Source organism: Medicago truncatula, chromosome 2 (genome assembly GCF_003473485.1).
Source record: "Medicago truncatula cultivar Jemalong A17 chromosome 2, MtrunA17r5.0-ANR, whole genome shotgun sequence".
NCBI classification, from domain to species: Eukaryota; Viridiplantae; Streptophyta; class Magnoliopsida; order Fabales; family Fabaceae; genus Medicago; species Medicago truncatula.
This window is the reverse complement of record NC_053043.1, coordinates 47,057,490-47,201,668: the sequence shown is the minus strand read 5'-3', so window position 1 is coordinate 47,201,668 and position 144,179 is coordinate 47,057,490. Positions and strand designations below refer to the sequence as shown.

General features: G+C 32.8%; 13 protein-coding genes and 1 non-coding gene across 20 annotated transcripts; 7 read left to right on the top strand and 7 right to left on the bottom strand.

The window, feature by feature from the left end:
- The first annotated feature begins 14,677 nt into the window (after positions 1-14,677).
- On the top strand, positions 14,678-17,095 carry LOC11422156 (3-ketoacyl-CoA synthase 12). The gene is made up of 2 exons (XM_003597264.4): positions 14,678-16,241; positions 16,649-17,095. The coding sequence occupies exon 1, from the start codon at positions 14,764-14,766 to the stop codon at positions 16,204-16,206; it is 1,443 nt and encodes a 480-aa protein (XP_003597312.1). The 5' UTR covers positions 14,678-14,763; the 3' UTR covers positions 16,207-16,241; positions 16,649-17,095.
- An 11,397-nt stretch (positions 17,096-28,492) lies between these two features.
- LOC11414009 (ankyrin repeat-containing protein At5g02620) lies at positions 28,493-31,389 on the top strand. Its single transcript, XM_003597262.3, has 3 exons — positions 28,493-29,018; positions 29,667-30,076; positions 30,331-31,389. The coding sequence occupies exons 1-3, from the start codon at positions 28,676-28,678 to the stop codon at positions 31,210-31,212; spliced, it is 1,635 nt and encodes a 544-aa protein (XP_003597310.1). The 5' UTR covers positions 28,493-28,675; the 3' UTR covers positions 31,213-31,389.
- A 964-nt stretch (positions 31,390-32,353) lies between these two features.
- On the bottom strand, positions 32,354-38,197 carry LOC11418070 (probable NOT transcription complex subunit VIP2). Of its 3 annotated transcripts, XM_013609916.3 has the most exons (15): positions 37,899-38,197; positions 37,696-37,798; positions 36,659-36,764; positions 36,403-36,581; positions 36,214-36,262; positions 35,887-36,099; positions 35,246-35,455; positions 35,070-35,165; positions 34,445-34,533; positions 34,158-34,334; positions 33,561-33,986; positions 33,422-33,474; positions 33,290-33,331; positions 32,855-32,999; positions 32,354-32,738 (listed from the first exon to the last, which is right to left on the bottom strand). In XM_013609916.3, the coding sequence occupies exons 2-15, from the start codon at positions 37,711-37,713 to the stop codon at positions 32,679-32,681; spliced, it is 1,863 nt and encodes a 620-aa protein (XP_013465370.1). In that variant the 5' UTR covers positions 37,714-37,798; positions 37,899-38,197; the 3' UTR covers positions 32,354-32,678. The 3 variants fall into 3 exon arrangements, with proteins under 3 accessions (XP_013465370.1, XP_003597309.2, XP_024632523.1); XM_003597261.4 differs by having other exon boundaries at positions 35,887-36,262; XM_024776755.2 differs by lacking the exon at positions 37,899-38,197 and having other exon boundaries at positions 35,887-36,262; positions 36,659-36,778.
- LOC112419634 (small nucleolar RNA snoR35) lies at positions 36,659-36,736 on the top strand. Its single transcript, XR_003009759.1, has one exon. It is a non-coding gene; the product is annotated as a small nucleolar RNA snoR35 (small nucleolar RNA).
- A 6,821-nt stretch (positions 38,198-45,018) lies between the features above and the next one.
- On the top strand, positions 45,019-48,502 carry LOC11417590 (receptor-like protein kinase HERK 1). Its single transcript, XM_003597260.4, has 2 exons — positions 45,019-45,226; positions 45,320-48,502. Exon 2 carries the CDS (start codon positions 45,382-45,384, stop codon positions 47,923-47,925), a length of 2,544 nt encoding a protein of 847 aa, XP_003597308.1. The 5' UTR covers positions 45,019-45,226; positions 45,320-45,381; the 3' UTR covers positions 47,926-48,502.
- Positions 48,503-66,625: 18,123 nt separating this feature from the next.
- Positions 66,626-66,985, bottom strand: LOC11422666 (auxin-binding protein ABP19b). Its single transcript, XM_024777172.1, has one exon. It carries the CDS (start codon positions 66,983-66,985, stop codon positions 66,626-66,628), a length of 360 nt encoding a protein of 119 aa, XP_024632940.1.
- Positions 66,986-68,007: 1,022 nt separating this feature from the next.
- On the bottom strand, positions 68,008-68,807 carry LOC11419114 (histone H4). The gene is made up of 2 exons (XM_003597254.4): positions 68,653-68,807; positions 68,008-68,572 (listed from the first exon to the last, which is right to left on the bottom strand). Exon 2 carries the CDS (start codon positions 68,550-68,552, stop codon positions 68,241-68,243), a length of 312 nt encoding a protein of 103 aa, XP_003597302.1. The 5' UTR covers positions 68,553-68,572; positions 68,653-68,807; the 3' UTR covers positions 68,008-68,240.
- A 3,830-nt stretch (positions 68,808-72,637) lies between these two features.
- On the top strand, positions 72,638-77,995 carry LOC11408905 (uncharacterized). Its single transcript, XM_003597253.4, has 6 exons — positions 72,638-73,175; positions 74,312-74,389; positions 74,480-74,560; positions 75,660-75,814; positions 75,911-77,379; positions 77,576-77,995. Exons 1-6 carry the CDS (start codon positions 72,747-72,749, stop codon positions 77,686-77,688), a joined length of 2,325 nt encoding a protein of 774 aa, XP_003597301.2. The 5' UTR covers positions 72,638-72,746; the 3' UTR covers positions 77,689-77,995.
- Positions 77,996-82,636: 4,641 nt separating this feature from the next.
- Positions 82,637-84,919, bottom strand: LOC11414770 (two-component response regulator-like APRR5). Its single transcript, XM_003597252.4, has 3 exons — positions 84,454-84,919; positions 84,073-84,252; positions 82,637-83,128 (listed from the first exon to the last, which is right to left on the bottom strand). The coding sequence occupies exons 1-3, from the start codon at positions 84,799-84,801 to the stop codon at positions 82,901-82,903; spliced, it is 756 nt and encodes a 251-aa protein (XP_003597300.2). The 5' UTR covers positions 84,802-84,919; the 3' UTR covers positions 82,637-82,900.
- A 14,937-nt stretch (positions 84,920-99,856) lies between these two features.
- Positions 99,857-100,799, top strand: LOC11416084 (ruBisCO-associated protein). Its single transcript, XM_003597249.4, has one exon. The coding sequence runs from the start codon at positions 99,905-99,907 to the stop codon at positions 100,706-100,708; it is 804 nt and encodes a 267-aa protein (XP_003597297.1). The 5' UTR covers positions 99,857-99,904; the 3' UTR covers positions 100,709-100,799.
- A 1,065-nt stretch (positions 100,800-101,864) lies between these two features.
- LOC11422665 (chitinase 2) lies at positions 101,865-102,954 on the bottom strand. Its single transcript, XM_003597248.4, has one exon. The coding sequence runs from the start codon at positions 102,903-102,905 to the stop codon at positions 101,991-101,993; it is 915 nt and encodes a 304-aa protein (XP_003597296.1). The 5' UTR covers positions 102,906-102,954; the 3' UTR covers positions 101,865-101,990.
- Positions 102,955-112,992: 10,038 nt separating this feature from the next.
- Positions 112,993-119,208, top strand: LOC11414008 (kinesin-like protein KIN-5D). 4 transcript variants are annotated; one of them, XM_039830845.1, is made up of 23 exons: positions 112,993-113,168; positions 113,320-113,525; positions 113,625-113,754; positions 114,053-114,208; positions 114,320-114,796; positions 115,159-115,256; positions 115,362-115,518; positions 115,607-115,676; positions 115,855-115,931; positions 116,032-116,085; positions 116,169-116,249; positions 116,343-116,454; positions 116,605-116,691; positions 116,793-116,968; positions 117,054-117,215; positions 117,293-117,400; positions 117,492-117,650; positions 117,754-117,837; positions 117,915-118,120; positions 118,211-118,312; positions 118,398-118,507; positions 118,599-118,750; positions 118,863-119,171. In XM_039830845.1, the coding sequence occupies exons 2-23, from the start codon at positions 113,356-113,358 to the stop codon at positions 119,082-119,084; spliced, it is 3,150 nt and encodes a 1,049-aa protein (XP_039686779.1). In that variant the 5' UTR covers positions 112,993-113,168; positions 113,320-113,355; the 3' UTR covers positions 119,085-119,171. The 4 variants fall into 4 exon arrangements, with proteins under 4 accessions (XP_039686779.1, XP_039686780.1, XP_039686778.1 ...); XM_039830846.1 differs by having other exon boundaries at positions 113,302-113,525; XM_039830844.1 differs by having other exon boundaries at positions 113,260-113,525.
- A 1,233-nt stretch (positions 119,209-120,441) lies between these two features.
- Positions 120,442-125,953, bottom strand: LOC11418069 (uncharacterized). The gene is made up of 3 exons (XM_024776750.2): positions 125,556-125,953; positions 121,143-125,377; positions 120,442-120,828 (listed from the first exon to the last, which is right to left on the bottom strand). Exon 2 carries the CDS (start codon positions 125,277-125,279, stop codon positions 121,155-121,157), a length of 4,125 nt encoding a protein of 1,374 aa, XP_024632518.1. The 5' UTR covers positions 125,280-125,377; positions 125,556-125,953; the 3' UTR covers positions 120,442-120,828; positions 121,143-121,154.
- A 3,766-nt stretch (positions 125,954-129,719) lies between these two features.
- On the bottom strand, positions 129,720-143,309 carry LOC11427766 (phototropin-1). Of its 2 annotated transcripts, XM_039830843.1 has the most exons (25): positions 143,227-143,245; positions 142,859-142,969; positions 141,315-141,932; positions 140,841-141,023; positions 140,029-140,120; positions 136,566-136,851; positions 135,635-135,854; positions 135,262-135,332; positions 134,857-134,963; positions 134,533-134,582; positions 134,318-134,422; positions 134,130-134,189; positions 133,953-134,042; positions 133,760-133,836; positions 133,452-133,536; positions 133,214-133,294; positions 132,773-132,876; positions 132,563-132,612; positions 132,198-132,304; positions 131,973-132,119; positions 131,753-131,804; positions 131,111-131,223; positions 130,289-130,429; positions 130,085-130,192; positions 129,720-129,989 (listed from the first exon to the last, which is right to left on the bottom strand). In XM_039830843.1, the coding sequence occupies exons 3-24, from the start codon at positions 141,893-141,895 to the stop codon at positions 130,088-130,090; spliced, it is 2,907 nt and encodes a 968-aa protein (XP_039686777.1). In that variant the 5' UTR covers positions 141,896-141,932; positions 142,859-142,969; positions 143,227-143,245; the 3' UTR covers positions 129,720-129,989; positions 130,085-130,087. The 2 variants fall into 2 exon arrangements, with proteins under 2 accessions (XP_039686777.1, XP_024632517.1); XM_024776749.2 differs by having other exon boundaries at positions 142,859-143,309.
- Between the last annotated feature and the right edge of the window lie 870 nt (positions 143,310-144,179).

Genomic DNA, 144,179 nt, shown 5'->3' with positions numbered 1-144,179 from the left:
TTTCATTGGTATTGTAAAGCAACATACAATTTGGGACAAATATTTTTTCCTAAGTGACATACAATTTGGGACGGAGGGAGTATACAATTGGTCAATTAGAGTGCACCACCTACCAATGTTACTTTATAAATGCTTTATTTGATAGATTTTTTTAAAAGGTATGCCACATGGCACACCCTAAATGGCCAATGGTATATACCATTATGGTACCTAAGTGCTATCCGTTACATATGAATATGAATTATATTATAATATTTAATATGCACGATCAGTCGATTTAATCGAAATGAATGTTAATAAAAGTTGGTAAATTAATAAACAAGTTATATTTTTTTTTTTTGAGGGACAATAACAAGTTATATGTTGATCGAACGTTTATTATGGTCATTCTATATGATTTACATGATTGTGGTGTGATTATCACGTGAAGACCAACATTTCATATATGCAACGATGTGTGGATCTTGCTCAAAGTTATCTCGATCGATGTAATGCCAGAAACTAGGTTGGGTGCATCCAACTTGGATGTATTACTAGCATTAGTGGCAACAACTTAAACATTATTACTAGCATGAGTTAACTATGATTTAACTTGAAGTTTTTTTATGGATAAATTTTCTGTTTGGGATGTTATGTTATGAAAGAAAATTAATTATCATCATAATCATAATAATGACCATAGTCAGTCATTCTGCTATTACAAATTCATCTACTGAACACAAAATACACATCTTACTAAAAAAACTAATCCAGAGATCTACTGTGTGCTACATTTATTAGAAATCCTACATAGAGATATCTTGTCATATGGAATGCAATGCTTGTAACTCTCAAATAAACACCATAAAATATCTGTGTAGGTACGTATCAACATGCATCATGGACCAATATTCATCAACTTTGAGATTCCAATGTTTATACTTCCACTGAAATACTAGAGGCTACCATTGATTTGTCAATGTCTGAATCTACTTGATTACAAACTATTTAGAAAATATTCGTAAATCCACCACTGAAAAAAATAGAAAAATAAAACTTACCAAAATAATAACTTAATGCCCCCTTAATCTAAAAAATAATATAAACGTACAAGTTTCATGCATGCATCCTCTGAGCTATCTCATCTCATGTTTGCACCATCTCCTAAGAATATCTATGCAATTTGACAAATTCCTAAACAACAGTAGATATTTGGCATATGGAAGATTTGTGGATCTTGTCTACCAAAATGGTACACGGTGGAGCATGTATGCCCTAGTAGAGAAGTCAAACAGCTAATCATGACGATAACTCTCAAATAAAATCCCAAAGCCACTCTACCCTAAAAAGAGCACATACGGCCTTCCCCTCCATTCTCCTAGATTCCTCAATACTCACCCTATAGTATCTGCTCGACAAGAGTACATGCTATTGTAATATGCATATTCACAGGCAAATATAGAAATCATCCCTAATTGAAAGGCGAAGTATGTTCGCCACGTCATCTTGTGAGTCACGTTAGATCGCCCCTCTAAATTGCGTGGAAGCTAGTATCTTCCACCAAACCGTCATGTATTAGTGAAGGTAGACGTGAAAGTGTAAATTTAATTAATTTTTTAACATGAGCCACCAATGACGCTCCAACCTAATTTTCAAACAAATATTTATTATTTAAATAAAATAAAATAATTAAATAAATAAAAGTAATAAAATCAAATTACTTATCTATCCATACCACAATAAGAATGGTCCTCCATAAGAATGATTTTCAATCTCCTGTTGCTCATGATGTACACACTCTTCCTCTTGATGAACAAGATCACGTTGAACATCTCTGCATCCGAGGAATACTATTATACTGTTGATAGCGCAGCTATGAAGCTTAAACAACAAGAAATAATTATAATTAAGGTTTTTCTGGTTTAGTGTATTTGTGAATTTAGAGAGAAATTGAGAGAAGAGAAAGGTTATGTGATTGCTGAAAAAATGAATGTATATTGAAGTAGTAAAATATGTACAAGAGTTTAGCTTATATACACAAACTTGATTAGGTTGCTTGAAGTACAAGCTAAGTAACAAACCCTAACCTTATGAGCTAATCTCTAACTAATTTGTAACAAAATTCATAACAAACTGAATCTAAATATGATTAATCACTAATTGTGATTATCACTAAACTAAATTTGAATTAAAACAAACCAACAACTGTCACGTCATCCACATCCGCGTATCATTGAAACAAATTAAATAAATACGAAAATACACGTTGCAACAAACTTACTCAAAGTTTTCCAGAAAAAATGATTCTTCAGACACATTTATGCTCAATGAACTTGGACGTAAAATGGGAAAAAGTGGAAAGAAAAAGATGTTTCAGTTTATACACGAGGTAACAAAAGTAGTTCAATTAAATTGTAGGTTTAGGGGCAATTATAGAAGTATGAAGTTAATTTCTCCTAATTGGCTTTCCTCATAAATTGAAACTTTTTGCGCCTTCATCAACATGTAGGTATTCTAAATAAGTAGCTCTATAGCTTAGGGTGGGTGCATGAGATTTGCTTAAAGTGATGGACAAATGGAGCAAAACCTTAAACTACCAAACATGCAATGAAAGGTATAATATAAAGTTCCTCTACTTTCTATCCAAATAAGAATTTACAACGACAAAAATATCAATTGTTTAGGCAAAGATGTTTCAGGAGTGGAAAGGGACAAAACTAAAAACAAAGTTGATACTTTAATTCCAACACAATTATTTTTTCACAGTTAGGTCAAACGAAATTGGGAAAAATAAATAGCTAGACCAAGTGAGTAGAGCAACCAAGGCAGCTCAAACATTAAAACATCAACATCCATTGTGAAAAATAATTAGCCTCCAATCCAAGATAGCAGAGCAACCATAAACATTAAACAAGTAACCTCCAAACTCAACTCTTGAAGACCATTTCAACACATATAACCAAGCTTATTGTGTATCTTTTATCTGATGTTATTTAAAAATTACATATACCACATAGCTTATATTAAACCAATTAACCCTCTGTTAAAAAAAAAAAAAAAAACAAATAAACACCCATAAACATAATATGTACGGTTTTTTTTTTTTTTTTTTTTTGTGATTAATATTATGTACAGTTCTCCCTCCAAAAAAAGTATAGTTCTTTGAATTCACAAAAAAAAAAGTACACTTCTTAACATGGATAATTACATTACTTAAATAATTACATGAAAACTTACTAATTAATTAGACTCAATGGTCAATGAACTTCATTAAGGACGATTTGTTTAGGAGAATACGAATTCAGTTTCTGATGAAATAATTTTTTGTCAGAGTTTACTTATTTTCCGATCAAACTCCGAATTATCGATGGAGGGTTAACACCAAACAAAAACTACATGAAAACTAAGCTACTATTTGAAACAAAAAGTAAGATAAATAATTCTATTAAAACTTGTAAAAATCAATGGATCAAACAAAAACTAGATTAGATTAAAAATCAAACTGATATTAGTAAAATTTAAAAAACTAAGAAAATAAATAGGAGTTTTATTCAGTTTTTTAGATAAGCAAAGTTTTTTTTTTTTTTTTTTGACCAAATAAGCAAAGATTGTTTGAAGAGAGTATAAGGGTACTCGAACTCATTATCAAAGAATGTACGTATTAGGGATTAAATGCAATAAATGAGATTTCCCCACAAATTTGAATAATGTAACCCAATTTATCTTTCCACTATATTTATAATGAACCATCCAAAAAATAATTTTGATTTGAGACACCACAGTTGATTAAGTATTCAAATTCTTTAAATAAACTTGTGTTTGTCATCTCCCAGAAACTCCATAACACAACAATCTTAATCACGTAACACACCCACTTTGAATTCTTGCCTTTGATCAAAGACTCAAAGTGAAGGCCGAATGTCATTGTGAGTTACCTACGTACGCCACCCCATCCATTTGCACACTTCACACCAGACTAAGAAAGAAAATGGCCATATGATAGGAATGCATGATTTATCTCTTCCTTCTTACAAAATCAGAAAACACAAGAAGGACCAAAGATAGGATTAATTATACCTCTGAGTTTTATTCAGTGGCAGAGGCATCATTTTTAAGATGGACCAAATACAAAAAAAAAATTAAGTTGATACCATTACCAAAGAGGTTGAGTTAAGCGCAAGAGACTAAACTCATAATAAGGTGAATCATAATTCGAATCTCAATTTAAAGAGATATTCATAATGTCTGACACATATCCAATGTGATTACTTAAAGGGAACTTGTGGAGAACAAGAATAGAAAAATATGTAGTTAACCAATAAACTAAATAAACAAACACAATAACTTATAAAATTTAAATTTAAGAAGCAATAAAGGAAATAAAAATTGAAAATAGTTCTTTTTAATTCACAATTGTATCGCTGAAAAGTTGTCTCACTAATTGATATAGAGATTGAACTTACACTAAAACAAGATAAATCAGTGTCCTTTTCTTGTTATATTATCTAGTTGGGCCAATAAATTTGTTTGGAATGCTAAATATAAAATATACTTATTGATTCAAAAATAAAATTTGGGTAGAGTACTTAGGGGCTACCGACCACATCGTTGTTAAAGGCTCCACGCCTGCCCCTGCTTATATCCTAAAAATAAAGTCAAACAAGCTTATAAAATAACATGTTAATTAAACTATTTTTATATAAGTTTTAGATTGATCCTAGATCTTTATCAATATAATTAAGTTTGACCACATTGTTTGAAAGATACGTGAATCAAGTAAGTAAATCAAAGAAGTCACTATCCTTAACAATTATTAGCTTATTAGTCAACTTTGTGCAGTTGGATGGATTTGGATCCTCGGCAGCCAAACTCTCTCCTGCCATCTTGCTGCCTAACACCAACTGTTAGATCTATTTTGCTTAAAATGCTAAAAGCGCATTAAAATCTATTTTCAAGGCCATACATATTTATTGTTTTCAATATACATACATACTCCTGCACATATTAATAATATACCCCGTATTCAAAGTTTCTTTGTTGATAAAATATTCACAATGTTAAGACTAATTAAAAATATCCTTAAATAAAAGACCAAGTAAAATACATGTTCCCATAGTACATCAAATAATAATAAAAAATATATATACCATGTCCGTCTTTATATATAAGCATCGAGAGGTAAGTAGAATTTGACAAAAAATTGTTGTAAACAGGAATCTAAATCATGTTCTCTGAATAATTTGTGTTTGGTGAGTTTATTAACCACCATTGCTCAACTAAATTGTTTGGTTAAATGAAGATGAAATAATTGATTTAGTAAAATAGAGTTGTTTTATAAGTTAATTCAAGTAAGTTATAGTTTAAAGTTTGCAGGTTAAAACTTATAGCTATTCACTTTTATCTCAATTTTATCCCTGCAATCTTAATTGAAAAAATATTAACTAATACACATTTTTTTTATGTCATTTCATATTTATAACATTTATACGCTAATCCAACCTCTAATTTTATCAAACACTACAAAAAGAATGTTAGCATCAAATTATAAAATAAATTAAAACCTAGTATGATAAAAAAAAAAAAATACGTAAAGGTGTACTATACAAAGCCAAATTAAGATAGTAGTATGACCGAAAATAATTACTTTACACCATACACCATTGAATTTATTGTTTTTTCTTTTTCAATGAACAATATCAAGTGGATCCAACGGCTGATGGAAGGCAGCAAAGAGTTTGGCAGCCGAGGATCGAAATCCCAAATGAATGTTGCTGCTATTCATAAACAAAAACATGTGTAGTCTATAGATCTGCGAATTCAATGCAGCTAGGAAGAAGTCAGCAAAACAATGAATATATATGCCAAAAATGGTTTCTTGGCCTTATCTCTCCTTCCACATCCTTGTCATTGATCTGGAAGGGATTAATTTAAAGCATTTTCATAAGCATTGTTTATAAATCATTCATATTTCGAAGTATTTTTAGACGTTGAGCAAATAGAAACACCCTACCACATATGCCAACATAAATGTGATCGTTAACATTTATTCAAAAAAAAAAAAAAAGTGATTGTGACCAAGAGGAAGCTATTTTTAGCAAAAGAGAAAACTATTTTTACGTTATTGATTCGGTCTATTCTCTTCTGTTACTTGTTACAAGCACAAGCCCCCACTTTTGAATGATATTAATTCAATAGAAAGCTGTGATGCTGCTAAATTAAGTAAATAAATTGAAAACTTAAATATGAGAAATGTTGGATCATGATATCGTATTATTTCAAAAGTAGGAAATTTGTCTTAATTTAGTAAAGTAGTTTATATGACATTATATGATGAGATGGTAAATCACATCTTGATCTAACGATCCATAGTCAGAAACCGATGGCAGATAGGATCCAACTACGAGAAGAGAATGAACTTATGTGATAAGATAATATTATTGTCAAAAAACAGTTTTTGGATTTGAGAAGTTTTACCCAAAATTCGTAGTATGAATTTTGACTAAAACACTTTGAAGTCTTATATTTGGAAAGGGATCCTCTCCGCGGTATAAAGATTGTGCGGTAGGCTCTCGACTTCCAATTTTTATAAGGTTAATAGGTCTTTACCCCTGTAATATAAGTCATTTTTTGTTTTCCTTCCTGTAAAAATTTTATTTTCACACCCCTGTGAAATATTTTTGTTTTGATTTACGCCCTCTAATAGCCCAAATAAAAACCAATTTTTTTTTTTTTTTCAAAAAATTTTCATTTTTGTTTGGCCTATTAGGGGGTAAATCAAAACAAACATTTTACAGGGAGGTGAATCAAAATAAAAATTTTACAGGGGAAAAATTGAAAATGACCTATATTACAGAGGTTAAAGACCTATTAACCTATTTTTATATACATGTGGGTTTGAGATAATTAAAAATTGAGGATGTACATTAGACACTCCGGTAAAAAAATTTATAGGAGAGGATTTGCCTCCCTTGTTTGTAGGATCCACTAACGACTACATACATGATTAATTTTAAACTCTAAACTTTTTTTTTTTGCAAACTTTAAACTCTAAACTCTATTTTTTATTTGGTTGAGGGATTTAAACTCCAAACTTGGTTATATATTTGTTAGAACACATTCATTAGTTTTTATATGGGAGTGTTTTAACAAGATATAATTAGAAAGTTGATAAATATACCTTGACGTATACATTGTTATAACACACCTTCTAAAAAATAAGTAGATGTATGTTAGCAACTCCTATACGGACCGCATAATCACCATTATAAATTTATTTTATTTTTTTGACATTTCCATTGTCAACTTTTTGGTTTGTTACTATGTTATGGTTGCTGCTCTTTACCCAATATATTTTGCTTGCGCCTAACTGAAATACCGAAAATATCCCTGCGTAATATGCGCTGCCAATGGAGCTCAAATAACTTGGTTATCGCTTATAGAAGTTTTATTAATTAGCAAATTTCATCTTGGTTTAAACGGTCATAATTTTTAGAGCCTATTATAGGTTCTTCAGTCACCACCACCATTAAAGTCTTTCCTCTGTAGATTCCTTTTCAACTTTAGATGGCTCTCATCAATTTTTGCAAGTGGCATACCACGAATATAAATATTATAAGATAGAATAATGTCTGCAACAATAATTTTAACATAATCTTTTTAACATTTTCTTCAATTGAATAAAATATATTTGGATCTTATCACTTTATGTAAGACTCATTTTCAAAATAACATAACCAATATTTTACTTGATAGGAGAGTGACCGTTAGAAATAGAGTGTTTCATGAAAATATATAACCCTTTCTCATTTGCTCAAAGTCAAAATCAAGACTTGCTCAAAGTAAACTGTGCAGATTAGATATTTAAGACTTGGGTCACTGCATGCACTGCTTTGGATTAGGACGTAATCGTCATAATGCATTATATGGAAAAATCACAATATTGTTTTAGCAAACAATTTAGGCACCAAATTTGAATGCATGTGCATCTTTAGGATGATTGATGTGTATATGAAACCAAATTGCTGCAATTTTCCATTCATGATCAAGACAGACAACGACATTAAAATTCAGGAGCAACAAGAAAAATATGCTCTCATATCCTACAATTTGCCACCCCATTAATTGGCACACCAAAACTTTTGGTGGCGTCGCTTCTTTTAGTTTCTAGAGGTCACTACACTAAATTCTGCCGATGTTCACAAAAATATATTTATAAAATGTGTGATAAAAATAAAAACTTTCATTATATATACGAACACGAGTAATTACATGTAAAGTGAGCTGGTATTAGTATCCACAAGTTTGATTCGATATATAGATATTTTTCTCAACAGTAAGCATGAGAATTGAGGACGAGTGCTATTTGAGAAAGACTAGAATGAGTATTATTATTTGAGGCCATTTTAATTTTTTTTGTTTAACAATCCTCCTATTCCGATTGAAAGTGGATTTTGATGATTCGAAATTTTACCTGAATATGAGTAAAATATGGCACAAAAATGCTTAACCATTAACCAATAACAAATTACATCATGTATAACGTTGAAGGTATAATAATACGATTAGATCAGATTGGTTGACATGTATATATAGACGGCCTTCACCATGACAACCTATATACACATACATATGTTAAATCCAAAACGCTTGTTCGTGGAGATTGCTTTACATGATATATTGTAGTATGGTCGAAGGAGATTATAATTTAAGTTTCTCTCTATGATGATAGAGAGAGCATTTAGAATAATGGAAGTCGTATATTCTATGGTGTTTGATATCATGCTTGGATATTTGAAAAACATTTTATTTTAGATATAATATGTGAGGAGGCGGGTGTTTGTTGGGGGTGATTTCTTTTGGAGTCAGCCTCTGTTACTCGGGTCCTTATTCGTCGTTACTAGCTCTTGTATGCGTTTTTTGGGGTTGTTAAGGTGTCTAGGGTGTTTGGAGGTAGCGGGTCCCGTTGAGCTAAGCCTTTTCCTATTGATCTGTTTGTTGCTTGCACTACCGCTTATCTTGTCGTTTGTCCTACTTGTTGTGTGCAGGTTTCCGGTGGACCGATTACTTTTGCTTTGAGATCGGGAATCGGTGTCCAGCTACAATTTTGTTTGGCGTGATTTGGTGTTCTCTGGTGTACCAGGGGTGAGGGTGCCCTTCTGATTTGGTCATATAGTCTGGTGGGTCAATCACTTTTGATTCGAGATCAGCTCTTTGGATAGTTTGGTTTTGGGCTTTTTATGGTTCCTTTCGGTGGATCGGAGGTCGAGAGGTGGTGGAAGCTGAATGATCTTTCGGATAAGAGCTTTTTGGATGTGACTCTACTTTGGAGTTTCAGGATTGCGAGTTTGATTTTGAGGGGTGTTTTTTCTTTGGGGGGTGAGGAGTAGTGACGATGGGTGGTATTGGATATCGTTTTTAGAGTGGTCGCTTTCGTTAAGGGGTCTGTTTTAGGTGGTGACGTGTTGTCTTCAGGGGTGTTTTTAGGGTATTTATTTTCGGGTGTTTCGCCTATATACGATGCTTTTTCTTTGTATGCTCAGTTTCACTGGTCTCTGTTCGTCTTGAGCAGAGATCTAGTTGTTTAACAAAATTTGTTGTTTCAAAAAACAAAAATAATGTTATGCGTCCGACTTCTGGTTGGAAATTTTTTTAGTAAATTTTTTTTTTTAGGGATAGTCAAATTTTACTTATAAGTCCATATCAGCAACCATTTACCCCTGATGGAACTGAATGGTTAGCACCAAATACATATATAGAGAAAGAGAGAGAGAGAGTATCCGTGAGAACTAATATCTATTGTGAGAAATGAAAACTATTAATAGCAATCATTAGATATATTTAATGACTCAGACTAAGAGTCTTCACTAAAACATTAAATGAGTTGTGTCGCACTCTATCACCTATGTTTCTCATCAATCGTTTATCAATAACTATATATAATTACATTTTTAATATTCCAAAATTAGAAAAATGTGGCTCCCGCCAAAAGAGAGAGTGCTTCGCAAAGCATCGCTTCCCAATAGTACTCTGTTTTTATATCCTAATGTGAATACTTGTTAGGTACCAAGTCTTAAAGAGCAAGAGTACTCTTCCATTGTAGATGATCTTATAACCTTGCAATTCTTGTATGAATAATAATTGATCTATACTGGCTTAGAGTCCAGTCTTTCATTATCTCAAGACTCATTTTCACAAAGGCTCAATCCACTAAGATCAATTTCACAGCTTCAGATCTTCTCCACCTCGTAACATCTCCCAATGACTATCAAATCTAAACATTGAAAGGCATAGCCGTCCGTAACAACCCCTTCATTATTACTCTACAACAACTCCTTTTTTGTGCCTATATATACAATCATTCACAACAATGCAAGATACACACTCTCTTATGACTTAAACCCATGATAAGAGCTCATCCCAAAAGACTAGTTCGTTAGGTGGGAGAGCTTCATGACTTAAGTACCATTTCAAACACTTGATCCATGAGACTCTCCCATGTAACAGAGTAGCCTTTTGGGTTGGGCGCTCTTTATGGGCTTAAATCCTAACACACTCCTTTCCACATAAAACCTCTTACTCTCTCATGAACTTAAACTTAAACATGAGAGTGTTTGCGGTTACCACTCTCAACAACCAACGAAGTTGCTCAACCCATTTAAGTTGGTCTGATGGTATCAGCTTAGGACTTAGGAGTGTACTCCTCAAAATTTTAAATTTGATTCTCCCTGATATCAATTTAAGTTGACTAATTTAACTTCTTAACTAAAGAACGAAGCCACTCCAGTTCAACTAACCTTCTAGATCATCTTATATAAGCAGTATACGATGCCCCGGATTTCTTGCGGATAACAATAACAATAGACCGGTATGAATGTAGTATTAAGCATTGATTGAATTAGTTGAGTACTGTTGCATTGCTTTTTGACTAAGATATGCATGTCCAAATGACAATTATTTCGCAATAGCTGTTTGAACAATTCTCCAAATCCAAAACCAACCAATGGGAAACGACGAGAGATTAATATTACGAACTGACTTGACTTACATGAAGTCAGAGTTCAGAAACCCTAGTGAGTGTTACACCTAACAAACAGACTTAACAAACGATAAAATAATTGATCATATCATTACTATTGAGCAATAATGAGATATTATAAAAACTAGACTATAGTATACTACAAAAATAAGAGATTATTACAACTACAAACTTATCATAGATATTATCTGAAAATTTTTATAATTGCAAATTGTTAGTATATAAGATTTGTTTTTCTTCATTTTCAACATATAAAAGATACCTCTATGCATGCGACTAAACAATCATTCAAAAATTTATCTCATATAATTTTATATTTGATACTTCACAAAACTTATTATATAAAAACATCTTGCATATAGTTTGAATTTGTATATAATGGGCACAGTATACTATTTTAAATGGAGGTAAAAATAAAAATATCCAATAGTCCACAAACAAAATAAAGAAACAATTATTGTTCAGACTTTAGTTACCTCACCGCCAAATCCCATATTACTAGGACTCATTTCCCCTAAAATTGAAGGATTAACACACAAAAAAAAAAAAAAAAGTAGAATTGATTTAAAGTTAGAATACGAAGTTTTAGCATTTATAAAATTACATAGTTTGATGAATCAGTCTCTGCAGTTGCACAAAAAGCATAATATGTTTACATCAAAAATAGTTTTTTTAGCCTTCAATTAATTTGTTTAGTGAAGAATTAATTTAAGGGAAAATATATAAAATTATATTTTTATCATTTGAAGGGTATTTAATATATATCACATGGCGTAGGAAGTTGTTTGGTTGGGAGGAAGAGTTGGTGTGGGGTTGTGTTGAGCGTCTAACCTTAGTTGTTTTGCATGTGTCAATGGAGGATCAATGAGTTTGGAAATTACATTCATCTCGTTGTTATACGGTTATCAATGCTTATAACAACTTGTATTTGGCCTTTTAAAAAAAAAAAAAATTATTTTCTTTTCAAATTTAAATCTACGTCATAATTAATTGAACTCCAAAATTAACTACAATTTAATTGGACAATTTTTTTTAAGGGAGTTGGACAAATTTATTAATAACCATACAATTTTTTTTTTTTTTTTTTTTTAAGGAAACCATACAATTCTTTTTTAGATTTAAAAATAATATAAGATGTATAACAAAATAAACTAAAAAATTCATATTTATTGAAAGAGCAAAGTTTACTACTGTTACATTTACGCGATGCTACCAAAACACACGAAGCTTGTTTCCCTTGATATGGCAAGCAACATGAATTAATGCTGATTACAAGGTACAATTATCCAGCTCCAATTTTTAATATTCCTTGGCAATTTCTTCATTGCGTTAAACGTGAAATTAATCTTCCTGTTTTGCGACAAAGATTCCAGGAAAGGAAAACAAACAAGATTTGGTGACATTTTGTTGTTATGGACTGTGGAACATGGAAATGTCTCGAAAGGTTTCAATTATTTGTCGCAGGCCAACTATTTGATGATATTTTTCTTTCTTGATGTTAACCTCATTCATATTCTAGCTTTTATCTATAAAGATAAAGATAATGGATGATTATAATTTTTGCATTCTTTCTACCCACGTTGACATTTCAACTTTTGTCCATAAAGATAATGGAAAAATCTGTTTGTGAGATGAAGACTACGGTCACTTGTAAGCATTTGTTCAGGCTATATCATTTTTCAGCGTAAGACTCTTACCTCTCACATCTAAGACTGAACATCTAAAACGTGACTTGAGTGGTCCGATAGTGGAAAGCTAGTAGCCGATGGTCAAACAAATTTTGGATAGGCTCTAATAACATGTTTGAATTTGTGATTGAGTTTAACACAACACCAGCTTGTAAGATAAAGACTACCCAACCTATAAACATTTGTTCAGACCATATCACTATCAGTGTGAGACTCTTAACATACGTAGAGTAGTTTTCAATCTTTCTAGTTTCATTCGCTTTTTAGTTTGTGCACAAAAATAATAGACGATTAAGCGTTTTGTCATTTTTTTTTCTATCGTGATTAACATTTTAGCTTAAGTCAATGAAGATAATGAATTGTTAAACATTTTCCATAAATATATTCGATGATTTAGCATCTTTTAGTTTTTGCCTTGTTAACTGGTTAACATTTTTCATAAATATATTGGATGATTTAGCATCTTTTAGTTTTTGCCTTGTTAACTGGTTAAGCTTTGTTCATAATCTTTTTTGAAAATATTTGTTAATTCTTAGTTAAGTTAGTCATCAGTGTAATCTTTTTCATTTCATATATATGGACTGTATGTATAAATAGAGTCTTTTGTATTCATAACTAATCAGTTGATTAAGTTATCAATAAATGAAGTTTCAGTAAAATAGAAACATAGCAAACTTAGATTTATGAGATAACTAACTGCTTTAAGAAACAGCACATAGTCTTAATTATAACATGGTTTCTTAAGATATTGAATTTGTTACCTAACCAAATTTTAATATTTCTAAGTACATATACTTCATAAAAAATAATATTTGTACGTACATATATACATCGGTTCCCATTGCATTTGTGTGGGTAAATATGGAAGAATTCTGTTAAATATAAAATTTGATCACACCAGAATATAGATCTGTATAATAATGTTTTTAAGATTACCGTGTTTTCTTCTGTTCCCCCTGGCTACCGTACCAATTCTCTATTAAATGTAAATAACCATACAGGGCAAGCTACTACCTATTTATGGAGCATAGTGTCTTTATTTTTTGCTTTAAAATTCTATTTCAACTTCAACAATTTCTTTCTTACAGCTTAAACTAGCTGGCCTATTAACCAATGTCTGGCTCATTTAGTACAATTGTTACAAGAATATCAGCTATTAATATTTTCACACATTTACTATTTATTATTCAACTTTTTTTATCAGTATTTATTATCCACCTACATGTAACCCTAACTACTGACTTTTTAGGCCAACTAGAGAATTTTCACGCGTAAACTAAGGAGACTAATCATATTGAATAATTGAGACTCTTTCAACCGACGTTTTTCCATGCACACCAGTCGGAGATTGAACCTCCACTATGTTGGTATGTCAGGTATCAGTTAGAAGTTCCACATTAGTGGTGTTCAATCTCACTTATGTGGTTGCTCTTATCTCAATGTGATGATCTCCGGTATTTTAGGACTTCCTCATGAGTCATGACCTTACACACCACATGTTTCAGATAATTAACTATCAAATGACTTGTGTCATAGCATATAATTGGTACTAAATCATTTTCTTGTTCATAGCTTGGATTACTTTAATTATTAATTTTAATGATGTAAATTGCTAAAGTACATGTTTGGAAATCCTTTAAACAAGTGTTAAACATACCTTTGAGAAAATCTAACTCTCTTGGTAGAATGACTAAAACATAATATGCACAACTTGTAATTTAGAATACAAGTAGATTCTTATGGGATCCTATAATGGCATATAGAGAATGGTAGACCAGTAACTCTTTCCCTACACATACCCAAGGTGTGACTAATTTTTTGCATTGTTTATTGTAATAAAAGTTGACACGGAATCTTCCAAAATGAGATAAGTTTGTTGGGGGTTGAGTCTTAGCAATATTGTTGACATTTGCATCTTAGTCCTTCCCTCACACTGTACGTACTAACTCTCTTCTTATATAAAGTACTTTCTTAATTTGAATTTCACACACACTCATCAAACATTAATTCATTAAAACTCAAACACATACAAACTCTCTCTTTCTCTCTCTCTTCTCTCTAATGGAGTTTCTTACTTTACTTTTTATTTTTACAACAATGCACCTGTGTTTCCTGATCTGGAAAAAATTTGATCAGAGAAGGGACCAAGAGTGTTACATATTAAACTATCAATGTTACAAGCCAAGTGATGAAAGAAAACTTGGAAGTGTACAATGTGGCAAGATTATAGGAAACAATGAGAGTATTGGTCTTGATGAGTGCAAGTTCTTCCTCAAAGCTGTTGTCAACTCAGGCATTGGTGAGGAAACTTATGCTCCAAGAAACTTCATCGAAGGCCGAACTGTGAACCCTACGTTGGAAGACGGAGTGGAGGAGATGGAAGAGTTTTGTAATGATAGCATTACAAAGCTTCTAAATAAATCAGGCATTTCACCTTCGGAGATCGATATTCTTGTGGTAAATGTATCTTTATTCTCTTCTGTTCCTTCTTTAACTTCAAGAATCATTAACCATTACAAAATGAGAGAGGATATAAAAGCTTATAACCTATCTGGTATGGGTTGTAGTGCTAGTCTAATCTCATTAGACGTTATTCAAAACATTTTCAAGTCAGAAAAGAACAAGTATGCTCTTTTGTTAACATCAGAGTCTCTTAGTACAAATTGGTATTCAGGAATCAATAGGTCAATGATTCTTGCAAATTGTCTTTTCCGTACCGGCGGTTGTGCAATTCTTCTCACAAATAAAAGATCCTTAAAACACAAAGCTATACTGAAGTTGAAGTGTTTAGTTAGAACTCATCATGGTGCTAGGGATGATGCTCATAACTGTTGTAGTCAAAAAGAAGATGAACAAGGTAAACTTGGTTTTTACCTAGCTAAAGATCTTCCAAAAGCAGCTACAAGAGCTTTTACAGATAATTTAAGGGTGTTATCACCTAAAATTTTACCAGCTAGGGAATTACTTAGGTATATGTTAATGTCACTCATAAAAAAAGTGATAAAATATTTTGCTCCTAAGTCAGCAGCAAGATGGTTTGGAACAAGTAGCAAATCACCAGTGAATTTCAAAACTGGTGTTGATCATTTTGTGCTCCACACTGGAGGAAAAGCAGTGATAGATGGAATTGGGATGAGTTTAGATCTGAATGATTATGACCTAGAACCAGCAAGAATGTCATTACATAGATTTGGTAACACATCAGCAAGTAGTTTGTGGTATGTGTTGGGGTATATGGAAGCTAAGAAGAGGTTGAAAAAAGGTGAGAGAGTATTGATGATAAGTTTAGGTGCTGGCTTTAAATGCAACAGTTGTTATTGGGAAGTAATGAGAGATGTTGTTGTTGGTGATGATAGAAATAATGTGTGGGACGATTGCATTGATTACTATCCACCACACTCTTTGGCCAACCCATTCATGGAGAAGTACGGTTGGATTAACAATATTCAAGATCCAAGCACTTTCAAACTCAAACTTGCTGAGTTTCTTCTCACTCTTAAGTGAGATTCATTATATTCATATCAATCAATTATTATAAGGTACTAATTTACATGTGTTGTATTGTATTTTCTCTCATTTTTAAAGTAAAAGGAACAGACATCATCACTCATGATTTTGTGCTTTTGGATTTTATTACAATTTTTATGTTCCTTATGCAATAAGGTCTTCAGTTTCTAAATTTTGTATGATATCATAACTGAAACCTACCATGGTACTTGTTTAAATTTAGCGGGGAATTGTTTAAGGCATTAAATGGTATGTTTTTATAAAAATTTGTATAATTAATATATTGGAAATATTTAACTTTTTTAAGGAATAATTTCTTATTTTGAAATTCTTAAAGAGTGTTCTCGAGGTAGATCATTAAATTAAATAATGTGTATTATTGTTTCTTTTTTCCTGTGTTTTATTGGATTAATTTTTTAATTTTTTTTTGTTTCCACAGATTTCCTACATCGGAGAAAATCTTATTGATACATGTGAGACACTAAATGTGGATACATTTTTAAATTGAAATTCAAACTTTTGTGCGCTAAATTATGGAAATCTAGCATTTTCTACGAAACCCAACCTGTTGGTGTATTCGATTAAATATTAGCATATAGGATTATGTTAATATTTTTTCTATTTTGAGGAAGAAAAAAAGTTGTAACATAAAGTATTGTTCTTGTTTTACTAAATACATGTAATTTTCATTCTTTTTAAAAAAAAGTATATTTCATTCTTCATGAGTAGAAAGGATATATGTTGAGTTTTGATGGGGCTGTGTGTGTGCATGTATACTTTCTTTTTCTATGTATATGTAATTTTTAATATTATTCCAAAGAAATAAAAGTATATGCAATTTCCAATAGAAAAGTTTATAAGGGAAGAAGACCCTACTTCACTTCAAGGTTACATCATATCATACTACTAGTTATGCAATTTTACACTTGCATCATCTATCAGGACCGGTGTATGTCAATTTCCTCCAAATCCATTACATTAATTTTGTGTTTTTGTTTCAGAGAAAGGGACGGGTTTGAATTGGAAATGTCAGACAAAAACTAATTATGTTCTTTCTTTTTTTTTCTTTTTATTGAAAATTCATACAAAATGATATTTCAACTCTTAAAGGACAATAGTCCCAAAAGATTTGAGCTACGGATTGGGTTTAAAAATTAAGATTTAAACTCGGATTATCCATAGTTACTTTTGGTCTAAATTTTGCATAACTCCTACATAGTTAAATTATTTTTTGAGTCTTATAAGTGTGGTTCAAATGTAAAAGGTTGTAGATTCATTTGATGTTGTTGAATACGAATTTAAATCTCTCATATTCATTATTATTTTTTGTACTAAGTTTGTATGAGTTTTATCGTTAGATTCTTTAAAAGATTTTTTTAAAACTATAAATTATGTTGTGCTGCTTATCCCTTATAGTAGTCAAAGCCTTTTATATTTCCTCCAATTGATATTATTTTTTTACATGTTTTTTCGCTTTGACATTTTGTAATATTCTCTTTCTTTTTGTGTAAAAATTAGAGGTGAGAATATCTACCAAAAAAACTGGAGATTAATTTCGAGAGTAAATTACACTTCCCTCCTATTCAAGATGTTTGAACTACACTCTCCTCCTCTCTTATGTTAAAATATACACTCCCCTCCCCTCTTATTCAAAACATAATAGAAAACTTTTCATTCTCCTCCCCTAAGAGAAGCTTGAATTACATCCCTCTCCCCTCTTATATTAGAATCTATACTTTACTCCCTTAATATTTTTTTATTTCAAATAATCTAGCAAAAAAATAAAAATCTAACACACTTCGAAAAAATAGTATTGCGGGTTTATTTTAATATAATAAAAAATTTAATACATATTTTTACTAATTTTTATTCACAATTTCATTAACATGTAATTTTAAAACATATTATAAAATATGAAACAACCCAAAATAAAATTAAAATATGTGAAAAATTACAAAAGACAATAATGCATGGTTATTTAAAATTTAATTTTATACTCTAAATTATAAAATCAATAGAAAAATATTTAAATTTAATTATCATCGACATTTAAATTATAAAAAAATAAATTATTTTTTCTTAAATGGTGGTTCAAAATTAATATATATCATAAAAATATTTATTTATGTTAAAATAGATTAAAGTGTGGTGCTTGTTTAATTATTAAGGGAGGAGGTTGTAATTCAAGCATCTTATAAGGGAGGGGAGTATAAATTTTACTTTTTAAGGAATGGGAGTGTATATTTCAACATAAGAGGGAATGAGAGTGTAATTCAAGAATCTTTAAGGGGATGAGAGTATAATTTACTCTAATTTCTATTGTAAAATAATAGGTGAGAATAATTTCTTTTCACGCATGCATCTAATCAAATCATAATAAATAGTTCCTTAAAAAAATCATAATAAATAGTTATTTGTAAAGATATATTAGGAACTAACTTTAAAATAGCATTTTGGAGCAATTTGATCGGAATAATGTGTGAAACAAAATTATAGTGCCCATTTATAGAAATTAAATCCAAAATATAGAGATGATGATAGTTTAGATTGCACAGTTAATATAATTTATGCATTGCTAACGCAATTTATTTTTTGACTCATTGCCCCACACGACCTAAAATCTCTTGATCCGTTCACCCCTATGAGTAAATAGATACATGGTTCCATGACATGGTAAAAGCAAAATCACGAAAAAAGGGAGCAGCATCCATGTTCCTATAGAGGTTTGGGTCCCCCTATGTACCTTGAATGTGAGACGTTGATTTTACTTTTAAAATACATTAATTTTAAGACCTAAGGAATGACAACTTGCTAAATATGTCGATGCTTGAAACATGTGCACAAAAGTTTGTGGCCCCTTAAAATGATGAGATTTTAAATTTTTACTCCATATATCCTAGCTTCTAATGTGTTTTTCTTCCCGGATTTTACTTTTACAATTGCTAAAAGTGTTTGTGATTTACAATGAACTAATGCTAAAAAAACCTCTAAATTTTTTTATTAGGGCTCACGTAAAAGTGATTTAATGAGTGTTGATTTGACAAAATAATTTGATTGGTGATCCACGTGATTTAATCGATGTTGATTTGACACAAATAACTGGATTAATGTTCAAGGTTAAATTGATTTAATCGTCTTGATTCGACATAAATAAGGCAAAACAAACTTAAGTTTTGAAGCACGATCATTTAAAAAAAAAAAACTTTTTGGCACAGATAGAGACTAATTGGGTTTACGGTCTTAATCTCCATTACAAGGATATGAGTAGTATCCTTATTTATTAATTTTATTAAGTCTGCAACAACTTAACCTAATAATTTCTCTCTAAAATGTTGCATTAGATTAACAACAATTTAACCTAACAAATTCCATTTAAAATGCGCCTAATAATTTTCCTCTAAAATGCTGCATTAGGTTAACAACAATTTAACCTAACAAATTCTCTCTAAAATGCAGCAATCCCTAATATTTCTCTTCACTGATGAGCTTCTCATTCCTATCATGTTGTGTCACCGTTTGTATATATCTATTGTTTCTGCAGACTTTTTATTTTTACAAGTTGTTGTATACACTTATTTAATACGTTTGCAAACAGAATACCCTAATTTCCATGCAAACTCGGCTATGTATAACAATTTAACCTAACAAATTCCATTTAAAATGCGCCTAATAATTTTCCTCTAAAATGCTGCATTAGGTTAACAACAATTAACCTAACAAATTCTCTCTAAAATGCAGCAATCCCTAATATTTCTCTTCACTGATGAGCTTCTCATTCCTATCATGTTGTGTCACCGTTTGTATATATCTATTGTTTCTGCAGACTTTTTATTTTTACAAGTTGTTGTATACACTTATTTAATACGTTTGCAAACAGAATACCCTAATTTCCATGCAAACTCGGCTATGTATAACAATTTAACCTAACAAATTCCATTTAAAATGCGCCTAATAATTTTCCTCTAAAATGCTGCATTAGGTTAACAACAATTTAACCTAACAAATTCTCTCTAAAATGCAGCAATCCCTAATATTTCTCTTCACTGATGAGCTTCTCATTCCTATCATGTTGTGTCACCGTTTGTATATATCTATTGTTTCTGTAGACTTTTTATTTTTACAAGTTGTTCTATACACTTATTTAATACGTTTACAAACAAAATACTCTAATTTCCATGCAAACTCGGCTATGTATAGCAAACCCTAAACCGCGTTTCTCTATAAAAAAATAAAAACTAAACCGTGGTAAATTACACAGACAACAGAAGAATCATATATTTTGATATTTGCAAATGGAAGGACGTGATCTTACGACCTTCCTGTCATACCACTGCTTAACTAGTATTCTAATTTAACATGCATTTTATCGATATGCATATTTTTTTGAGAATTAAAATATCATTTTTGCGATTTTTGTTTTTAGTTTGAGATGTTTACACCAATTTTGGCAGTTTTCCTATTTAGTTTTGTCGCAACTTCTTGGTCTATTATCTAAGGATTTAGACTGTGTCGTGTAATGTCATGTTTTTTGAACACAATAAAAATGAGATTTTCTATGTTGACACTCTCAATCATCACTTAGTTTGATTGTTTCTATGACTTTGAATGTAACTCTAAAGTTAATAATATAGTCAGTTTGATACTTATATATGAAATTCTACAAAACCCATACATCATATAGGTTAGAGTCTAGTTATGAAATTATACTTAATCTCCTAAGGGAATCATCTTGCAGGCTGTTGCCAGGGTCTGGAAGTCTTTGGCTCCATCTAAGATTATTCTTTCTCGTGGCAACTTCTTCTGGATAGGATTCCTTCTAGGTGCAATCTTGTCAGGCGTAGTGTCCCCCTCCTGGCGGGGGAGCTTGGGTGTGTTTTCTGTCATGCGCCGTCTGAATCTTCATTGCACCTGTTTATCTCGTGTCCCTTTGTCCTTTCGGTGTGATACCAGGTCGCTAGGTGGTTGGGTTGGAAGTTTGTCACCCCCTTGGTCTTGCCCAACATTTTCTGTCTTTTACGAGTTTAGGTGGGGGGAAGAAAGTTAGGTTATGTTTGCTTCTTGTTTGGCATGTTGTTGTGTGGACCATTTAGACGTCCAGGAATGACCTAAGTTTTTCTGGTGGCGTTCTCTGTGAGGAAACTGTGGTGGACAAAGCGAAACTCTTAGCTTGAAAGTGGTTCCTGGCTAAGTGCCCTGCTAGTCCTTCACTTTTCATGAGTGGAAGGTGCAGCCCGTTCTGTGCTGGCATCGGTAGGGTGTTCAGGGAGTTGTGTGCCTTGGCTTGCGTGGGGGGTTGGGTGGGGGTTCTCTGCCTCCTCCCCTCCTGGCCAATTTTCATGGTGTTTCTTTGCCCTTCTTCTCCGTCAGGTTGATGTTGATTTCAGTGGTTTTTAGTCTTTTTTTCTTTCCTTTTTTGGTGTAGTTTTCTTTTTGTTTGTTGTGGGGGTTGTTATGGTGTTTCCCTTCGGATCTCTTGCCTGACCCTCTATTTGAGTTGGGGGTTTTCCTAGGGGGCTTTTTGGGCCATCGTTTGATGGTTTTGTTGGTGTATCTTGTACAGTGTAGAGTTTCAAGCTATTTTCAAATATTAATTCATTGTATACCATACAAGACACTTTCCCTCTCCAATCACAGTTTTAATCACAATTACAACTTGACAAATCTTGAAGACAATATCAAAATCACTTCAACATAAACCAGACATTTATTTTATTATTTAATATATTATTATGTTAAAAATTACATTTAATAAGATATAGTTTGAACATATGTTCATATATTGGAATCTTCACTTTATAAGACAGAATTACACTGTCCTCTAAAGAAGAGACATATTTATATAATTGAATTAAACCAATTCAAATTCTAAGTTGGTACTAAAACCTATTAAATATCTATTGAGTAATTCGTTACCATTTGAATGTGTTTATAAATAAAAGCAAAATATAGATCTCACAATTTGATTATATAAGGTTTTGTATATTGAGTTAAATACATTCTAAATACTAACATATTACGAGCCTTTGAAGGATAGTGTTCATTATATATAAACTCTTTGATTTGGAACATGTTTGTTTACACGGTAAAAGCCTTCTAGACGCATGTTTGGTTAGAAGTTCCAATTGGTAGCTTCCTTATCTCATCGTTGAGATTGCATTGGGAATTGATAAACCTTGCTAAAATGCTAAACCAAACATACAATTCGTTAAAGGTATGGTGTTCAACTACTTATATGGTTACTCTTGACCTAATATATATAATCCACGGGCTTCATCTATGACCCACCATTAATATCAAAGCTGATGGTGCGTCTTGTTCCTTTGAAGGAGAATCAACGGGGGTGCAAGTACTACAAGTAAACAAGATTGTCAAATAAGTTAACTCTTAACTTTAATGAGTTTACGATTTTACGTAAAAACGAGTTAATTAGTATGTAAACTCTTTTTTTTAGTAAACTCTTAGAAGTTGATGGAAACTTTGATAAATTTGGTAAACTCTTAATTTTATTAGTGATTTACTAATTTACGATCCTACATTAATTTAGTCTTAAAACAAAAACTTTAATTTAAGTATAGGTTTTGCTGCTCCTAAATTTAGAAATTATTCTTTCAGAAAATCAAATATTATAAATTTCAATGCATTGAATATATATATTTTCATAAAAACTTATTATTAAAGGTCTTTAAAGAGTGTTCCGGAGGGGTTAAGACCCTCTCCGTTTAATCTCTTCTCCATTTCTTTCATTTAGAGAGATAAAGACACAAAAAATCTTAAAAATAATTAATGATTGTGAGATCCATTTAATGATAGGACCCACCAACTATTTTATATGTCTATATCTTTTATAAAGGCAGTCTTCATTTAATTTTATAATTAGAGAGGATCTCAACTCATTCCGGAGGCATTCATTAGTGTTTTCTGTAAGTATTTATGTGCTGCAACATCTATTGGTGTGATAGACAACTATTATACCTCCATGAGTCAATCATAAATATTTATCAAGTTAAAATTATGTATGTCTCGTTATAGACTTTTTTTTTTTGAAGGAATATGTTTCATTATAGACTTGAAATGTTGATTTTTTTATAATGTTGATGATGTTATATTATTTGTATATGTTATTTTAATATTTGGTAAACTCTTACGAGTTTACATAAACTAAATGAGTTAACCAAGTTTGACAACCCTACAAGTAAGTGTTTGTGAATGAAAAAGCATATTGATTCGTATTGAATTGAGTTAACCGAAAGGGAGTATATTGAATTGATAACCTACACTTGAATGAGATATTGTTGTGTAGCAAGTGTGATGTAGGGAGTCTCCCATTGCTTAAAAAAATGAAGGCTAAACATTTTATAAGAAAGATGATTCATAAATCCAATGTATTAAGATTTTCAATAAAGATGCGATGTCAATTTACATGTGTGGTTACTCTTGATCCAATATATATGATCCTCTCCTCCAGACTCCCCATGATTCAACACTTGTGAGTCAACCTGGTTTCATGTTTTAACTCACTCATAAACAATTTCTTTTAAAAACATATATATTATGTATGGTGTATGTGTGTTTATTATGCCATTCATTTGCTTAATAACAATGATATGAAACTCTGTTTTTTTGTTGTTGGTGATAACGAACATAGTATATAAAATAGGCTTAATTGCATTTTTGGACCCCTATCTTTCCAAAAGTTGCGGTTATGGACCCCTAACTAATTTAAATACAAAACAGCCCCCTATGTTTTAATTCTTTGGCAGTTTTGGACACCCAATCATTGTTGACTCAGTCAACGCTGACGTGGCACCCTAAGTGAGTTGCCGCGTGTCAATTTTTTTTTTTTTTTTTGGCTTGGGGGTTCAAAACTGCCAAAGAATCAAAACATAGGGGGTTGTTTTGTATTTAAATTAGTTAGGGGTCCATAACCGCAACTTTTGGAAAGATAGGGGTTCAAAAGTGCAATTAAGCCTATAAAATATGGCACTTTATGCATGACGTTGGGTAAACATGGGATAGCATCATAGCAATATAAAAATGACTTCATAAACCAATAACAAACGTTAGAAGCATGACACCATAGAATAATAACATTGGACCAGAAAGGAACAGATACCAAACCAAAAAATCTCAACACAACACAAGTTATGAACTGATCAGTTGAGAACAGCATGAGAAATGAGAACAGAACAAACGTCATACGGTATGGTTGGTTGGTTGATGAATAAAGTGTTCATAATTCATGTTACAGAACATTTGCGTGTGCCAAATCCATGAGGTGGGCCCCATCACCAGGTAGACATGTGCAGCTTGTGATCAAAGAAAAATCTATTAAAATTTCCTAACCAATTTAATGCCATATACTTGAACTTGAACCTACTGGGATTGGGGTGGGTACACTGTGTTTCTTCATCATTAAAGTTATGAACAGTCAATGGTTTGATGTGAAATTTATAAACATTAAATGTCGATATTTTGTGAACTGCGGGTTTGAATTTGCTATCCGGTTAGGGCAACAATGAACAGCGTGTCTATGTCAATTTAAATATATTTTCGTTGAATTTGATTCATGAATCAAAATAGTTGAACTTTAAGTTATATATAATTTAACTTATTTGATTTATAAATTGACTCCGTCAAAATTGTAAAAAATAAAAATAGTAATTATATACAAATTTAATATTAATATCAATTTTTTTAATTCCCATGACTTTAATAAAAGAGTCTTATATCGAGAGATGAATGTAGTAATTCTATATTTGAGTTGGTTTAGTGATGTTGACTTGAGACTTCGAGTGTGCTAGTTTTAGTTTCGATTCTCTAAAATAAAATGTCTAAATATTTTAAAGGTTTTGCTAACAAGTGTCCCAAGTGCATTGTTTAAGGAACCTATTAAAAAAAAATTGTCTTAGAAACACATGTTAAAGTTATAACTCCACAATTTCCAATGCAAACGATTTTGAATGCTTAAAAAATATTATAAATGCACTTGTTAACATTTTTCATATTTTAATCGAAAGTGTTTTTTGTTAAAACAAACGCACGCACCCAATATTTTTTTAAATGGTCTCCTTCATAAACTAAGGATCACAATCTAATATCTATAGCCAATATAATTCACTCATTAGACAGGAGGGAAATAAGGGGAAAGAGATGAAGTATATGTCAAAAACTAACGTGGGGCACAAGTGAGTTGGTCTGGCAAGAGCATGAGCAAGTATATTTATTGGTTAGAGGTGTTGAATTTGGCCTGGCCTAATGGACTGAACTTATTGACCTGTATTTCATGATGGTTAGAAGTGTTGAATCTCTTTATCATTTAAGGTGATAAAGAGATCAAAATATAATCCCATGCAACCCATAATGGTTGGGTTGAGAGCTTGATAAATTCTAAGTAATTTGTTTTATAGATGAAGTATATGTTTGACATATACCCCTCCAACAATTTCCTCAATGTTTCCAGCATTTTACACTCTTTTATTTAGATTAAATTATAAATTTGGTCTCTTAACTTATTTTGTGGGTTAAATCACACATCTGAGGGTAATATACATAGTTTTGTGCAAATCTTGTAAACTCGTAAATATAAAAATATGTTATGAAACTATATATGTATTACAATTAAAGTCTCCCACCCTCACTTTTGTAAATACTAACATATTGAATAATGAATATGAATATTATTTTCAACTGTAACATGTTTTTCTTTGTTCTGATACCCAAAACATGTGATTTTGTCCTTATTTCATTTCATCTTGATCTTGAATCAAGTGGATGATAAACAAATTATGAGCATCGAACAAAGTAAATTGGCTGGCTGACAACATATATTGATCATCTAGATATATTATGAGCAACCATATTAATGTTCCCCTAAAAAGAAGTTACACCTTTTTCTTTTTTTGAGGGAAAGAAGTTACACCTTGTAACCATCAAAATGTGATAAAAAAAATTCCTCATATAGCGTGTCGCTTGATTCCGAGTTCATTATATAGGGTAGCACTTGGGTGCCGTAGTTTTTTAATGTTATTGATACATTTGTGTCTATCTGTCTCTTAACAATTCATTCTCTCTCATCTAAATAATTTATTTTAATCATTCATTCATCATTCTCTCTCATCTAAAATGAACCTATGTCACCAATGGCACCAAAAAATTATGGCACCCAAGTATTTCCCCATTATATAAAACAATATCAGTGAGTAAAATCAACAATCCCTATAATAATTAGACTCAAAGATGAGATTAAGATAACTCAAATTACTAATGGAAAGCTCGTAAGAGACCAAAATCTTCTCATTCAGACCTTCACTTTAACACAAGAAATCAGGTGGATGTTATGAAAAACCCAACGTTGTCCTTAAATAGACTCTAAGAAATTGTGGTTGACTCTAACACAACCCTATAAAATTGACTTGTAAGTTAAGGATTGTTTCCATTTATATAAATACATGTTCAGACAATCTTTTGTCTGATGCGGGACTCTTTAACACACTCCCTCACGACCAGTACTATTGAGCTTGGTTCGTGGACATAAATGATGAGTGATCTAATAGCAAAAATCTGATGACAGATGACTCGATAGATCTTATATGAGGTACTTTGATACCATAGTTTCGATGCAAGACTCTTTAACATAGACTTTGCCTTATTTTTATGTTATTTCACACATTTTAATTATTTAAACAATTCAACTATATTTTCTAAATATTAACACAACCCATCAAAAACTTTAAAATATGTTTCACTCATCTCCAATGGAATGTCTTAAATATATAAGACATGGTACCTATTAGGAACTCCCATTGGAGAGAAACTTTTTTGGAGTCTTATAAGACTCAGGGTCTCACTTAAGACTCTCAATTTTAAGTGGGACCCACACTTTTTTATATAAAAAATTGAAATATAATGATATAAAGTTATTGATAGTTGATTTAGTGGTCTCATTTAAAAATTTTGTGTGAGAGAGAATGATTGAGTGCTTATTTAAGTACTACTATTTAAAAATTATAAATGAATGATGTATACACGTTGGACCCATTTAAATACCCAAAAATGAATGTGTCTGTTAAAGTCCAACATAAAATACTCATTGATACATTTACCTTCTTCCATCTCCATTTTATCTCATCACTCAAACTCTATTTTATTTCAAAAAAAAAAGCAACCCTATTCTCTAGCCACACCTATTAGGTATATTTAAAAAAAAAATAGTGAAAATCGAAACATATTTCATTGGTCAAGACATTTTTTGACTAAAAACGGTTCTAATCCGATCTGTTACACCCCTACTTAAAAATGTATAAATAACTTTGATAAATGAATTTATCTTAATTAAAATTATGGTTGATTAAAAGTAAATTCCAAATTCTTTCATTAAATTAAATAAATAACAAGTTTAATTTTCATATTCCTTTAAAAGAAAAAAAAAGTTTAATTTTCATATAGTGTTGTTTCATTCTAAAAATCTTTACATTGTAAGACTTAGTTTAACTGATAATATTAATATTGCTATACCAAAATCTTTATTAGAGTTCAAACTCAGGATCTCGTAATTATGTGTGTGAGTTTTAAACGATACTTATCACTTCGTCTATGGACGAAAACTCGAATATTTAAGTTTTATCACTTGAAAACTCAAATATTTATAATAATATAACAAATATATTGATTGAGCATAAAAATTGTTTACGAGTATGCTTGTATATGAATTAAATCATATTAAAAAAAATGAATTAAATTAATCATATAATTTGTAACCAATATTGCACATTTTAACCGGTGAAGTAAAAGTAAAAAATTTGGTGCTAACCGTTAATGACATTGGCATTTCCCCTCGCGCCAATAAGGAAAAAAACAAAAAAAGAAACTGTTCTGCGTGCGTGGTTCTGTTATTTCAGTTTCTCATATTTCATTGGCAACAACAACCTACGGGTTTTGTCTCTTTGTGTCTCTCTCAAACATAGATTTTTTCGAAATATTTCCGACCACCTTTGCAGATGTTGCTTCCTTCAAAACCATATCTTTGTTATAAATAGTTTTCACGGTGGTAGAAAGAAACTAGCACAAAAGGGTTGAGGAGGTTTTTTCTTCAACCCCAAGGTTTTATTCATCTTCAAGCTCGTTTTTTCCTTTATCATTTCTTAGCCATAATGATGATTTAACCAATACAATGAACCTATTCTTGCCTTTTTCCAAATTTTGTTTTTGGGTTGTTTTGGTTCTTTTGAATATAAACCTTCCTTATCTCTTTTTCTTTTTACAAACAATGATAATGTTATAAAAACATAACCTAGTGCAATGTTTTTAACCAATTTTTTGTAATTCTTTTTTGTGTTATGATCAGATTTCACAATGATTTTGATAATCATATTCCCCTATGAGTTGTTGTGCTGTGAAAGGTGCTTGTGTTGATATGGGATTTTGCTAGAAGAAAGAAAATAAAGTTTTTGATAGGAGATTTTTCAAGATGGGTGAATCCAGCATGGCAACACCAATGGTGCATACACCTAGGAAAAAAATGACAAAACAATTGACTGGAAAAAGGGATGATACACCTTTGCATTCTGCAGCAAGATCAGGGAATTTAGATGTTGTGAGGGATATTCTTAATGATGCTCAAGAGGATGAATTGCTTGAATTATTGGCTAGGCAGAACCAAGATGGAGAAACAGCTCTTTATGTTGCTGCTGAGTATGGTTATATTGATGTCGTTCGGGGAATGATTCAATATTATGATCTTGCTTGTGCTGGAATTAAAGCAAGAAACGGTTTTGATGCATTTCATATTGCTGCTAAACAAGGAGATATAGGTATTTTCAACATCTTTGTTGTTTATTTGTTTGTTCCATGTGATTTCTAAGAGTACGTAGGCATTTTAGTCCTTGAAATTATGAGGATTAGTCAATTTAGCCTCAAATTTATGAAATAGCAGCCTAGTCGCATTAATTGAACAATGTCGGTCAATTTAATCTTTTTTTCCTTCAAATTTAACACCTTCGTTTTAAAGGTTATATTCTTGTCATGAGTAGTGTTGTCAATCACAGATCGCGAAAAACAGTAGTTGGTTCAAGTTCTGCTACGCTAGCCACTATTTGACAGCAATGTGTACTAATTAGTGTATCATGGAACAATAACAATATGTTCATATACTGCAACGCTATAGCATTTTAGTGTTGCTAATTGCAATGGCCGCTATTTGATAACATTCGTCTTGATATTGCAAGAGACTACTCAAGTTAATATTTAGGTATTTCATTGGTTTCGATAGATGTTTATTAAACAAGTATTTTGATAAATGGACGCAATTGATTGATAACCTTTAAGTTAAGGGTTTAATTGCTATTTAGGAAATTTGAAGGACTAAATTGAACAGATATTACAATTTCAATGACTAAAATGCCTATTTACTCATTTTTAAAGGGAATCTCATTATCTGAAATATTTTTGCTTTGGTGCAGATATATTGAAGATCCTTATGGAGGTTCATCCTGAATTGTCAATGACAGTGGATCCATCAAACACAACAGCTTTGCATACAGCTGCAACACAAGGACATATTGAGATAGTGAAATTCCTATTGGAAGCAGGAAGTAGTTTGGCAACCATTGCTAAAAGTAACGGGAAAACGGCTCTTCATTCTGCTGCAAGAAATGGACATTCGGAGGTTGTGAAAGCACTTCTTGAGAAAGAGCCAGGAGTTGCAACAAGGACTGATAAGAAGGGCCAGACAGCACTTCACATGGCAGTAAAGGGACAAAATCTTGAGGTAGTGGAAGAGCTGATAAAAGCAGATCCTTCAACAATAAACATGGTTGATAATAAAGGAAACACAACATTGCATATAGCAACCAGGAAAGCCAGAACTCGGGTAAATTACATAATGCTTGTCAAATTCCATAGACATATACTAGGTACTAGGGTCTGTTTGTATTGAATTATTTGAGTTTGTTTTCTGGCATAAGCACGTTCGAAACAGTTTGGAAGAGCTTGTGAAAACAGCTTATGACATATCCATAAGCTACTTTCTGCAACTTAATTTTGAAATCGGTCATTGACAATGGAAAAGGAAAATTATTGACATCTGTTTCTGAGAGGCTAAAATATGTAAATTTGTTTGTGCAGATTGTAAATATGCTTCTAGGACAAAAGGAAACAGATGTGAGTGCTGTTAACAGATCAGGTGAAACAGCAGTAGACACTGCTGAGAAAATAGGGAACCAGGATGTTAAAGCCATTCTATTAGATCATGGTGTTCAAAGTGCAAAATCCATGAAACCACAAGGATCAAAAAGCACAGCTCACGAGTTAAAGCAAACTGTAAGCGACATAAAGCACGAGGTACATTACCAATTAGAACACACACGCCAGACACGAAAACGTGTTCAAGGAATCGCAAAACGTATCAACAAGATGAATACAGAAGGACTCAACAATGCAATAAACTCAACAACCGTTGTGGCAGTACTAATAGCAACGGTTGCATTTGCTGCGATTTTCACTGTCCCTGGTCAATTTGTTGATGATCCAAACAATATTCCAGAAGGGATGATACTTGGTGAAGCAAATATATCTCCAGAAGCACCGTTTATAATTTTCTTTGTATTTGATTCTATTGCACTCTTCATTTCTCTGGCTGTTGTGGTTGTTCAAACTTCGGTTGTTGTTATCGAAAGCAAAGCAAAGAAACAAATGGCGGCTATAATTAATAAGCTAATGTGGTTGGCTTGTGTGCTTATTTCTGTGGCATTTTTAGCATTGTCATTTGTTGTTGTTGGAAAGGAAGAAAAATGGTTGGCAATTTTTGTTACCATTATAGGAGCAACTATAATGGCTACAACTTTGGGAACTATGTGTTATTGGGTCATTAAGCATCGAATTGAGGCATCAAACTTGAGGAACATTAGGAAATCTTCAATGGAAAGCAAATCAAAGTCTTTTACAGTGACAGCTTTGTCAGATTCTGAGCTAATGAACAATGAATTTAAGAAAATGTATGCTATTTAGCAAAGTTGTACTAACCTTATTTACTTCAATGAAATGGCTATATGTAAATGATGTACTAACCAAATCCAGATAGTAAATAGTCACATATTACTCCAACAGGGGTGGCATATCTTAAAGAACATTCTGCTCATATTAATCGTGATTTGAGTTTGATTTCAAAGTTTTCCTATTGATAAATTATACATGAATTTTATCGCAAGTTCTTGCTGAAATTGTGGTTTTTCTTTAGCTTTCATATAATGTGTCTCCCCTAGAATTCGCAGCAAAACGGAATTTAATTAGTCCAAACCAGCTAATTTTATCTTCTAGTGGCATGATAAGGCTACACCACACTCATAATCATGCATATTTTTAGGACTTGTAGGAGAATCTGAGGTTACGAAATTAGGGCACCTTTCTTTGATTGACCTTGCTGGGACTACTTCCTGCTAGTTGTAACAAGGTCTATAACAAGTTAATGTTGTTGGCTTGTATACAAACGCTTAAGTTACTTCAAATTCAAATTTCAGTAAACCTACTCATGGGTTACCATTATCTGGAATCTGGATATAGTTATCTTGATATAAAGAACCGTGTGTTACAAAATTATACTTCTAAAATCAGAGCTGCCCAAAGTCACTTCATTTACCGTCTTCGTCTTGTAAATTTCAAAACACATCCACAGCTGTTATCCTTTTGATTGGTTCTTAAGGTTGTATTCAGAGTCAGACACATGGTAAATTCATGTGTTGCCAACTTATGAAGGCATGACCTTTAATAAAATTTACAAAGAGTACAATTCCAAGATCATTTAGAGATGCTGAATGTAGTAGGTTCATTCAGCTGCTGTGAGGATCTAAAAACTCAAAAACACAAGCGTAACTTGTATGACAAAAGGTTCCATTTTCAGAAGCAATTCAAACTTTAATTACCACTCCGGTCATTGATCTTCTGCAAAAATGATTTTTAAGACATGAATTGAAAATCATATCCAATGTGAACTGGAAAATCAGGTGTTCCATAGTCTTGTGGTAATATGCAGCTTCAATTTTGGTAGCACTAGTGTGATCATTACTTTTCCACCATGTGTACTAATAATCTAAGGAAAATAACATGGGCTAATCCATTTTATTTCCCTACTTGGGGCATATTCCTCTCAACATTAAGATAACTTTATTTTTGTATAGATCAACTACCAGACACTGCATACAATATGATAATATATTAGGTGTGCTCAACAGACAGGAACAGAACAGCTAGGTTAGGTTAACATCCCATCTACTAATATAACTACAATTCACATTTGGGCAACAAGATAACAGCTCTCAGTGGATCGAGATTTAGTAAAATGTAAGAGATAATTATATTCATACTCTAATAATTGTCAAATTGAAGTTACACTAATGCTTATATAAAATGGCTTCCCTCATGATAAATTATATTCATGCATAAAAAGATTTACACTGAAGGGGTTTTCTATCTGCTCCTCAATGTTGTGGCAAAGACGGTCTCTTTTCCACCATTTCATACTGAAAAACAAAATTATCCTGCAAAAAAAAATGTGTCCATTAGAAGCCTAAATAGAACAATTATCCTGCAATAATATAACAACAACAACAACATATAACATTGGAGTGAGAGTGGTATGTTCACAGAAACTCACCCTCCGGACAGTTTCGAAAGTGCTTGGATCAAAACAGTGGTAAGATCCTCTTTCATATGTGCTTGTTTTGACAAGCGGCTCCATGTTGGGAACTTTTATATACCACATGCGATGCTCTTTGTGATAAAACCAACCTCGTTTGTAACTGAGAGAAACAACCATAGTTTGTTGGTAATCTTTTGTATATGATTAAAAATAAGGATAACTCAAAATATTTCAAATTTAAGGATAACCACGTGGATAAATAAGTAAGAATTTTCAGAGTGGTATGTGCTAAAACCATATAACAACTTAATAAACCACTCACAGCTACTTATTTTCAAATTAAAAACTTTTTCCAAGAATCCATGAACGTAGTTATCCAAGAATAACACGGAAACAAGGCCAAATAACAAAAATAACAAAACAAAAGGGTATATGTGATCGAATGCATACAGTTCATTTGCTGCATATAGCTGTGCTTCATCTTTGGGCATGCTGCAATAAAAGATCAGATATAATTCAGTACTAATATTATAATAACATGTATGCATAGTGAAAGTGAATAGGATTTGTTTCAAAAGGCACCTGTAAAATATGTAAAACAATGTTTCCAACGTAAACTTCGCAAAATACCCTTGCTGCATCACATAAAAGAATTAGCCCAACTAAAAAGCAAAAAATAAGGGCAGGGAAAATCTATAAATCAAAAGACAGAATGTCTCACATGTAGAGCAGGAGGTGGTTTAGCATAATAACATTGAAGCACACTAAACTCTGGATCACCCTTAGCCGGTTCCTCAGACCAAGGAGACCCAAAAGTCTTGTGAAGATTTTCTGATGAATTCAAATTTAACCCGAGTGTTGTAAGATCGATTCCAAGAGCAAGAGATGTCAGATCAGGATCACTCATCCTGATTACACTTAACAAGCCAAGCAGACCAAATGGATCAGGAGCAGATTGTGCAGTTTGCATAGACTTCATGCCATGATCCCTAAAGGACTGATTTACAGCTGACATTTGCTGAAGTCGAAACTGGGACTGGTTCTGGTGTTGTTGATACTGCTGGATGAGTTGATCATATGGACCCGTACCAGAAACAGTATTTGGAGAATTTAGAGGCCTTAATCCAATGCCAGGAGGTCCGTTAGTCTAAACCAAAACCCATAAGCGATTAGAACGTCAGAAACGTGCTTTGATGGGAATATGGAATTCCAGTTCAAAACGAAAGCTCACGTCACATAAAAAGTTTTAAAAAATAAAAATAAAAAAATACATTCTAACACAAGCAAGTGCCTCATTTACATTAGGAAAGTCGCGTACCTGTGAATGATACGTAGAGTTTGAAGACGGAAAAACATCCGACCCATGCATATGAAGATCTTGATTGTTCATAGATGAAAAAGAGACACCGCTGTTACTGACAGAAGGAGAATGCTGCTGTTGAGAACGATGTGATGAATAAGATCCTCCCAAACTGAAACCAGCAGACCTCCCCATCTGCAGAAAGAATGCAGATAAGACTGAGAACAGATTTTGATCAGATAATATCATGAACAAGGATAAGATTAAGAACACAACATCTTAATCTTTTACAGTATGAAACTCACAGAGAAATGCTGTGACTGCATCATTGACATGGTATTGTCATTAAGTTGTTCTTTCTGGTGCATATCCATGGTAAATTCTCCATTACCACCTGTGTACAAATATTATCATAAAAACAAATGCCAAAGCCAACTGACTAACCTCTGTAAATTAGATTTCTCAGTTCTGCGAACGAAATCGACCAAAAATAATAAAAATCTCATCAGGTAACTAACGAGATGATATTCACAACAAGCAATCAAAGATTCAATAATGAAAACATGATAAATCATCAACTCCTCTACAACAATAGGAACCATTAAAGCATCTTTGCCAAATGTATGACAGGTCACACAAATATATAGAAAAAACTAATGCAAGAAACTGTCATAATACCTGTCAAAACAAATAAAAGAAAATGGAGACAAAACACTGGGCCATTATGCACAATGAAGCGTATGCAAAAAATTTAATGAAGCTAAAAAACAGATTAGAAGCAAATATCCAAAACTCCTTCAAGAAGAGAGTATACCTTCACTCTTTTATAACCCCGAAAATAAGAAAATAATACAACTGAGCTGCATAATTTCCTAACGAAAAATGTGCTGCCCATTAGCACACAAAGATCATTCAAATTATACACAGTACCTTTGTATCCGGGTAAAGCTGGAAAGTCTTCATTTTGAATGCTAAACTCTTGGTTTTGTTGTACAATAGGACTAAGACCCTGTTTTCGTAAAGAGCCTGAAATGTATAGATTACATTATTCTTTTTTGTTGAAGGAGAACAATATACTAAACTAAACAACATTTTCCATCACGCACCCAACTGTCCTTGAGGCCCCCCAGCAGAACTAGGACGACTTGTTAGCTGAGGGAAGTCATTGAGGTCAAAGGGTGAACTGTCACTGGAATTCAAATCATTCAACATCCCCATAGAATTCAAGTGATGTACTGCTTGCATATGGCTTTGTGAAAGTGGACCTCCAGCACTGGGATAAGAATTTCCTAGCATTGAAATTACCTGAGGAGATCCTGAATCAAAATATGAGGAGGTCTGGCTTTGTGAGAAAGAAGTGCAACATAGCTTCATGAGATTCAAAAGTAAAAAAAAAAAAACAAATTAAACAAATATAGGTGAATTTCTAGGCACTCAAACATGTCATCTAATGCAACAAAGTACATAAGAAAACTATATCCAAGATATGAAAAGCGATAACCAAGTTAACAAGATAAGAAAAGATCATCCATGAAAAAAGAGAGTAGTCCTATATATCCCTGGATAAATTCTACGTAAAGGAAATACATTTAAAGAGTTTACATCACTTTTAATATCTAATTCTAACTCTTTTGAAAGAGATCTCAACTGAACATATGACGATAACCTAAATATAATTGGATATTTTTTAGGAGAAAATATTACTTCCATGTCACCTTAATGTACTTGTGACTACGAAAATACATACCTTGTGGAAGCACACCACTCATCATTCGATTTTGTCCTTGCACGCCTAAGCCACCAGATCCGCTGTTTCCATTTAAATTTAGACGTGAAGCAAGCCCAGGAATGGATAATCCTCCAGAGCTTATCCTCCCAATGTTCCCCCCACCAACCATGTTTCCCATAGAACTTGTTATCCGAGGACCTGCATTTCCCAAAATTGGGGATACTCCCAATCCTGGAACAGCATTACGATTACCAATTGCAGCAGAAGATGGAAGAATCCCAGGAATAGAACCAGCAACTCCATTTGTGTTATTACTAAATCCAGGATTTCCTACAACACTTATACCTCCTCTACTGTTGACTCCTGAATGTCCGTGAGAGCTTCCATGAGATAGCTGCAAATATGATATATAGACAGATGGAAATACATTAAACTATGCACCGGTAGAAAGATAATGAAAGACAGAAGAGTTGAGTACGTTCAATAGCTCAGCCATTACTCTTGAGATACTCAAACAAAGGCATTCACATGTACCTGTGACAAAGCAGAAGGAAGATTATTAGATGTAAATCTTCCACTAGAAAGACTTGATGTAGGTTGTTGAACCGCTCCAGTTGGCATGCTATTTATCGTTGAGTTTCTTGATGTAAGTGTACTGGGCATGTTGGGAATGTTAAAGCTACCATGCATGTTGTGCAACCCCTGAATACCACCTGCAGCAAAAAGGTAGCAATTATGAAACTAAATCAAGGAGAGGATAAAATGATTGACTCCAGCAAAGTATTCACACCAGTGTGCTGATAAATCGGGGAGGCTGCACCAGACTGACTAGAAAATGAAGTAAAAGTCCGCCCAGCACCGTCTGGAAGATTTGAAGTAGATCCGTTCAGAGAAGACTGCAAACAGAGCTCTGTTATAATTTACATATATGGTGAACGTAAGGCCAGAAAAACAAATCAATATCTGACAATAATAATAAGATGATGAAGCTAAAAAAAAGTTGCATTCATTCTGTGATAAATCTAATGTGCATAAGGCATGCTATACAGAACATGGGAGAGAAATTTTACTTGAAAATAGGTAATTTTCGAGACAGTCCTAAAAACGTTTAGCAGTCATGGACAATTTCTTGTGATATTCAAATTTAAGAAATGAGCACTTGACTAGGATATTTTATACTTGTTTAGAATTTATCTAAGATTTTTATTAACTTTGGGCAATAAATACCCCTTACAGATGCCTAATGTTTCTAGGATTTTTGCGATAATTATAACATTGATATTATATTTCCTTGTGCTTATACAGTATCGGCAATCAAAAGAAGTACTCTGGATTTATTGTTCAAGTCAGATGTTTCCTTGTCCTTATAGAGTATCGGCAATCCTTATAGAGTATCTACCATAGAGAAGTATGGTATGTCTATCATTCTACATCATTTCGATTCTCACTACCAAAGCTAATAAGTAAATTGGTTTCTGATATATCAAAATGTTGACAAACAATTCTAATTAGTACTAAATATCAAAGTATGGTATCATTGAAAGCACGTGAATGAAAACTACGACATACTATTACCGCCAAATATGAATGATCAGAAGAGACAGTAAATGACATGAAAATGTACAAGCTTGAATAACAGAATCCCAGCCATTTACTTAAATCTAGCATAATTAAACACAACATTCAATAAAAATGAACCAAAATTCGAAACTATAGCAATTCGGTATCGATAACAGTGCATATTCAGTAAAGGGCAAGAAAAGATAAATACTTTAAGAAAATAAAAGTAAAATGTTTTGCTTGTTGTATAGGGCATAAAGAGAATACATTGAGTAAACCGGACATTGCATGAATTTCAACAGATCAAGCAAAATTTCATCCCTAAACCCGAAAAATACTCGGAATCTTTCCCTCAAAACCAATCAACAACCTGAATACAATAAAATGTTGAAGAAAAACAATCATCAGATTAAGCATAATTCAGTTGTAAACTACTAATTCAGTAACAAAATAAGCAGAATAGTTCACACTTGCGCGATCGATTGATCTGAATCGATAATTGAGAGACTGAATTTTGTCTCGATTTGCGTGACTGGATTCCCCTAATTCGCAACGGAGAAACACGAAACCCTAGCTTCCGAGTCTCCGACGAGTTGCCGGCGATAACGCGGTGGTTTCCGATGAGTTTCCGGTGAAGACGGTTATTGCAGAGTGATGAGCAGATCAGAGATGGAAGAAAGAAGGGTTTGTGCGGTGGTGAAAAGGAGACAAGATGAGAAATTAGGGTGACTCGGATTTAAAATTGGGCTATAATTTGCTTTGTTCTTTCTTGGGCCCATTTTTGTACTCAATAATTCAAATGGATAATTTATGAGAGAATATTTAGTACTATTTTATGATAAAAAAAATATTTAGTAATCTTACCAAACATATTAATAATTAATAAAATAGTATAATTTAATTTGTATCCAGCAATGATATGTGGGCACATCATTTGATGTGGTTGAAAAGACAGAAGTTGGCATACTAGTTAAATAATGTGGTTACATATTATTATATGGTTATGGTTAGTGTTTGAACTCCGAATCTTGCATATTTTTATGCATTGTTCATACTAATACAAACTGAGTTAAGCTAACAAAGACTTTCAATGTGTTGAAGTTAAACTCATACTCTTCTATCTCAAATAAAAACAGATTTTTTTTTTTTAATTTATTAAATAACTGATGTATATGTTATGTATTACCTAGTTCAACCATGTCTTTATTACTCAAGTGACACAACCTCTTATGTCATAGGCAGAGGCGAATGTTTCTATGGCAAAGGCGTAGCTATGGCTACCCCACAAAGAAAAAATTACTGAACGTGGAGGTATATTAGCTACCCCTGAAAATATATTGGTTACCCAAATTTTTTAATCGGTTACTATTCGCCCAAACATATATTGGTTATCCGGCTGCGTTTACGGTAGGAGAGGGCAATAGGTTTTCTAGGAGATCATATAAAAGGGTTTTTTTTTTTTTACAATTAAATTGACATGTGTTTGTTGGTGGTTGGCACAATAGATACTAATGTTGTATTTTTTATTTTATTTTTTTAAATGATGCATCCGCCGGTCACTATTATAAGCAAAAATCTACATTTTAGATTCATTCATTAAATGATGTATGCGGTTTATAATACAGACTACATACATCATTTAATGAATGTATCTAAAACATTGATTTTTGCTTATAATAGTGATCAGATGGTGTATTTGTACAACCACTTTATGATAACTTTTTGACAATCTTCTCTCTCATACTCACGTTATACTCTTATTCTCACTCTTTCTTTTCTCTCTCCATTATTTTTTGATAATTATTGTGACCATTTTTTCTCTCATGTTTACATTAATTTTTTATTTTCTCTCTATTGTTTTTGTGTCAATACCTCATTTTCTTTATAAAATTTTGGTTGTCTCAAAAGTTGTCATATAAATGGATGTTCAAATAACACAACTATTAAATAATTCTAGAGTCAATTTTGTGATTTCCTTCTTAAATAAAATAATATTTTTCCACCTAGAGTATATAGACAATATTTTCCAACTCGTTCAACAATAAGACATTAATATAATGACTTTATATAATGAGTGGTAGTTGAAAATATATTAACGTTTTTACTGTAGATTGAATGTGAGTTTTTTTTTTAAATGATTGAATATTATTAGGTTTTTTAACAATAAATTATATTAGCAATGACAGGGTAATCTCCTTAGCACAAAGTGTATAAAGGAAACCACATATAATTACAAGCTGTCAATCCAGGAATACACAAAAAGGTTAATCGATACCCAAGCACCTAAACGGGTTCAACCACGAGCCATAAACAAAATTGACCTTATTAACTTTAAGCCACAATAACAATAAATACTTTACTTTTTCTAATAATTGTGGAATGGTATTTTCTAAATTTGTAAACAATACTTTTTCTAATAACAATAAGTATATCATTGTGTTCGTTCCACACAATTCAAATATTATTAGTTGAATGGTCAATAGAGATGAAGGTTGAATAAGTTTTTAGTCCCAATAAATATACCGAATATTGTTTTAGTCCTTAGAAGAAAAAAAAATTGACATGTTGGGTCATATAATTTTTCCAACAATGTCAAAAACACCCTTTATTAAATGTGATTCCAAAATCAGTTGAATTTTTTAAATCATTCTATATGTTTAAAAATTAGAATTCTAATGAATCACATTACTTGAAATCTCAGCCATTCAAAAGTTTCATCCTATATTCAATGATTGATATCTATTTTTTAAAAAAAAAAAAAAAAAAACAAGTCTCCTACGGTAGGAGACCTAAGGAGGTCACCTACCGTAGCCTTGGCCTTGGTTACCCCTTAATTTTTAATCTGTTATTATTCGTCCAAACACATATCACATCGCCGAAGAGCACCTCATTATTATTGTTATATTAAAATTAAAATATTATTAATAACTTATTAGTAAATAAATTAGGCAAAGGAAACGACACTTATTTACATTGAAAAGGACATTGGATGTCAGTTTAGCTCATAGACAATTATGGATGAATTTGAGTCTTTAAAAGGTCGTTGAGTTCGACTTTCATAAATAGCTACTATTATTTTTATTTTTTTTGAATAAACTACTATTAGTTTTTAGTTCCTTTGTTGTTGCTTTTTAGGTACAATCATTTGTTATGTTAATGCTTTTTTGGTACAATTCGTTTTTTTTTTTTTTTTTATATAATCTGTTTTTTTGTTGTTTTAAGTGTATTTTATATAAGTAATAGTTATTATGAATTTTTTTTTTCTTATTGGTTAAACTTACTGTTAATTTTTTAAGAAAAAAAAATTATACGTTCAACTACATGAACATCCTTAGATTCCTTGGTAAGTTTTTGAAAACAAGTTATCATAACGTTCAACACATGGTTTAGCCAATAAAAAAAAAATTAAAGCGGATGTTTAGAACATGTTTCACATCCTTAAAACTAATACAGTAAATACTCAATCTTATGATAACTTGTTTTCAAGAGATGTTCCACAATTGATGTAAAATTTTGAGAAAACTAATACAGTAAATACTCAATCTTGGCACTTTTATCCATTTCAAAATAATTTATTATTTCTCAAAACGTTAATTGGTTTGTCTCTTAGCTAGTCTTTGTAGTTAATAGAGTTCATGTGAAGTGTCTAGCTAATAGCACACATTGGTGTCACCTTATCCCCACAACCTCCCTCAAGAAACATATATGATGATCAGTATAACCAAACCAAAACATTATGGAGGATTGGTTTACCATTGTTATTATAAATTCAAAATGAAAGATTTTGCCCTTCACTGTAAACCACCATAAAGATTGAACTTTTATGTGATATATAACATTACTAATGTTGCTTTTCTTTTGATTAAAAAACATATCATTGTTAAGTCTCTCATGCATCACTTTGTTACTTGAGCAAAGACCACAAAATCGTTGATCGTGGTTAAATACACCTATGTTTGGTTCCGTTTTTATGAGGGTTAGAATTGATTCTAGCTACCGGAAAATACACTTATGTTTTTTTTAAAGACCAGGGACATTGTGTTGGTGAGAGAAATAATATTTGCTTTTATTTTCTTCAAAATAATTTTTAAACTAATCACTCTCGGCCTATTAAGAAGGGTTCAAGAGACCACTTAAATCATGAGCTTGAGTTTTTTTTTTTTTTTTTTAGCAAATGAGCTTGAGTTTATTGTATGCTAGTCATTGACTTTTAATTTAATATAATAGATATATTTATTTGACAAGATATTTTTAAATTTTTAATTGAGTTTATTGTACGCTTTGCCACTTGGTAGCCAGAGAAGCACAATTGCACAAAACATCATCCTCCCCACGCGTAATTCATCCTCTCCCATAATATTTCATCCAAACTTTTCACACCATCACGATTGATCGTGAAGGGAATAAATTACACCTGAAAAAGTATTAACCCACAAAGATCACATTAATTTCATTATGAGATCTTGGAGGGAAAATGTGATAGAAGAGACCTTAATAATGGCTTTATATATTAAAGTTAAGAAAAGGTATATTTGTTTACACGTTACTTTTAAGATATCATAAGATCAAGATGTGTATCTTATCTTAGCATAATAAAAGGTAGATTTACACGTCACTTTTATGAAAGAATTGTTTTCATTTGGCAGATTTTAAGGAATTATTGCTAGTTAACGTACGTTAATTAAATAAACAAAAACCAAACTGTGGTGTTTTTATTTTGTTTTTAGTAAAAGATAGAGAAACTTCGTTTTGACACGATTACTATAAGGAGAATTGCTGTTGACACATTACATAAGGCTGAGGCACGCGAGTAATTTACGTTTTTGCCTCCTCGACAGTTAACTGTCCAGAAATTAAGAAACCGGCTGCAGTTAACTGGCGAGGAAGGAATTAAGAAACCGGCTGCAGTTAACTGGCGAGGAAATCCTTGGTAGTTAACTGGCGAGGAATGAATTAAGAAACCGGCTGCAGTTAACTGGCGAGGAAATCATCGGTAGTTAACTGCCGAGGAATATGTTTCATGAGATGAAACAACCACATGTTCCCCCTATATACTATTTTCATCATCAACTTCAATACCACCTTCATTCAATCCCCAAATTCAATATTTTTTTCATCAAATCTTGATCCAAATTCATTCAAGCATCAAGCATAGGAGGTATCAACACACTTTTGACGTAAAAAAACAGGTATTGAGCATTTTAATCCGTTCATTTTTTGGTTTTGTCAAGTGAGACGTGTCCAAGGTTGCAAAAATTGAAGGTCGTGTTAGGTACTCCGCTTTTAAAAAGACGGTTAAGGTTATGATAACGCCCACGGACTCTCTTGATAATTTGAAGGCACAACTTAACATTTATTTTGAGCATCTTGGTGAAAATCAATATACACGTCACTTGTTTTGTCAAATGCCATGCATAGACCTAGGAGAAGATAGAGACGAATACGCATTGAAAACGCCAAGCTATATGCCTTGGCTTATTCGCGACGATAGCGACGTCGGATTTATGTTTCGGAATATGGTGGAAGATAATATATTTATATATGTGTGTTCGTTCCATATATGCAATTGCATTGAATGTAAGTAGGAATTTAATGATGTGTAATGAATTGTTTAATTATGGACACTTAATTATGGACACTTTGTAACGTTTTGATGAATTTCAAACGTTTGTGTAATTTGAACCAAATGTCGGTTTGATTTAATTATGGACAATTGTAAAAGATATTGTATTTTTCTTGTTTATGACCGAGTTTCAATGTTGTATGATTTATATTGCCTTTGGAAATACTCTGGTTTAATTACAGGTAAAAACTGGCCGAAAAATGGCTTGGAAATGCTTTAGAATTATGCAGAACCCACTGTCTGCATAATTATTTTCCTCGGCAATTAACTGCCGAGGGGACAAAAACGTAAATTACTTGTGTGCATCAGCCTTATGCAATATGTCAACAACAATTCTCTTCTCTGCTATAAGACAGCACTTGATACGGTGTTACATTATGCAAGTCAATTTCCCATCCTACAATTTGGTAGGGAATATAGAACAGCTCGACTATTCATGCTTTCACACCACCTGGAACAACAATTTTCATGTTCATATGTTTTGGCTCTTTCATATAAATTCAATTATGATTTGGACGGGAAGATGAATGAGCCTATATATCCAACAACCATTACCAAACGTATTTCTTAGACCAATTTATTTGTCTATATTACTCCTCTCTTTGACCAATATGAAACCAGGAGTTATTTGTCTCCGGTAAAAATTGCATGACCTAATTTTTGTGTAAATCAATATATTTTACGCACGCAATTATGAAGACCGGTCTATTAAAATAACTTATTTAATGGATTCATCTCTTTCAATATGTTTTTGTATATAGGGCTAAGGATTGAAGGTTGACTAAGGCCAAATGATTAAGTGCTTCAACTATCTACAATTCATGTTGCGAAACTTCATTTAGTCAATGAAAAAAATAAAACAGAACAACCAAATTCTTACTATTTTTTATATGTTTTTATGATTGAAAATTGTTTTTAATTTTTCATATTAATTAAAAATGAAAACAAGTCTTGACTCTATTAGAAATTAATAACGGAATATACACTAAAACCTTATATTTAAAATTCCCTTGAAAAAAGTTTTACATTTAAAATTATGTCAACGCATATTGGTTAAGTTGATACGAAATTGACTCATATCTTATAAGTTAATACGATATGAATTTAACTTTCATTGATGTTTGCTGACATACAAATATCTTTGGATATTGTATGAGTTTTGGTGTGAACTTTTGACATGGATAAACTCCCACATGTCAATCCACCTAAACATTTTTTAATTAAAAAAATACATTTAAAGACAACAATTACTCCACTAATCAAGGTAAGTGATTTTCTTCTACAAAGTGTTTTTCCTACTCTAAACCTAAATTTTAGCACATAAGAAGGACAAGAAACAAAAGATACCGTATTACTACAATTTACAAAATCCTTTCCATAATTAAAAATACAAATTAACTCAACTTCATTTTCCTTTTTTGTTTTACTTCTATTCACTCTCCATTTTTATTGCTCTTAATTAACTTACCTAAACACACTTACCTCACCTATCTCAATTGTTATAATCTCTATTTACACCACACACGTTTTCAAACAAGCAAACATCAATCAAAAGAAAAATTCTATGATGATGACTTTTCTGATGAAGCTAATACTATAGCATCAAAAGTGTTGTGTATAACACTTCACTATTTGTACCAGTGGCATCAAAAGTTCAGTCCTCATAGTATCATCAATTCATCAGATTAACTGGTTTGCATGTTAAAATGCCAAGGATAAAATAGTACCTGTAAGTTCAAGATGTTGTAAGCATTGCTAGATGAATTGTTATTGATCATTAATCAATAATCAACAATTCAAAAATGAATCAAACATTAAAATTAAAATTAATTTTTTCAAAATCATTTTCATGACTGCACCGTAGAAGCTCTCCAATGAAAAACCATGCACCAACCTTTCTGAGTTAGTTTTGACTCTGCTTCCACCGTTTCTCTCTCTTACCACTACTTAAACAAAAAATAAAAATAAAAATAAAAAACAAAGAATCTATGAATATGTCAAGAGTTTAGGTTGTCATAAAACATCATTGTATGTTCCAGCTTATGCTTAGCTAGATTCTTTCTCAACATGTCCTTCCACTATTTCAATTTCTTTTCATCAAACTCTCTCTCAAAATAACAAAACACAGATCCTCTCAGATTTTTCTCCTGCTCAAGCTATAACACTGATAAAAAGGTGACACTTTCTTCTATTTCTCTTCTCTTTGACTTTTATTTATTTTTTTTAAAAAACCTTATTAGTTTCTTTCTGTTTTTGTTTGTATTACAGATCTTCCTAGGATTCAATTTGCTTCAAAAAGACAAGATTTTTAGAAGCAAAACAAAAAACCCATGATGTTGGATTGGAAAAAACATGGTTTGTTTGTCTGTGTTTTGTATATGTTGTTACCTTTGTTATGTTTTTGTGCAACTTTTGTTCCATCAGATAATTACCTTATAGATTGTGGATCAACTACAACCACTTCAGTTGGTAACCGTAATTTCAGTTCAGATAGTTTCCATAAGAAGTTACTTTCAACTCAGCAAGAGATTCTTGCTAGTACTAGCTCAAAATCTGTTTCTGATGTTGGTGATGAATCGCCTCTTTATCAAACTGCAAGAATCTTTACTGGATCTTCAAAGTACACTTTTCCAATTAACCAAAAGGGGAGACACTGGATCCGGTTTTATTTCTTTCCATTTATTTATGATAGATACAATTTGAATGCTGCAAAATTCTCTGTTGCAACACAAACTTTTGTTCTTCTTAGTGGATTTACTGCTCAGAAGAGTCCTGTTATGAAGGAGTATTCTATCAATGTTAACACAGATACTCTTGTTATTACTTTTAAACCTTCTGATGATTCTGTTGCATTTGTGAATGCAATTGAAGTTGTTTCAGTTCCGGATGAACTCATTGCTGATGAGGCTCCTACCTTGAGTCCGGTATCAACGTTTTCTGGATTGGGGTTTCAGGCTTTGGAGACTGTTTGGAGGGTTAACATGGGTGGTCCAGTTGTTACCTCTGGAGAGGACCCTCTTTATAGAACTTGGATTTCGGATCAAAAGTATCTTCTAGAATCGAGCCTTGCCAATGATGTTTCAAATCTTGTTGGTGTTGATTTTGCGGATGGAGGGCCGACAGAGAACATTGCCCCGCGTAGTGTTTACGGTACTGTCGCAGAGATGAACACGAACACGAGCGGTGGTGATGCTAATCTTAATTTCAATGTGACGTGGCAGTTTGATACGGAGCCAGGATTTCAATACCTTGTTCGAACTCACTTTTGTGATATAGTCAGTAAAGGTCTCAATACACTTTATTTCAATGTTTATATCGACTCGTTGACGGTTGTTAAGGATCTTGATCTTGCTTCTAAAAGTAGTAATGTTTTGTCCGTTCCATATTATCAAGATTCTGTTACGCCTTTAGCCGACGGCAATAAACTTCGTGTAAGTATTGGCCCTTCCCCTTTGAGTAAGGACAGCCCTAATGCTATTTTGAATGGACTGGAGATCTTGAAAATGAACAATTCTATAGGCAGTCTAAGTGCAGATGCGGCATCTGGTGCTGGGGGTACTACTTCTGGTTCGAGTTCTAGCAAGGTTGGTGTGATAGCTGGTGTGAGTGTTGGGGTAGTGAGTGTATTGGTCTTGGCCGGAGTTTGTTGTGTACTGTGCAGGAAAAAGAAGAGGTTGGCAAGACAAAGGCAGTCGAAGACATGGATTCCTTTATCCGTGAATGATGCAACATCCCATACAATGGGAAGTAAATATTCCAATGGCACGACAATAAGCGCTGCTTCGAACTTCGAGTACCGTGTCCCTTTTGCGGAAGTTCAGGAGGGTACAAATAATTTTGATGAGAGTTGGGTTATTGGGGTTGGTGGTTTTGGGAAAGTATACAAGGGAGAGTTAAGGGATGGTAGAAAAGTGGCAGTGAAGAGGGGGAATCCGCGGTCCCAGCAAGGGATTGCTGAATTTAGAACTGAAATTGAAATGTTGTCTCAGTTCCGTCATCGTCATTTGGTGTCCTTGATTGGTTATTGTGATGAAAATAATGAAATGATCCTGATATATGAATACATGGAGAAGGGAACACTCAAGGGTCATCTGTATGGTTTGGGACTACCAAGCTTAAGTTGGAAGGAGAGACTTGATATATGCATTGGATCTGCCAGAGGACTTCATTACCTTCACACTGGCTATGCTAAAGCGGTTATTCATCGTGACGTGAAGTCTGCAAATATCTTACTTGATGAGAACCTAATGGCTAAAGTTGCTGATTTTGGATTGTCAAAAACCGGTCCTGAGCTCGATCAAACGCACGTGAGCACGGCTGTCAAGGGGAGTTTTGGGTACCTTGATCCAGAGTATTTCAGGAGGCAACAACTGACAGAAAAATCAGACGTATATTCCTTTGGGGTAGTTCTGTTTGAAGTTCTTTGTGCAAGGCCAGTTATAGATCCATCGCTTCCTAGGGAAATGGTGAACTTAGCAGAATGGGCAATGAAATATCAGAAAAAAGGACAGCTGGAGCAAATCATCGATACAGCTCTTCAAGGGAAAATCAAAGCAGATTCTCTTAGGAAGTTCGCTGAAACTGCTGAGAAATGTTTGGCTGATTATGGTGTTGACAGGCCTTCCATGGGAGATGTCTTGTGGAATTTGGAATATGCTCTTCAACTTCAAGAGGCCGTGGTTCAAGGTGATCCTGAAGAAAACAGTACAAATATGATTGGCGAACTATCTCCACAAGTCAACAATTTCAACCAGGACGCAAATGTTTCTTCTTCTGCCTCTGCTGTGCCATTTGAAGCTTCAACCGTTGATGATCTATCTGGTGTTTCTATGAGTAGGGTATTCTCACAGTTGGTGAAGTCCGAGGGTAGATGAAGTCCCCTTTTCTAAATTATGTATTGCAATATTCTTTTTTTTTGTTTTTGTTGTTTTTCTTCAAATCAGTAGCTCTCTTCCACCTATGTAGCACCGACACTTCACATTGAAGGTGTGTCTGCTGTCTGACATTGACACACTACACTGACACTTACACATGTGTTTACATTCAATTATTCCACTTTTTCAAATTATTATCAGTGTCGACGTGTCAGTTTCCGTGTCAGTGCTTCCTAGTTTGTCACAACATAGAAGATTGAGACACTTCATAGATCTGTAAAGAAAGATGGAGTTATTGAAACATGCTTAATTGGTAATCAGAGGTTTGCACTGGTCTATGTTAAAAATTGAGTGCAAGTTGTGCAACTATTTAGATATACTTTATCAATCAGAGAAATATCTGAATCTAAAATTTGGCAAAGTTCTCCCTCTAAACTGCCTATAAGAATTTAGTCACATGTTTTTGTATTTTTCTTTCATATGAAAGATCAAGGCCTTCTGTACTTTCATTTTGTTATCATCTATCATGTATGTTAATACAAGTTGAACCATGGTTTATTTGATTTTCATTCATTTACTTCCTTTTTGTTCTTTCATTTTATTTTTTATATATTTGCTGTTGGAAAATGCTAGAAACTGCGACAAGCATTTTCATGAGTGCTTCACGAACTTGTTGGCATGTTAATAGCCATTGGATTTAATGCTAATTTGACAGTTTTGTGGCCAGCGGATGCTTTTATCGGTTGGAATGGAAATTGTGAGTCCTTCGCTATAATATCCTTGGGGATGTATAGCATTGCTCTTTGCTGTTAATACAAGTTGTGTGGTTTATTTTTGTATGTACTTTTAGTCAATTGTGAAAGTTCTCTCTTTTTTGAATAATGGTTCATTAAAGTTAATAAACAATAGTATAAGCTATATCAACTGCTGCAAGAGTAACAGAAGAAGGTGGCAAACTTTGTAACTAACAAGTAACAACAAATTAAACTACTTTACCTAACAAGTAAAACTGTTTTCCCTTATTGGGGAACCTTTTCTTGGGTGGTGGTGGAGGTAATTCTAGAAAAGATAAAAATTAGTTGCCATTGATAAACTTCATAGGATCATGATATATCCTATAACCCACCTTCGAATTAAAATGCATAGTCAGATCAACAAATATCAGGAAATGAATCTATTGACATTATTGTCATCTGAAATTTAGTACCTTCAAAAAATAAAAAAAGTGGGAGGCTTTTATAATATAGAAAAAGGAGATTATGGAAAGTTCATATAACTATGATATATGTATGCAGATTCTAATGAAGTCATGATAAAACATTAAAACTTGTCATATGGAACTTGAACATATGTGATACAAGGAAACTTATATATTAGCAACTAAGAGGGAAATAATTGTCACACAAGTAATATACATGAATTTGAATGCTTAACATAAATGATACCTTACTGTTGGCTCTATTTTCTTGACATATTCACTCACTTTTGGACTATTTTGCTATGTAGTGCTCTATATTTGGTACCCATCCCTATCATGGAAAGAAGTACCAGTCTTTTCTATTTTTGGAGTCAGTTGTGGTAATAAGAAAGTCCATGACTAGATTGAATTGAAGAAAATGCTATAAACCATATATATCCTATTCCACTATCTTCTACATTCCTTTCTCACCTAACATGTAACAACACAATACACCATTTTCCTTCTCATTTATTCATTTTCTGCCGGCTTGTACAATGGAAACTCCAAAGCCTACTATAGTCTTATTAATAGCTTGCACACGTTAAATTAAGTGATCAGTTAAGTATTTCAATGTCAATGTAATAAATAAATCTATATACTATCCATTGTGGCATTCAACTTCTCATCCCACATTCGACTCCAATAATGCGCAAACTAACACACATAGTAAGTATAGTGAGTTTTAGTATGGATAAATTGTCAAATTTCTCCATCTTAGATCAATTTTATTTTACTTATAATGAGTTGTACTTCCTATTCTTTTATATTCCAATTTGTACCCCTAGCTCAAAATTATAATTTGAATCCAATTAATTTGTTTATTTCTTTATCGGAGGGAGATACAATATTTTTTTTAACACTTCTGCTAACCTTTTCCAGCCCCATTTTCAATAAAAAAAAAAACTTAATATAAAAACATAGACCAAATAATGTGACTAACATTTTCATACTTCAGATTTTATTTCCTTAATATCCTCAAAAAAGAAAAAAATTTAATTATTTACCATTCAGATTTTAGTGAAAAACGTTCTTCCAAAAATAAATATAATCACTTTATTTATTTTTATTTTTACATGAATATGACTTGGTTCATAAAAAATAATAAATATACATCGTCAAAATTCATATTATTTGTGAAATAGTTATTAAGGTCATCATTAATAATACTAAATTTACCTTGTTTTTGAAATAAAAAACTATAAATATAAAATCAAGAAGTTCATGGCAAATTCTACCACATGCCAAAGGAAATGAACAAGTTCAACTATATTCCTGAAAAACACAAGTAATTAAAAAATTAATTCTAAAATATATCATGTTTACGTCAAACAATAACTCAAATAAATGATATCAATATAAAAAATTATAATAAACAAAGTGAATAGAGAGTTATTAGTTTGAGTTAACCGTTAAAGAAGTTAGTGATTCTGACTTCAAACGGAACGAATGAGGAAATATTAATTTAAATACTAACATTTATCGAGTTTTTCTAAATAATAAAGAAAATGAAATATTGATTTTGATAAAAAATAATAATAATAATTTGGTAACGGAAAGTAAAACAACACTGTTTTCAACATGTTCCAAATTTATAAATATATCAAACCTAAGTGATTTGTATAATTTCAAATAATGGTACATCAGTTTTTTAAAATTAAAATCCATCCAAATTCAAGGTAAACATTTAAGAGCAATCTTATCCATTGATCTCTATTAACATTAAATCAATGGCCCTTGTTAAATTATGACACATCTACAAACATTGCTATATGCAAGTGACAAAACATTGCTCTACTTATGCTAAAAAAATTAGTAGCATTTATTTGACTAGAAATAGAGTTTACAACAAAGAAGACACTGCTAGTGTATGATTGAGCAAAGGAGAAGTTGGTGTATGATGTTTGGTTTCACTTCTACTACACACATCAAACTTATGTTTATATGCCAATCGAACATGATTTAACAGAAACTACAAATGTAACTTTAATCCTAACGCGTGTTGGACACTGATAATCAATCACGAAAACAAACAAGTGTGCAACATTAGAAATCATAGCAAGCCACATGAACCTTATCAGATCGAGAAAACAAGCTATGAAATAAATACTGACACAACAGCATGAGTGACATGCTTAGCCTTCCCTAGAATCTTACAATTACCCTTCTTATTAATATTATTATTTAGGGCCCGTTTGTTTAGATTTTTTTCAAAAAATAAATCTATTTTTCTCCTTAAAAAAATCACTTTTTCATTTTGAAGTGTTTGTTTAGGATTTTTAAAAATATCATTTTATAAAAAAAGTCTATTTTGATCCTAAAATGAAAAGCTATTAGAATTAGATTTTCTCAAAATCTATTTTTTTTTTTTTTAAATAAGGAGGTAACGCATGAACATGATGATAATAATGAAATGATCCTTATATATGAATACATGGAGAAGGAAACCCTCAAGAGTCATCTATACAGTTCAGGACTCCCGAGCATAAGTTTGTAGGAGAGGCTTGAGATATGCATTGGATCTGCTAAAGGACTTCATTACCTTCACAGCAGCAATGCTAAAGCGTTTATTCACCATGACGTGAAGTCTGCAAATATCTTACTTGATGAGAACGCATGAATCAAACGTAATGGCTACTATGAAATTTGTTAGAGGGATTAAAACGAAAAGTTGATATTTTATAAGGATAAAAACATATTTAACCCTTTTTTTATTAGCAGTTGGATTGAAAATGCTAAAAACTGAGGATAGTGTTTATATAAATGTATTCTTTTTTATTTTTTATACAAAATAAATGTATTTCCTTATACTCTAAAAACTTATTTGACCAATAAGTAATAAAAAAACTTGCAAATGTAAATCAAAGGAGACTTTTTTTATTAGCAGTTGGATTGAAAATGCAAGAAACTGAGGATAGTTTTTATACAAATGTATTCTTTTTTATTTTTTATACAAAATAAATATATTTTCTTATCCTCTAAAATATCTATTTACAAAAACTTATTTGACCAATTAGTAATAAAAAAAATCCAGATGTAAATCAAAGGAGATTTTTTTTATTAGCTGTTGGATTGAAAATGCAACAAACTAAGGATAATTTTTATACAAAATAAATGTATTTCCCTATCTTCCAAAAACTTAGTTGACCAATAAAAAATAAAAAAATCAGAAGTAAATCAAAGGAGAAAAGAAAAGAAAAGAAAAAAAAAAGAATAATCAGTAGTTAAAATGATAGGAACACCATTGGAAGAATTTATGAATTTGTATTAAGTTTTGTCGATGGGGGACATATTAGTATGTCACTTGAGAGACAATTTTCACGAGTGAGGATAAAGAAGAACAAATAACTCTCATGTACTTAAACCTTCACACTATCTTCCGTCTCCTCCTGATTTTGGAGATGTGTTTGTTGCCTCTTGGTTAGAAGCTTCTTCTTAGTTTGTGTTTGGATCTATTGTCATAGAGGTGGCATTTAATTTGGGAAAGGCTAGTTTTTTCCCATCATGGAAAAGCTTTTTCTGACCATTGAATCAAGTGTAGAACACATCTTTATTATGGACCCTATTCGTTATTTTTCCCTCAAAGCACCAGGAGCAATCTTCATCTCATTACTCCTCCAGCTCTATCAAACTCAAATCATGCTTGCAATTTCCATATCAATTGAAAGTGGAATAAAAAAGTGGGATCCCAAATTTCTTAATTTGAAGAACAAACTCATCTTCCTAAAAGCCAGATCTTAATTTGAAAGTGGAATTTAGTGAAATCAGAGAAATGATTGTCTATGATAATTGCAAGCATTATTCTATTGCTATTTTTGCTGGGCTTTGTGAGATGGCCAAGGAATTAAATTTTTCTGAGCATCATATCAACAACAAAGTATTATCATCTTCATCTAATTAAAAATTCAGAAATTGAAAATTAAAAAAAAAAAACAAAAATGACGTATTGTAGATTAGATTAAAGAGAGATATATGCTTGTAATTTAATGGATAAAAATAAATAAAGAGGTGCCACACTCATCCCTAATTAAACGGTTGCATGTACATAGTGATCAAATCGGGTCAAAATCCGGGTTGCTTAGCCCATTTTCATGGACGGGCAAAGAAGATGAATATTTTCAAGTTTGATTTTTTGTCTCATATGGGAGGTGAGTGGTGAGTGAGAGAGATATGGAGGAGAGTGAATAAAATATTGTGGTGAGTGTCTATGATAACATTATGGTCTATATTTGATCTAATGGTCAAAAAAATATTTTCCCATGGTGGGAAAGAAGCCTCCTTTCTCAAATTAAATGCCACCTGTCATAGATATATAAGGTTTAATTAATTGCCTTATTATTTTATTTTTTTGGTGACGTGCCTCGTTAATTTTAGGATAACACATTTGTATCACAATATTGCAAAGAGTTCTGTTATTTGAACATCCATATATGTGACAATTTTTATGACAACCAAAATTTTATAAAGGAAATGAGATATTGACATAAAAACCAAAGCAATAGAGAGAGAAAGTAAAAAGATAATGTGAGTATGAGAGAAAAAGTTGTCACAAAAGTTGTTAAAAATGGTTGTTCAAATATCATTTCTCTATTGCAAAATCTAATGTTTGAGTGATGTGATTTGTTTGTCGTTAATTTAGAGAATAATGTGCCTTGGATAAATAGTTTAAGAGCTCATGGCATAATTGCTTAAGTATAAGCTATTTCGATAACAAAAGATAAAAGAAAGATAAATTGTTTATATATAAGCTATGTGCGATTTTCATGAGTTATCTTGGAGAGTTTATGGAAATAAGTTGAAAACAGCTGATGGACATGTAATAAGTTGTTTCTATAAATTCTCTGAAACAGTCTCACAAGTTTTTATGCAAGCAAGTGAGGTCAGATAAGTTAATCCGAATAGAACCTAAATATATTTGTATTTGGTTTGTTTGTATTGGTCTTACAAAGAAGTTACTTCTAGTTCGAGTTCTAGTAAGATTGGTTTGATAGCTGGTGTGAGTGTCGGGGTAGTGAGTGCATTGGTCTTGGCCAGAGTTTGTTGTGTACTGTGCAGTAAAAGGAAGAGGTTGGCAAGACAAAGGCAGTCGAAAACATGGATTCCTTTATCCGTCAATGGTGCCGCATCACATACGATGGGAAGTAAATACTCCAACGGCACAACAATAAGTGTTGATTTGAACTTGCAGTATCGTGTTCCTTTTGCAGAAGTTCAAGAGAGTACTAACAATTTTGATGATTTGTTTTATACGAGTGTTCAAGAGGGTACTAAAATTTAAAGGCAGTGAAGAGGGGAATCCGCGGTTGCAGGGGATTGCTGAATTTCGAGTTGAAATTGAAATGTTGTCTCAGTTCCACCATCGGCATCAGGTGTCTTTGAAAATGATGAAATGATTTTGGTATATGAATATATGGAGAAGGGAACTCTCAAGAGTCATCAATACGGTTCAAGACTCCTGAGTCTAAGTTGGTAGGAGAGACTTGAGATATGCATTGGATCTGCTAGAGGATTGTCGAAAGTCAGATGTGTATTCCTTTTGTGTAGGCCGGTCATAGACCCATTCCTTCCTAAGGAAATGGTGAACTCGTGTGTTTACATTCAATTATTCCGCTTTTTCAAATTAGTACCGGTGTTGACATGTCTATGTCACTATTTCATAGTCTTTCTCAACATAGAAGATTGAGGCACTTCATAGATTTGTAAAGAAAGATGGAGTTGTTGAAACATGCTTGCTTAATTGGTAATCAGAGGTTTGCACTGGTCTATGTTAAAAATTGAGTGCAAGTTGTGCAACTATTTAGATATACTTTATCAATCAGAGAAATATCTGAATCTAAAATTTGGCAAAGTTCTCCCTCTAAACTGCCTTTAAGAATTCAGTCACATGTTTTTGTATTTTCCTTTCATATGAAAGATCAAGGCTTGCTGTACTTTCACATGTTGCTGTTAATACAAGTTGAATCATAGTTTTGATTTCCATTCATTTACTTCCTCTTTATTCTTTTGATTTATTTATATTCACAGTTAATAAAAGTTGCATGGTGTATTTCAAAGATACAACTCATGTAGCATTGGTAATCTTAAAATCCATTACAGGTGTTATAAGATTCCATTTCCATTTCATTTTCAGTTAGAACTTTTGTTAATGCAACACAACATTTTCCTGCATGAGTTGTTCTATAACTTCATTCAAATTTTCAAAGACAGAACAAGTTTGTTAGAAATATTAGAATGATAAATTAAAAATTATGGAAACTATAATATTAGTAAGATTGATGCATTTTATTTTAAGATAAAGTTATCGATTAGATTGTTAGTTTAGAAATATTATATATATTTTTGTAGAATAAAGAGGGCCAAAGCCCAAAAGAAAAGAAAAAACTACAAAATCACCCTAACATTCTTAGGCATGTAAGTCCCGGATAAGTCGTCAAGGAGGAGATTCTGGAGCTCTCTAGGTGGAACCTCAAAAACAATGGAGAGAGAAAAAGGAAGAGAGAGTAAGAATAGAATACGAGTATGAGAAAGAAAGTTGTCTAAAATTGTCACAAAGTGGTTGTACAAATATCATTTCTCCTATTTATGGCTTCATTTTTATGTTATAGTTGTCCATGTGGGACGTTTAGTTATACACTCATGAGAAAAGGTTTTCTCTTGTATAGGAGAAGAAAAACACTAGGGAAGACCAAAGAAGCATTTTTCAATTTTCACGAATGAGCCAAAAGTAAAGAACAACTCTCACGCACTCAGAACATCGCTCCCTCTCCTGCTGATTTTGGAGATTGTTGCCTCTTGGTTGGATGTTTCTTCTTAGTTTGAAGAGAAAAGATCTATTGTCATAGATATATAAGGTCTAATTAATCCATTTTTGTGTTTTTAATTTCATATTAATTCTTCAACATTAGGATAAGACGTTTACATCATTTGCAACACAATATTGCAAAGTTTAATGTATGATTGATGTTATTTGTTTGTTGTTAATTTGGAATTACATTAATGTGATTTGCTTGTCAATTAAGTGCTTATGTATCAAGTCGTGTTTGATAAATGGTTTAATTAAGTGCTTATGTATAAGCTATTTCTGTGACAAAAGATAAAATAAAATTGCTTTTATATAAGCTATGAGCGATTTTCATAAGTTATCCTGAAATGTTTATGGAAAGAAGTGGTTTCTATAAGTTCTCTATAACAGTCTCACAAGTTTTTATGCAGGTCAAATAAGTTAATCCTAATAGACCCTAAATATATATGTTTTCTTCTTGCAAAGAACTTACTATTGGTTCAAGTTATATTAAGGTTCGTGTGACAGCTGGTGTGAGTCTCAGGGTAGTGAGTGCATTGGTCTTGGTCGGAGTTTGTTGTGCAGGAAAAGGAAGAGGTTGGCAAGACAAAGGCAGTCGAAGACATGGATTCCTTTAAGCGCTGCACCAGGGAGAGTTAAGGGATGGCAGGAAAGTGGCATTGAAGAGGAGTAAAAGTCTAATGTGTATTCCTTTGATATAGTTTTGTTTAAAGTTCTCTGTGCAAAGCCTGTCATAGATCTATTGCTTCCTAGGGAAATGCTGAAATTAGCAGAATGGGGATGAAATATCAGAAAAAAGGATAATTGGAACAAATCACCGATGCAGCACTAGCAGGGAAAATCAAACCAGATTCTCCTAGGAAGTTTGCAGGAACTGCCGAAAAAAACACATATTTTGTATTTTTCTTTCATATGAAAGATTAAGGCCTGTTGTACTTCCATTTTGTTATTATGTATTTACTGACTTGTTAATGCAAGTTGAATCATGGTTTATTTTTTTATTCATTTTTGTTCTTTTAATTTATTTTTTATATATATTTACAGTTGATACAAGTTGCATGGTTTATGTACTTTAGTGTTTTGGCAAAGTTCTCTTACTATTTAATTTGTATTCCAGTTTAACAGATACAACTAATGCTGCATTGATAATCTTATCTTAACCTCCTTCAGTGTTTATCAGAGATTCAGAATCCATTTTAATTCAATTTAGAACGTTTTTATGCAACATTTAGCATTTTCAAGTTTTGCAATTGCATGGTCTGTACTTGATTCAAATTTTCAAAGAAAGAGCAAGTTTGTGAATAATTTTTCTTTCAATTTAGTCGAGCAAGTTTGTGAAGAATTTTTCTTTTAAGTTAGTCGAACAAGGATGATAACATGCTTATATATGGAAGAGTAACAGAAATGTACTCTTTCAAGTTTGTGAATAATTTTTCTTTCAAGTTTGTGAATAATTTTCTTTCAAGTTAGTCGGACTAAAATTATGTAAACTAACAACGGTTTCTCCTGAGTGGTGGTTAAATCATATGTGATCGAGATATATCCTATATGTATAATCCACCTTCCCATTAAAATGTACTGTCAAATCAACAAACATGATTCATCAATAAGACTGTTAAATTCATTGAACTGAAATGTATCAGATTTCTAATGATCTAATGAAATCATGAAAAAACTTGCAATGGAACTTGAATATGTGATGTATCGTGGAAAATTGCAGTAGGTCTCGCATTGTGTGCCACTTGAAATCCTTGCTAGATTAAGGTTTCACCATTTTACATTGCATACTGCATGTATCACAAGTTTTCTTCTCATTTAAAATGCAACCTCTTTTCTTATGCTCTCTGTAACCATCACTATCTTCTCCTTGGACAATGGCCGAACAAAAAACACGACGGTGATGTAGCCTGTTCGTGAATGTGAAGACAAAATTTTGCTCTAGATCTAACAGTTTCTACAGTTGTTACACCACAGCCAATTAGCCATCATCAATACCATAGTATAAAATGAAAAACAAATTATGAGTGTTGGGTAATTGTCTCTAATTTGACATGTTGTCTTTTGGTCGATTTTGCTTCCTAGTGCTCAAGATCTAGTGCCGACCTCTATCCCCATCTTCTACATTCCCTTTTAACTGTCTAGGTCCATTCTCAAAAACTATAAGTCACATAACTATAAGGAACCAAAGTGTTAAGTTAATTTTATTCAAGCCTCGCACATATTAAAGGAGATAATAACTGTAATATTAATAGTAGGATAATGCTTATTCTTGCGAAGGAGCAAAATAACGAAAGGCACAAAATAATCTGATCTGTAGATTTCACCAAGGCAAGCACATGATTTTCATCAAATAGGGAGAAAGTACATTTCAGTTGATACAAGTTGCATGGCACATGAATTGGCAAAGTTCTCTCTCTCTTTTTTAATTTGTATTTCAAAGATGCAACTCATCTAGCATTAGTAATCTTAAACTCCATCACAGGTTTTATGAGAATCTATTTCACTTCTAGTTATAACTTTTGTTTATGCAACAAAAAAAACATTTTTCTGTATGAGTTGGTGTGTAATTGATCGAAATTTTCAAAGAGAGAGCAAGTTTGTGAATAATTTATTTTCATGTTAATCAAATCGGCATATGATAACATGCTTGTTTCTGTGTATGTTAGTATCAAAGAGTACAAGTTTGCGAATAAGTTTTCATTCAAGTTAATCAAACAAACATGATGGAAGAGTGCTAACTATATCAGCTGCTGCAAAAGTAACAAAAAGTGACAAACACTGTAACTAACAGTATATTAAACTACTTTAACTAACAACTGTTTTTCCTGGAATGGGATCATGATTCATCAATAAGTCCGGTGGTAAATTCATTCAACCTTAAAATATGTATGCAGTGTATGTTTACTTTCATTTTTGGAGGAGACAAAATTGTTACTGAAGGTGTAAACTTGATTTTCATATATTTGAATGTTCTCAAGTAAAATTAATTTTTACTAGAAGCTAGAATTCAGACCTTTTACCTCTGCAATTAGTTTTTACCCTTTAATCTATTGTTCAACCATAAATGTATCTAAACATATTTTTTGTCACGGAAGAACAAAATACACACAAAATCATGATAAAACTTGTCAAGGAACATGAACATGTGATATATCATATTCTTAGCAACTGCTGAGAGAAATAAGTGTCGCATACCAGTATTATAAGACAAACTAATTGAAGACCTAACCTAACTTTTCCCACTGGCCATCATCATCAGTACCAAAGTATTAGAAAAAAAATATTAAAATTGACGAGTGTTGGCTCTAATTTCTTGACTGTTTTGCTGCTTAGTGCTCTATATCTAGTACTCATCCCTATCATGGAAAGTACTAATAATCTTTTCTTTTTCCGGAGTCAGTTGTGGTAATTAGAAATTCCATGACTAGATTGAAGTGAGGAAAATGGTTAATCCCAATTTACACACATCATCACCACTTCCACTATTTTCTGCATTCCCTTTTCATCTACCAAAGTTACACTTGTAATATTAAAAGTGTACATATAGCTTGCACATATAAAAGCCAGTAATTAATCAAAGGAGAAATTGATGTATGATAGCCTATATGTTTAGTTTCACATCTACACTCGCTATTCTTGCATTCATATGCCAATCGACTGTGATTTAACAGAAACTATAAAATACTGCTTTGATCCTTACACATATTGGACAGTGATCTACCGCAAAAAGAAACCACGAAACAATAGAAATCATGACGAGCCATGTGGACCTTATCAGACCGAGAAAGCAATCTACAATAGACTGACACAGCAGCATGAGTAATATTCCCTAGAATCTTACAATTACCCTTAATATTATGATTTAATCTATTGCTGGCACAAACCACACCCTCCTTTACACTTCTGAAACATTTTATGCTCTTCCCAGTGATACTTAATTTCTTCCTTGAGAATTTGTAGCTCCTGAAATACATTTGCCTGCAAGAGAGACTATCAACTTCAGCTCCATCACGATAATTTTTACAGTTCATAGTCTTCACAAATTCTACGTCTGATTATTCAGGCCATTTATAGAGGTTTACGAAGGTTGGCCTAATTGGAATACCATTGTTGGTATTGACAGAATTGGATATGCAAACAGAAGCCATGGAACTTGTGAAGGATTCCAATTCAAGAGCATAATTCACTAAATAGTTGCACTGCTTGATAGTGTAAGAGAGGCATGGAAAATTTTCATGTGAGGCTATTATATAACCTAAATCTTATTCATCAGAGAAATATATATAGTCTGATTGTGTGTATTAAATAAGTGTGAGGGGATGTGACATAATCAATTTTTTAAATAAATTCAATGACATGTAAAATTAATTTTAACATTGCGGAGAGTCCTATCTATATTACAGCATATGCATTATCACGCTCTTTTGTATTTTCTTAGTTTAGATGTAACTCACAATGGAAAGAAAGAAAGAAAGAAAACAGAAACAGGATAAGGTGATTGAGCAGACAACAGAAGGGTAGACCCTAACTACGAGCCCCATTATTCAACTTATGTGTCAATTGAATATCTCCCAGCTGCTGCATGATGTCTTTGCAGTCCAAAATAACAAGGTTAATGGCTGCAAAACACAGGTTTTGAATCTTGATTCCTTGCTATTTGAAGTCACCGCGCCATGGCAAAAGCTTCAGAAAGAGTAGGATCAACACAAATTTCCTCTGTTTCACAAGCTAAGATAACAACACTACTGTGTTGGTCTTTAATGACTATATCCCAATAAGTAACACCATTGCAACATCTTCATTGGACTAATACATCTTGCATCGCAGATTTCTTAGCATAATTGAAGAGAAAGCTTAGACATTAAAATTGTGAACATGAACTGTTTCGAATCAAAAACTAAAAGTTAAAACATCATTTGTTAAGGAAATGACTGAGTTTGATACAATATTTTTATTCTGGTGGATAGATTGGCAAAGGGAGTTCATGATACATGATGAATTTAGGGTTTTCATATTGCTTTCATGAGTCTGCCCTTTTAAGGCAAATGAAAGATTGAGTAAATAGCAAAAAATACCAAGAACAATAGAAAATGGATTACAAGGAGATCTGAAATGCAAAATTCTTCTTCATTAAACCAAGTAGTTACATAACATAACATCACCACTCAAAAATAAACTACCAATCACAAAATACACATACACATAACATAATTACTCCTAATCCTTCACCTAAACACACCACCTAATTTCCAACCCAGCTGTTTTTACAAATAGAAAGAAATATTAACCATAGAAACACCTTGTAATTGATGTTTTCCTATCATAATTACCACAACACACATTTACCAATTCCACAAGTGTCTAGACTACAATGCAATATCATGCATAGTTACATATCATATTTTATCACAAAGTTTACAATACCCTTCCAGAAATGTTGCATAGTTAGTTACAACTTACACATTACAAATTGAATGTACGATAATAAAGGTTTGCGTAGGTTGGCTGATTAGGAATACACAATTGAATATGCTAATAGAGGCCATGAAATTTGAGTAAAGACATACACAAGTAGATAATGCGTCTTACGGTGGATCTCATGAAATTGATAGGATCATAAATGAAGAGGGTCTTAATTCATGAAATTGCACTGCTTTTCTAAGTGAAAAAAAAAAAAACGGACAAAATATGAAAATATTGAGATGTCACAAAATAGTTTTTCAAAAACCCAATGAAATTTAAATAAATTATGGATATTTCATGCAAATGTGTACTTTTAAATGAATATTTAACATGAAGCAATTGGGTTGAAATGATTAATGAGTTCTGCTAAAGGATGAATCATTCGAGAGAAACCAAATTCAATTATAGGATAGAACAATTCTTGATTAGAGTGTATTTGCTTCATTGCAGAAATTCGAATCATCATAGCTCATTTTCCCTAAGGACGAGAGGGTTGAGAAAATATATATTAACATTGAGGAGAGTCCTATCTATCTTACTATCTATCTTACTGCTTATATACTGTTGCTAACTTATTAAGATAATGTTTGGTTAAGGAATGGATTAATTGAAAAAAAAAGATTCATCCCAAACAACATTTTAAGTATGAACTTTTTTCTTTCAAAAAAAAAAAAAAGTATGAACTTTTTATCAAGGTTGTATGAACTGAACTAAAAGCGTACTCTTTATATAACAAGGATAATATTAAAATGGTTAAATTAAAAAAATTGTTAAGATACTTCTTTTATCGAGAAATCATATATGTTAGTACTTTGAATAGTAATTTTACATATCAGTAAATGACATTTATATTTCGATATATATTTCTCTTCAAAAAAAAAAAATTCGACATATATTTAAGTAACAAGTTGTCAAAAAATCATATATTCATTAAGACTCATACTTCTTTATTTATATCTCTACGTTTCTGTTATATTTGTCGATGTGGGATGTTTAATTATACACTTCAAAGACAAAGTTTTCTTGTATAGGAGAAGAAAAGCACCAGTCAAGACCAAAGAAGCATTTTTCAATTTTCACGAGTGAGCCAAAAGTAAAGAACAGTTCTCACACACTCAGAGCTTCACTCCCTTTTTCTCTCTTCCCTCTCCTGCTGATTTTGGAGATTGTTGCTTCTTGGTTGGAAGCTTTCTTCTTAGTTTGAGGAGAAAATATATATTGTCATAGGATATTTAAGGTTTAATTAATACTTGTGTTTTTTATTTTATATATTTCAACTTTAGGATAACACGTTTACATCATTTGAATCACAATATTGCAAAATTTAATATATGATTGATGTTATTTTTTTTTATTTTTTTTTTGAAGTACGATGTTATTTGTTTGTTGTATATTTGGAATAGCATTAATGTGATTTGCATGTCAATGAGTAAGGAGTGAGGACTTTTCTGGTGCAAGTCATGTTTAGATAAATAGTTTAACTTTAATTAAGTGCTTATGTATAAGCTATTTCTATAACAAAAGATAAAAATAAAATTGTTTTTACATAAGCTACAAGCGATTTTCATAATTATCTTATAGAGTTTATGGAAATAAGCTGAAAACAACTTATAGACATGGAAGAAGTTGTTTCTATAAGTTCTCTCAAACAGTATCACAAATGTTTATGCAAGCAGGTAAAATCAAATAAGTCAATCCAAATAGACCCTAAATGTGTTTGGTGTTTGGTGTTTCTATGAGGTTTGAGGGTAGATGAGGTCCCCTTTTTCTAAATTATCTATTGTAGTGTTTTTCTTTTATTGCTTTTGTTGCTTTCTAGATGAGGTCCCCTTTTACATTGAAGGCGTGTCTGGTGTCCGAATTGACACAACAAACACCGACACATGTTTTAACATTCAGTTATTCCATTTTTCAAATTATTATCAGTGTCGACGTGTCAAGATCTGTGTCAGTACTTCATAGTCCTTTCCAACATAGAAGATTGAGGCACTTCATAGATTTGTAAAGAAAGATGGAGTTGTTGAAACATGCTTGCTGAATTGGTAGAGGTTTGCACTGGTCTATGTTAATAATTGAGTGCAAGTTGTGAAACTATTTAGATGTATCTTATCAATAAACTATTTAGATGTATTTTTCTTTCATATGAAAGATCAAGGCTTGCTGTACTGTCATTTTGTTAATACAAGTTGAATCATGGTTTATTGGATTTCCATTCATTTACTTCCTTTTTGTTCTTTTGATTTATTTATATTTGCAGTTAATACAAGTTGCATGGTTTATTTATGAATGTATTGCTAGTGAATTGCCAAAGTTCTGTTGTCTTTTGTTTAATTTGTATTTCAAAGATAAAACTCATGTAACATGGGTAATCTTAAACTCCAGTTAACTTTTATTAATGCAACACAAAACATTTTCCTGGATGTAGCATTAGTATTCTATAACTGGATTCAAATTGTCAAAAAGAGAACAAGTTTGTGAATAATTTATTTTCATGTTAATTAAATAGGCAACCAAATTGCTTGGGCTCCAGTGGCAAGGAGCTCCTTCCAAGGACGTACCAGGGAACACCGGGTTCGATTCCCAGGGGGAACAACACTTGGCCAGTGTGCATGCCTCTACGCACGAGCCGGATTAGTCACCCACCTTTGGTGGGTCGGAAACCAGTGCGAAAGCTAAAAAAAAAATAATAGGCATAGATAACATGCTTGTTTCTCTGTGTGTTGGTGTCAAAGAGTACAGGTTTGTAAATAATTGTCCATTCAAGTTAATCAAACAGAACTGATGACACGCTTATATATGGAAAGAGTAACAAAAAGTAAGAAACACTAACTAACAATAGATGAAACTACTTTAACTAACAACTGTTTTTCCTGGAATGCGATCATGATATATCATTGTCAGATCAAATCAAATCAAATCAACCAACATGATTCATCAACAAGTCTGGTGATAAATTCATTCAAGCCTTTGGATGTTCTCCGGTAAAACTGATACAAATGGTGTAAACAACAATTGATTTTTAGCCTTAAATTTATTGTTTGACCAATTTTTAGATGAATTAATGCATCCAAACATAAATCACTTACATTTAACTCACTATTAACTAGAATCAGTCACACAAAATGCATTCAAATCCACTTTTGTCACCAATGAACAAAACAGACACAAAATCAGGATAAAACTTGTCATAGAACTAGAACATGTGATACATCATACAGGTAATAAAATAGCAGAAACTTCTATGGTTGCAACTGCTAGAGAAATAATGTCACACCAGTATTATATATTCTTAGCCGGCTTGTACAACAGAAACTCCAAAGCCTACTATAGTCTTGTTAATAGCTTATCACATTCAACGTCTCATTCCACATTTGACTCTAAGTAACATTACGCGAAGTAACACGTATATAGTAGAGTAACTTTCATGACACGTACATACAAACCTTATAAAATCATCTCTGCCCCTCTTAGACTAGGTCCCTTCTCAGAATTATACGGTACATAATTATTATTTTCATTTTGTACGATAAGGTAGAGCTAGTTTTTATTCAAGTCTCATGAATATTAAAGAAGAGAACAACTGTAATATTAATATTACTATGCTTAACTAAAAGCAAGCAAACATTTATTTCACTTTAAAAAAAGAGGTTACAAGAAAGAAAGATACTATAACTTGTAAGTGTAAATATAGCTTGCACATATTAAAGGAGAAAATGTATGATAGCCTCTATGTTTGATTTCACTAGTTCCACACTCACTATACTCGCGTTCATATGCCAATCAACAGTGATTTAATAGAAACTACAAACTATAGCTTTGATCCTTATGCGTATCGGAAACTGATCCACCACAAAAACAAACAACTACGCAGCATTAGAAATCGTGACGAGCCACATGGACCTTATCAGATCGAGAAAGCAACCTATGGTAGACTGACACAGCAGCATGAGTGATATGCTTAGCCCTCCCAGGAATCTTACGATTACCCTTACTATTACAACATAATATATTGCTAGCACAAATCACACTCTCTTTTAAACTGCTGAAATATTTTATGGTCTTCTCGGTTACACTCAATTTCTTCCTGGAGAATTTGTAGCTCCTCAGGTACACTTGCCTGCAGGAGAGGCTATCAACTTCAACTCTGTCACGATAATTGTTTGAGTTCATAGTCTTCACAAATTCTACTTCTGATTCTGGCCACTTGTAGAGGTTTGTGAAGTTTGGTCTAATCGGAATAATTTTGTTATTAACAGAATTGGATATGCAAACAGAGGCCATGGAATTTGTGAAGAATAAACAAAATAGTTGCAGTGTTGTATGAGAGGCAGGGAGAATAATGTGAGGCTTTTATATAGTCCAAATCTTAGTCATCATAGAGATAATATAGTCTACTTTTGTGTATTAAATTAGTGCAATGGGATGTGACATGATCAGTTTTTTAGTCCAATGGGATGGGACATAATCAGTTATTTAATTAAATCTGATGACATTTAAAACTAAATATGGATATTCCATGCTAAGGTGTCCTTTAAAATGGACTATTAGCATTGAGGAGAGTCCTATCTATCTTACAGCTTAGATATTATGATAATGTTAGTTTAAGCAATGGAATTGATTTATCTCACGCAACACATAGCTTGAACTATACGCCTGCCTGACTAATAAAATCATGTAACATTTTGAATTTTGCAATAGATGCTTTTCATATTGTTTTCTAGAGAGTGTTAAAAATTTTCGGTGAACTACAAATTTTCAAAGTCAATTTATAGGTTCAAAATCACAGATAAAAATCCAACAAGAGCAAAAACAATAGAAAATGAATGAAATGAGATCTGAAAGATAAATACGTCTTCAATGAAACAAGTAGTAGTTACATAACATAATTACCATAAAAAAGTAAACTACCTATCACAGACAACATACAGATACCATAATTACTCCCAAATCTTCTTCTAAAAACACACCTCAAATTCCCTCCCCAAACAACAACAACAACAAAATCAAAACCCATGGGCCGTAGAGTCCTCTCTGGCCTCTAAAGTGCATAAACAACATGCATATAGCAGCAGTAACAGTCTTAGGCTTCTTGATTTATTCAAAATCAAGAAGAGCTGTATTTTGAGTAACAAAGGAGAGTTTATCAGCAAATTGAAAACCACCAGTGTTTACAGTTGAGAAAGATGAAAAAGCAACCGCTATTCTGGCACCAAAATTGACAAGGAAATGCATGTGTCCTTTAGGAAACACAATACATCTCCACCTCTAATAGTTTTTTGAAACACTTCTTCATTTATCACCAACCCATCTGTCAGCTCAGCTACCACCATGATCAAAAAATCTGCGGCAACATAATGTGTGTGCATAGGGTAGCTTCCTTTCACTCCCACTTCTGCTCTAACCATAGAGATACCAATGCCGTCGAGAGCTGGAAAGTTACTCATCACTGACAGGGTAAGATTGACATTGTTGAATAGTTCGATGGTTGCTTTCTTAGACTGAACGCCAGAAAAAACGAAATCATTGACACTCGGGTTTTTCGGTTGGTTTACATGCATAACGACTACATAATTATGATACTATTATTATTATTATTTTTTCTCAAGAACCTACTAGAAAAAATCACACATTAAGTGCAAAGTGAAGTATTGTGAGTTGGATAAAATGTACCTGCAGCATTTCTCCAAATTCCACTTTTCTCAGCTTTCACAAATTCCACAGTTCATTCTCATCCACTGTTCAATTACAGACCGCCTTATATACATTTTCCATACACCAAATTGTCATTCTCAGTATACATTATCACATTCTTATATATATTTTTAGCTTAAATGTAACTCTCATTGGAAAGAAAAAAACCAGAAACAGGATAATGTGATTGAGCAGACAACAGAAGGGTAAATCCTAACTATAAGCCTCATTGTTCAACTTACTTTTCAATTGATTATCTACCAGCAGCTGCATGATGTCTTTGAAGTATAATGACAAGGTTAATGGCCGCAAAACACAGGTTTTGAATCTTTTGATTCCGTGCTATTTGAAGTAACCGCGACATGGCAAAAGCTTCAAAAAGAGTAGGATCAGCACAAATTTCCTCTGTTTCACAAGCCAAGAGAGCCACACTATTGTTGCAATGGGATTGTTTTCCAGCATTATTCAATATTAATTTCTTTAATGAAATCTCTAGTTTCTCCACCTACTTCAAGAAGACAACTTAACCTAGATTTCTAAATTCTCCAGATGGAATAACATATGGGAACCATTGAGAAAAAACTAGTTGGTCTTTCCTCGGTTTCAAAACATCTCATTCAATCGCAGAGAATAAGTTATTCGCAATTGCACTGCAGATTACTTAGCAAAAATGGAAAAATTGCATTGTTTAGACATTGCAACAGATGCAGAGTTTCAAATCAAAACTAAAACCTAATACTAAAGTTTGGTTTCAGTGAAGATTCAATATTGTGAATAAGTTAAAGAGAGTTCATGACATATACGATGAATTAAGGGTTTTCAGTAAACATTCATATAATCACAACACTTTGATAGGCAAATATAAGATTAGCGTAAGAAACAGAGAAAGTAAATTTCAAAATCTAAAATCATAAACACTTGTTCATTAAGACTAGTAGTTACATAACAGAATCACCATGAAACAGTTAACTACCTAACACAAGTCCTAAATTCTTAACCTAAGTTAACACCACCTAAATTCAACCATAAACCTTGCCAAAATTTCTTGACAGCAAGACTTTTCCCAACCCATAAAACTTGAAATAAAAAACGACAAGAAAAAAAACAGAAAATCCTGAAACCCTAACCCCCAAATCCATAAAGAGTCCTTCCTTGTCTCTTCAATGCATAAACAACATCCATAGCAGTAACAGTCTTTCTCCTAGCGTGCTCTGTGTAAGTAACAGCATCACGAATAACATTCTCCAAAAAGATCTTCAACACGCCACGTGTCTCTTCGTAGATCAAACCGCTTATACGCTTCACTCCTCCTCTACGTGCCAAACGACGAATCGCAGGCTTCGTAATTCCTTGAATGTTATCACGAAGCACCTTACGGTGTCGTTTTGCTCCTCCCTTTCCCAATCCCTTTCCACCTTTTCCACGTCCAGACATCTTGATTCGAAAGAAAAATTCTACAAGACAAAGAAAATTAATTAATAATTAATACTAATTGAGTTAGAAAACTGGAAAATTGATTAAGAAATTAATATACCTTAGAAGAATTGAGATGAAGAAATGTGTGAATGAGATGTGGCTACGGTATGGTTTATATAGGTGATGAGATTTAACGGGTTGTGTGTTTTTTGAAAGAAGAAAAAACACAAAGGGTAATGAATGAGTCGATCCGTGAGATGGGGTTTGAGGTGTTTTTGACGGTTGATTTGTTTTTTATCGATGGCTGAGAATGAATGATAGATTTCACGGGGATCGATGACGTGGATTAGTGGTTCAATAGTGTTTTCGATTTCGCGTTTTTGAAAAGGAAAATTTGTGATTTTTAGTGGTTGGCGGTTTCCAATTTTCATAGCGCGGGTTTCATTTTTGTTTGTGTTTCGATGACGTGGATTAAACCAAAGTTATCAAATTATCATATTATTAGTGTAGTGACTAGGGGTGGACAAACCGACGATGACGGTCCGAAAACGTCAATCCGATCGAAACTGCGGTTGACAAATAACAACCAATTTCTGTCCAGTGCAATGATCGGATTTGTCGGATGACGGGTTGAACGGTTAGCACTTAGCAGGTTTTTTATGGACCGGTTTGCACGGACTCGGGCGAATATGGATATTTTGTCCGGCCCTAATAGTGGCCATGTTAAATACGGGATGACTCATTGACTCTGATGATGAATTTCATGTTTTAAAATATGAAATTAAGGCTTAAATATGTCTATGGTCCATGTAAATAGGGCTCAATTGAATTTTAGTCTATGTACTTACTAATCCTCCAAAATTTCTCTCCAAATTTTAATAACTTGAGATTTGGTTCTATTCCCATTTAATTACCGATGTGACTTCTGATTAGCAACGTGGTGCCGATGTGGCAAAATCTGACTGAAAAAAAACATTGATGACTCAACAAATGTTACTAAAATGACCATTTTGTACTTAATGAAACTAGACAAGTGTGAAATGACCATTATACCCTTTCTTATCCTTCCCTCTCCAAAACCTAGATCTCTCTTCATCAGAAATCTCTTCACAAACACAAAGACGGAGGGTGAGCTACCATGAATCAGAAGCCTTGTCACGACTTTCATTCCTCTTGTTTGTTTTCAAACATCCAAACTTCATACAAATTGTAATCAAGTCTCATCTAGCTTTAGGGGTACTAAAGTGTTAGTTTGAGCAAAGATTGTAAAAGTCTAAGTGGGTAACTTAGCAAGAAGGTGCAAGCCTGATGAGGCTTAGAGAATACAATTGATATAATTGTTTAGGTGAACAAAGATTGTAAGGTGCAGGATTTGAGAGGTTGTCTCAAGCATCATGATGGAAACTCTCGCAAGATTGTGAAGAGTGGACTAACCCACATTGGATGAACCACTATAACTCTTTGTGCGCTCTTTCTCTTCCCTTTACTCTTTTAATTACAGTAAACACTATACACGCACAACACAATTATTTAATTAAAATTGCTTCTGCACAAATCTGGGCAAGAACGTCAGAACCTTCTGAAGTAATTTCACTAACTTAACTTTTTCTAAGTAAACCACTTGAGAACTAATTTTAAGTTGCAGGTTAATTTTTAAAGGGTCCCAACTCAAACCTCCCTTCCTTGTAACTATTTTATCTACTTCAAATATAACATTTTTAAAATTTGTGTCACTAAAAAACTACGTAGGACTTTCAAATAGAATAATTTATTCAAATAAATTAAATTTGGAAAGACGTATGGTTTTTTAGTATATATTTTCGACTATTGTCTAATATGATCCTCATCTAACGATGGACTTTGCTGTTATTTTGTGAATTTATATAAAATATTATTTTTATTCTCTATTTTGTATATCATAAAATTAATTTTTCCACTGTTGTAATATATATATATATATATATATATATATATATATATATATATATATATATATATATATATATATATATATTTGTAAAGTTAAGTTATTTAAATAAAGTCAGAGTATATCAAACATCTGTTCAATCTTATGCTATCACATAACTCTAGTGATTTAGATATTCAATCCTATAAACGGGAATGGTGTGTTGAGAGTTTGATATTGAATGATATAGGTAATGTACATGTATGACTTAAAAATGTGATTACACGATAAATTTATCTTTAATCTTATAAGCCAATTTTTTAAGATTGTGTTACACCGTACTGAAATTTTAAAACATGTAAATCGTGGGAATCAATTGAAATCTATGATCTATGAACCAATTAAAATGTGTCAAGGTTACTGACATCAAATGCTTTGGTTCCTTAATAACATTATTTACTACACATCATCTTCCCAACTCTAATCCTTCATAGTAGAATTTCCATTACCGATATATTTCTTAATCATATTTTATGTCAAATGTGTTCTAGTAAATCATTCTCAAAATCTTATATGCTAACATGCCAAGGAAGGAAATAACACATCATGAACATGACATGAGAAAAGAGTTTACTATCATTTTCTTACTATAATCAAAATTCAGAAATTTGGAACTTGTTTTCAAAACCCATTTATTACACAAAATTAACATGATTTTATCTTGTCAAACATCATCAAAGATTAACTAGCGAAAACTAAGGATGGGTTAACATATATAAAAACAAAACCTAAACTTCTCTTTGAGTTTTAGATGAATTATCTCCAACAGACTGTTGATGTCGGTTGATAAGAAGCGAGTAATATATTTATTATTAAAATTAGTTTTTTTTAATAAAAGTTTAGATTACGGTTTTTTCTATAAAAAAATTAAATGTATGTACTAACTTCTAATTAATCACGAACATGATCATTATTAGTATATGGGTATCAAATAATTTTTATAATATGACATTCTACTTCATGAACTGAGAATTGTTTAAAAAATTAAAATTGTGAAACTTTCCAATATCATAGACATATAAGTCAACTTTCAAACCCAATTTTTTTAATAACCAAATAAACACAATAATTGTCTTAAATAAACACACAAACAAGCTGACACAAGCAAGCATATAAAACACATTACAATCACCAAAGTTAAGTATAGGAAAATTCCAACAAGCTGACAGCAAACACACAAACCACAATAAACCTAATTACTATAATCACTATCACTGTCTAAAATAAACCGAACATAAATATTGTTGGAGTACTTTCAATGGTGAAAAACAACCTATCACCAATTTTGGCATTCCTGTCCTGAATGAACTTGCACCAACCACTAACTAGATATCTCTTATGTGGAATCATGCTCTTTGGAACCAACACTTTTCTCAACATTCCAGCCACTTTACATCGGCGATCAACAATAATCTCGTCGGTAACGAAGGGGAACATGATCATGAGACTCAGACATTGGATTCTCCTCTACTTTTACATGGTCGAGACTTATAAATTTTAACTTGATTTGTTATGGCGAGCCATACAACCCAAGTAAGTTGTTCATCTTATCAGCTAACATTTTTTCACATACTGAGTCGTATACATTCTTATACGAAAAATCGTTGTTCTTAAAAGACTTGATGATGTAAATCAACGTTTCAGTGCAATATGCACCAGTTACCCAAGAATCCGTCTTCTCGTAATAAATGTGATATTTTTCTATAATCTATCAAGTTTAGCAAGCGGACAAGTAAACACATATTCTCCACTTTTTCGAAGCTTTTGGTGTCATTTGTTTGTCAGTGATAGGGAGAAGGTTACTGACACCACCTGCCTCTTAGGCTCCACAAAGGTGCCCTCCTGAATTATAGAAATCACCAATAAACAAAAAAAACAAATTTATCTTTCATTAATGTCGTGATCTGTTACTGTAGTTAACTCACATTGAATTATAACCTACGTAAATTAATACACGTGTATAACGAACGTGATTTAAGTCACATTGTATTTAATAATGTTAACTTACACGGATATATTTTGATTGGTTTGTATGGGAGACGAACAATTTTCTTAAAATTGGGGACCATACTAGGACTCCCTTTTTATTATAATTGAAGAGAGAATAATAATTTTAAGATCTCAAATTGATTTTAAGTAACTTTTTGTTTTTATTTCTTCTCCACTTTTATGCAACATTAGCAGAAACCCTCAACTCTTAAACCCTGGTGGCGCAAGCGGCAAACCTGATTCCACCGCCGTCAACAATGGGTTTCTTCGACCTAAACATACCTTACCCTTCACCCACCACAAAACCTTCTAAATCCACCATCGAAAACAACCGAACGCGCCTCGCCGTTAAAGCAATGGAATTAGGTTACACAGGAATCGCTTACAACCGCACGATGAAAGGCTTAATGTCCGATAACCATCGTTGCTCAATCTCCCCACTTTCTCTCTCTTCTCTCCTCAATGTCGTTCCGTTTCTTGCGTCGTCGGCAAAGCTTCATCGGGAGCTTCTTGGAGTTTCGGCTTCTACTCCGTTTCGGCAGTACACGCGGATTACTGTTTGTGTTGAGAATACGTTGCAGGCGAATGCGTTGAATGCGGGGAATCCGATTTTGAAGACTTATGATTTGGTTGCTGTTATGCCGCTGAATCAGAATGCGTTCGATGTTGCTTGTGAGAGAATGGCGGTTAGTTCAATTTAATCCTTATTGATTGTTTCTGAAGAAAAAACATTGAGATTTTTGGTATATGATTTGAGAAGTGAAAATATATAATGTAGCTCTTAAAAAGTTAAAATGTGTGGCAAATTTGTCAATTTTAAAAAATATTGTAGTTTTGTTAAGATTATTTTGATGGACATTTATATTTTCGAGAACTATATTGGTGCTAAAGACCAATTTGAATTCATTTATTTGCACTTATCGAGAGAGAAGACCTGCTGTAGTAGTAAGACTAAGGAGAGTAGATCAGATGCAGGATAGTCAGATCACTAGAGGAAAAGAGAAACTGTTAAGAATGATCTAGAGATTAATGAGTCAGATTGAGATGTGGTTTACTATAGAGTATTATGACGTGATTTGATTCATGTAGACAACCCTACGTAGTGGATAAGACTTGATTGGTGTTGTTGTTGAACTTATGTACCAGCGTACCACCAATTAGACTGTTTTAGATATAAAAACTACCTATGAGTTATGAGGTTGACATGGCTGTGAGCTTTTTTTCAGTTGATTTTTGTAAGCTCTTTAGGATATCTTACGGAAGAAACATAAAAGTTTATTTGAACAAATTTTTACTTTGTTTTTTACTTTGTTTTATCTTTTGTTATTGAAATAACTTATACATAGACTAATATATGATGAACACTTATGCTATAAGCTCTTAATTAAGCTGTTTATACTAAATCTAAATAGTTCTCTGTGTTTCAGTCTTTGTTAAGACTATTTTGAAGACCATTTAGATTTTGGAGATGTATATTGGTATTAATAACATGTTTCAACTTTCAATTGAATTTTTTGAGCTTATTTATGTCATTAGCATCTGTGAGACACTGAGACTGATTGAGAGCTTATGGAAATAGCTTATGACATGTCAATATGATAGCTTATGAAAACAACTCAGAGCTTATTTGAAACAATTTTACCGTTGTTATAGAAATTACTTATACATAAGCACTTGAATGATAACCACTTATTTATTCAAACATGGCCTAAATAGTTCTTCATGTTTTTTTGAAGGACTAGATTGAGCATCTTTATGATGAAAAGTAATTTATGTTCTACTCCAAACTCAATCTTTTGAATATTGATCATTATTGTTGCAGGTAGATATCATTTCAATTGATTTTTCAGCTAAGTTGCCATTTAGGTTGAAGCAATCTATGGTTAAAATGGCTACCCAGGTTTACTCTTGAGTGTTCTGTTTTTGCTTTTGCCTTTCTTTAAAATAGAAAAAGGAACTAAATATTAACATTTGGCTTATTGATACACAGCGTGGCGTTGTTTTTGAAGTTTCATACTCTGGTCTTATTGCTGATGTCCAATTAAGGAGACAGTTAATTTCCAATGCCAAGGTAAATAGCTGCTTCCCTATATAAATTTACAATCACATGGAAGCTTTTTTATTGCTTAATTGTTTACTTTACAATTCTCATAATTAAGCTCTTTTATTTTGTTTTGTTACTGACTCACTAGTTATGCATTGTTTTTTGTTTTTAATATATTGAGGTATCAGTTTAACAAAGTTGCTTTTATACGCAATCATATGCTGTTAGTTAAATTAACAAAAAAAATGTGAATCAGAGGTTTGAGTTTGACATGTTGTCTTTTGCTATTCACCCATAACTGCACAAATAAGACAAGTTTCATGGACAGGCGCATAGGAGTATACCGTATTGTAAGCTTGCACTACAGAATATTGGAAGAAATAAAAATTTCAAGTTCCAGTACACATTTATACTACGTATCTTTCTTAATGCAAGCTGGTGAACTTATGTGTCTTGAAGTCTGACTGGTTATTGAAGTTTTGAGGGAAGATAATTCAACCAAGTGTTCTTAACAACTAAGAAAGGTTGGGGGGTATTGAATTGACTGTGTGTACTTTATGGAATCCCTACAGATGAAGGGGACGTGCGCGGGATGCACCTTCTGTGTTTATAAGTAGGGATCCAGTATAGGCAGATTAGGAATCGTGCAATATTAAGAATGGACCTATCAAGCATATACAGATTTTAACAAACCAGTGCTAGGCTCTGTATGGAACTTATTCAAACCAGTGCTAGGCTCTGTATGCAACTTATTTAGTCATCATTTATTTGGTATCTATAGTTGATTGTGTTAAAGCTATTAGCATGCATGACCACGGGGGGTAAAGATATTCCTTTTGAACTGGAACGAACCAACTAGTTTTTGTCGACACAGTTTATTTATATGATATAAAAAATGTGTAGTTAGAAGACTTAACCACAAAATATCTGTTTCAATTTACTTTTCTATTTGTCTAGTGTTCCCATTACCTTGTTCCTGGATTTCAATTTCCTGTTAGAGCAGGATCTCATCTTTACCATTAGATCTCCTGATCCTCATAAGATCTATGATTTTGACAACCTTGTATGTAGTTACGGTTACACTATTAAGACATTTTATTAAATTGCCTATTGATTAAACATGTAGCTGTTGATTGACTGGACTCGTGGACGAGACATTGTATTTTCAAGTGCTGCTCCTTCGGTGAATGAACTTAGAGGGCCGTGTGATGTTGGAAACTTGTTGTTATTATTTGGGCTCTCCAAGGAGGAAGCTAAATCAGCTATTTCTAAAAACTGTAGGTAATGATTTGCTAAAATCCTTTATAGTGTTTTGGTTCCAGGGACCACTGGGCCAGTGTTTAACATATCTTGAGTATCATTCTGAATGGCTTGTAGGGTTCTTTTAGCCAATGCTCTAAGGAGAAAGCGATTTCATAAAGAGGCAATAAGAGTAGAAGTTTTATCATCAGATGTAGCATCTCATTCTCAAGAGTTGCTAAAGTGGGACCCTCTCTCCAGTGGTGAAGGTGATATCCTGTTGGATGACATGGAAAATTCTGGTTCAGCCTCCTGTAAAGCATCGAAGGCTGCAAAAGCCATTGACTTTGTTAAAATACTAGACAACCTTCCATCTGAAGGTTATAAAGTCCAGGATTTCTTACCTGGAAATGACGCTGTCTCTATCTTCTCAATTAATAAGGTAAACTTCATGCCTGTTGCCGAAAATGTAAATCAGTCGACACCTGCACCGGATAACTTAACTGAGCAGCCCAATAGGGCTAATGTTTGTCCAAAGCAAGACGAAAGCTCATCATTGGATGGTATAACAAAACATCACATTGTGAGATGTGGCAATTTTTCTGAGAAAAACGTACACAACGGAACTGCTGAAGCTTTTCATTCTAAAGAGATAGACACTGAGACAAATGGTGCAAAGTTGGAACTGAAGAATTCTATTGATTCAGATGTCCGGATGGACGACGTAGAAAAATCATTTACAGCCTCTTGTGAAGCATCAAAAATTGCGAAAGCCACGGTTGACACCTATATTAATGGAAACTTACTTCCTGTTTCTGAAAAAGCAAATCAGTCAACACCTGAACCAAACAACTTAACCAAGCAGTCTGACAGGCTCCGCGTTTCTCTTGCGGAAGATGAAAGGTCATTATTGTCTGACACTGTAGCAACAGATGATGTTGTGAGCCGTGACGATCTTTTTGAGAAAAATACACATAATGGAACTATTCAATCTTTCAATTCGAAGGTCGAGATTGACACTCAGACAAATGCCCCAAAGTTAGGACTTCCAAATTTCATTGATTCAGATGTTGATTGCACCCAATTGGATGCAAAATCACTTGATTCACAGTCAGATTTGTGCATCTCGAGTAATGTGTTGGATACTTTAAAACCACATGAGAACGAAAAACCGCTCAAATCTTCAGTTGATCCTCACAATATTAATGAGAAAGTAGAAATTTCTTCACCATCCATAGGTGTCATTTTTCCGGCTACAGAACATGCAAAGCACAATGAGAATAACTCTGATGTCAATTTAAATGCACATTTTTCAACGATGCAAGAAAATTTGCCAAAGGAAGATTTTAAAATTGCTGAGCATACAGTTGTGGATATGAACTCATCTACTTCTGTAACATCGGTGGGGGATGGACAATTTAACAAACCGGAAACTGATGCAGTTGAAGTTGATGAGTTGCCTGACCAAACACCTTTTGATGAAATGAATACGGAAGATGATTCTACAGCTGCAATACATTCATTTCCAGAAGTTATGGTGGAAGATAAAAAGTTAGTTGAAGTGAGCACTGATTCTGATCAATTAGCCTCTGTTCAGTCTGACTCAGGTTTGCATCTATTTACTAATTAATATCTTTTTCCATCTAGTTTGAATAGTTTCAATTCCTTCCATCACAAGTAAATAACAGATATTGTTGATTGCACTTCATACAATTTCCCTATAAGTGCCTATTGTCTACTCACATGATTCCATTTTAAGTGTTGTGACATAAGTATAATCGTATGCATTTGCATTATATCCAGGTCGATTGCGAGTTAAGCGAAGGACACCAGTTTTATTTCCATTGAAGCGGTTGTTGCATATGGTGCCTTTTAAGAAGAAAGGTAAAAAAGTCAAGAGAACTAATCCAAAGTAATTAGTTTTTATTCCGGGCTATTATTGTTACTTGCATAGTCGTGAGCTGATTCTCTATATTGTTTATCGATTTTTTATACTGATTTCTTCAACCCTGAAAGCTCGATGAATAGAGATTTGGGTTATTTAGTCCAAACTTAGGGAAACACACAAACACTTGGATGGTGGCAGCAGAATAGTGGGATGACTGCTACATCAAATATTTTGATATATGTTGAATAATTTATTTTTATTTATATTACAATTTCAATTTTTGTGATCTAAAGTGTATCTTATGAAAAAGTAAAGGAAATGATGACTTATGATGACATTTCATTTATATTCGATGCGGCATAGGAAGTGGAATATGATAGAAAATCCGGGGACTAGGTGAACTAGGTTGTTCTTGCTAGATGTCGAGCAACTTGTTCCCTTGACTCATTTTAAACCTCATTCTAGGTTTGAACTAGAGAATAAAATATCCTTACAATGTCAATACCATCAGTTTTGGATGGTTAATGATGTCAACCACAACCTTACAATCCATCTCTGTAATTATCATACTCTAATCGAGTGACAAAAGCCGATGAAAGCAAAACAAGTGGCCTCGCCTAATCCGCAGGCATTGAGAGAAGCTAAGTGTGCCAGCTGCATGTAAAGGCATCACTTGAGTTTCAAATGCATTTAAATTGCACTTGTACGCGCACGTGATGGAGGTGGAATTCCTCTGATGCTAATATGATGATTGTGGGCAGCAGAAGCTAGAAACAAACTGGTCCTTGCCTGCCTCCAGTTGCAGAAGAAATTGGCTGCTCTGCTAGTTAAATTGTTACCACGTTTTTGAAGTTACAAAATGATTAATTTCCTGCACATCAAACATTTTATACATTTTAATTTGGTTAAAGATGACTTAATCATTAATTAACAAAATATGCTATCAAACTATTAATCTTTTAATATTTTTTTTGAAGGATAATCTTTTAATATCTGTTTGCCCAAAAAAGAAAAAGAGAGTATTTTTTCATGGTAAAGAGAATGTTTCATTACGATACTGGTTCCTCTAATTTGTGCTTTGTGTAATTTTGGCCACTCAAGTTTTTTTTAGCGATATGAGTCATTTGTTTAAAATCCTCAAATTCTCATGATCTATAAAATAATTCATAATTTGAGTCAATTAAATTGCTTTGAATGTTATTTCACTTAAAATTTACCAATTAAAATATGAAATTTAATTAAAAATAATAAATAAATCCCAAATTTTGCTATTTTTTTAGGAAAAATAAAAATAAAATTAAAAAAGAAAAGGAAGTACAAGATTAGGGAGCAAGGACTTGAATCAGTAAACTATCACACCAAAACCCTAATGGATGATACAACAATTCAATACAAAGGTGGTAGACAAAAGAAACAACAAAACCTGTTAAAAACAAAACCTTAACAGGTGATGCAACAATTCAATACAACCCTAAACAATTGCTTCCACTAATAATCTAGCGAACTCACGTGTGGGCATGAAACCGAATTTCAAAAAGCCCATAGTGAATATTCATATCACTTAATAGGCGTATGAATTGTCTATTAACACAAACAATCCAAGTTCCAACAACTTCTTTGAAAGTGTCAACAAACCATATACGAACTAAAATAGAGCACACAATCACACAAATTTTGAAACTAAAGTCATAGCCTAGATATCAAATCCAAATGTCAAATACTAGATTTTTAATAATTTTTATATATTTTAAATTCATTATGAAACCCTAAATATATGATTGAGACTTCAATGACCCGTTTGTATCCATAATGATAAGATAAAAACATGATAAGTTAATTAGTTAAACACGAGTGTTATTAGATAGTAATAATTTTAGACCTTTATTTTATCGTGTGTTTAGCGCACACATAACAGTTTACTATTTTCTATATACTTAAGGATGTAATATTTTTGTTTTTGATTATGATATATGTAATTGTTTTGCAAGGGTAATCCTGTCATTTAAATAAGAAGAAGATAGGTATGAAGTTTCCAACTAATGGTTGGTACGACGGCAAATTGATATTGCTTGCCATGTGCTGTTAATATATATATATATATTTTGTTTTTACTATATTATATAAACTTTCACTCCTTTTTTGTTGTTCTACAAGACTTGTGTTTAACGACGTTGAAGAAGTTTTTTTGGTTTGGAGCGGTCCCCCCACATGAACTTTTAACTTAATCAACTCGAGGGTCATGATCATAGTAAAGTCTTGTAGGCATTCATAGCTCCTAGTAGCTCATTATAATGACATCCATAATCCGTATATCCTGCACTAAGTATTTATTCCTTCTTAAAAGAGGAGTGGGGTTTCCCCTATCGGAGCATCGACCGTGTGGTTTTATGCGTCTACACATTTCACATAAATTTAAGAACTAAACTCTTATTGGGAGCTCATTGGAATGGCTAACCTATGATTCTATGTTATTGTAATATGACTTTGTAACCACCATCATCTCTCTATCAATGCTGTATGTACGAGAAACTTTATAATGTTGCGTTTAATTTGATTTGAATTTAACCTAAATTTTGAACACTCTCCGGGTTCCATAATAACCGACACATTTGACCATTTCATATACATTAAGAGATTCCTTTAAAAAAAAAAGACATATTAAGAGTGAACAAGCATTTTCTTTGCGCCTCCAACCGGGTAGGAATGTAATGACTGATAAAACTCTCCTTCAAGCGATTTAACACATGTACATTTTTAAGGTTGGATTCGAATCCAAAACTTTTAGTTAAATTGAAAGATATCTTTTATCAACATTTGAGATTAATTTATTTTTTCTTGTAGCTTTTTGATACACTAACTTCCATACCAAAACATTTGGAGTGAGCATAACAACATGTAACGCAAAATCAAAATAAAATAATCAAGAAACAAAGAAAACAAAGTAACAATAATTAGGCTTCACTTTACTTTACATTTTGGATATTAAAAACCTCCCATTAACCTAGTTAGTGGCTAACACACCGCCGGCAGACAAAGGTAAATAGGGCCATCCTCCCCCACCTTTGGAGGCAGAAGCTATAGATAGGTAGCTTTTAAAGGATCACGAATTAAAAAAACATAATGTTTATTTTGTATCTATTTACCTTCAATCTTACAACTTGGTCGATTAACATGTATGATCTTCTGAGCAATGATTAGCAAGAGGTAGAAAACTAGCTAATTTTGAGTTTAAATTAATCATTCTCAAAGAAGGCAAACTACACAAGTATGCAATATATAAAATAGAGGTTGCTTCCTTTTGAATGTGAGTGAGACCAGACCTTACCTTTTTCAATATTTTTTTTTTTTGCACATGGTTGGAACTTTTTAAATTTAGACACATTATGAGATTAAACTTTTTTTATTGTTTAATTTAAATTCTTTTTTGCCTAGCCCTCCTAAAGAATGTTTAATGTGGTAATTAAATATTGATATTCATTTTAAAAAATTGAATTCTAACTATTAAACTACTTAAAAAAAAAATATATTCTTCTTCTCGAGTTCTACCTGCACAACTAATTGATCAACACTAATTGCTAATGTCATTTTAAAATGGAGAATGTTATGTAAATAAGAGCTAAATGATTTAGTTTATATGCATTGTCGTTGGTCAAGTAAAAAGTTTTTATATTGTCAATCGATCATAATTGTTTGATCATTAGAAACATGCAATTGACTTTTATCATAACTACTTTTAAAGTTTGTACACATAATTGTTTGTGATATGTCGACAATGTAAACCTTTTTAAACTTATTATACACTAGCGAAAAGATGGACATTCACGTGGCCATCTTTCCGCTCTTTTTATTGCGCTAACGTTTGAAAATTATGAACGGTGTTTTTTTTTTTAATTATGAAATTTTGATTTTAATTAAAACTAAAAATATAAATGTTTGTTGCTTTCGGTTGTAACAAACCAAACTAACCATGATTATTTGTTTCAATGATAGCAACAATATAACAAAAAATATAATCTAAATTCTTTATTTTAATGACATCAACAACAATATTTATTATAGAAAAATTGTTTAAAGGCATAATTGAGATAATGAAAAAGTAAGTATAAAATATATTCATCTAGTTTGTTACACTTTTTAAATGATAAAGAGAAAAAAATCAGACAGACATATATATATATATATATATATATATATATATATATATATTCATATCGAATTTGTTACATTTTTTTAATATTTAAATTTATTCTTATCTATTTGTTAGATGTATATTTGTATTGAAAATTAAGGACTGCCCAAAAGTATAGATGAAAATTAAAATATGTTGTTCCTAAAGAAAAAATTGAAACAATTGAGATTTCTTAGAAGAAAACGTTTCTTTATGTTGTTATGCTCCTAACTTGTCATGGACTTTCACGTTTCAGTCCTTTTCAAAGCACTAGACAGTAGCACCCTAACTAGCCACTCTTCAAGTCCAACGTGCATATGGTATAGGCAACCAATGTTTAAGTCAATTGCATTCATGGAAAACACGCATACATGCAGTAATAGGTTAAAAATCGAATCGGTACTCCAGGTTTGTTTTTTTTTTTTGAAAGGGTACTCCAAGTTTGTTATAATCACATATTGTACACCAACTATTTGCGTTAGACTTAAGTGTTACATATAATAATATAGGTTGGGTTCATTGGATAAAGATCAGATGACTTCAATTTTAATTTAAATTTTTTGATCTATTGAACTTAAGTGCATGATGTTTATTCAACAATTTCAACTTACCAAGTGCAAAGAATCCAAATTCCTTCATAATTATGGGGTACTAAAGTTCAAGTGTGGTATGACTTTTGCCTTTATTAGTTGAACTTGAAACCAAATTCGGTACAATGTACCAAGAAAAAAAAAAAACCAATTGTAGAGCACTTCATTATTGTCCCAAATTCACATCAAAGAGATTATATAACTATAAACACATCATATAGAGTTATTACCAAAGTTTGATTCAATAATACATGATATACATGGATGCTAAGTCCTATAAAAAGATATAGGGCACTAAAAAACATCACCCCTGACTGAACTCTAAAAACTGCATATATGGACATGACTCAAATAAATATAAAAAATATTTACATGAGTACTTAGTTTGTTTGATCTAAACTAAAAGAGCACCACATACAATAATACTTTGAAAATACAAAAAAAAAAATAAACTAGCTAAATTTAATAAACTTGTAAGTATTCTAATATAATAGACCAAATGAGGAACTTCCTTGAAACTCATCATGAACAAGATTTGCAGCAACTATGGAATTAAAGATATTATTCCATTTTTCATCTTCTTCATCCTCTTCCTCCCCACCACCAATGTGGCTCCACTCAACTATAGGTTTCTTATCAATTTCATCATTCCTCGCAAACCGTCCTCTGATTCGTGGCCTCCTATCTGCCAATGTCTTTCGGCAAACATACTGATTCAGAAAAGAAAAATTAGTCAATAAAAGTTATGTCAATTGCGTGATTTGCAAAAAATAGATGTTTTTCAAATTCCGCTATCCTAAAGGGCTATAACGCTGTTATAGCCACTATGTGACAATAATTTGCACTAAATAGTGTATCGAGGAACAATAACAATTTGTTCAAATACCGCTAATAGTGTTGCTATAACCGCTGTTTGGCAACACTGGTCAATATTTTAATCGAGTTTTTCATACCTAAACAGTATAATGATGGACCACTAGGATCAATAAATAGTATACAAATTTTTTTTGTGAAGAAATAAACAGTATACATGTACACTATGAATTTGGAGTATAATAAGGGCGTGTGGTTAATAAGATTCCTGATTGATTCTGTTCTCCAAGATCTTGACAGGAATGGAGTTAACAGTTACATTAGAGAATAAGACAAATCCGTAAGAAGATTTTCTGAAGGCACTTCAAATCATGGAAACAAATTCTTGTCATATTACATGTAGAGTTTAATTTTGATACATATTGTTCGTAAAAAGTTTACATTGTCAACAAATCACAACTAATTATGCATGTATAAGGGTAAGATATTTTTGCAATGAATTTATTTTTTTCACTAGTGGCAGTGTCTACCTGTGGAGGTAGCATGCATAAGTCTCTATATATGATTTGAGTGATAGAAAATTTCATAAAGGGGTCTACCATGCATTTATTTTCCTCTTTGTACAGTTTTGTCCATTACTTCTTGTTCTTTTTATATTCTTCTAAATAACTTTTTTCATTTTTGCTCCTATTGTAAAAGGACAATTATTTTAGTGTATGAAAGTTAAATTGGTGCGACACTTTTAAATAAATTCATCAAGTAAAACATAGAATACTAGTAAAATGAGACAAATGTAACAAAATTTAGATGTGCCATGTGTGTATTTTGTACAAGAGTTAACCTTAATTTTCTTGTTAAAGTTCCTCTGATTCCTCTTTATTCTGTATCTTTCAATTCTCACTTTCTTTTCTTCTGGGCTATATGGACAAACTCTGCTCATACCTTCTATGATCATACTACTTTCACTAGACAATGGACTATCCACGTGATGATGATGATTATGTTGCATTCCGTTAATCCTCTGTGAAAAACGTTGCATGAAATTAGTAAAACAAAAAACATTATTAAACCCTTCAAAAATTAAACTTCATAGGTTTTAAAACGCGGTTGCGATTGTGTTTATGCTGCAATTAAGGTTTAAATGTTTAACGTAGTCGCACACACCTCTAAAATTATTAAAATGTGACCGCAACTGGAATTTAAAACAATGAACATGGTGTACCTGCAAATCGCCGGTACTGCAAACTTTCCTCACCGGAGCATCGTCTGAGTCGAGCAAGTCAGCAAAAAAAGCAGAGAGGGGATAATGGTGAGTCCCATTATTGTACTGAAGGGAATGACTGCTAATGCTCCTTTGCATCAAGATTGGAGTACTTGGTGAAGGTGATCCACCATAGCTGCTATAGCCACTGCTCAACTCAGAGTTATTCAGTTGGGAGAGAGTGTCTTGGAATGAGTCTAACTCAGTGAAATCAGGGATGGAGTTGTTTTGTTCCATAAATGGAGAAGAAGAGTGAAGAAGAAAGGGTGTTGAGAATGGAATATTGTTGGAATTAGAGTGTGCATACATGATGATTATGATTTATAGAAGCACTTAATTAATTAGGGGTGGTGTAACTAGAAGAAGAATGAAAATGAAGTGTGTATGGTACCAACACTGCAATGCATTTAGTATTTATGATGAGTGAATAATGTTTCTTATGAGACATAATGAAGTCTTAAAAAGGTCAACAGAATGTCATTGTTACAAAAAAATTAACATTATGGGTCTCATGCTGTGAATGACGTGGATGATGACGTCATCATTTGTTGTTGACTTTTTTTTCTTCAACTCAAGTGAGAAGACTGCTAGGAATAAAACTAAAAGTAAATCCTATAACATTGGTACACTAAAATATTTAGGGTTACCATTTGAGTGAATTCAACACAGCTTAAAATTCCATTATTTTTTGTATAACTTAAAATTCCATTATTTTTGGTCCCTTGAGTATTCAAGTTAGTTACATTGTATCCATTTGCGTGAAAGGAATCTTGATCAGTGACGGAGCTAGGAATTTTATAGAGTGTGGACAAAAAATTTATCGCAAAACGTTACTTCCTTCCTGCGAATAATTTCACATTTCCTGCAGAAAATTTCACATTTCCTACGGATAATTTCACATTTCCTGCGGATCCTAAAATCTTGTGGTATTACCTCACATGGGAACCTAAATCCTTAGTAAAATCTGCAGGAAATGTGTTTCCTGCAGAATTTATACAAAAATCCGCAGAAAAAACTAAAAGTTCTAGTAATAGCTGAACTTAGTACAAAAAAAGTTGGAGCTGAGTCTAGACTAGTGCCCAGGCTAGCTGGGGTTGGCTCCGCCCCAGATCTTGATGATTGAATCATTTTACGCACAACAAAGATGGAAAACAAAACTAAATTAATTACATAGATGAAAACCAAAAAACCTAAAAATTATAGGATTCATCCATCAAAAATAACATAAGTTATTAAAAAAAAACTTTAATTTCAGTTTCTAACTTCAATAGCTACTTATGCAATAAATATACAATTTAGCGCAATAAAAAATAGGAATGACAGACACATTGTCTATATAAAGATCATATTTTAGTTTTTTTTTTTTTTACAAGAAGATCATATTTTAGTGGTTCTTTTTATCTTAATTGCAAATACTCAATACTACTCTAAAAAATATGACACGATGGTAGGTGTCTTCATACCGACTCTACTACATTATGAAAAAAGAGACGGCTAAACAAACCCAATTTGAATTTCGTAGGGCACTAAGATGACATTGGATTCTTTACATTTGTTTGATAGTACATTATATTGTAAATATGGGTGGATCTGGATTCACGATATCGGAGAGACACAATTTTCTTTTGTTAAATAATTATGTAAAACTAAATTTAATAAGAAATAATATTAAAAGTAATTGTAGCAATCAAAATTACAAAGAAAATGCTCTATTTTTTCATTTGTTGAAATTGAGTCAAAATTACATCATTTCTTATTGTTCTAAGAACATCTCTTTCTATATACATTATAAGACGATCATTTAACCATTGATCACCCATCTCTTTCTCATCCAACGTGCTTCTGTTCTGCAGTTATGTTGTGTTGTGCGCATTTGCTGAGAGAAAGAAGAATGAAAAGCGTTTGCTGAGAAGTGGAGGGAAAGTGTGTTCTTGTGTTTCAGGCTGAGTTTGTGGAACAAACAAAAAGAAAATTAAAATTTGGATCTGGGCTGGTGTAACACCTTGGGTCTCTTCAGGTCCGCCTCTAATTGTAGAGTAGTTTAATTTCAAATTTTTTATTTTGGTGCTCTAAAATTTCATCAGGTACAAATACTTTGTAGGTAAATTCAATTCAAAGTTTAAATTTACTTCACAATAACCAAATATAAAAAATTATAACATTTAAATGATTTGATGTTCAATATCATATCAACAAAACTTTAGAATATCATAATTTTCCCTTAATCAAATTACAAGTTGGTCCTAAATTTAGAGCAACTAAGAATTTAGATGTCTCACACATGGGTCAAAGGAGAAAGGAAGTTGAATTAGTAGCACTTTTTTTTTGGTGTGGTGGTCCTTTTGGTTTCAAATATATTACCTCCCTACCGTAGGGTTATAGAATCGTACCAAACTTTCATCTTACCCCACCACTTACATCACTTTTCTATAAGCCTGCATGTGAAAAAGAGAATTGTCATTGACACATTTGATAAGACCGAGACACACGAGTAATTTACGTTTTTGCCTCCTCGGCAGTTAACTGCCGAGGAATTTGTAACCGGCTGCATTTAACTGCCGAGGAAAACTTCGGTAGTTAACTGCCGAGAAATATGTTTCATTAGATGAAACAGCCACATGCTCCCCCTACACACTATTTTCATCATCAACTTCAATACTACTTCCATCCAATCCCCAAATCCAATAATTTTTTTCATCAAATCTTGATCCAAAATCATTCAAGCATCAAGCATAGGAGGTATCAACACACTTTTGACGTAAAAAAACAGGTATTAAGCATTTTAATCTGTTCATTTTTTGGTTTTGTTATGGGTATCTATGTCAGTTACGTAGAACTCTGTCATGGGAAACCTCGGCAGTTAACTGCCAAGGAAAACCTCGATAGTAAGGTACCGAGGAATACTTGGTGAAAAATTTTCACAACGAAAAAATGGCATTACTGCCATTTTTTCCATTTTTTTTTTGTTTTTTTTTTAATTCATTGTGGCATTGATGTTTATGCATTAGTTAGTTGTTAATTCATATTTATGTGTTGTTTAATTATAGTAATGGTAGAGAACGCGGAAGATGTTCCGGAAGAGTCAAAACCAAATTTTGTCGAATTTTCCGGAGATGTCAAACCGCCTAAGGTTGAACCGAAACCAAACATTAATGAAGCTTCAAAATATGTTGAATCTGGTGTCTTCCCACTTCAAGCCCACGAAGTTGACACGACTAGGTTTTTTTTCAGACGACGTTAAGTCGAAAGATAGAGAAGAATTACTTGAGTGGGCACGTCGTCAAGCAAATAAGGCGGAATTTACAATTGTTACACAAAGATCAAGCTTGATCAATCAAATGTTCCGCCTAGTGTGTGAAAGGAGTGGAGCTCACAAAGTGCCGGAAAAAAAACCGAAGCATGCGAGAACGGGCTCAAGAAAATGTGGGTGCTTGTTCATGATTAGTGGATATCAAAGTAAGCAAACAAAGGAATGAGGATTGAACATTCTTAATGGAGTTCACAACCATGCGATGTAGCCGGCTTTAGAATGACACATTCTTGCCGGTAGATTAAAGGAGGACGACAAGAAGATTGTACGTGACTTGACCAAGAGCAAGATGCTTCCAAGAAATATTTTGATACATTTGAAGAACAAAAGACCACATTGCATGACAAATGTGAAGCAAGTCTAAAATGAACGTCAACAAATATGTAAGGCAAATAGAGGTGACAAGAAGCCGTTGCAATATCTAATCTCGAAGTTGGAGGAGCACAACTATACTTATTACTCAAGAACACAAAGTGAAAGTACTACAATCGAAGATATCTTTTGGGCTCATCCAACATCTGTTAAGTTGTTTAACAATTTCTCAACGGTTTTGATTATGGACTCCACCTACAAAACTAACATGTACAGGATGCCAATGTTTGAGGTAGTTGGGGTCACTTCGACCGATTTGATATATTCGGTTGGGTTTCGATTTGTGACACATGAGAAAGAGGAAAACTTTGTTTAGGTTTTAAAAATGTTGCGTAAACTTCTTACGTCAAAGATGAATATGCCTAAGGTGATTGTGACCGACAGGGATATATATGTCATTGATGAAAGCGGTTGCAAATATTTTTCCCGAAAATTATGCAATGAATTGTTACTTTCATGTGCAAGCAAATGTTAAACAAAGGTGCGTCTTAGATTGTAAATATCCTTTGGGACAAAAGGATGGGAAAGAGGTGAAACATCGCAATGTTGTGAAGAAGATAATGAGGACATGAAAAACTATGGTTGAATCGCCCACTCAAGAGTTATATGTAAATGCATTAGTGGAGTTCCAAGATTCATGATGTGTTTTCCCACTTTTCAAAAATTATGCCATAATCACCTTGAATGAAGTGAAGGAGAAAATAGTGAGGGCATGGACAGACCATGTGTTGCATCTTGGTTGCAGGATCACCAACAGGGTTGAATCGGCTCATGCTTTATTGAAGAAATATTTGGACAATAGTGTGGGTGATTTGGGTACTTGTTGGGAGAAAATAGATGACATGTTGTTGCTTCAGTTCACTGCGATACAAACAACCTTTGGTCAGAGCGTTAGCGTGTTGGAACATAGATTCAAAGATGTCACTTTGTACTCCGACTTAGGTGGTCATGTGTCTAGATATGCTTTGGACAACATTGCTTTGGAAGAGACACATTGCAGGGAAACATTGTGCATGAACAATGACATTTGTGGTTGTGTTCAAAGGACATCTTACGGGTTACCATATGCATGCGAAATTGCTACTAAGCTCCTTGAAGAGAAGCCAATTTTATTGGATGAGATACACCACCATTGGCATAGGTTACGTATGGGCGAAGAAATTAACGAAGTTGATTTTTGTGTCGAGGTTGAGTTGAAAGCTATTGTAGAACGTCTAAAAAACTACCTTTCCTTTCCAAATGAAGCTTGAAGTCAAAGAGGTTTTGCGGCAGTTGGAATTTCCTGAAACCACCATGATGTCTCCACCACCACGAAAAGTACCAACCAAGGGTGCCAAGAACAAAGTGGACATTGCGAGGTCTAAAATAAAAATTACATCGACTAGTCGGATCCCTTCTTCGTGGGAAGTTGTTGATTCCCAAAATCCGGATAGTCAACCGTCACCATCACCAACAACATCATCATATAAAAGGAAAAAATGTGTTCGTCTTGGTAAAACATCACTTAACCCACTTCCACCACCTACTCGGTATCCAAAGCCTAAGGCTATCCCGGTTATGAGGCCTATTGATTATATGCCACGCTTCATGCTTCCATTTATTAAAAAAATGGTGGATGTTATTGGCGATGGACATTGTGGATTCCGGGCTATAGCCGAGTTCATGGGCTTGACCGAAAAAAATCATATCATGATTCGTACACATCTTATTCAAGAGTTGAAAGATCATAGAGATGATTATGTTGAAGTATTTGCGGGTGAGGATCGTTATAACTACATTTTAAATGACTTACATCCTCCCGCAAATACAAAAAGTTGTGCACATCTTGTTGATAAGTGGTTAACTTTTTCGGACATGGGACACATTATTGCTAATTATTACCAAAGGTGTGTGGTCGTGTTGACAAATCTTGAAATTGGAAACTCGGAATCTTTTTTCCCACTAAGAGGGCCACCACCGCCGGGTAAGCAAAAAACTCTCATCTTGTGCCTGGGGGCAATTCCGAATCATTTCGTGCTTATTTATTTGAAAAATGGTCGTCCACTACCTCCATCATCTATGGAGGGGCACAATCACAAGAAAGAAGATGCGGTGACTTGGGAAGATGAGTATTTGAATCAACATGAGTTGTTCCGAAAGCTCATGGCTATTGAAAGTGGAAACAAACCGCTGAAACCACAAAATGAGTCAAACAAAGCGGCGCTTATTTTGTTGGACACTCCCGAAAAACAAAAGCAACAATTTGAAGTTATTGCGGAAGATGAGGAAGATTCTAATTCACTTGATCTTCTCCAATCACTTGGTCTTTAATAGTGATTTTTTTCTCGATGTTAGTCCTTTTTTTTGGTAGAAATTACACCGACGTATATTTTGGGGTCGAAATTGTAACGCCAATTTTTTGTGGCCAATATATAATTAACATTACGTAATTTATATTGATATATATGATAATATGACTTTTATGTGGTGAAACTAGTGCAATAGTTATTTATTCGTTATTAATGTTTACGCATTTGATTTATTCGCTAATACATTTCATTCAATTTTGTTCTAATCTATGATTCTTTTCTTAAAGCTTTTGTCAAGTGAAACATGTCCGAGGTTGCAAAAATTGAAGGCCGTGTTAGGTACTCCGCTTTTAAAAAGACAATTAAGGTTATGATAACGCCGACAGACTCTCTTGATGATTTGAAGGCACAACTTAACACTTATTTTGAGCATCTTGGTGAAAATCAATATACATGTCACTTGTTTGGTCAAATGCAATGCACAGACCTAGGAGAAGATAGAGATGAATACGCATGGAAAACGACAAGCTACATGCCCTGGCTTATTAAAGACGATTGGGACGTCAGATTTATGTTTCAGAATATGTTGAAAAATTATATATTATATATGTATGTTCATTCCATATGCAATTGTGATGAATGTAAGTAGTGATTTAATATAATGATGTGTAATGAGTTGTAATGTGTTGTTTAATTATGGACACTTTGTAACGTTTTGATGAATTTCAAACTTTTGTGTAATTTAAACCAAATGTTGGTTTGATTTAATTATAGACAATTGTAAAAGATATTATATTTTTCTTGTTTATGACCGAGTTTCAATGTTGTATGATTTATATTGTCTTTGGAAATGCTTCGGTTTAATTACAGGTAAAAACTGACCGAAAATGGCTTTGAAATGCTTTAGAATTATGCAGAATCCACTGTCTGCATAATATTTTTCCTCGGCAGTTAACTACCGAAGTTTTTTTCGGCAGTTAACTGCAGCCGGTTACAAATTCCTCGGCAGTTAACTGCCGAGGAAGCAAAAACGTAAATTACTCGTATGCATCAGCCTTATACAATGTGTCAACAACGATTCTAAAAACATATTGGTGATATACAATGGCAATATACAATATATATATATATATATATATATATACCAGCTTTATTTGTAAATCAATTAGGCCTTCGACAATTTGGTTCTTAATCATCACTATTTGAGATAAAGCAAACCTAGTTATAGTATGTTGTAAAGGATGATATTGATTTAGGATTGTGGTCTTTCAAGGTCATTATTTTCATCATAATCATCATTAGTATATACTACCTCCGTCCCTAATTATAGGATCCTTTTGAAAAAATAACGGGAATTAAGATAATGGATATTTGTATTAAATATGTTTGTGATTAATATTGTTTTTATAATTTTATCCTTTAAGAGAGAGATGATTTATGTTTTCAACATGTTATTTATTAATGATTGAAGAAAAAGATGTATAATTAATAGGGGCATCCATGTAAAGAAATAATTAATGTAGTTGGAAATAGCAAAGGGGTCTTATAAAAAGGGACAAAAAAAATTCTCAAAAGGATCTTATAATTAGGAACGGAGGTATGAAATATGGGCACGGTTGCAAATGTGAACACAAATATAAACACTTTGACGCTCATGTCTAAAATATAGGACTAGTGCGAACTTTTTAAAAGCTGGTTAATACAATAGTACCCCTGGAGTTTCGTTGATATGTTTCTATCATTCAATTACATGTCATATTTTTGTATTCATTTATTGGATTAATTAAGTAAAGGAAAATGTTAATAGATGTTCCCGGATCACTGGTTAAAGATACTAAAAAAAGAAATTATACAATAGTTATTGCATTGGAAACGGTGTAATTAATACTAAAATAGTAAAAAATGTTTCCTTTTAGGTTTATAATTTCCTTAGGCGGTTAGCATGACCCTTAAGTAAATGATCTCTATAAATATACATAATTTTATTTTTAATCCCTAAAAAAACGTCTATACTTTTTAGTCATTGTAACATTTTTCTTTAGTATTTTTAGGGGCAAAAAATGTTGTCGAAAATTTTACAAGGTCTAAAAATGTTCATGAATTTTTTTTACAGAGACTAAAAATGCTGACGGAAATTTTACAAGGACTACAAAATGCTGTTTTTTTAGATACTTAAAAAGAATTTCACGATATTTATACATATCATTTACTTAATTAACCCTAATTTATTTACGAATAAAACCAAATTTTCAATGAATTTTGCCTACGGAATACCGATTTTCAACCAAACTTCATGATACTTAAGAATTTACTAATAAATATTCAATTTTTATATAGAAAAGAAGATATGTCCATGCTCATTTCTTGCTAATTCGTAACACACGGTAGGGAACCAAACTATTTATTAATTATAACCTAAGGTATTTTTTTTTAAAGATTATAAAAGGTATAAAATCAATTGCCATGAAGACTTGAATATGCAATTAGATACAAAAACTGCTGTCATCGTGATCTTAGCTTAATAATCTCGGCCACCACAAAAAAAAAAAATGCAAAAATTGTTAATTACCATAAGTAACTAATAACTGATAGCGTGGAAACTAAAATTTATAGAATTGGTTGGGTTTAACCAGAATTTGGAGGTTTAGTGAGGGAACAATAAGAGAAATTTATTTCATTTGGTTGGTAGGCTCCATGTATATATAACTTTGATACATCTTTGTCTCCACTGATTCTTAGTCCCCACAAGTACTGCATATGCAATTCTGCATAATCTTTTTTCCTGAGTCATTTCCGTAGAGCACATGCCACACTTGAATTGACAACTTGGTTTTGCACATTTATTTACCTCATATATCATATACTTATCTTATTTAACCACGCTCATTGTTCCATTTTATTACAGCAAACTTTAATAGGCAATATGCAATCAACAATTTTGACTTTGGTACTGATTAATCTTCTATGCCCATCTTTGTCAGCTTTAAGTTTTGCATTTTGAACCAAGTCAACCCTTATCATTATATCGATCGAAAGATATAGTTCAAACATGGCGTGGATTCGGTATTTTTTTCAGAATTGCTAAATAATGAAAAACTGATATGATACTGTTTTAGAATTTAGGTTACACATAACTCGGCCCTTGCAAAATTGGTTAATAAAGTTAGAACTATCCACCACTTATTACTCTGATACCATGTTGAAATTTGGGGCATAACTCATCCTTATAAAATCGGTTTATAAGGTGAGAAATGTCTCATCTTTATAAACTCTTATTGAGCAAGGTTTTCAAAATCGGAACTCGTAAAATCGTAATCAAAATCGAGGATTCTACCAAAACAAAAATAATGCTAAATATATGTTATAAATTGCATATAGTCATAAATGACTAAAGTTCAAAGTCCACAAAATACATATACATAAATGACTCAAAACCTAGATGCAAATATTTTTTAGTAGTCATAATAATGCTAAATAACCTAGATGAAAAATGAACAATCACGTGTAACTATTGAGGAAGTGTTGGGGAAGTGAAAGAATGAATTTTTTTGACCTTTAGGGTATTTATAGAATCGGGTCATGGATACAAATCGGGTCAATTTACGAACCCGTTCAAAAATTGACCCTTATCAAAAAATGAACAAAATCCCTCAAAATCCTGTGATTTTGAACGGATTTCACGATATTGTGTGATTTTGCCTGTTTTTGGGACTTTGCTATGGATTTGAGTCGTTGAAGCTACGCAAAGTTGCAAAAACCAGGATTTTGAGACTTAAATCACGTTATTTGATAACAATGTTATTGAGAGTCTTATCTATCCAATATGTGGGACTTAGGTTTTTTCCAATACTGGAGCCATTTCAAATTCTTTCTCATGATCATGCCATTGAAACTCACTCACAAATCCAAGTTAAAGAAGAAAAGAATAGAATCTTGCACAACAAGGGACTCCAACTTGTTGTGTGCATCTAGCTAGAAAATAATAATGCATGCCTAAGAAACATAGCACGATGTTTATATGGAACATGGTAGGAATTAATGTGGTGGGGGCTTATGCTTAGATGGAAAGCAGAAGAGTTACCAATAAATAGTAGACAACTAAACTTGGAGATGGCCCAACAAGGCCCTTTGCATAGATTTGTGGTCTTTTTTCAACTCCACAAACAGTTTCTCCACTACAGTTAATCATTCTTTGACCTTGTTTGTTGCTGCTGGGCTGTTTATAAGTTTCAATTTAGAAGCTTCTGTCTGATGTAGATTGACAGATGAGATTAATGTTGGAATTGTTTGATATTCCATTCCATTTACTTTTCACACAGGACTTCTTTGTAAGTGGAATGGAAAAACTCATATATAGATAGGAGTCGTAGGTGAACTTTGTAAGACCCAAACCTGATCCGATAAAAGAGTTAAAAACTTCTGATCGGTTACCTTTCATAGACTTATATATAATATCATATTTTAATTTTAGTTTATAATGATGCATTTAAATATACAAAACAAAGTCTGTCGTCTTGGTCCAGCTCCACGTATACACCTCTAGACGAGGGACTGTAGCTACACCGAAAGAGAAGAGCTACAGGCCCATAGGGGGGATCTCGACCTGTTACCGGCAGGATATTTTAGGTAGCATTTCGTGAACATCCCCGTGTTATCGTTCGTTCGTTCGCTCACCCGAGCTCACTTCACTTCACTCGCTTTTAGGATAAAAGAAACTCTCGTGAGTTTTATCGTAAGAGGTTTTGGAAAACTTGGGCACGATATCGCGCACGTGGGAGCTTTCAAGAGCTCTGGAGTGGAGTTGGGGCAGGACCCCTAATGGAGGTTGAAAGCAGTAGCCACTTGGGAAGGAAATTTTCCAGAGGAAACCCCCTTCTCTCCGCATCGGTGACTTCAAGTAAGATTAGGGCCAAAATTGGAAGCAGCCGTCGCGGCGTAACTATTGACGTCGCGTAAAAGCGTGGAATCTCGCCTGGGGGGCTCGACATGAATTATTCCCGGCTCTCTATATAGGTCAAATGTCATAGCTCAATCCCTTTACTAAAACAAAAGTTGAAGGAAAAAAATAGGAAAAGGGGGAACCCTTGAACCCTTTTCAAGAATTTAGAATATGGTGGATGTAATAGGAGAAATGGATATAAATGATCACTTTTTCACTTGTCGCGTGTTGATGGATTACATTTTCTTTGGAGCATATAATTTGGATTAGCAACTAATCTCTTTGGACTGTGTTGATTTGTCATTTCAGATTGGACCTCACGGAGGATTTCAACTCTAGGCCCCTTTGAACTGCAAGCACCATATTAATGGCACATCATATACTCAAGTTGGCTTCTATATCTCAAACACTAATACAAAAGTTAGTGGAAGGTTGACTATTGATTCCTATGTCCAAAATTGTGTGCATAAGTCTCGTATGAATCGTGATAGATTGAAAGCGAGTCTACGGGAGCATGGAGACACATATTTTTAATTATTTAGATGAGTCTCATATATACACATCATTTATTTATAGTTTTTTAAAAGCAGTATCTAATAAGGAGTGTGAGATTTTGCCTCAACTTTTGTTGTATGTTTATCATTTGTAGTGGTTTAGTTTCGTGTTCATTTGGTTCAAGAGGTTTGTTTTTTATTGGTGTTTAAGATGTACGGTGTATACATTTTTTTGGATGTTCTGCGTATATACGCCGCCTTTTGCTTTGTAGTTTTTATCTTACTGGTCCATGTTCGTCTTGTGCAGAGATTTGGTAATTAATAAATTTTGTTGTTAAAAAAAAAAGTACCTAATAAGTACACAAATTTCTTAAATGGAACCCACTAATCAACCATCAATAACTTTATATCATTATATTTCAATCTTTTAATATTAAACAAGTGTGGGTCCCACTTAAGATTGAGGGTCTTAAGTGAGACCCTAAATTTTATAAGACCCTGAAAAAGTTTCTTCCCAATGAAGGTACCAAATAGATACCGAATCTTAAATGTTTAAGACCCTTCATTAGAGATGATATAACTTTAAGTTTTTTAATCTCAATTTATATTTAACTATGACATATATTTTTAGGTGAAATGAGAAAATTCTTACATTAAAAACTTGTGTCAACAATACAAACGTCTCGTGGCTGAGATGATGATTTGATCGATATTGAGATGAGGACTTGATCGATAGGTTAATAAAAACAAGAAAAGAAATGTGTCTCAAAATTTAATTTATATTCATTTATCCTTTTTGTCGGACACTATATAATGAAAAAAAAATACAAACTCAATTTCTTACTTCATTGATAGATTAATTGAGTATTTATACAAGGGTGCACAAAATGAAATACAAAGATCAAAAAAGAAACATCGAATTAACCTAACAACTCAATAACCTAACTGCTTACATTATTCAATAGATACCAATCAAGTACGTCTCAACCGAAAAAATAAGGAGAATCATAAACTTGTAATTTCACTAAATCATGTCCATCATCGTTAGAGTTTCAAATGATTTTTAAGTAATAGTATATCTTAGGGTTGTAGAAATGTTTAAAAATAACAAAACTCACATCTCATGGGTCATTTTCATCTAAACAAGAAAAGGAGGAATTGAAATAAGTAGGCTTTTGGTTGATTGAAATTGTGGGATTATTATGGCATTGAATATTTGTATGTGCAGTGGTCAATTTCATCTTAATTATCTTAAGGATAGCTTAGTTAAGATTAAGTTAGCCAATCATAAAACACAATTGTGGAATATCGAGTCAAAAAGAATCTTGGCTGGGGGGTATTGCTTGGCTCACAACTCAAAACTACAAACACATCTTGGCTGCATGCCACACATATTTCTACGTGCTTGTTATTGCTGTCATTGAGATAAATTTCTCATCTCTAGATGTGATTTCCAGATTTCAATCATTATTATACCCAAACAGAGCGTAAGTAGTGGAGCCAATTATATAATCTTTTGTGTAAATTGATCTGTCTACTCAAACTATATTTGCTAGATGCCCAAACCACCAATAGGGGTGCGTTCTGTATAATTATAAAAAGGTTAAAATGTGTTTTTGGTCCTTACAAATATGATGAGTTTGAGTCTTGGATGGATTGCTTGGCTCTTGGCCCTTGGGTCAACTTAAGTTTTCAAAATGTGTCATCACCTCCGTAAAATTGAATTAGCATACCAAACACTTAATTATGGGAGTTTTCAAATGGGGACGGCGAGGGTTGAGAGTGGGGGAAGAGAGTTGTTTGCCATGGTGTGTTTGAATCACGATAAATAGACAATAGCAAGGTAATAAAAATAAGATCGAATTGATCAATCTAAGTGATGATCTGTCTATGCATTTAGTAGAATTGTTAAAACTATAGAGGTAATAAAAATAACTTTTTCTACATAAATAGACGATAGCAAGGTAACAAAAGAACTTGAGAAAAAACCAAACTAAAATCGTTTAAACCAGTCAAAATCCACGATTGAGCTAGTTAAGTAAGTTGGACCGAATTTTGTAAATGTTGCACCTACACATTGTGATGATTTGTCTATGCATTAAAAATTACAGAACATATCATTTATTTTACGTTGCAATGACTCATAGACTGAATCTTGATTCTTCATGTTTGATTCAAAAACCAAGAGAGCAGTGCTCATTTCGCAGAAATATATAAACAATAATAATCACCATTAAAAAATTACAATTTTATTTTAAAAATAAACCACATATAATATATCTCTTTAATTTTCTCTTACTTACTTCCTCTATTTTGCTAATAATATTATTTTTTAGCTTAATTCAATCAGTTTTTTCTTTTCACTGCCCAAATACTTAAAAATAAAAAATAAATAATGGTGTGGAATTATGAATATTTTATTTTTTTCTTCATTATTAATTACTTTAAATGTTATATTAAAAATTAAAATAGAATTATTATTCATTTGATCCAGTCAAACCCCGGTCCGATCTCTAAACCTTGAACTTGTGTTGCACCTGTTTAATATTCGTCCAACTTTACCCATTTGAGGTGGGTCTAGTGGTTGACTTGGGATCTTGGAGTTTGCTCCTCCAAAGGTCTCATGTTCAATTCCCCCTAGTACCAATTTCGGTGAGATAAGTCAATACAGAGCTTGCTCTGACTTTAAACGGGCCCCGGGCGGTGGGATTGGTCCCAACGAATTAGTCGATTCTCGAATCGGGTACCGAGTTTTAAAAAAAAAATCGTCCAATTTTGATTATCTTGAATGATAAATAAAGGGGTGCGGGAAAGGGTTAGGAGGAAGATACGGTAAGCCTTTGAATTTTTTAGTTTTTGGGGTAGGAGTAATTTTTCCTTTTTAAAATTAATAGGAAGTATCAAAATGAATAAAGAAGGTGGCAATAAGACTGTCCTTAGTTTCATGTATATGATGAACACATCCAGATCTACTAATTTTTCCACAAAAACATTGTTTTTAAGAGCTTTTATTTTAAGTGCTTTCAAGTTCCATTTCTACTAATAGGTTTTTCTTTCTTTCATTCCTTCTTGTTTTTTTTGCATGTTTTATCCATCGAAGCTATGTCGGGCATACTATATTTTTGTCACAACAAATGTTATAACAACATTAATTGTGAGAGTGATTATTTAGAAGCGGTTGAACTGTTTGTTGTTGGTCGTGATCATACCTTCATGCTTATGCTTCTGGCATCATTATATTAGAGATGCGGCAGTTGAATGTTTGTTGTTGGTCGCGATCATACCTTCATGCTTATGCTTCTGGCATCATCATATTAAAGATGCTTTACATGAAAGTGGTAACACCACATTGCTGCATGTTCTAATGTTCTTAAGAAACAAAATATATGTGAACATTTTATGACTAAGAAGGGGTCACATTCAAGGTGTTCTACTCACCGTGACTACCCGTCTAACATGAATCTCTAATATAAGCTTGAAACTTAATTTTTATTTCTTTTCTTTTCTTTTTGTTTTGTCTTATTACTTTATAAAACCACCTAAAAATAATGTAAATACATCTTCCAACCAATATTCATTCAAACTTAAATATGCTATATTGTACAATCTAATCCTTTCCCCTAGACCCGACCAAGACATTGGGGAAATATTGGCTAAATTATCCAGATATCAAGAGCAAATCCAGGACCACATCCCTAATTAGCCAATAAGGAGTAGCTAAAATATTCACTTGGCTACTATCGGGAGTTGGTGAAATTGTATAAACTAAGCTGGATGTTGCTTGTTAGAACAAGTTGCTCTTGAATGGTAATAATTAATCTTAGATATAATTTGAAGGTAACTATATATAACTTCTTTTTGAGCCTTTTTACCTTGAAGATGACTTCTACTTCTTCTAATCACACACACAATTAATAGAAGTATATAAAGGACAATGTATGTTGGCCAATTTTTCATTGCAATCAAAACTAATCACATTATTACTACCCCCACCCCCACAATAATAATAATGTTGTCTATCTTTAGGCAATATACATTCGATGACTCATTCGAGCAAGTTTTCATATCTAGCAAATTCCTAAAAGAGTACCAAATTGCCCTCACATTTGCCACAGACTACGACCAAAACAACCTACCCACAAATGGAATTTTCAGGGTAAATTGGGACACAACAAAAGTCACACCTGAATCAATAACCCATTTCAAAAAACAACACCCCGAAGTGAACATTAAAGTGTATATTAGTATAGGTAACCGTGGCACAACATTCCCATTTTCTCCACAAAACAACAAATCATGGATTCTCAATGCAACAAAATCACTCACAAACATCATTAAAAACAACAAAGATTACAATCTCCAAGTAGATGGGATCGATGTTTTATATGAAAACATTGAAGCCTCACCCGTTGACTTTGTTGAATGCATTGGTCAACTTATAAAGAATTTAAAGGAAAATGGAGTTATAAAAGAAGCTTCTATTTCTCCTTCTTTTGCTCTCAACAATGACTTTTATTTCTTATTGTATCGTGCTTATTCTAATCAAATTGATTGGGTTGATTATCAGTTTCAAAATGAGGTTGTTCCTGTTTTTGCACCCAACAAATTGGTGGAACTTTATGATGAATTGGTATTGGAATTTTATCCGAGGAAGAAATTATTTGCTGGGTATAGTGCTGAGAATGAGGATTGGGCTACATTGTCACCTATTGTGTTTTTTCTAGGTGGAATGAACATTCTTAAGAAGAGAAAAGGTCCTGGTATTTCAATTCATTACCATAATTACTATCAACAAAACTCAAATAACGAATGATCCATGGTATATATATGTATGTACACTTTAATTTAATTATACTCGTATATAGTATACGTATGCTTATAAAAAAATATAGTATAATTATGTATGTGGCTGCAGTGTATGCTTGATGCTCAAGCAACTATTGTGTTTTTTTTTTTTTTTGAAAGAAGCAACTATTGTTAAATAACTAAATAAGACCCATATGGATTGTGATAAAATCTTCTACCTAACTTATATATCTCATGCATCCTCTCAAAAAATAATTTGCATATCTCATGCATGTTTGTTATAGGGAAATTTGTTATTCTTATGAACAATATTTTTTGTGTGAATAATATAAGAGCATGTAATTTGTTAAAGATATTTATCTAGACGGAGATGTGTGATGTGAACATTTACACTATCATTTGCAATTTTTGCATATGTTTAAAATATAGAATACAGGAATATGATACTAGTATCAATTGGGTTGTCCTTGTGAGCTAGCTCAATTGATATGGACAATACATAATAGATGCAAGGTTCGGGGTTCAAACACCGACCACCATAAAAAAAAAAAAAATATATATATATATATATATATATATATAAATTGTGTTAGGATACTCTCTTTTGTATACTAAAGATATCAATATTTAGTCCATCATCTAAAAAATCTCCTAGATAGAAAATCAATCTGTAAAACATATAGGGGAACAATACTTTACCCAATTGAAATAAACAAAGGATAGGAGTTCAACATCCTCCCCAGGTTGAAAATTCTATTAAGGAGATTTATATAAATAAGATCATGTTAATTTTTGGTCTTCACTTAATGTGAGTGAGAAAGCCTTTGTAGTATTAAAAGGGTAAACTCATCAAGGGCTTAATGATGTTTGTATTCCCTTACAAGTGGGTGGTGTGAGATTTACAACCTACGTAATAAAATCATGTTTAATGGGAGCGCTTACATGAGATCATGACAAAAAGAATTAGAACCTCGTGATTATTAGATGCACGTAAGACCTACAAGTGCTAAACAACATTAACAACAAGAATTAGGGATGTGTGACATCTAACATACATAATAAATTCGAGGGCAATGATCTGGGGAGGATTCAGTTCGGAGGAAGACCACATAATAAATTCCACATGTGGCAGGGGTTGACTTGACTTTGACTATATATATATATATGCCAACCAACCATCTCATGACTTAATTAATTAGCTCCACCAACTTAAATTAGAGACGTGTTATTGTAACATAGAATAGAATAATCAAGAGCTCAAATTAGGAGAACAAAAAGATAATTAAAATCTAATTAGGACTAGCCAAAACCTCTTGTGCTTCCTTCTCATAGCGGAAACCATCAGCTTTAGAGTCATCAGCTGAATACACAAAAATTCCATTAAGCTTTTGCTGACTCTTTAACATACGACATCCATCCAAGAATCCATTGCCTGGGCCTAATCCAGTACTCCCATCACTAACAAAACTCACCAAAACTTTTTCACTATTATAATTTGAGCTTTGTTTATTGTAATAATCAATAAATTGTGCCACTGTGGTACTTTTATCATATGCATAAAATTGAAAATTAACATAATCTATAATGTTACTATAACTCTTCCATAAGGCTAAGTAATGATTTTGAACTTCAGCATCATCAAATGGAGCAATTGAAGCAAAACTAATAACGTTGTTATTTTTGAGAGTTGTAATTAACCTTCCAATGCATTCAGCAAATGTATTAGGATCTCCGATGAAATGTTCATAATCAACGTCAATTCCATCTAAATTATACGTCTTGATTATGCTTGTGAGTGAAGAAACCGCGTTTGAAACCCAAGAATCAATCGAAGATGGAATGAAGTTAACGGGGTCGCCTTGAACGGTGTCTCCACCAAGACTAAGAGCTACTTTGACATTTGGATTTTGATTTTTGATGAAAGAGACTTCGGAAGGGCTAAGATTTTGAGTGTCCCAAAAGATGTTGAAGTTTCCATTTGTGGGAGAAGGAGGAGATGAAGTATCATAGTCAATAGCAAAGGATAAAATGAAGTGGAAATTGACATTTGGGTTTATAGGAACATCTGAAAATTTGACACCTTTGAATTGAGCTCCAATGTATTCTCGGAATAGGTTTGAGTTTGCAGCTAGGATAGTTGATGCAAACAAGGAAGTCGTTAGAATTAAAAGGATAAAGCATGGTTTGGGAATGTGAAGTTCCATTGTGAATTGTGATATTGCTACTTTAGAGTTAGGCTAGATATTGTACAAGGAAATGATGCACTATATGCGCTTAAATACTAGTACTAGTTTATAGAAAGGGGCTAAAAGTAATATCAGCAGTGACACAATAATTTGGAAGAAGATAAAAGATTTTGTTTGAGCGCAAATTATTTTAACCATTAAATCTAATGAAGAATATACTCTTATCATACTCCCTCAACACTCAATTTTTCTCCCTCCCTCCCTCTTCAACCACACAAACATCAACCAAATTTCTCACTTTCTCTCTCTACGTCCTCCTCCTCTCCTCTCCTTTCTCTCTCTTCATGAATGAGTATGAGTATTGCCATGATTAGTATTCCAGATCTAAAAACTCCATTGTTGTATTAGTTTTTTTTTTGCCGTCAAAAGCAATCTATAAAATTCCTGCTTTCTTACTAAATGAGCTTCCAACGATTCAACCGGAAACGAATTTCAAATTTAAATAGATGAAAAAAAAAAAATTAGAGACAATTTTTTATGAAGAAGAAGTGCTTCCACTTCAAACAATAATAGGTTATCTTGGTAAAAAATAGAGGCAAATTTCAGCCAGCAACCATACTTCTCTAATTTATTCCATTTTCATCTTCAATCTCACGTATAAGTAATTATTTTCCATTTTCCTCTTCATTTTGAGTTTAACTATTTCGATACTGCTTGGATCTTAGTTGAAGAAATGAGAAGAGGAAAAACGGGTGAAGGATGGTGGTGGAAGATGATGAAGAAAAAAATAGTGTGTTAAAAGACCATGATAAAATTGTGTTCCCTATTTAATCAAATGGTTAAAAACTAACTTTCCCATGGTAGGAAAAAACAAACCTTTCCCAAATTAAATGGCACCCAATAAGAGATCGAATTCCCAACTAAAATGGTTAAGAAATTAAGATATCTCAGTTGTCAAAATATAATAGGTTTGGCAAATTTTTATTTTTTTTAAACATGTGACCAAGTCAATCCTTGACCATGTAGAGTGTGGCTTGAATATTTTGCCTCTTTGTCACGTAACTCATCCCATCCAGATGTCGCCTCAATTGAATTTTCCTATTATTTACATTTCCACGAGTTCTGAATTCACATTTTGTAAAAACAAAAAAAACTTTGAATACACATGTAATTGTTGGCCATTTTTCTGTCAAGCAGCATATTATCAAAATTTTACACTTGAATAAATGAAGAATGTTGATTCCAACTCCGACTTAATATATCCTTAAAACTAAGTTATGCTTACGGAAACAATATATTTATGTTTTGATAATCATAGTGGAATAATCTTTCTTCATCTATAGTGGATCCCATTCAAACTCTTGAAAATGTGTATTATTTGCATCTCTATGATGGACTTTTTTTTGTTGATGCTGTTCTAACTCACTTGAATTACCATGCTTGAGCTCGATGGATGACGATAACACTTGGAGTTAAGAATAAATTTAATTTTGTTGATAGAAGTATAGAACGATTTTAGTTCCTACACAAGTTGATCAAATTGGAATCTGTGTAATATGCTTGTGCATTCATTTTTCATGAGTTTCGTTGATAACTTCGTTGTACAAATCATTGTATTTCTTGAAAATTCAATTGATGTTTGGATCAAACTCAAGGAACATTTTCTTCGAGGCGATTACATTCGTATTTCAGAACTTTAATTTGAGATTTTTGTTCTAAGACAAGGATCTAGATTTGTTTCTTAATTTTCCCTTGGTCTCGAGACAATTTGGCAACAACTTGAATCTTATCTTCCTATAACTGTTTGTGGTTGTCTAATGTTTTGTGTTTATGTTGCTGGCTTGAGTCGTGCAAAGTATCAACATGATATTACTCGCACAATTAGAGTATGTTTACACCAACAAATAAGTAATCGAATCATAAATTTCTCACTAGGTTGGAGTGAAATAATTTGGTTATGATTTTCATCTTAATCAATAGACATTTTTTTGAACAAGTTAAAGTGATATATTATAAACAAATGAGGTTCACCCCGCACAAGGCGTGCAAAGGGGGAACCAATCAAGAGTATTTACAAAGTCAAAGTGTCATCATAAGGAAGTACGAACAAAACAAATAACAGATAACAGTTACATGTGGACACCCATACAAAGGAGTGGATGTTTCCACCAATCGTAATAACTATAGCTAAAGTTCACTTGCTTTGCTTTCAACCAAAGAAAAGAGTGTTGTTGAACCTTGTCTATAAGCGTAGAAGGGTTGGTTACTGCATTTTGGAATACACGGTTATTCCTCTCCTTCCAAATCATTCAGACGGAAGTAAACCAAATAATTTTAAAGAACACATAAGTAGCTCGGGGTAGACCTGCCAAGTTAGTAAACTGTTGAAAATGAAGTTTTAGCTCACCAGGCTGAACTGAGGAGATACCCAACCAATCCAACACTTGATGCCAAAGCGAACCAAAAGTAGCACAATTCAAGAACAAATGATTAGTTGTTTCCAACTAACCACAACCTGAAACACACGCTGAGTCATCTAATTGAAGAATACTTCTTCGCACCAAATTATCTTTAGTAGGCAATCCATTACAAAGAAGGCGCCAAACAAACAGAGACACCTTAGAAGGGATAAATTGATGCCAAACGTTGTCAACAATAGACATTAAAATTAGTTGATGTTGAATTGGCTAAAATCTAGACAAACCGACAAATGAAGCAACTAATAGTTGAGATAATAAAAAAAATGTTGCAGAAAGATGAGAGATCAAAACAAACAATGTAGTGCCGTGCTAAGACGACGAAATCAAAAAAACATACAAAAGAAAACTAAAAATGTGTCGAAATCACTTATTTAGTTAAAGGAAGTCAAAATAATCAATTTGAAGAGGTGATTTCAAGTAATTATTGACTCTAAGCCACCTCTCATAAATTGATCTAAAAGAAGAGGAATATAAGTGGTAACAACCAGGGGTTGTGTTATGTTCCATCCTCAAATACACACACCACGTTTCGAGGCATTGTTCTTTAAGTATAAGCCCTTCATAGTTTGATTCTTCATAAAAGGTGTTTAATTGATTTGAGGATTGTGGATGTTGTATATAAACTATCATTGGCCTTTGCTCCCAAGCGATGCGAGACTTTTAAGATGCACAAGTACAGTTGCCTTTCAGTCTAGGTTAAGAGAGAATTTTCGAACTCAATCCCCAACTTCTTGTTCCACCCACAAGTATGCCACACCGCCTTTCGAGGTATTGTCTACTTTTGGTATAGGTCCTTCACAGTTTTATCCTTTATAACAAAGGTCTCATTGATCTGAGGAGTGTGAGTTGTATATAAACTATTATTGACATTGACTCCCAGTCGATATATGATTTTTAAGATGTACATTAGGGTGAATGTAAATAAGCGATTGATTGCATTCTCATAAACAATTGTTAAAACCCTAGAGCATCTATCACTTTCAATCATATTTACCACCCTCTTTTTTTTTTCCTTGTGAAACTACCACCTTCTCTAGTTCAGTAAAATGCAATCAATAGTTACCTTTTAGTCACACAAAACAAAAGGAAACTTCGAGCATCTCAATCGGTGGGCTTTTAAGAAGTCTAAAATTGTTCGGTCAAGAATAAAAAAATCTAAACTTGGTTCTATGATCATTGTTTCTATCATGTCATATCACATTAAGCAAATTTAAATTCTTATTATTTTGCTTTTGGTACTAATTCAAATTTTTATTTCTAATGATAACAAATTTAACCATTTTTTCTAGAGAAAAATAAAGGAAAATATTAACCGGTATCTACGGGATACTAGTTAAAGAAACAAATATAATATATTTTTTTTTAAAAATATGTAATCAAATATATAAATTTTTTTATTTTCTTAACTAATATCTTGGGAACACTATTTAGCATGACGGAACTTAAAATAGAAACTATGAAAAATAATTTAAATTTTTTAAAAATTAAATGTGTGGTATTTTAAAATATTTTTTCTATATTTTTAATTCATTAACACATAGCATTGGATAGTTGGACTACATGTTAACTTTTGTCATAAATAAATTAACATACCCACCCATTCCTCGTAGAAAAAAAAGTTTAACAAATCCGCAATCGTCATGAGTATAATTCAGTTGGCGTGGACATCGTAATATACAATAATTTAAGTTTGAATTTTAAATTCTTTACTTATTCACATTAAGATGTGAATTTTTAACTAATAAATTATTTAAAAAAAATTAAATTTAAGAAACCCACTGTTTTATATATTTAATTGTATTCATTTTTACTTCAAATTAAAATGTTAATTAAATCATTGTAATCAATTCGAAAATTTGTTAAATATATTAATGTCGCTGTCTTCAAATGTATTTGACCTTTTGGGTGTTGGCGGAACTATGCTGAATAATATCTCCCCATTTGTTTTTCTTCCCAAACTTCGTTGACCTGTTCTTTCACCTCATCAAGCCTCAATGTCCCTGCGTTGTAGGGAAAGTGCACATGTTTGGCAACGAAATCATAGTGCACCACTTCAATTTTGATAAAAAAATAAAATTATTTATAGTTTCAATAAAATTACAGTATCACCATAAATTTGTTAAATTCGCCATCAATTCAAACATAAATGGAATAACAAAAATTATTGTAAATACACAATAACTATATTTTCCCATTTATTTTTCGATCAATCATATTTCACCATTTGTGTTCCTATGCTATTTTAAACCGTAGATAAAATAATTTATATAAAAGGTAAAACTAGAAAGGAACAAATCACATCAAAATTGTGTATCTTATTTTTATATATAGATGATATATCTAAATTGTGAAATTTGATTGACAAATGTGTTAAAGAAATTACACCGTAATTCATACATATTAAATACAAACAAATTCAACTCTTTATCTTGAAAAATTACCCTTAGCTAAGAACAATTATACAAATAAGTTTACCACATCATAATCCAAAATTTTAAAACATCAACTATATGAGTCATATTGTGATAGAAACCAAAAGGTATCACTAACAAACTACACTATGATAAAACCAGGGTTCTAAACTAAAAGATAAAGAATAAAATATAATTAAGATAAAATAAAATAACTTTTCATTCATTTTTTCTTGGTTTGTTCAATCACCCGGTCTCTTAACTTAATTAATTGTCTCAATTTGATCCTCTAACTATAATTTGTATTAATTTGGTCCCCTATATTTTGCTCTATTGCTAATTTTAGTCATTTCTGTTAGTTTCTCTCAAAAAACCGTTAACTTATGTATCAATTTTGCTCCGTTACTAGTTTTAGTCGTTTTTGTTAACGTTTTTTTTTTTAGAGAAACTAACATAAAAGACTAAAACTAGTAACAAATCAAAACATATGAGACTAAATTGGTACAAATTATAGTTAGGGAACCAAATTGAGACAATCAATTAAGTTAAGGGACCGGATGATTAAATAAGCCTTTTTTCTTCATTCCTTTCTTTCTAATGGGACAATACAATACAATACTTATATAGGTAATGCATACACATTGTAAGATAAGTACATCAACCACACAATAACAATACTATCAAACAAACTAATAGAATATGCTTAAAAGATCCACTTCTAGAATAAACTAGAAGAATCATTGTTTTAGCACCCATGATCCTATCATATTAGTCTACTCCATCCGTTTTAAAATGAGTGTCGTTTTAGCTAAAATGAATGTCGCTTTACATTTTCAATACAACTTTAATTTTTTTCTTCCAACTTTACCCTCTCCAACTTTTCTCTCACAATTTTCAATGCAACTTTAAATTTATCTTTTTCTTATAAAGTAAGGACAATTTAGTAAAAGTGTTATGTCTAATGATTATTTCATTTCATTCCTTAATATGTGTGCAATGAGCTAAAGCGACACTCATTTTAAAACGGAGGGAGTATATTTTTCAACATCTGGTTTTTCATGTAATGTGGAACTTCTAGCTCATTTGGTACATCAATATTCTCTTCTTTAACCTCTCAAAAATTTTTTTTTTATCTTCTTTAAGTGTGAGACTCTCCTCATCCTTAATCCAATATTAGAAATCACCCTTGCATTATCGTAAAACCAAACAAGATCATAAAACCGAATTTCATATAACTAAGTATGATCATCACATCTTCATCTAAAACTTTAACATGGTATATCGAAAGTATATTACAAGAGCTTCGTAATGTGTACATATGTCATAGAATCATAAAAGGTAGCTAAATAATATATGTTCAGAAAACAAAAAGGAGTGGAGTGAATGATACGAAGCAAAGACAAAGAGATAGAGTATGTCCCAAGTATTGAAAGATTATCCGTATGACTTCAGTAATTGAGGATGAACTCAACTGTCCGTGGATACTGCATGAATATAGTATACTTTTAACACGCAATTTCATGACTCTTACACACAAGGTCGATCCATGATTAATTTTTTAGTGCAGTTAAAAATAGTGTATCAAAAAAATTTGCTCTATAGTTTCACACGACTTTATTTTTAGTGATAATTTACTCATTAACATTAATTAAAAGGAGAATTCAGCCTCTTAATCTGGGTTAAATTCTTAACTCATTTCTTCTTCAACTATTTGCCCCTTTGTGTTTAGTCCTCCATTTGAAGACTTTGTAGAGCACCTTCGATTGCAATTCTTTTTGTCTCATTGATGGTGCAAGTCAATAAACAATAGAATGTCATTTAAAGTTGGACCATATATAAAAGAAAATCAATAAAAGGAAACGAAAGGAAATCAATGAAAGAATATCTTAAGACTAAGACCACACAACAAAGACGAGACAACATTGTAAAAATCTAAAATCAAAACAATAAAATAGAAAGAAAGAAAGGAAGAAATGTCATCAAACCAAGGCTTCTACAAGATACTCAATGGAAGAAACAAAAAGGGAGCAACTTATTTAAGATAAAAAATAAAAGTGTAAATAAACTTCAATTCTATTGTTCCTTTTAATTAATATTGTGAACTAAATTATCCCTAAAAACGCATTGCAATAGCACATATTCAATATCTATACATGTTGGAAGAGTCGGCACATAAGCGACATGGATCCTCTATTGCCACAAGACGGTCATGTGCGATATGAACTAATGATTTCAATCAACCACATGTAGTCAACAACACATATTAGTTGATTGATGGTTCAAATTCCGAGCAGAACAAAAAACACGAGAGAAAGGTAGAAAAAGATGTGATATTGCGCATAAATCAACAATTTTTTTTTTTCCTTTTTTGAACAAACATTAATGACAAATGTATTTTATTTTTTTTTCAATTTGGGTTTTGCATTTTTTCTCTTATACATCACAATTTGTATTAAATCTAAAAGTTCACTAAACGCATATTTACATACAAAGTAATTGAAAGTTAACTATTAGTGCACAGATCTGGAGAGAAAAGGACAGAAATTAATATATGTATAAAATTTGGTCACATGTCACATAAGTGAATATTATTTATTAGAATAGATAGATTTGAGACAAATCGTTAGTTTGGTTAACTTAAGTTTGCAACTACCTACTAAAAGTTATACTTTTTTTTTTTATGATTACAATGAAATTTCTATTGTTGTACACAAATTTACATTGATGAAGAATAACAAGAGTTCTAACGTTTTTCTCTCTTCTTCCAATTTCATTTTCGAATAGAATTATATGCTACATCAACTTGATGCAGACTTGGCTTGTAAAAAAACTCGTGCAATCACACAGTCAAACAGTGGTATTTTTCAAATTATTAAATATGCTTTTCTAGATAGTCCAACCGATTAATTAAGATCGAACGGACACAAAGATCGTGACTACATGGAATGGAATGGCCGACTGCGTGGAATAGGATGCTCTCAAGCATCAAAATTAGAATGCAATAAGGAATCAAAAAAGATCAAAGGGCATGTGCGTGCCTCATTCCTTATCATGTGGGGTAAGTTAGTTATGCCTGCATAAACCCCACTTTGTTCTTCTTTTCTGAACCACCAAACTTCTACTCCCTTTCTCCATCATGTTTAATTGAAATTGAAAGAAAAGATGTATATGATTTTAAAATAAAAACAGTGCAATCTTAGTTTTCAAATGAAACTATTTGTCGAACGGAAATAAACTTCCTTTTCTAATGCATTGGGTGAGCATGGAAGTGATGTACATTTTCTTAACCCAACCCTAAATTTCAATGTGTGCTTAAACTTGAATAAAGTCGATCTTATGTGGGTAAAATTAAGACCGTGTTATTATAAGGTTATAGCTCAATTATTATTTATTAATTAAAAATCAAAAGTGAAAAATTGAATTTATTATTATTTTATCATGTATCTAAACTCAAACATGACCCTTGCTAAAAAATATAAATAAAAGTTTAGTCTAAGGGAGACACATTCATATAGAATCATCAACCTCAATCATAATTTAGATGAAATTTACATGCAGTCTATCCCTAGAAACCTTTGAACTTAAATTGCAGTTATACGTAGTGTGGGTAGAAGATTTAATTGTCTATGTCAACCCTAAGATTACTATCCAAACTAACGTAGATCTTAGTTTGAATATTTTGTTTGTAAAAAAAGAAAAAAAACTAACAACTGATAGGAGAATTTAGTAAAAGTCTCACATTAAATTGAAAAGTGAATGTTCAACGATATATAAGTGTAAAATTAAAACCCATAAACCTAACATTTTAAATAAATATGTAGTGTCCAACTCACTTGTATGACTGTTCTTGATTCAACGTGGATGATTCCCTGAATTATCTTCATGATCCAACAACTAAAACTCGAAATTAGGGTTAGGTGAGGGATTTTATGAGATGAGGTATATCCAATCCAAATCTCTCCCCACCTCAAATTTTGGTTTGGCCAATTGATTCTTTAATCCAAACTTATCCCTGCATCATAACAAAATTGAAGGTTAAATGACACTATGATGAGTTAAAAGGTTGAATTTACTCTTATATACTCTAAGATGCAATATTCATTTTTTATTTTTATTTTTTTGAAATGAAAGATGAAACATATTAATTTTTTTATGATTAAAAGTTCAAGGGAGTTAAATCACAAGAAGACACAGACACTCAATGTTTATAGAGTATTTAAGAATCGTCCATTAATAATATACTTACACTAAAAATAAAATTGAACCCACACATTTTGATGTGTGATTCAAATTTTTACCAATTAAACAAACCTACATTGCCAACATATTAATTTCTTGGAATCCTTAATTAAAAATATTGTTCCTCTCCATAAATGTATTTATTTATAATTATTAATACAACCCGATCAATTTAATTTAAAGAAATATGAAATTTTTGCTCAAGTTCCCTGTCCCCCTTATAATTTTGTTTCATGCAACAAGTTTTGCGGTGGGACCATGAACATGATACTGAAGGCCAGCTTTCCTAGTCCATGATACAAAACCTCACCTTGATCAGTTTTTGTTTTTATTTCTTTCATAATCATAATCATCATTATTTTTTTCATTCTCTTTTTATTATATACTAAAAATAATTCCACGCAATAACCGCAAGAAGTACCTTCTTTCTTCCAAACTTCTGATCTTTGTCATTTTTCTTTTCTTATTATAAAAGCAAAAGGTAAAACAATCTTACCCGATCCAACCACAATTTGAAATCATTGTAGTTAAAGCAAGAGAAAGCATGAGTACACTATTAGCTCTTTTGCCCTCTTGGATACGACACAAACATAGACATTATATATGATATAGACTTTGACACATTCATATTGATAATAATTTAAACAAATATAATTATATGTGTAAGTATCGTGTTAGTGTTAGACTTTCAGACACTATATCTAAATAAGTCTAATATGAAGAGTGTCCATGTTTGATTGCTTTTGCCGGATTTAGCAACATCATTCCTTAAAAAAAGTTTTAATTTTATACTACTTTAACTCACGTTGCTTGTCTTGTTTATAACGGTCGTAAGATCCGAAGTAACGTCCAAAATTAACGGCGTTATCTTGAGCCTCACCTACATCACAGTCAATTACCGTCACTTTAATTTTCAAACGCCCCGTAACGGCCTTGAAATTTCAATTTCCAACTTTTTTTATATTACTCACATTTTTCTTCTTTCAGCTCACAAAAGAGACACTTTCATTATAGTAACAATTTAAAAAACTTAACAAATCAGAACAAATTAAAATCGTTAAGTGCTTTTTCAGTTAAGTGCTTTTGCAGTGTAGTCTTTGACTTCAAGTTTTCCCTCACGTGAAATTCTCTTTCAAAATAGAAATATCACTGTAAGTTCCGATTTCAACAATTCCATAACCGTTTCTTCTTCATTTCTTGATCCGTGAATTCTTCATTCTTCGCATTCTTCTTCAATCGCAGATCGCAAATTCATCATCATTGTTAATTGTTGAATTTGCTCAGTTTTTTTTCACCGATTAGGATTTGATTTGGTTGAAATTGGAACTTGGAAGTGAAATGGAGGTTCAACAGAAAAGAGGTGGATTAGTGCCGTTATCGCCGTCGCAGACGCCGCGTTCGACGGATAAGCCGGCACGAGATCTACGATCTGCTGATTCAAATTCAAATAGTCATAATAAGTATGATAAAGAGAAAGGAGTTAATGTTCAGGTTTTGGTTCGGTGTAGGTGAGTTTGACTCGTTCTGACTCATTGATGAGTTGAAATTTGAGTTTGATTTTGGTTATTTTTGGTTTTGAAATGTTGTGATTGGTTTTGATTCTGTAGGCCGATGAATGAAGATGAAATGCGGCTTCATACGCCGGTTGTGATTTCGTGTAATGAAGGAAGAAGAGAAGTTGCAGCTGTTCAGAGTATAGCTAACAAGCAGATCGATAGAACCTTCGTATTCGATAAGGTTTTTAAGTCGTTTAGTGTTTTTCGCTACTAGAATTTTTATATTTAGTAATAAGTTATTTGACGTTGATTTCATATTGGTAGCTGCATTCTGCCAATTTAGGAAAATTTGTTTCTAAATTTAGTAACTTTAGGTTATGAAAGGGAATTTAAGAGAGAGAATTTTTCTAATTTTGCATTATTCAGATTTCCAGAAAAGATAACTGCATTCAAGCATTAAATTTTGGGTTTGAAGTTCATTAATTATGATGGCATATTTTGTAGGAACTCTCTTATGATTTTGGTTTTTCTTGGCGTAGGTGTTTGGTCCTAATTCTCAACAGAAAGAATTGTATGATCAGGCAGTGTCTCCTATTGTGTATGAAGTGCTTGAGGGTTATAATTGTACAATTTTTGCATATGGACAGACCGGAACAGGGAAGACATATACGATGGAAGGAGGCGCAATAAAGAAGGTAATTCATGTCGCCGGCTTCTCTCTGTGATTAAAATTTAAAGTTCATTATGTTTTTTTATGGGTCTTTCATAAAAATTTAAAATTTATTTGTATGTACTTGATTTTGTAGAATGGCGAATTTCCGACTGATGCTGGTGTCATCCCAAGAGCTGTGAAGCAGATTTTTGATATATTAGAAGCTCAGAGTGCTGAGTACAGCATGAAAGTAACATTTTTGGAGCTTTACAATGAGGAAATAACTGATCTATTGGCCCCTGAGGAGACTACAAAATTTGTAGATGAGAAGTCTAAGAAACCTATTGCTTTAATGGAAGATGGGAAAGGGGGTGTTCTTGTCAGAGGATTAGAAGAAGAGATCGTTTGCACTGCAAATGAAATTTACAAGATATTAGAAAAAGGTTCCGCAAAAAGGCGCACTGCCGAGACTCTTCTGAACAAACAAAGTAGCCGTTCTCACTCCATATTTTCTATCACAATTCATATCAAGGAATGTACTCCGGAAGGTGAAGAAATGATTAAATGTGGAAAGCTAAACCTTGTGGACCTTGCGGGCTCGGAGAATATTTCACGCTCTGGTGCAAGAGAGGTACCGATGATTATACCAAATTTGAGTTAACACATGCTTTTCAATTTCATAATTGGAATAATATGAAAATTCGATTGTTATGGGCTTATGTTATGGCAGATTACTTATTTTGTGTATATGAATCACCCCTATGCATAATAAATTGAATCACCCCTATGCATAAAAAATTGAATTACCCCTATACATAAAAAATTGAATTACCCCTATACATAAAAAATTGAATAACCCCCTAAACCCTTGTCTACTTTTTCTTTCTCTTCTTTCCACGTCTGGCATTATCTCTATACCACTCTGTAGCTTTTGTCTTAAAAGAGACTGTCTTCATTAGCTTTGGAGCTTCACTAATTAGAAAATACTTGCAGGGTCGAGCAAGAGAGGCTGGGGAGATAAATAAAAGCTTGCTTACACTTGGTCGAACTATCAATGCTCTAGTTGAGCACTCAGGTCATGTTCCATATAGGTATGACTAGCAGCAACTTATCTAGTTAATTCTCATTGTCATTTTTTGATTGTTTTTAAATCTGGAGAATGATTTTTATAAAAAGGATATCCCTTATTGTACCAGAGATAGCAAATTAACCAGGCTGTTGAGGGATTCTTTGGGTGGTAAAACCAAGACATGCATTATTGCCACGGTATCACCTTCCATTCACTGTCTAGAAGAAACCCTTAGTACCTTGGATTACGCACACCGTGCTAAAAATATCAAGAACAAACCAGAGGTGACTCTAATATTCCTTTGGTCAACCTTTCACTATTTTATAAAGCAGCAAAGGATATCTAATAGGTTGAAGTTGTTTGTTTTTTCAGGTTAATCAGAAAATGATGAAATCTGCGATGATTAAAGATTTGTATTCTGAAATTGACAGACTAAAGCAAGGTTGCTAACTGTTCCCTTGTTAATAAAGTTTCATAATCACTTTGTTAGTTTGTTTTCTCCTTCTGTGTTATTTTTTCTTCCCTAAATAGAGAAAAAATAGTATGTTGGTATACTTGCTTCTCTCTCCTCCCTTTTACGGTTCAATGCTGAAATCTGTTTATTTTTTTTTTTTACGCAGAGGTGTATGCTGCAAGAGAGAAAAATGGAATCTATATACCACGCGATCGTTACCTTAACGAAGAAGCTGAGAAGAAGGTTCCTTCCAAATGTTTTAATATATATGAATATGAATTTGAAATACTGTTATAAATTTGGAATCATTACTAATACTAAACTTTTACAATGTTTTCTTAAGGCCATGGCTGAAAAGATAGAACGCATGGAACTCGATGCAGATTCTAAGGATAAGGTATATTACGTTCTTAGTAATTCTGTGTAGCGATTATGATTGCTTAGCTACTGAAACAAGAACGTAACATGGTATGTGTGCAGAACCTGGTGGAGCTTCAAGAACTCTACAATTCTCAGCAACTTTTGACTGCTGAATTAAGTGCGAAACTTGAAAAAACTGAGGTAAGAATAGCTGTGGATAGTCACTTTATTCTTTTGATCTGGACTTCTGATCTGGTCAAGAATTACACTTAATTCTGGTATCTGTAATTTCAGAAAAGTCTAGAAGAAACTGAGCAGACATTGTTTGATCTTGAGGAAAGGCACAGACAAGCAAATGCAACAATTAAGGAAAAGGAATTCTTGATATCAAATCTTCTAAAATCTGGTTAGTCATTTGTGTATTCCCTTTCTTGAGTTGATTGAATATCATTTGTCTCATGTCTGTTGTAATATACTTCAGCTTTAGGGTTGCTACACATGGAATACCTTATACTTCATTTTATTTACTTTTTACCATCTGTCATGCTTTCTCTAGAAAAGGAACTGGTAGAACGTGCAATTGAACTACGGGCAGAGCTTGAGAATGCTGCATCGGATGTGTCAAACCTGTTTTCCAAAATCGGTAAGTGTGATTCTCTAGTGATTTTCTTGTGGGGTTCGAGTAGGAGAATTGCCTGCCCTCTAACATCATTTATAATTTGCCTTTCCTTTTTTCAACCTTAGAGCGGAAGGATAAAATTGAAGAAGAAAACAGGGTACTTATCCAGAAATTCCAGTCTCAGTTAGCTCAGCAACTTGAAGCTTTGCACAGGACAGTTTCAGCATCTGTAATGCATCAAGAGCAGCAACTGAAGGATATGGAAAAAGATATGCAGTCTTTTGTATCAACAAAATCAGAGGCGTGTTTCTGAATGACAGTTACGTTTGTTACCTAACCTTCAATTTTCAGATTTACTGACTTCGATTTGGTATATGTTTCTGAAGGCTACCGAAGATCTTAGAGTAAGGGTTGTTGAGTTGAAGAATATGTATGGTTCTGGAATTAAAGCTTTGGATAATTTAGCCGAGGAGCTTAAATCAAATAACCAATTAACTTACGAAGACTTGAAATCTGAAGTAGCTAAGCACTCATCTGCCTTGGAGGATGTAAGTGGTCTATTATCCTTAAGAGTTGATTTTACTTGAACTTTTTTGCCGTGTTTAACTTAAATTATGTGCTTCAGCTTTTTAAAGGAATTGCCTTAGAAGCTGATTCATTACTGAATGATCTTCAAAATAGTCTCCACAAGCAAGAGGCCAATGTAACTGCTTTTGCTCATCAACAACGAGAGGTATGTATTTTTTTGTATGAATGTCTGTGGTTTTTGTTGGTTGACTGAATTTATGAGATAGAGTTGCTGAGTTTTGTGCTATTGCATGCAGGCACATTCCAGGGCAGTTGAGACTACACGTTCAGTATCTAAAATAACGATGAAATTTTTTGAGACAATAGACAGGCATGCATCCAGTTTGACCCAAATAGTGGAAGAAACACAATTTGTTAATGATCAGAAATTGTGTGAGCTTGAAAAGAAGTTTGAGGTGACTGCAATGTCTTTTCTGATAGACATAAATAATGATTGGAAATGTTTTTATTTGTTTTCTTCTTTTACCTTTAGTGTTTCTCATTCTCTACATGGTTTAGGAGTGCACTGCTTATGAAGAAAAGCAATTGCTGGAGAAAGTGGCAGAAATGCTAGCAAGTTCAAATGCTAGAAAGAAAAAACTGGTAGCTATTATTTTTAAAACATGCCAAGTTTACCCATACCGCGTTCAAACGAAATTAATGAGTTTTTGTACTTACAGGTTCAAATGGCCGTTAATGACCTTCGAGAAAGTGCAAACTGTAGAACAAGTAAATTGCAGCGAGAAGCATTAACCATGCAGGATTCCACTTCTTTTGTAAAGGCAGAATGGATGGTTCACATGGAAAAGACAGAATCCAACTATCACGAGGATACTTCTTCGGTGGAATCTGGAAAGAAAGACCTTGCGGAGGTTCTTCAAATCTGGTATGTATATGCCAGGACATTGTATTTTTTCTCAAGTAAATTTCTCTTTTGTTAAGTGTTTACTGAATCCTACTGAATAAACAACTGCAGCCTCAACAAGGCAGAAGTAGGTTCACAACAATGGAGAAATGCTCAAGATTCCTTGCTTAGTCTAGAGAAGAGAAATGCTGGTTCTGTGGATACTATTGTTCGGTAGGTTTTGTATTGCTTATTTTGATTAAAAAAGTCAGAAAACAATAGATTTTGTTAACCCTTTTCTCTATTGTTTTACGTCTAGGGGAGGAATGGAAGCTAATCAAGCTCTGCGAGCCCGATTCTCAAGTTCTGTGTCAACTACACTTGAAGATGCAGGAATTGCAAACACGGATATTAACTCATCTATTGATTGTCAGTTTCTAGAGTTACATATATGCATGATTATTGCATTAGTTGTTGTAACTATAAATGTCAGTCAGCTTACAAGTTAAATTACTTGCAGATTCATTGCAACTTGATCATGAAGCTTGTGGGAATTTGAATTCCATGATTACCCCATGCTGTGGTGACCTGACAGAATTGAAGGGTGGACATTACAACAGAATTGTGGAGATAACTGAAAATGCAGGAAAATGTCTTCTCAATGAGTACATGGTAGGAAAAAGTCTTCATGTGCAGTCTTCAATTCTTAAAGCCGTTACAAGATTTATTGTTATCTGGACTCTAATTTTGAATGTTGTTTGAATTGCCTGTGTTATTACTACAGGTTGATGAACCATCTTGTTCAACACCAACAAGAAGACTCTTCAATTTACCTAGCGTATCATCTATAGAGGAGCTAAGAACTCCATCATTTGAGGAGCTTTTGAAGGCATTTTGGGATGCAAAATCTCAGAAACTAGCAAATGGAGATGTTAAACACATTGGTTCATATGAAGAAACTCAATCAGTAAGAGACTCCAGAGTTCCTCTTACCACTATTAACTAAGAGACACTCAAATTCTGTAAATAGCATATTGTTCAAATGTAATTCTATAAAATGATATATTTATTCATTATTATTATTTTTGGGAAATAGAGGAAAAAGGTTACCTTTTTATAGTTTTGTTTCACTTCGATATTGTCAGTTAAGATTGGTATGCAATATGATTTTGATAAGTTTGTATTACAGTTTTCTTATACATGCAAATTTTTATTATAGTTAAGCATTCCTAACTCATATAATTGACATTGAAGTCTAATATAGTTAAAAAAAATATTACTATAGATGAATTTTTCAATGGGAAACATTTTTTGATCCGGCTCCCATAATTGTATTACAAACATTCACACGTTTTTAAGATTCAAAATTAATATTTTAAATTATAAAATTAAACTCTATTTCTTTGGACTGTGCAATTTCTACGGTTTCACGCATCGACCAACATGTCAAGCAAACAGAAGTAACAAGAAGAATGTGCATCACTCGACATATGAAGTATTTTACTTTGTTCATCCTCCTAAATAGTAAATACGGGTGCTGGTGATGTATGTGTGTGGTACTTTGTCAGGAGTAAGAGACAGAGGGAGATTCCTAAACATAGGAATAAGTGTTCGTACAACAGCCTGGTCACATGTGAAGAGATACTTCTCTTGGATGTAGGGTAAGTAAAGGGGACAGATAAATAGGTCCCAGGTCAAGGCTGTCTGTGTGAAAAAGCTGCAGCTTGGAATTGGAAGTAGAACTTATTTTTGGGTTACACTGAAAAACCTTTTTACTCAATCTACAATTCTCGGTAATTGCTTTGTAAGGAGGATTGGTGATGGGCGACGATTCCATCAAGATGTACCACTTGGAATTGGAAGTGACATGGACCACAAACTTGTAGACCTGGTGATGGGTTGAGTTGCTTTTGATAGACAACACAACCACGTGGGAAAAATGCTAAAAAGAATAAAAAAGAACGAATTGGATTTTTTTTTTTTTTTTGAGGGGGAAGAATTGGTTCGTAAAATTGTGAGTATAGATTAAATTCGTAAATATAAATAAATAGAAATTACCAAATAAATTACATTTTCATTGAAGTATCTATCAATTTACAAAATTCCAAGACTATTTTCAAAAGGAGGAGATAGACTATTTTAATAAACAACGCCATTTAATATGCTTTTGTTGACACAACTTTGAGTCGTTTTTATGTATCGCAAAACAGCACCAACAGTACCTAAGGAAGAGGATGTAAGTAAGAATTTTCCATTTCAAAAATCAATTTCTCTATTCACTACTAATCGCCCAAGCATAAATAAAAATATACAAACATGCAAAGAGAGCAAAAAATGCCTTCTCTTTTCCGTCGAGTCGTAACTAATTAATATTTTGTCCTGATCATTTGGATGGACAGATTTATTGGATGTACCACAGACATCATGTCTTAATTGAACCGTTTATATACATAATAATATAAGAATTTTGCGATTCAATACAATAGTGCCACTCAGAGCTTCTTGATCCCTCAGACAAGAAGCAAAATAAGATCATTTTATATCGAGAACCAAATTGTATTATTATATATGAAAAGTAAAGCCACAAAAACATTCAGCTAACCTAACCAGCTTCCATGATCTTCAACAAGATCGCATATTCTATCCTATTCTTTCCGGCCAAATCAATATACAAAGATACTGCGCCCGCAATATATACAAGCACAGCTATAACCGGTGTAATTGAACTCTTGAATGTGAATGACTCAAGCCTGCAGAAACATGCAGGTCTTTGTGTAAGTCCACTGATATCACAAGTATTAATAGATACTCCAATTTGAATAAAAGATGGCAAAACAGATTAATAAAATATTGGAGTATAGCATTTACTGTAGATTGCAGGATAAAATATAAAAATAATTAGCTTAATGTTGGTAAAGAAATAATTAAATCGGATTAAAATTTAAAGAGTCTTATAAAAAGAAACAAATGAAATTCTCAAGAGGATATATTTATGGACAGAAGTAGTACATAGGTATATCACGCAACCAAACATCAAAGAGCAATCAGAATAATGCTACAATACCTGTAGATTTCTTCACAATAAGCTTGCACTTAGTAGTCCAACAGGTCTTTCTCTCCCAAAGGATTCATCACCAAAATCTTCATTTGTTGAATTTTCTTGGCATAACTCTCGAGTAGGATTCAAATCAAGAGCCTCCCAAGTCATTGAATTGTCTTCGCAAGAATTGCCTACTTCAGAAACAGGATTGACAACAACTTGATCCTCTGCATTCGGCCTTGTATCAGTAGTCAGAAGTTGAACCGCTTCCTTATCGTCTTCAATGCATGGTGGATCCACATTGAGATCAGAGCACAAATCATATCCACTTTGCTCTCCAGTCCCATTACAAGCAACAGTTACTGGTGCCTGATCAGATTGATCAGCAACATCTTTTTTCTGCCTCTTCCATTTCTTTGTGGACGACGTGCCATCATCGTCAAAATCTTCCTCTTCTCTTTCTCTATGTAAATAGACCCACAGTTTCCTCTCTTGATCAAATAGCACACAAGGATCACGTTCATAATGCAATCTATCCAAGGCTCCACTAACTACTTGGTTAATTTTTTCATCAGAGACATCTTCAACAATGTATTGAGAATCTCGAATTAATGTACAAACATCTGCTCTAGTACCAATACTTCCAGGCAACCTAGCAGCTGCATCTCTGACAAGACAGAGAATTGTAACATGTGGTGGACGATCACGTTTCAACATAAAATGGTCTCTGGCTTTTGATGTTGGCTTACCACCACATCTTCTCAATGGAGCCACAATAGACTTTTTACCATCAGCTGCAGTATATGAGAAAGCTCTATCCGGAATTGAGTACCTGAGAAGTTCCTCCTTGCGAAAATAAGCCCTCACTTCCTCTGAACTTGGGCTTATGGTGTTAAGACTCTTTTGGGCCCTTAGGTCTCTAAACCGTTCCTTCTCATCAAGGTTGATTTGCATCAATTCCAAGGGTGGTGCAGGGAGACTTCCTATTTGTTTAAGAGTATCCTGACCACATTTCAACCAATTGGCGAAGGAATCGACCAACTTGACGAGCATCTTATGAGGAAGGCCCCAAGCTTCGGGAGATGTCACTTCCTCAATGGGATCATGGTCAGATGAGTTGTGTAAAACCGGGCCAATCCATGACCAACTTCTGGTAGATTTTTCATAAACTGCTAGTACCTTCCAACCCTTTGCTCCTAAAGGTGCTGTTTTGGAAGAGAATATCTTTAGAACACCTCTAACCAAATCCTGCAGTGGCTCTTGTGTCTCAAGAATACAGGGATCACCAGGGTTTGATCTCACACGATTGACGATCTCCTGAATGGTAAGAGATGGCACATTCTTTTGGTCAGAAGGTTCAACATTGGCAGCCACCTTATCATCCACCTTATCGCTAGAAATAACACCATTGAGACTGTCTTCCTGCGCTTTGTTCTGCTGTTCTACAGGCTTCCCCGCCTCCAAACTTTCTACTTCAGGTGGACTAATCATTGCTGTGCGGACTGCAGTAAGAAGATGCATAATAGAAAATGAAAATCCAGTATGAACAGTAGGTGTGATCAAAATATATGGCTTTTTCTGTGGCTTGGTCTCCACTTCTACGTCTGCCGTCACCGTATGAGTAAGAGGCAGTTCAGAATTCTCCATTTCAGAAATAACCATCTCAGCCCCTGGTTTTTTCTTTGACTTTCTTTTCAAAGAAAAAGCAGGCAAATCATCTATTTTGGAAGGATTGCTTGACAGAAGATTGGCATCTTCATCTCTTTCACCAAAATCTGCTGCACCAAACTTCATTTTTCGCTTCTTCATTGCTGAGTTACAACCAAGTAATGGTACCTCAGATCTTTCATCACGATCATCCTTATGTGCAACATTTTTCTGCCCTTTTCTCCAAAACCTACTCTGTCCAACTCCATTTTCATCCGCTAACAACCGATTCTCAAGTGAGTCATCCTCATCATTACCATAATCATGTAAATATTTTGACCTCATACTGGAATGATCAAGGCCAATTCTCCCTTTCTTCTTATGCTCAGCAGCATATGAAGTTGATGAGGGCATGTCAAACCTTTGAACAGGTTCATCTCGTATTTGATCATTCTTGCTTTTGTATAATTGTCTCCAATCATCATGACCACCATTTAGCATATCTGATACTGAGGGATAGTTCTCTTCCATGAATTTGCCAGCAGGGTTACGCACAGGACTGCCATTGAATATTTTACTCTTCTTTGCATTTTTTGAAAGGTAATTATCTGCACCATGCATGTTCCCCTGCTCTGCAAAGCCACCTATCTTTTTGGATTGTGTTGCCTTCATATCTGTCCTACTGAATTTGGCCTTCATAGGATCTAGATGAGACTTCAATGGTTTTGTGAGAGAACCAGCAGCTTTACCAATTGGGTAAGCAAATTTGCTCTGCAATAAAGGATTATTATCATCATCATCATCCCACTGTTCTGAGGAATCTGATTCAGTTTCTTCACCTCTTGCAAGCATATGGCTACCCCTCAAAGGCTTCATATCTTTTCTTCCATTCTGTACAAAACTCCCTCTGATCTTCTCTTGCGATGATTTTGTTCTAAAATCTGACGAAAAAAGTCTATTGCTGACCTGTGGTGAGGAAGACCTATAAGCTGTATAACTGAGATCAGGAGACTCTCTCTCAGCTTTCCGTTTCTTGCTCTTAGGATTCCAATCTTCATATTTAAATAAAGAACTCATACCAAGTTCCTGTGCTGGTCTTTTGTTGTAGAAAAGATCATCAGGATCTGGTGAGTGGATCGAATCAACGTTATGCGATAACTTTGAACCCCTAGAACCTACAAATTGTTGAACATTTTCAGCATACTTACCCTTTTTCTTAGAAGGTGGCTTTGCTGCGAACAACTGCATATCAGAGGATTGGTTTGGATTTCTGGTGTATCCACGTAGATCAGTCTTTGAAGACATAGACAGACCCATCAAATTGCCACCCTCTATTTCATCACCTCTCAGAAGGTCGTGCCTCTTTCCCACTCTCAGAGCACTAGACATGTCCATCAGGCTGCCTCGTAATGCATTACGATCTCGATACGAAATTTCCTCCTCATTGTCGCCATTCCACAACTGATCCCTCGTCCTGCGGATTGATCCCAAATCATATCCAGTTGATATATTATGTTGAGGGTGAGCAAAAGCTGAACCATTAAGCCTGGGGTTCATATCCAAACCATGGTAGACAGAAGACGAGTGAGCAGTTGGGTCCTTTGCTAGATGTGTCTTCGAACCAGCCAGCTTGAGTATACCTTTAGGGTTTTGCTTGCTATACTTCTCTTGTTCCATAACCATTGATTGTTCTCGCGGATGGAAATCTAAACCTGAACCCACACCTTGGAAAGGAAAACGACCCAATTTCTGGGCATTTTTCTTATCCTTGTTCTTCCTACTCCACATACCTTCACCGGACTCTTCTGAAGAATCAGCCTCCAAATCGTCCATCTTCTCACCCATCAAACTCTTTTGACTGGTCATAATATTCAGAACACGGAGCCTTTCTTCAATACTGTACCCTCTGCAGTTGAGCCAAGCATCTCTCATCTGACAAAGATTGCTAACCATGGTGTTCTGATGTTTCTTCAACAAATGATAATGTTGGCGCTTCTGAACAAAATTCAACCCCTCCCTGTAAAGCGCAACTCTCGGCTCACACAAACCACCCTTCAGCATATCAAACAACTTCTTCACAGGACTCCCAAACTGAAAGTTACAACCCGTAAAAAGCTCTTTCAATGTCTGAACAAATGTCTCTTGATCCATATCAGGAAGATACTTAGCAAGTTCAAACCTCTCCTCTTCACTCAAACAATCATTCCACACATCAACCGAAAGTATATCTTCAAGCCCCGAAAGATCATAAAGCTCCAATGGAATACTACAAGTCTGATTCCCAATTTGACAAAACTCAGCCCCAGTCTCACCCAATTCAAGCAAATCAAAATCATCCGAACCCGCCCCAGAATCAGCATCATCAAACTCATCATCATCCTCATCAGATTCATTCCCCGAATTCCGCCGTTGAACATCCTCTTCATCACCACTAGACATACTCTCTTTACTCATCGGTTCACACTCAGTATCAACCCTTGACACCTTAAAACTGTTCTTCTCAATAGCCATCATACATAACAACACCAAACTGCCGCCAAAAAGCGCGTTTGGTAACCCAATTCAAAATTTTCAAACCACCCACGAACAGATCTCAATTATCAATCCAAACCCTAACAAAAATAAAAATAAAACAATTAAAAAAACCCTAACCAAATTACCTATCTAAATAACAATAATAGTAACAATTAAACAAAAAACATACATAAAAAAACGATTTTTAAAAAAATCTGAAGAAAAAATCACGAAAAGGAATCAATTAAACGCAGAGAAATTCGATTCGATTGATACCTGAATCGAGAATTTGAAGGAAGCAACGATGATGAAATTGGGAGTGATGAAAATTACGAACGATTTTGAAGGAGGCGCAGTGTGATTGAGAATGAAAAAGCGAAACCCTAAAAGGGTGAAAATCGGGTTATATAGTGAAAAAGGGGGTTGAGGCAGAAAGGGAAGGTGGGGAGGGTATGAAGAAGACGAAGGTGACGTGGTAGAAGAATGACCGTGCGATTTGATTTGAGAAAAGGGCTAGTGTGAAAAGACGAAAAAGGGTTTCACCGTAACAAGGATGAATGCACGCAATGTGTTTGTGTTTATGTTTGTGCAGTGAGTGAGAAAAAAAAGGGTTAGAGAGAGAGAATGATAGAGAAGACGAAAGATAGAAGGTGACTGAGTTGGGAAACGAGTTAGAACGTTGTGACTCGTTATTTGATATTTGGCCATTGGATCTGACGCGTTGGATTGCATTAACCGTTGATGTAGTTTTGTTTTATGTTTTTAATTATTTTAGTATCCTTTTTAATAAATTTTGTGGAGTTTATAAATAGGTGAAACAAAGTGGGAAGATTACTAGGAATTTGTTGTATGTCGTTGTTGTACGAGTAAAGTGATGTGGTCGGTGGTAAGTGAACTCAATTGGTTTATTAGTTAACGCTTTGCTTCTTCCCCAGCCACTTATACATTTGAGAATTGTTGTTGACACATATGCATTAGCTATGTCACAAGTAATTTATCAAAATGTTCTTCAGCAGTTAACTGTCCAATTATGGAACCGGCTGCAGTTAAGTATTGAGGAAAACTTCGGCCATAAACTATAGAAGAAAACTGAAAACTTCGGCAGTTAACTATCGAGGAAACCTCAAACCTGATTTCTTTTTTGTTGACAAAAACCATAAATTGTCATTAATAATATTTATTGATTTTGAATGTTTCAATCATTATTTTGTACGTTTCAAACAATTGCAATATTATAATATATATTTGAAACAAACAATATATTATGTATTTATTTTACTATTTGCCATCATTTAAATATTCATAGGATAAACCCCTCAAAAGAAAAATAATCATTGGATAATATTTTTACATTTCATAAGATCATATTGTAAAATATTTCAAAGAAAACAAAATAAAATAAATCGTGAATGTATTCGATGAGAATTAAGTATCTAATGGTTATTTTTATTTTTTACCGTTACTTTTAAAAAGCACTTTCAAAATAAACGTGTTCTTGAGGTGTGAACTGCAGTGGACCTTACCTGCTATAATCAAGGCCCCGAGTGTTTAAGGCTTCTCTTATTAGAGAATTAGATAATCTACTCGAGTGAGTGTTGTATTGAGGACATGGACTCTTTAAGGTTATCAACAACTTAGGTTCATATGAACCAAGTTGCTTGGGCTCTAGTGGCAATGAGTTCATTCCAAGGACGTTCTCAGGGAATACCGGGTTCGATTTCCAGGGAAAACAACGTTTGGTCAGTGCGAATGCCTCTACGCATCATCCACATTTGGTGGGTTGAAAACCGGTGCGAAAGCAAAAAAAAAAAAACTTAGTTCATATGAATCAATGTTTTTTTATTTATATAGGGTCAGTCTAACCTCTTTCCCCATATATAGGGCCGGTCTAACCTCTTTCCCCATATGACACGGGGGGCTTCATGGCCAAACATGGATGTATTGGATCGCTTGCCATATCTGGAGTCTAATATAGATTAGTCGAGTAAAGAAAAGTGTGTAGTGCATTTCTATTCAAATGGTAATTAGATTACAGGTTTGTGAGTTCCGTTCTTGGGTCTTGTCTTTAAATCTTGGATCTTACCAAGTCTTTGGTGATGGGTCGAGCTAGCTAATTGTGTGGTTATGATGGTCCACAACTTCCAATGTACGAGACAAAAGGTTGAAATGCTTAATTGAATATCGGTAAAGACCTCAGTTCAGACCCTACACCCTAAGAATGGAACCTGAAGGGGAAATTGGTAGGATACATTTGTATTGATAACAACCATAATTGAGAATGTGTAAAATTGTTTATTTGATTACTTGTTAGCAAAAATTGTTTTTAACCGGTTTGTAGGATTTTGACGTCAGTCTATGTTTGATATTTTGTTTGTGTTTTAAAGTAGGACCATTTCAGGTTGTTTGTTTTTAGTTGCGAGACACTTTTATTTGTGAGGTGTATGTCATATGACTTTTATTTTTTCATCATGATTAATGATAGGTAGTTTACGAGGAATGTCATGATGCATTGGTACCTTCTTTCTTTAACAATGTGTCGAATACACTTAACTTAATTTATGGATGCCAATGGTCTTTCAAGATGCGACAATTGCGATTTTCCTATCTGTGTGTGGGTGAGCACGTTATAGAGAAAGACTACCATTGTTCATCACTTGTACTATTGTTCTCTGAGTTTCTTCTTTGTTTATTTCTTTCGAGCTGTTCAACACCATGTTTTTAATAGAAACATTTTTGTCAATTTTTTCTTTTGCTTATGGAAATAACATGCTTGTGGTACGAGAGAATGGAGTGATGGTGAAGAGTTTTATTTGGCTTATTTCTTCTTCTATTACCCTTGCTTTGTTGAAAACATGTTTTAATGTTGGGACACTAAAATCAGTAAGATAAATCTCGGTTGCTTTTAAAGGGAACTTCTGGCTTTTTCCTCGGATTCATCATCTTCATTTTCTTCTTTCTTCCTTTCTCCATTGAAGAATTCAAAACAACCTTTGATCATTATATCTCTGGAGCGGAATGAGAAAGACTTGCCTTTGGACTTGACCCAAACATTTGATTGAGCGCGACAGGTTGTGTCGGATCCTGATTTTATGCATTGTCCCTGCCAACTGAGTTAAGCTAACGAGGACGGCAAAAAAAAAATAGTCTTATTCATAAAGAAAGTTTTTTACAAAATAAACAATTTTACAATCAAAATAGTCTATCATACAGACATAGTATGGTGTTTCCTTTTTAAAATATGATGTATTTGAATCACTTTGTGTTTAGTATTAGAGAATCGGTAAAAAGTCATCGTGAGCTTAACTCAGTTGATAAGGACAATGCATAATATATGCAAGGTTTGAGGTTCAAACCTCGACCATCACAAAAAAAAAAAAAAAAAATTGATAAAAAATGAGAAGAATAAATTACTAAAATTAGTTTTTTTTTTTTTTTTTTTTAACGGTCAATGTTAGTATTGTTAATATTATATTGCAAGTGGGGATCAAACACCAACATTCTAATCACTTCCCTCTTCAACTATCCCACCCAACTTAGTTTTTATATCTTTTAGTTGGCTCCTATTGTAAGTGGAACAATTTAATTCTCTTTTAGAAGCTCATTGTGTAATTTGGGATCATGGATTAGTTTTTTAGTAGTACAGAGTCAGGGATGTGATTAGCATTTAGCTCGCACACCTATAAATAGGATTTCACACACATTTGTAACTATCGTAATAGAATTTGCAACTTTTATACTTGTGTGTAGAGAATATCCTCCCAGGGTTCTTGATTGAACCATTATGGATCTTATCAAGGGTTTTTCACATCTCATGTGACTATTACATTTTAATCGTATATCCTCGTGGAAGTAGTGATCATTCATCTCCATATTGATCTTCTTGTCTAATTCACTTTTTTGTATGTTTATAATTCTTTTCTTGGTTCTTGATTTGCGTTTCTAGGTTAATTCTTGAAAATTTGAATTCAATCGTGGAAAGATCCTTCATTCTTAAACTTGAGATGAAAGTTCAAAAATAAAGGATATTATCCTAATTGAAATCAATTTTTCAAGAATTAACCTAAAAACACAAATCATCAATGCTTATACCTAGTCCAAAGTGTGACATGTTAGTTCCGTAACGATTTTAATAGGTCACCTAACTTCAACTGACCTAGAATACTCTCCTCCCTGAACCATGTGAAAGGTGGAATGGCAATGTCACCAACAAAGTCATCCTCACTAGAATCGGAAGACAGGGATGCTACCCACTTATCGGTACCTATGAGCCATAATTTCATTCAAGAAGTTACAGTTTTTTTATAAATTTATTATCTCTTCAATTATATCAAGAATTTTCATTGAAAATTCACTTCTTAAAAATAAATGATGTTCCCAAACTTAAATTATCAGATGTTACACTGCAAGCATTTTTGTTTTGTACGAAAGAATGCAACAATGTAGGTTCATTTTCTTATATTTTCATTGACTTGATATCATTCCAAAAATATACAAGAATTTCTACACTAGACTAAGTGACCAATGGTCCCCCTCTATTGGATTGCCATATAACTTAAACATCATAAACTACAAAAAAGATTGTATCTCCAATATTTCATAACTTAACAATGAACATTAACAAACTTTACAAACTGAAGCAAGAAATTGAAATTCCAAAATCGAAAACACTCATCATGTGTTTCTTGAATTTCATTCTATTATGCTTTAAACCTACAGCCACAAGATAATATGCTAATTAATAACTAGCCACTATATGATTAAGTATAACCACAAAATATATAGATATAGAGAAAATGAAGAAAGACCTTTTAGAAAATATTTTTCTGTAAATCATCTAGACCAGGGTCAATATCTTTGGCTTCTTTCTTTTCATCATTTTCCAGTAAGATAGGAGCATCAAGCTCAGGAGGTTTCTGTTAAGATATGAATGACTTGCACTAATTAAAGTAAATAATTGAAGCAATAAAGAAGTAATATAATGTTGCTACGAAAGTTAAATATTGTGTTACCATGCAACGAATTAGAGCCCAATTGACATTCTTGAAGAACGGATGGCTCTTAATTTCATTTGCGCCTTCAAGTGAACCTAATCTGTTTTTGGGATCTCTGTGCAACAACCAGTAAATTAGCTGCTTTGCCTGGGGACTTACCTGCATAGAAAATATCACTTAATTTGTGTTCACAAAGTCCATGGAGCTTTTTAATATGTTAAGAATATAGAATAGAACTACGAAGAAAGAAATATGAATTTAGACAAATATAAAGTTGCATGGACTATTTCATCAAGTTCGTTTGAATATTTTTTTTTCTTTTCAAATGGTGTGTAAGTTTTTGAATCACACCATAATTGAAAACTAATCTCTTTGTTCCTTTTTAACCGTCGCATTTGCAGATAAATTTTCTTCCTATTTATTTGTTGTTTTTAACGTTCAATTCAATGTTAATTATTGTTTTGTCAATATTACTCTTAGTTATTTGTGAAAAGCCAAAAAAACAACATTTAGAAAGGAACAATGGAGTACTCCCTCCGTCCCGGATTAACTAAGCCAAAATCTCATTTCACACGTATTAAGAAAAATGTATAAATGAAGGAGAGAGAAAAATAGTTTTAAGTGCATTTGTTAAGTATTGATGAATTGAAAATGATGAAAGTAATATTAATTAGAGTTATAAAGGGAAAAAAGTAATTAATATTGTATTGAAAAATAAATAACTCAGTTATTTTGGGACATTTCTTTTTTGCAAATGACTCAGTTATTATGGGACTGAGGGAGTATTAAGTACCAAAGCAACAAATCCATGATAAGTAATACGTAGAAAAACAATCTCACCGGTTTGCTTTTGGGAAATTTAAGATCTTTGTGAAGAATGTTTGCAAATGTCTTTTGTCTTGTCTTTCCCCTGAATGGTGTGTATCCATAAAGCATTTCATATAGAAGAATACCTAAAAAGAGAGTATAAAAGTTTCTTGAAAGTCAAACAATGTGATATAATATGCTTCAAATATGTCCCTATTTCTACTCTCAAAGTCATTAAGTGTTGATATTGACTCAAAACTGTTGATTGAAGTGCGGAAAAAATCTTGTTACGATTTGGTGAAATCATGGCACGATTTAGTTCAAGTTTTGGAGGTTTTGTCTCGACAAAAATCGTGGAACAAAGGGAAGATATCGCGACACGATTTAGTAGATAACGGTCATATTGTGCACGAACCGAAAATCGTGGCAAGATGTGTGAGAATCGGGTCACAATTTTCTCGGGATCTGAGCACTACATATATAATGCAATCAAACTAAAGATTAGTTTCAGCACGATTTTCATTACATGATTTAAGAGAATTCTCTGTTGAAAGATTAATAGTCAGTGCTGAAACTAAATATTGTAAAATGCAATCGAACTTTTCCTAATTCTTGTTAATGTTTAGAAATTGATCTAGGTTCATTAATGCATTTTAATGAGAATAAGAATGTTACCTAAAGCCCACCAATCCACAGCACTAGTATGACCTGAACCAGTTATAATTTCCTGTACAAGTTGAATTGCACAAACTTGTCACATAGTTGCATAATGGAACCTTTTTCTTAACAAAATATGAAGTGTTCAATATTATTAGCAAATGCACCATATTGATTGGTCCATTCGACATAAGATAAGTATCTGAGTCATGCATATAATATACGAGGAAATACAAACCGGAGCTATGTACTCTTCTGTACCAACAAAAGAATTGGACGCTCTCATTGGTTCCGCCATAAACGTTGGAATTTGTTGAGTTTTCTGTTGTCCCTTTTTCTTTTTCTTCTTCCTTTTCTTTTTATCCTCATTAGCTGGAATTATAAGCTGCATAGTGAAACTGTTCAGTGGTCTTAGTTAAAATATTGCTAAAACCACGTTATCTAATTTTCTTGCCTAAGATACCTGTGGCTTGCAAGATGTTAAACATGACAAATCAAAATCTGTTAAAGACACATGCCCATTTCTCTGGATCAACACATTTTCTGGCTTCAAATCTCGATAAATTATGCCTGCAAATTCTCACCAAATAATATCGTTAAATTTTGTTCTAGTAAGTTTCTAAGTATATGCTCTAGAAATCTAGCGGCAAAGTTTCTTGCAAAGGACTGAATTTTTGTGATACATAGGATCATGTAATTTCTAGTAGTAGGTCAGTTTATGTCACTGGATGACTTAAAAGGATTTTAATACACCTTTAAATGATTGAAGTTTGAAAACTAAGTTCATCATTTTAGATTAATGTCGTTGTATTCCGGATAAGAACCTACCTTGACAATGAAGGTACTCCAATGCAATCAATACCTCAGCAGCATAAAATCTATAAATATCAAGAACTTGATGTTATTTATAGAAAAGTAGAGAGAAACACATGAATTAGAAGACAGTTGAAGAGTGAAACTTTGCTTTAATGGCGGTTATTGAAAGTCTTAATGCACCATTGTTTTGTAACTTTTGATTTGTGCAGTAGCATGATATACCTCACAGCATCTTCCTTGAGAACCTTAGTTGGCTGCTGGTCAAGAAGCAGGAATAGTTCTCCACCAGGATAGTAATCGGTTATCAAACAAACATGTGTTTTGGTCTGCAAATCATTCAAGTTCCAAATATATGACAAATTCAATACATAAAGTAAGAAGACACATGGACATGCTTGCTCTTAAGTAAATTTTTGAATTAATATAACAGGAAATAAAGGCATTACTATAGGTGAAAATAGATGATGTAATCCATAAAATCATTATCCTTAAATTATAAGTGTCTTTGATAGGATTATGATGTGACATATTGATATTTCCTCTTTATATTCACAAGGTTTTCTGTGTAGAAAGAGTTAAATGATGTAGATATCATAAAAATCACAATGTCAATATTATAAATTACTGAGTTACTTATTTGAAGTTAATATTTGAGTTTCAAACCTGAAAGGAAGCATATAATGCAGGCAGAAAAGGGTGGTCCAACATGTCAAGGATTTCTCTTTCAGTGCAAGCTCTATGCACCTGTGGAAAGTATAAAAGACCATCTTATTATGACAAGTGGTAAATGTTGCTATAACTTGATTTGCACAAATCAGAATAGTAATTTTTATGAGATTAGGAAATCATGAACATAGATGCTTCAATTAATAATTTTTTTTTTTTTTATCAAACTCAGAACCTTATTGCGATTGAGCATAACACCCTTATCCATAGCCTTCATTGCGAAGTATTGACCAGTTCCTTCTAGCTCCACCAGATGCACACTGAAAGCCGATAACATATCATATCAGTCCCGAAGGAGTATTCCAGTGAAATGTATTATAAAATCTCAAGCTCACTTGAATTTTCATCTAAGTAGAGACCAATTCATTGATAAGGCGTTTATATATTCACAAGTTCCATTAAGGAAATTGTAGAATTACTAGAAGTGACAATATCATGGACATGTATGTAGTTTGTACTTGGAAAAGAGAAAAAAAAATAAACCTTCCGGTATCTCCAGATCCCAAAGGTTTAATTGGCCTAAAGTGCTTTAGGCTTATCTGTTCTCCATTTTCGATGATCTGCAAAACCATAGTGTTGTGTGTAACCATGGTGTAAAATAAAATCCTAAATATTATTTACTCAGCTAACATAAACAATAAATAACAAGAAATTCGTTCAAATGGGAAAATAATACCTTTTGGATTGCTCTCCAAGCATCATTATCCTTCCTATGAGGTTTCGGGTGAACCACTTTTGAATGATTTAGCCATAAATCATCCGGTTTCTGACGAAGATCATAAAAAACTGATGTCATAATGGAGAATCCAATTGAACTTTAGAAGACAAGAAGCTAACAACTACACCTTATTACCTGATTAGCGTCTGGAAGTTCTCTCACTGCCTCACCAACATTTTCTGCAGTTTGTTTGACCTGTGACACATAAACTTGGTTATAACATGGAAAATAAAAAGCATAATAGATTGAACAATCTTTCCTACTATTGCAAACAATGTCAACAAATGTATATGTAAAAAAAGAGCTGAAAATAGCAAACAAACCAATTGTTCTCCCTCCTTTGCAGTATCTTCTTTAATGCAGTTGTGAAGAGGCTCTACATGTTGACTACCATCAAGTTGAACACCAATAAAGTACTGTACTTCTCCCTATTTCACCGATAAGGAAAAAATTAGCTTCCTGTAATATCCAAAACAAAAAATTGTATTGCAAGATATTGAAATATGTAACATCTTCAAAGGACTATCATAAGCTATACCTTATGATCACGCATAGGTTGCAAGTGAAACAGATTCCAAAACTTTTTCCCTGGAAATTGCAAGGAAATATCATATAGAATAATAATTGCAACATTATTCATAAAATTTTTCCAGGTAACAATTTTTTTATATATCTTTATAATGAACAACATAATGTGATATTGAATATTCCCGTAAACATGTTCTATCGTTATAAACTCAATTAGATGTTCCATACAACTATACATAAAATTTTCACATAATACCTGCAAAGTTACAATGCGTAAGAAATTTGCCTATAATTCTATGAAAGTGATTTTCCCTACAGAAATCAAATAGCTTACCAGTCCTTGTATAATTGATCAGTTGCACTGTAACTTCGGTTTGGTTGTCAATTGCCTCTCTAATTTTTCTCACAGTTGCTGGATCAGTTTCTGGTCCTTGCAGAAACCTAAATAACCAATTTCATGTAAGGTATATCAGCGGCTCGAAACACTAAATACACTAAATTTTGACATTATAAAAATCAAAAACAACTTTTATATCATTGTTTCTAGGTATATCAGCGGCTCGAAACCTTCGGAAAGCAAATTTGTACACTAGCTTCTGGACTCTGGTGCTTTTGATATGTTTAATTCATATCTTCAATGCAACAACTAGGCTCCATATTTCTGGAATTTTACCATTGATATGGAACATCTAAATTGCATGGTAAGGAAATAACTATGGATATTCAACTTAAAATATACCTGCAATTTCTTCCCAATATTTCTTCACGACTATATTCTGTAAGCTCTAAGAAGCTATCAGATGCAAATATCTGAAAAATTAAAAATGAAATGAAAACTTTAAATTCCTAGTTAAAACTTCGATTCCAGCACAAGTATCCAACATAGAAAGGTAACATTTTCAATGTAATATGAAAATTTTGACTCTGCTAAAGTATGTAAGATAAATAAGCATCTCAGCATTTGATGAGATAATCAACTGGTGACGTAACATGCATAACAAATCACAAATATGTTACAATTTCAATCATAAACCGTCAAGATTATTTATTTTATCGTCTAAAGTGAATTACGAACTTTAGAAGCTTATCACAAACGATTTAAAGAATCTTACTATAGGATTGTCAGGAAGCCTTGGATCAGTAATGACAAAGTTTTTCTCAATACGCTCAAGTGTAGTAGCAAGATCAAGACCTTTTCGCTTTTCCCTCAGCTTTTCTTTGTCATCAAATTCAAAACTATCATCCCTGTCATCATCCTCACTCTCAGAGCTCATATCTACAATAACTTCATTATCAATGCTTTCATCAATGGACTGACTTTTCCTCCGGAACCTGATCCATAGAATGTTAGCACTCTTAAGTAGAATGATCATACATTTAAATTGAAGATTTAGTGCTTCTATGACTCTACCTTAACAAAAACTGATTTTGTTAAAAATAAGTTGAATATATATTGATTTATCTAAAATACATTCATGTAAAAGTGAGTTGCATGATAAAATATATCAGAAAAGCTATAAAACTGAAGTTCAAATTAAAATTCGTTCCGAAATTCAAAATAATTCTACCAAAGAAGACTCAAGCATATGACATAAAATTTTATGTTTGTTCAATCACTTTAGTGTATGTTTGGCTCTAATTTTGCAAAAGTTAAAATTTAGAAAATCAAAATTGATTCTAGAAAAATCAATTTTCATATGTTCCCATTCGGATGTTCTCTTGTAGAATTGATGTAGTCTCTAAAATTAATTCTAACTTGATGCTACAGTTTGGAGCTTTTGTCTCTATAATTGATTTTTAGCCTAGAATTGATTAATCAGGCCACTTTTACGTGAACGTATCTAACCATAAATAATTCAACTCAGAATCAATTCATTCAAAATCATTTTTTGTCGCCACATAACCAAACACGCACTTAATTAGTCTCTCGCTAAGAGAATCCAAAGATGCAATTAACTAAAAAATTGCATTTACTAATGATTATTTCAAGAACATATATATATATATATATAGCTTCAAAGTAAATGACCATAGATATATTACCCCATGAAAGAATGGCGATGAGAGTTTTTGTTTGCATTTTCAGGTAGCTCACTGATTCGTTCCATTGAACTTCTACTTTTTCTTTGTGATTTTGGTCTAAAAGAAGCTACACTATCAGATTTTCTCCTTGATTTGTGCTCTACTTTCTCTATCTCTTGATCTTCCTCAGAACATCCTCCTGATTTTATGATAAAGGGACGCTGTCCAGATTCACTCAATGCACGGGGACGCTTCATGGCTTGTAGCAACTCAGAAACAGAAGATGAAGCCTTCTCTTTTTGACGAGCTGCAAATTGCAATACACAATATATATGTTAGTGTTTTGAGCCAAACACTGAAAATATCATTTATTACTGGAAAATTAGTTTGAAACTTGCATGTGAAACAATGTTAAGTAGTTTTGGTCCTTTTGGGACTATATTCTTATAACATTGGATATTGAGCCAAATATATGTGTGTGTTTATGCTTATTGAATTGATCTTGGCTGCTATAATTATTTTTGACTGCTATCATGCTTACTTCAAGAATAGAGATAATCTGTATCAATTTTTTTTATGTGTTTCTGATCTAGTAAAAAAAAAAACAGCATAAACACATATTTTAGCAAAGAGTTAAAAGAAGGACAAGTAATTTAAAAAATATCATATCTTCTAGTTCTTGATATGCACTTTTTAATGCTAACCATGTAACCAAACGCACTTATCATGGAAGAGTGAAAAAAAATGTTATCAATTGAAGTCCATGTATTTTTTTTTTGGTTACATTTTCACATTCTAAAATATCTATTTATTTATTTTCCTCCAATAAAAAAGAGACACCGCATCTACAGTAATGTGCTGCTTGAACTAAAGTTGGCAATGATCCATAAAAAAATTTGCTTGGCCAAATAGGATACAAAGACAACCAGATGGACATAACCCTAGGAAATCACAAGGAAAAACTCCCAAGCCAGCAAAAGTGCCACAAACTTTTTGAAACAGGTAACTACCAAATCCAAGTTAAAGAAGAATTGGATCGAGTTTGTTGATTAATTAAGAGATCATATTAGCCAATTATACTCTTGGTAGAAAGGGGGAGAGTTTAGTATTAAGATTGGTGAAATTCCAAGCATTATTTATTGTTATCAACCAACAATATCACATAGGTGAAGATTGGTGTCATAAATATGAACATAAGGGACCACAATACAAAGATAGTTGTCATCAATCCACTTATCATATCAAATGGAAATATGTATGACCTCTACCAACTCTACAAATAATAGATCAAGACCCAAGGATTTTTACAATCTTGTTAATTCCATGCCAAATACAAGAATCACCCGGTTTAAAAGAAGTATGAAGAATACGAGTATTAGACAAATATTTGGACTGAAAGTTTTTGGGGTTGGTTCAAGATATCCTAAATGTGGTTACCAAATAAATTAAACGGTTAAATATGTTTTTGGTCTTTATAAATATGTCAACTTTTCGTTTTAGTCCCTCTAAATTTTTCCTTTAACTTTTAGTCCCTATAAAATTTTCAATCACTACTTTTGGTCCCTATTTTTAATTTAATTTTTGTATTTTTTAATGAAATTGTGCAAAAATGTGTCAAATATTCTAAAAACAATTCCTAAAAAAAAAATAGATTTTTTTAACAAAACACAAATTAAATATGAATTTTTAACCATAAACAATATAAAAATTTATATTAAATTCATGTTTTGTTAAAATATTCTTAATTTTTTTTGGAGTCATTCTTATAATATTTTGAATTTTTCTGGAAAATTTTATTAAATAATATGAATTCTACATATGAGTTTACTTTAAAAGAGGACCAAAAGTGAAGATTGAAAACTTTATAGGGACTAAAAGTTGAAGAAAAATTTTAGAGAGACTAAAACGAAAAGTTGACATATTTATAGGGACCAAAAACATATTTAACCCTAAATTAAAAAAAGTATTCAAGTTCTTGGAAGTGTGGATCTCCAAACCCCAAGACCATTGAACTTAGTTATAACCTTCTATTTAATCCAATGGCAAAAGTTTTCTTTTCTTTTCTTTCCCTTTGTCTCTAAACCCCAAAAAAAACCTTAAATTTATTTATTAATAATATACTTAATAAAACCTCTTTTTTCATTGGCCAAACATTAATATTTTTATAAAAGACTGGCATACAAATAATTAGCTTATTTTAATAGTAAATAACCGAAAAAAATAAAAATAGCATTCAGCCCGGTTTGTGTGAGGAGCTTTATAGAAAGGTCAAATTAAGTGCTTCTTTTTAAGCACAAAATCTTTCATTGACACAGCTCCAAATCAATATTATTTAGGCACAGTCACATGTAATGAACAAAATTAATTTTTTTTTAGGAGAAATTCTCTCTTGGACACAAACACAAGTAAAAAGTGTTTAGACACACACATAATTGAATAAAATTAAAGAAAAGATAATTGAATGATATGACTAAATTCTTTTTCAATTATTTTTCTCTACTTGTGTGAGTGTGCTCAAACCCTTTTTTATTTGTATTTGTGTTCAAGCAAGTCTTCCTCAAAATTTAGTCACATCAATTGATATTTTTATATATATTTTTTTGGTACAGATATTTTTATATTTTATTCTATAAAAATTTAGTTTTATGTGTGTGGTCAAATATTTTATTTGGATTTTTACTCTTTTTTAAGAACTTTTGTGTTGTTCTTAACTTTATTTTTTTTAGGCAGTGTTGTTCTTGATTTTCTTTTTTAATAAAAAAGTGTAGTTTTTTTTTTTTAGGGAAATAAAGTGTAGTTCTTAACTTAACATATTTAAAATTATCATGATTTCCACTTAAAAAACTACGATGGTTTTTTTAAATTTATAATTTTCTTCATATACTTTTTTTTTGGTCAAGAATTTTCTTCATATTTATTATAACCAATTAAGAACAACATAGTATAAAGCACGAAATGTACTTACGTTTTGTCTAGATGTTTGCATGATTTTTTTTCAATGTTTCGCATCTTTTTCTACTTTTATATCGGACCATCTCTTTTTTTATTCTGATCACTCCATATAATTTTTTTTAGGGATTGAACACTCCATACATAAAGAGTTTTTTTTTTTTTTTTTCATAAAAAAAATATATAAAGAGTTTTAGTTTTTATTTATTGAATGATTAAAAATATCATTAGATTTTCATTTTCATATTTTTTATACTTTTAATTTTTGATTGCTTATGTATATATTTTTTATAAAATAACTCGTGCATTTATTTTGTCATACTATAATCAAATTGTATCTTAAATATTTTTGTGACTTTTTATATTATACAAAAAAATGATCGGAGTGGTGCTTTTAATTACTTATCATACTACTTCATTTTCTTTCTTTGTCTTCATTTCATTTTACTCTCTTTTAATTTGAACTTAAATCATTGTTTTTTTACATGGTACAATCGAAATGGAAGAAGATCCATTCAACACTACCATACCATACCATCATATCGAATCAAGGATTCAGGCAACCCATTGGGACGTAAATTCTTCTCCTTGGACCCTTCCGTATGCTTGTTAACTTCCACCAACATTCTGCCACAAAACATTCACATATATTGGGTAAGCAATAAGCATCGCACTTATTAATTTACTTTCTTCTTTTCATTACACATCTATCTAGGTCCACACTCAAAGGTTAGAATCTTTATCTACACTCAAAAGCATGCAAAAAAGACTTTTAAAAAAGGAGGTCCATTTGGTTCACTACCTCACATTGATTATCTTCATTACTTTCCCTCATGTAAGATTATTTTCCCCCTTATTTATATTTTGGTCCTATGATAGGAGTATTTAACTAAAAATTGTGTACATGCATTAATTCATGACATTGGCTAACACTTTATTTCATCATCCAAAAGCAAGAGTCACAAGTGTGAAAACAAAGCTACAATTGACGTACCAGTTCGAAAATAAAACTAGAATTGATGTAAACAGTTAAACATAGCCGTCTTTGGCACTTTGTAAATTTAAAGAAAACGATATATACAGTGTGTCAGTCAGTGTGGTCCTTATCACAGTGAGAAATGCATGCATCTTTCTCTCTGGCCATGCCCCCACACTTTCTATCTTAATATTTGCAACAGACAACATACACCTCGTGTGACATGACTTATACTATTAAATAGAATGTCAATTTTGGTCCCCCAAGATATTTAATTTAATTGTAATAAAATATATATATAGATATTCATTTTTAATAGTTTAAATCTGATATCTAATAAAAAATTAAGAAAGAAGTTAGTGACTAATTACCCAATTAACTTGAGCACATTGCCATCATCATCCTTGATGGGTGAAATAGTGAGAAGATTCCAGAAGGGAGTTCCATCCTTCTTGTAATTCAGTAACCTTCCACAATAACTTTTCCCACCTTCTAATGCTTCCCTTATCTTTGCCACGTCTTGCGGATCAGTATCCGCGCCTTGTAAAAACCGACTAGACCCGATCCAACCCGCATTCAAAAATCAATTATTATATTTACAAATCATGATACATGAACACCTTTTTTTAAACACCTACATGATATCTGGTTCATCACGTAATTTAGTTTAGAAGATGATTAATCTACTCAACTAAAATAACGATATTTTTTTTGGATGTGATTAGCCATATATCACGTGTGTGTGTGTTGAAAAATGGGTGTAAGTGAAATATTTTTTGTTCTATAAATTAAGTAGGTTGTAGATAGTAATATTTTAAAAGATAAATAGTAAAGAATTTTTTTACCAGTTTCTTCCTATGACTTCTTTTGAAGTATAACCCGTCATGTTGAAGAAACCTGCACTTGCATACATAATTGGGTAATCGGGTTTGGTAGCATCCGAAACCACGAAAGTTTGTTGAAAAGCTGATAAAGCATCTTTCAAATCCTCTGAAACTCTCGGAAACCCGCGAGGATCACCACCGTCGGAAGAGTCACCGGAAACTCTGCCGGAGTTATTGGAATTCCTTTTGCCGGAGAACTTGCCATTCTGTTCATCGTCACCGGAGTTTCTAACTCCCACTCCTTGTGGTTTCCCGGTTTCAGCGTCTGTTCTGAGCACCAAACCCCACTCAGCTGCTCTCTGTGCCGCGGCACCGGTTTCTCCTTCCTTGATTGCCATCCATGAAGTGTTGGTGACTTCATCTGTGGAAATGAAATCTTTGTGCTGTTCTTCCGTTTCTGTCCATGTTTTCAGGTGTGACGGAGAACGTACCGGTGAGGTTGAGTTGCTTGTTGGATTGAATACTTCGAGGGATCCTCGAGGGTCCCTCGGAAATGATGGTCTTTGTGATGAAGATGATGGTGATTTCTTCAAACGCTCCATTGTAACTAGTAACTACCTTCCTGTAGTTTCCACAATGCTGTATATATAGGAATTAATATTGTTACAGTTTTTTTGGTTTAATACATTGGACCAGTTGGACCAACATTTTATGTTATGTTACATCAAATAATCACAATATACTTGATATTGAAAAAATTTCAGTGAAATTCAGCTGATGATGTGATAAGAAGGCGTAGTCTACGGAGATTGGATTGTTGCCATCAACATTTACTGCATTCATACGGTCACAACATCTATTGTTGTTGGATCGATATCAGACGATTCAAATTTTAATACAACGTTTTTACAAAATAAAAATAAAAACTTATATTGAAATATGAATCACTGATTATGGTACATCACAGTGGATGTGAGAACGAGGTCCATGGTTCAAAACACGTACCTAACATACTATTACTAACTACAAACATTTTTCAATAAAAAAGAGAGTTATAGAAGAACAAATAATAATATGAATATTGTGTGGGGTTACTGTGTAATTAATTTCAACAATGCTATATTTTGTCTAATTTATGTTCCTTATCAACTGGGTTACTGAAATAAATTGAGGGCCTCACATTTTTGAGATGGTTTTGTCAGCTGATAATGAAGTATGATAAAATAATTAGAGTAACTTCAATTTATTTATTTAATATTATCTAAGAGTTGGGACATTGGAGGAGACATCAATTTAAAAATGTACTGTTTTCTATTTATGGCTAATCCAAAAAGAATAAACACGTAAAAGAAGCAAAACATCTGTAATAGTTATCAAGAATGTTTCTTACTATTGTAGGAAAGTGAAAGTGAGGATGATTGACACAAAGCAAGCATGAATGGAATTCAGAAAATTAATTATATTCAGCTAGCAGCATATACTCTATATATAAATATTGATATATAGTTTTAAATATGGCAGAGTATAAACAAGAATATGCTAGAAATTTAAAAAAAAAAAATTACCTTAAGCTGAGTTGTGCTGATGTATACTGCTGGATCAGGAAACAGTAGGTATGAAGGGTTGTTTGTGCAACTTTGTGTAGTATATTCTATTTCTACTTATAGTTCTGATTTCTGAATTGATAATAAAATGATTAAAAAGTTGGTTATTCTAGCTAGAAATGGCAAGAGAAAAAGTGGTATAAGAATCTAAATCATTGTAAAAAAAAAGGTTTGGGTTCCCATCCTTGTGCGCTGTTATTCACATGGTTCATGAATTTATTCCCTTATCATTCATTAATCTCCTAAAGTCGTGTATCTATATAATTGGGACATCAAGAGCTTAATTAGTGATTGCTAGTATATGCTTCTTTCCTAACCTAACCCCTTACCTTTCAAAGTTCAAACTTCAATGATGATTATATGGAAGTGAGTTGGAAAGCAAGAAAACCAACAAAATGAAAAAAAATTGTGTAGGCCTACTTAACTTAATACTAATACATGATGACCACAAATTATCAACAATTTTAATTCAATAATAAGTGTATAATTTTCTTATAAGGAAGAGTGGAAATTGAGATTTGACGTTTTCCTAATTGGCTTATTAATGTGGCAGCTAGTGATAAAAGGAGTGGAAGTAAGTGGTTCCTTACTCAAATATCAACCATTCACAATGGAAGAAACAAAAAAAATTAGTTGACTCAAAAGTATAATGATGATAATTTTCTAATATTTAAAATAAAACATCCTTAAATTTGTTGGTATATCAAGTATCAATAATTAAGAGTCTTATGTTTGATGAAAAATTAGATGTTGAACAATATGTAAGTTGATAAAACTCATATAAAGATGTGGTGTTCGAACCACTTGTACAACTGCTTAAAATTCAATGTGACAATCCTATGAAATTATAGGTGTCTCATCGTGATCCAATAGTAGGGAGACTCACATCGTGATCCAATGGATCATATATATATATATATATTAAAATACATTAATTTTAGGAAAAAATCCTCTAAACAAAACAGAGTTCTTTATTTATTTTTTGAAATCATATAATCATAGAAAATTTATTTTTAATTGTAAGTGATTTCAGGAAAAATAAAATTTTCATAGTGTTAGAACAATGTTCTAGAACTAAATGGCCTATTCTGTGTTGATAAAGTAAATTGTTATTTTAGTATTTGAAATTGTAGTCAAACAATTTGGATTTGAAACTTTAAGAAATGTCAATAGGAGCTTAAAGAAGGTCGACAACCAATTCAGGCTATTTATCATATATTTTAGTCTTTAATGTTGAGTTGACACATTTAGAGCATATATATGTTTTTCTAACATTGTGTAA

What these genes read in the sequence shown, in the direction of transcription:
- LOC11418069 (XM_024776750.2), bottom strand. Translation starts at nt 125,279, where the DNA reads ATGATGGCTATTGAGAAGAACAGTTTTAAGGTGTCAAGGGTTGATACT.
- LOC11419114 (XM_003597254.4), bottom strand. Translation starts at nt 68,552, where the DNA reads ATGTCTGGACGTGGAAAAGGTGGAAAGGGATTGGGAAAGGGAGGAGCA.
- LOC11408905 (XM_003597253.4), top strand. Translation starts at nt 72,747, where the DNA reads ATGGGTTTCTTCGACCTAAACATACCTTACCCTTCACCCACCACAAAA. An exon ending in TTGCTTGTGAGAGAATGGCG is followed by an intron (nt 73,176 to 74,311) that starts GTTAGTTCAATT and finishes TTATTGTTGCAG; the next exon opens with GTAGATATCATTTCAATTGA. An exon ending in GCTATTTCTAAAAACTGTAG is followed by an intron (nt 75,815 to 75,910) that starts GTAATGATTTGC and finishes AATGGCTTGTAG; the next exon opens with GGTTCTTTTAGCCAATGCTC.
- LOC11414770 (XM_003597252.4), bottom strand. Translation starts at nt 84,801, where the DNA reads ATGTATGCACACTCTAATTCCAACAATATTCCATTCTCAACACCCTTT. An exon ending in GCAGTACCGGCGATTTGCAG is followed by an intron (nt 84,253 to 84,453) that starts GTACACCATGTT and finishes CGTTTTTCACAG; the next exon opens with AGGATTAACGGAATGCAACA. An exon ending in ACTTTAACAAGAAAATTAAG is followed by an intron (nt 83,129 to 84,072) that starts GTTAACTCTTGT and finishes TTTCTGAATCAG; the next exon opens with TATGTTTGCCGAAAGACATT.
- LOC11427766 (XM_024776749.2), bottom strand. Translation starts at nt 141,895, where the DNA reads ATGGAGCGTTTGAAGAAATCACCATCATCTTCATCACAAAGACCATCA. An exon ending in GATCAATTATACAAGGACTG is followed by an intron (nt 134,583 to 134,856) that starts GTAAGCTATTTG and finishes TGCAATTTCCAG; the next exon opens with GGAAAAAGTTTTGGAATCTG. An exon ending in AACTTCCAGACGCTAATCAG is followed by an intron (nt 134,043 to 134,129) that starts GTAATAAGGTGT and finishes GATCTTCGTCAG; the next exon opens with AAACCGGATGATTTATGGCT.
- LOC11414008 (XM_024776752.2), top strand. Translation starts at nt 113,356, where the DNA reads ATGGAGGTTCAACAGAAAAGAGGTGGATTAGTGCCGTTATCGCCGTCG. An exon ending in AGCTTGAAAAGAAGTTTGAG is followed by an intron (nt 117,651 to 117,753) that starts GTGACTGCAATG and finishes TACATGGTTTAG; the next exon opens with GAGTGCACTGCTTATGAAGA. An exon ending in ATGCTAGAAAGAAAAAACTG is followed by an intron (nt 117,838 to 117,914) that starts GTAGCTATTATT and finishes TTGTACTTACAG; the next exon opens with GTTCAAATGGCCGTTAATGA.
- LOC11414009 (XM_003597262.3), top strand. Translation starts at nt 28,676, where the DNA reads ATGGGTGAATCCAGCATGGCAACACCAATGGTGCATACACCTAGGAAA. An exon ending in TGCTAAACAAGGAGATATAG is followed by an intron (nt 29,019 to 29,666) that starts GTATTTTCAACA and finishes GCTTTGGTGCAG; the next exon opens with ATATATTGAAGATCCTTATG. An exon ending in CCAGGAAAGCCAGAACTCGG is followed by an intron (nt 30,077 to 30,330) that starts GTAAATTACATA and finishes TTGTTTGTGCAG; the next exon opens with ATTGTAAATATGCTTCTAGG.
- LOC11417590 (XM_003597260.4), top strand. Translation starts at nt 45,382, where the DNA reads ATGATGTTGGATTGGAAAAAACATGGTTTGTTTGTCTGTGTTTTGTAT.
- LOC11418070 (XM_003597261.4), bottom strand. An exon ending in TGCAGTCACAGCATTTCTCT is followed by an intron (nt 34,335 to 34,444) that starts GTGAGTTTCATA and finishes TTCTTTCTGCAG; the next exon opens with ATGGGGAGGTCTGCTGGTTT. An exon ending in CTATATGCAGCAAATGAACT is followed by an intron (nt 33,000 to 33,289) that starts GTATGCATTCGA and finishes TGTTTCTCTCAG; the next exon opens with TTACAAACGAGGTTGGTTTT.
- LOC11416084 (XM_003597249.4), top strand. Translation starts at nt 99,905, where the DNA reads ATGTTGTCTATCTTTAGGCAATATACATTCGATGACTCATTCGAGCAA.
- LOC11422666 (XM_024777172.1), bottom strand. Translation starts at nt 66,985, where the DNA reads ATGCATGTAAACCAACCGAAAAACCCGAGTGTCAATGATTTCGTTTTT.
- LOC11422665 (XM_003597248.4), bottom strand. Translation starts at nt 102,905, where the DNA reads ATGGAACTTCACATTCCCAAACCATGCTTTATCCTTTTAATTCTAACG.
- LOC11422156 (XM_003597264.4), top strand. Translation starts at nt 14,764, where the DNA reads ATGGAGTTTCTTACTTTACTTTTTATTTTTACAACAATGCACCTGTGT.